Source organism: Asterias rubens, chromosome 16 (assembly GCF_902459465.1).
Source record: "Asterias rubens chromosome 16, eAstRub1.3, whole genome shotgun sequence".
NCBI classification, from domain to species: domain Eukaryota; kingdom Metazoa; phylum Echinodermata; class Asteroidea; order Forcipulatida; family Asteriidae; genus Asterias; species Asterias rubens.
The window spans coordinates 10,885,099-11,011,202 of NC_047077.1; the positions used below are offsets into that span (position 1 = coordinate 10,885,099).

General features: G+C 38.7%; 7 protein-coding genes across 8 annotated transcripts; 4 read left to right on the plus strand and 3 right to left on the minus strand.

Moving 5' to 3' along the window:
- Nucleotides 1-20,111: 20,111 nt before the first annotated feature.
- Nucleotides 20,112-21,146, plus strand: LOC117301111 (adenosine receptor A2b-like). The gene has a single exon (XM_033784998.1). It carries the CDS (start codon nucleotides 20,112-20,114, stop codon nucleotides 21,144-21,146), a length of 1,035 nt encoding a protein of 344 aa, XP_033640889.1.
- Nucleotides 21,147-30,884: 9,738 nt separating this feature from the next.
- LOC117301010 (dopamine receptor 2-like) lies at nucleotides 30,885-37,227 on the minus strand. The gene is made up of 2 exons (XM_033784890.1): nucleotides 37,126-37,227; nucleotides 30,885-32,231 (listed from the first exon to the last, which is right to left on the minus strand). Exon 2 carries the CDS (start codon nucleotides 32,201-32,203, stop codon nucleotides 30,974-30,976), a length of 1,230 nt encoding a protein of 409 aa, XP_033640781.1. The 5' UTR covers nucleotides 32,204-32,231; nucleotides 37,126-37,227; the 3' UTR covers nucleotides 30,885-30,973.
- A 4,723-nt stretch (nucleotides 37,228-41,950) lies between these two features.
- Nucleotides 41,951-52,584, plus strand: LOC117300760 (cathepsin B-like). Of its 2 annotated transcripts, none has more exons than XM_033784545.1 (8): nucleotides 41,951-42,057; nucleotides 44,235-44,378; nucleotides 47,328-47,540; nucleotides 48,351-48,460; nucleotides 49,418-49,647; nucleotides 49,951-50,067; nucleotides 51,292-51,420; nucleotides 51,747-52,584. In XM_033784545.1, the coding sequence occupies exons 2-8, from the start codon at nucleotides 44,244-44,246 to the stop codon at nucleotides 51,833-51,835; spliced, it is 1,023 nt and encodes a 340-aa protein (XP_033640436.1). In that variant the 5' UTR covers nucleotides 41,951-42,057; nucleotides 44,235-44,243; the 3' UTR covers nucleotides 51,836-52,584. The 2 variants fall into 2 exon arrangements, with proteins under 2 accessions (XP_033640436.1, XP_033640435.1); XM_033784544.1 differs by lacking the exon at nucleotides 41,951-42,057 and adding an exon at nucleotides 42,454-42,697.
- Nucleotides 52,585-58,586: 6,002 nt separating this feature from the next.
- LOC117300847 (phosphatidylserine synthase 1-like) lies at nucleotides 58,587-70,784 on the minus strand. The gene is made up of 13 exons (XM_033784696.1): nucleotides 70,553-70,784; nucleotides 69,376-69,470; nucleotides 67,401-67,445; nucleotides 66,599-66,717; nucleotides 65,433-65,591; nucleotides 64,764-64,915; nucleotides 63,490-63,549; nucleotides 62,976-63,057; nucleotides 61,851-61,963; nucleotides 61,026-61,091; nucleotides 60,476-60,575; nucleotides 59,867-59,929; nucleotides 58,587-58,995 (listed from the first exon to the last, which is right to left on the minus strand). The coding sequence occupies exons 1-13, from the start codon at nucleotides 70,726-70,728 to the stop codon at nucleotides 58,846-58,848; spliced, it is 1,380 nt and encodes a 459-aa protein (XP_033640587.1). The 5' UTR covers nucleotides 70,729-70,784; the 3' UTR covers nucleotides 58,587-58,845.
- A 188-nt stretch (nucleotides 70,785-70,972) lies between these two features.
- Nucleotides 70,973-77,216, plus strand: LOC117300977 (transcription termination factor 3, mitochondrial-like). The gene is made up of 6 exons (XM_033784851.1): nucleotides 70,973-71,015; nucleotides 72,660-73,698; nucleotides 75,103-75,195; nucleotides 75,315-75,435; nucleotides 76,436-76,560; nucleotides 77,053-77,216. The coding sequence occupies exons 2-6, from the start codon at nucleotides 72,673-72,675 to the stop codon at nucleotides 77,203-77,205; spliced, it is 1,518 nt and encodes a 505-aa protein (XP_033640742.1). The 5' UTR covers nucleotides 70,973-71,015; nucleotides 72,660-72,672; the 3' UTR covers nucleotides 77,206-77,216.
- LOC117300979 (39S ribosomal protein L53, mitochondrial-like) lies at nucleotides 77,206-80,284 on the minus strand. The gene is made up of 3 exons (XM_033784852.1): nucleotides 80,107-80,284; nucleotides 79,288-79,400; nucleotides 77,206-78,676 (listed from the first exon to the last, which is right to left on the minus strand). Exons 1-3 carry the CDS (start codon nucleotides 80,196-80,198, stop codon nucleotides 78,558-78,560), a joined length of 324 nt encoding a protein of 107 aa, XP_033640743.1. The 5' UTR covers nucleotides 80,199-80,284; the 3' UTR covers nucleotides 77,206-78,557.
- A 1,179-nt stretch (nucleotides 80,285-81,463) lies between these two features.
- LOC117300735 lies at nucleotides 81,464-106,588 on the plus strand. Its single transcript, XM_033784517.1, has 21 exons — nucleotides 81,464-81,523; nucleotides 82,718-82,930; nucleotides 85,528-85,770; nucleotides 86,624-86,779; nucleotides 87,336-87,592; nucleotides 88,660-88,821; nucleotides 89,253-89,363; nucleotides 90,393-90,534; nucleotides 91,723-91,865; nucleotides 93,305-93,474; nucleotides 93,980-94,111; nucleotides 95,033-95,181; nucleotides 96,024-96,178; nucleotides 97,076-97,276; nucleotides 98,251-98,390; nucleotides 98,721-98,939; nucleotides 100,133-100,385; nucleotides 102,464-102,630; nucleotides 104,076-104,271; nucleotides 104,577-104,726; nucleotides 106,008-106,588. Exons 2-21 carry the CDS (start codon nucleotides 82,762-82,764, stop codon nucleotides 106,329-106,331), a joined length of 3,639 nt encoding a protein of 1,212 aa, XP_033640408.1. The 5' UTR covers nucleotides 81,464-81,523; nucleotides 82,718-82,761; the 3' UTR covers nucleotides 106,332-106,588.
- The last annotated feature ends 19,516 nt before the right edge of the window (nucleotides 106,589-126,104 follow it).

A 126,104-nucleotide genomic window follows, 5' to 3' on the forward strand; every position in this document is an offset into this window, starting at 1 on the left:
TTGCTAGCCAGTTCATACAGACCCGTTTTAATCGGGTTAATATTCGTATGCAAAGAAACTTCCTTGAAAGCATTTTACCCCCCTCCTCCCCAGAAATTTCACGGTCACCCTGTTAGAAATTCATTGATTCGAACGTAAACGAGGTTTATCGAGAAAAAAAACGAAGACTTTCAATTGAAATTGATTTACACGTTCTGTAATAACGTAATTTCGTTTTTTGGGGGGATTTTAAATTCAATTTGAACTTTTTTGATTGTTCATCTTAATCTGATTGAAATTTCAACTTGACGATTTGATGGACGCTGATAGCGTCAAAAGACCAGGGAGCCAGTTTCAAAGCACTGTGCTGGACTGTGAGCGAAGTCCTTGCTATGGAATAATTCATAATTTGCTTTTAGATAATTTGCTTTGGATGTCGTTATGATGTTATAACAGGACTGTGGTGGTCCATTGTGTAACTCTTGGTCTTCAACCCAGTCAATTGTAGTTGCTTTCAATTTCTGCGGCATGCGGTTCGGCAAGTCCTCGTGACTCTATGACAGCCTTATGTCACAAAGCGACTCGAATCAGAGACTATACTCTCGCTCGAGTGGTGGCGAAGCGATTGGGTCAGCATACATTAACCTTGACATTAACATTTGTGATTGGGTTAATCCGAACCTATACTTATTTGCATAACAGGTTTTTAACTTGTTGTAAACATGACTTCAACGAAGCGACTCGAATCAGAGACTATACTCTCGCGAGGGGCGAAGCCACACGAGGCCTTTTGCAATTAATTTGTGTCAGGAAGTTCAAATGTGTTTCTTTATTTTTTGATGTTGTCTATCCTTTTCCGGGGGTAGTAAAGTTCCAAACCAAACACAAGCGATTCATTCGGCATACATTAGCCCATAATGCATAGTGATTGGTTAACTTTCCGAACTTGACTTATTTACATATTATTAAAATATGAATAACTTAGGCTCCACATACAAATTATCTTGAGAACAGGAGGAAATGTGGTTTCAACTTCTCTATTCTGGATGAAAAATTATAGTTGACTATGAAGCTGAATTTGACCTGGAGCCCCTTTTAATATAATAGAGTCCATTCATTTTAATTTCAGTAGCGGAGTTTTCTGGTCGAATAAAACATTCAAAACCAAATTAACTGGATAGATTGGGAGCACGGGAAAAAAGGCAGAGCATGTTTTCCTTCTTCCGAAGGACGATCACAAAACTGAGGCAAAAACAAGGGTGAAGGTTGAGTGGTTTAACACAAAGGCAGGTGCAGGACAATGCAAACCATTGTTTCACTGTTGGCTTCGCGGATTAATTTGATTAACACGGTTCCAAGCAAACAAAAGGCAAAAGGCATATTTCAGATGCATAATAAGAGGCTGAAGGCCTGACCTTTGAGTTATTTGAGTGAGAAACTTAAGCAGCGTTACATTATTTTATCCCAAGTGGTCTATGAAGCACATTTTGAAGTTATGTGCCTAATTTCACAGGGCTGCTAATTACAAGCGTTCGAACTCTTTCTAACAAGAGTGTATGTGCAGAGCAATCACTTCTGGTTAGCCGATCAGCGTTGACTTTCGGAGTTTCCCTTCAAGGACCCAATTTTATAGAGAATTATGCTATAAACGCCTTTCTGCTTAGCCAAAAAAAAGCAGGATACCAGTCACAAATTGTCATGTTGTACTTTGACTGGTAACCTATATTTCTGTTACGCATAATTTTGTTGTGCTTAGCTACGTCTATGTGCTTGAGCAGCTCTATGACGTTGGGCTCGAGGTTAGTGATGAGACAGCCTCTCAACCTTGGGCATTCAGCGCGCCGAGAGGGAAACATTAAAAAATCAACGCTGATTGGTTTGAAGTGACCGTTCTCCACAGCGCGCGCTAGTTAAAGGCACACGTTTGGTATTAATAGTGTCAAAGACCAGTATCCTCACTTGGTGTATCCCGACATGCATACAATAACAAATCTGTGAAAATTTAGGCTCAGTTGGCCATCGAAGTTGCAATATAAGAGAATGATGTGTGCTCTCAGCAGATGCATTATAAGGCTGTTATTATTTGTGTGAGATATATTACCTTTTTCTCTAGGTCTCCAATGCCTTTAAAAGCAATTCCTTAAAATGGATGTGGCTGTAGAGAAAGGGACCCACAAAGTTTTAATCTAAGAATCGTTTCTGCATGAAACGTTTCTCAGAATTCGTATTCCAGTTACGGATTATTTTTCCTGAGTGGATATAAGCGCTCTAGCTTTCTGGCGGTACCACATTTTGAAATGATTTGCCCACTGCACTGCAAAAACTGGGGTGTTAAATTGGTTTTTCCTGGTTTCTTTTCGTGACAACACCGACATGGTGTTATTTATCCCCATTACTATATCGTTGGTGAAATTAACACTGTGTCGGTGTTGTCACATACAGATACCAAGAGAATCAATTTAATACTCTAGTTTGTGCAGTGTGGTTAGTTTATTCTACATTCATAAATACCTCAGACAGTTTCGCTATTCCTGGTGGAGAGCGCGTCTCGTGGATGTGTATAAACCTTTGTTTGGGCGTGACACGCGAGCTTGCACCTGTTCTTATAAGATAGTTTCTTCATTCCTATTGGTCGAGAGCAACGGCTGAAACAGTTGTGGCACATCACGCGATACGCGCGACGCGCACAGCATTCCCTTATAAGGAGTTGTTTACCCGAGGGCGGCGGAGGGCTTTACCATTTCATAACTGGAGGGGTGTTGTGTTGAAAGAAATCATTAAACAATTATAATGTTTGCATTTATTTTACTTTTTGACCCAAAAGTGTTGATGTTTTTGACCGAAAAGGTATTTATGAATGGGAATCAAAGTTTGTTGAATCAGTTTTCAACTAGTGGTTTAAACCCGCTGAGTCCTGGTTCTTGAAGAACCAGGCCTCGTTGGGATTAAACCACTAGTTGAAAACCTCACCACACATTGATTCCCTAATTTAAAGGAACACGTTGCCTTGTATCGGTCGAGTTGGTCTTTGAAAAGCGTTCTGTAACCGTTTGCTGTAAAATGTATATGGTTAGAAAGATATTGTAAAAGTAGAATACAATGATCTACACAAATATGCCTCGAAATTGCGTGGTTTTCTTTTTACCCTGTCGACTAACACGGTCGGCCATTTATGGGAGTCCAAATTTTGACTCCCATAAATGACCGACCGTGATAGTTCGCGACGTAAAAGGAAAACCGTGCAATTTCGAGTGATACTTGTGTGGATCATTATATTCTACTTTTAAAATATCTTTCTAATCATATGCATGTCATAAAAAAACGGTTACAAACGCTTTTAAAAGACCAACTCGTCCGATCCAAGGCAACGTGTTCCTTTAAAATGTAGATAGAACTAACCAGTGAAAAAATCAGGATTTAATACAATTCGATGTATAACTAGGATAAAAACATCGAAGGGTTATGTGTTCTTTTATAGTGCTCTACTGTCACACCCCGATGTACCAAGACACACATTTATTACTTTGCCTTTAATCGTTCAAGTTCGTATCCAAAGTGTTGACACGACCCATTAGTATTGTTATCCATCTATTGTCTGTTCCGGGCAGTGTGTCCAGCCCACCTCTTTTTTCATAATTTCTGATATTTTGTATAAGATTTGAAATAATATTTATTGTACTAAATTAACATTTGGAGCCAAGGGCTGAATTGCAGTCAAAATAACAATAGACGCACCCCCACAAGAAAAGAGAAAGAAAAAAAAAAAGATTAAAAAAAAATAATAAAAAATTGTATATTAAATATTGATAATAAATACGACAAAAAATAGTGAAACAATATTAAGAAAATTAATTGGTGAAGTATGAAAGCAGGCTTACAATTAAAGCAAAAAGACATACAAGTAAAAAAATCATCAAATTGATTAAAAAAGAAAAATTCATAAAAACAATACATTTATTTTATAGTGGTTATGAATAATTTTTTGCTCTCATAATATATTTTATTTATTTTCTTTTCTTAATTTATTTTGTTTCGATCTATATTCTTCGGACAATACAATAATTATTATAACAAGCAGAGGAAGTCCAGGAAAAGGCAAACGTATAAAAAAAAATGTCATAAAAAAAATGTGCCGTCCCAGACCTTGCTCATAAAAAAGAGTAAAAGTTTATTCTATACATCAAGTCTACGTCCACACAGGAATGATACTCTTCTTATAGAGGAATACACAATCAAATTCTGGTGGATAAAAAGTGATATCTTTTTTTTTACATAACCGTCGTACTTCGAAGTGAAACATTTTTTTAGAACGCATTATTCTATCCAAAGATGCGGTACTAATTTATATAGCCAGTAAGTTTTTATTGGTAATAGTTTTCAAAGTCATTACCAAATGCAGACCTTTTAATATTATATAAAAGTTAGCCTAGTTCGAATAGACACCCCCCCCCCCACCCCTCAAGAAAAAACTAATAATAACAATAATAAATCCATTTTACGTACCTGGTTTTTGTTTCTCTTCTTCATTAGCCTAATGGTTTCAATTTGATAACAATTCTCATTACTATATATGTAAACTGACAGCGGAACTAGATGTCATTTTTCTATATTAACAATCGCAATCCTGTACGGGAATTCATTTCCGAACAGTTAGTTGTTTGCATATACAACAAAACCCTGACTTACAGTCAAGCGTATGATGGTTTCTTGGTAAACTCGTCATCCTAATAATATTGTTCAAACGAATGCCTCGTTTATACTACAGGGGAACTCTAAATTGAATTCTGACTGGAGGAAAATTTGAAATTTCATCCTCCACTGCGTCACGTACAACCCCCCCCCCCCCCCCCCCCCGTCGTTACTTACAGACTGTAGGCCTTTAATTAATTACAAAACAGAATGGTCAATTGAGCAGAGTTTTGCTTCAAAATGGCGCTGTTTGGAATGTGACGTCATGACATGCTAGCCTGAGCCAAATCCAAAGCCGAAACCGTGGTTCCGAAAAAGGGCCTACAGCTACATGGTCTTTTGGATCCGAATAGTCGGGAGCTAACAGTCTCGCGAGAGCAGTATCACATGAGAGCCGGCACAGCGACAACAGACTGTCTAAAAGATGTCCTTGAACATTCGATCTTGTCTTGTTCGGTGTTTTCCAAATTGACTTATATAAGGACACACGTGACCGAGCACAAAGCCCTTAGCAACACATTGGAGAATGTGAAATGCTGACAGCCAAACTCGCTGATGTTTTCACGGGGGTGTTGATGAACTGGATTTGTTTTAGACACGCTGGTTTTTTAGACGTACAATGCTCGTTCTGGACATACATGTTAAACTTGAATACATCATAGACAACTTTTAAAATATCTCTTTCAATCATCTAGTTAAAGCCAGTGGACACTATTGGTAATTGTCAAAGACTAGTCTTCACATCAGTTGGTGTATCTCAACATATGCATAAAGTAACAAATCTATTAAAATTTGAGCTCAATCGATCGTCGAAGTTGCGATATAATAATGAAAGAAAAAAACACCATTGTCACACGAAGTTGTGTGCTTTCTGAGCTTGGTTTCGAGTTTCAAATTCTTGAGGGTCTCGAAATCAAATTCGTGGAAAATTGCTTCTTTCTCGAAATCGACGTCACTTTAGAGGGAGCTGTTTCTCACAATGTTTTATACTATCAACCTCTCCCAATTAGTCGTAATCAAGAAATGTTTAATTATGATAATTATTTTGAGTACTAATTACTAATATAGTGTCCACTGCCTTTAATGTTCCTCCTTTTCTTGTATTAACGCACGTAGGAAAGCGGAAGGAAAGTGGATTTTGAATGAGTACTTAAAAATGGATGGATATTTAAGATAAACTACCTGCAAGCCAGACTCTTATTTGCGTTAATAGCCTTGAGACAAGGCTACCTCAAGCAATCAGCAAATCATGGCTCAAAGTAGGCCGTGCCAATGTGTCGAAATGAATCAGCATGGTTTATTAACAGCGTTGTGTTGTAAAGTAATTGAACTCAACCTATGGATTTTTTACACACTATTGGGCAAACCACTGGCGATTCAAATAATTATAATAAGATGACTTGTGGTCAGTGACGGTTTGCCAATCACTGCAGTAAAGGCAGTGGACACTATTGGTATACTCAAGATAATTATTAGCATAAAACCATACTTGGTAACGAGTAATGGGGAGAGGTTGTATACAACATTGTGAGAAACGGCTCCCTCTGAAGTGACTAGTTTTCGAGAAAGAGTAATTTTCCACGAATTTGATTTCGAGACCTCAGATTTAGAATTTGAGGTCTCGAAATCGATGAAAGCGCACAACTTCGTGTGTCAAGGTTTTTTTTTCTTTCATTATTATCTCGCAACTTGGACGACCGATTGAGCTCAAGTTTTCACAGGTTTGTTATTTTATGCATATGTTGAGATAAGCAAAGTGAGAAAACTGGTCTTTGACAATTACCAATAGTGTCCAGTGTCTTTAAGTATAATGCAGGATTAATGAAGGATAATGATTGTTTTATTAATATTAGCAACCACAATCGGGCTAAATTCGTTATGAAAATATACGGGTGTTTATTAATTATGTGTGACCACCCTCGACCAAAAACAAGATGTTCTATGAACTAATTCGAGGTGGGGATGTCCGTCCCTCCTCCCCCACCTTCGTGCTCCTTCATCTCTTGGTTACGCCACTGCTATCTTAATATTCCTTCCTTCCTCCTTGTAGCCTCACATTCCGTGAGGGTAATTGAAGTACTCTATAGAACACAGGTCGTCTCGTCGGAGGGTCTCGCTAGTTCTCGCTGGTACACGGAGACGACAAACTACTCCTCCTCGTAACATTCAATTATTTTTAGCCACACAGACGACGAACCCCCGACCCCCCCCCCCCCCCCACAAAAAAACCACCAAAAACCTTATCCATGAATGAAAAGGGCGAATGAACACATCTCATTAAAGCCATTGGACACTTTCGGTAAACAGTAATGTCCAAAGGCCCACACTTCGTGTTTCACAACTTATATATAAAATAACAAACCTTTGAAAATTTAGGCTCAATCGGTCATTGGAGTCGGGAGAAAATAACGGGAAAACCCACCCTTGTTTCCGCACGTTTCGCCGTGTCATGACATGTGTTTAAAATAAATCCGTAATTCTCGATATCGAGAAATGATAATTGTTTTAATGTTTTCTCAAAAAGTAAATCATGTCATGGAATAATATTTCAAGAGAAGTCTTTTACCATTACCTTCTGTAAACCCTGTAAGTTATTTGTAAAACTTGTTTTTCTTCTGTTCCGAAAGTGTATAATGGCTTTAGTGATTAGCTCAGGGCCCAATTTTATAGAGCTGCTTAAGCACAAAATTTTGCTTAAGTTAAAAAATCCTTGCTCAGTAAAATCAGATTACCGGTCAAGAGTCCACTCAATTGTTATGCTAAGTAAACAACAGCTAAATACCAGTCACAAGCAATGTATATGGCATAAAAATTTGGCAAGTAACATGTGTAAAATAAGCGAGCTATTTTCGTGCTTAAGCAAAATTTTAGCTTAAGCAGCTCTATGAAATTGGCCACTGCTTGTTGCTCAACGGCCGCATCACGTGGCATGTCTAATTGATAGCGCTGTACACCCTTGACTTCATAGCCTTCCAGTCGACAGGACCGTAGGTGGAATAATGCTAAAACGGAAATAATAGCTCATACGGAGTATGGGGAGCCGTTTGGCAATTAATCGTTTAGCGCCTTTTTAAACACTTTTTTTACCTTGGTTTAGACGTAAGCCTGGAAAGTAATGTTTGTGAAAAACAAAATGTAAACCATAATCAACATTTCATGGTTTATAAACAATATTAATAATCATACACAAATATTGGTTTAATCACGGTATACAGACCATGACAATGAAAGCATACCCTGTAAAACATCCTGGTTTTTATAAACCATCAAAATCGAATTGAAGCATTTTACAAACGTGGTTTTGATAAACCACCGTGAATTGTCATGGTTTGTTTAGTGTTAAAGGCGCTTCAATTTCCTTTTTTATTGTATGTTCATGGTTTACAAACAGTACAAGGCTCTTAACGGCAGTTGACACTTTTGGTAATTACTCAAAATAGTTATTAGCATACAACCTCATCTGGTAACTAGTAGAGGAGAGGTTGATAGTATAAAACATTGTGAGAAACAGCTCCCTCTGAAGTGACGTAGTTTTCGAGAAAGAAGTAATTTTCAAAGAATTTGATTTGAGACCTCAGATTTAGAATTTGAGGTCTCGAAATCAAGCATCTGAAAGCACACATCTACTTGTGACAAGGGTGTTTTTTATTCTTTCATAGTTATCTCGCAACTCCGATGACAAATCGAGCTCAAATTTTCACAGGTTTGTTAATTTATGCATATGTTGAGATACATCAAGTGAAAAGACTGGTCTTTGAAAATTACCAATAGTGTCGGACTGTCCACTGTCTTTAAAAAGCACAAAACGTTACTTTCCTAGGCCCAATTTTATAGAGCTGCTAAAGTCACAAAAAGTGGCTAAGCATAACAAAATCACGCTCATCAGAATCAGGTTTATACCAGCCAAACTACCATGTCACCAGTGCAATTTGTGACTGTATCCTGATAATTTCTGCGTAGCAAGAAATAGTTAGGGACAATTTTCTGCCCATAATCAGCTCGGTGAAATTGGGCCATAAAACACGTAATCACAGCAACTTGGTAAGCACAGAAAGTATTGCCTAGCTTAGAAAGGTAACCAGCCAAAATTACCTTAGGTTTACATTGTTGTAACTGGTGCCCCACTCAATTTATATTTAGCGAAAACATTTGTCTAGTTTTCTGCTAAACAGCCTAATGAAATCGGGCCCAGGGCCAATTTTATAAAGAGCTAAAGATTGATCTTAACTGCAAACCAAGATGTTGTTGTTAAGTAAAGTGTAATGTTACAATACAAATCACTACATGGTAATACTGAAAATTGTTCTTGCGATTAATTGTATTGCTTTGTGTAATCGACCCCAGGTGTTTTTTGTGTACACCATAACGATAATAATTGGACAACACCTTCTTTGGTTAACAGGTTATAAGCCGTGGTCAACCATGTCCAAAGCGCTCTTCATACCCAATTAACAAACGGCGCCCCATAAAATATTTCGGACAGTACATGTTTGTTGTAGGGGGACGAATTTCTGGCATTTGTTGACCTAGTTCATTTGACGTCTCCACACACGGTAAATGTTTGGTTGCACCAATAGAGGTGTCTTCCATATTCGAATCCTACCTAAAAACACTGAAACATTTCGCGACTTAACTGTCTAAATGTCCTTGAACATTCGATCTTGTCTTCGTTCGGTGTTTTCCAAATCGACTTAAGGACACACCACGTGACCGAGCACAAAGCCCTACGCAAAACATAAATCTGTCATTGGAGAATGTGAAATGCTGACAGCCAAACTTGATGTTGTTTTCATTGGTGTTGATCAGCTAGTAAACTGGATTTGACTTAATTTGTCGGCTCAGGACTAGTATATTATCGTTAGTATACAATTTGTACAGATTTCTTGAAATTGCTTTGTACATTTGAGCTCCTGGTAATATTGGGTCTATGGATCAAGAGTGATCTTTAAAGTATTTTGGGGGTAAAAAGAAACATTAATTGTCCAAGCAAAACATGTATTAATGTTGATTTTGATTATTTTCCTAAAATGTATTCTATTGATAGTATTACGGATAATATGAAACATTGGGCGCGCAAAATTACTCTTCCCACGAAAACCAGATAGGTCTCGTTCTTTTGAATACGTCATCGAATAATTTTAATGCAGGGCACAGTTTATAATTGGAGATTCAAATAATGTGTTATATACATGTGACTTTCAGTTGAATATCATCAAGTATGCCTACTGCGAAGTAAGATGGCAAAGTTTAAAGGGAAGCCACTTGGGCCATTGTAACTTTGTGGATGAGTGTTCTATATGGGAGCGGTCCATAACTTACGTAGTTTCGTAATAAAACGCCAACGAAACTTATTCGAAACTTTGTGCACGCGGTAGGCTGTTTTCGTGGAAGACTCATTTACAGAATTGATCATTTACCAGCCTGATGAACTTCTTTCATGATGTGGTTCTTTGTAATTTTTAATTCTTTTAAATGCCCTCTTGCCATAGTTGTTTAATGGCTCATTTTTATTTCTCAAAATGTTCCCCTTTTTGATTGCTTGTTTTTATGTCTTATTTATATACCTAAAGGGATTGCTCCTTTGGATAGTGATTTGGTTCGCTTTTGGGCAATCCCTAGGCTTCTGTTTGCTTTGTGTTTTGTGATATGTCTCTATATTGGTTTCTCTAATAATTATGTTCACACATTTCTAGTTTTTGTTGCTGTGTGTTTTTGATGTTTTTAAAGCCTGAACGAATAAATAATTAAGTACGGGTACAGACCTACAGGTGACCAAATAAAGGCCTACCGTATATTCTTCGTATGAGGTTTAACAACACTGTTTTAGACACGCTAGTTTTTAGACGTAACAATGTTCGTTCTTACAACTAGGCATAAACATTTAAACATACATCATGGACAACTTTTAAAATACCTCTTTCCATATTTTAGTGTTCCTCCTTTTCTTGCATTAACGCACCTAAGGAAAGCAGAAGGAAAGTGGATTTTGAATGACTACTTAAAAATGGACGGATATTTATGATAAACTACCTGCAAACCAGACTCTTACCCAAATCAGAGCGGGCCGGTGCTTGCGTTAAGAGCCTTGGGAGAACTAAGGCTACCCAAAGTAATCAGCAAATCATAGCACAAAGTAGGCTATGCCAATGTGTCGAAATGAATCAGCATGGTTTACAGCGTTGTGTTGTAAAGTAATTGAACAACTCAACCTATGGACTTTTTACACACTATTGGGCAAACCACTATAGCGATTCAAATAATTATAATAAGATCACTTGTGGTCAGTGCGGGTTTGCCGATCACTGCAGTAAGGGCAGTGGACACTATTGGTATACTCAAGATAATTATTAGCATAAAACCTTACTTGGTAACAAGTAATGGGGAGGTTGTTAGTATAAATCAATGTGAAAAACGGCTACCTCTGAAGTAACGTAGTTTTCGAGAAAGAGTAATTTTCCACGAATTTGATTTCGAGCCCTCAGATTTAGAATTTGAGGCCTCGAAGTCAAGCATCTCAAAGCGCACAAATTCGTGTGACTTCATTATTATCTCGGAACTTCGACGACCAATAATGAGCTAAAATTTTCACAGGTTTATTTTATGCATAAGTTGAGATACGCAAAGTGAGAAAACTGGTCTTTGAAAATTACCAATAGTGTCCAGTGTCTTTAAGTATAATGCAGGATGAATTAAGGATAAGGATTGTTTTATTATTAGCAACCACAATCGGGCTAAATTCGTTACGAAAATACATACGGGTGTTTATTAATTATGGGTGACCACCCTCGACCAAAAACAAGATTTTCAATGAAATTATTCGAGGTGTGGATGTCCGTCCCTCCTCCCCACCTCCGTGCTCCTTCATCTCTTGGTTACGCCACTGCTATCTTAATATTCCTTCCTTCCTCCTTGTAGCCTCACATTCCGTGAGGGTAATTGAAGTACTCTATAGAACACAGGTCGTCTCGGAGGGTCTCGCTAGTTCTCGCTGGTACACGGGGACGACAAATTACTCCTCCTCGTTGTAATCAATTATTTTTAGCCACACAGACGACGAACCCCCGACCCCCCCCCCCCCCCCCCCCCACACACAAAAAAAAAAACACCAACAACCTTATCCATGAATGAAAAGGCCGAATGAACACAGCCCATTAAAGCCATCGGACACTTTCGGTAAACAGTATTGTCCAAAGGCCCACACTTCGTGTTTCACAACTTATATATAAAATAACAAACCTTTGACAATTTAGGCTCAATCGGTCATCGGAGTCGGGAGAAAATAACGGGAAAACACACCCTTGTTTCCGCACGTTTCGCCGTGTCATGACATGTGTTTAAAATAAATCCGTAATTCTCGATATAGAGAAATGATAATTGTTTTAATGTTTTGTCAAAAAGTAAATCATGTCATGGAATAATATTTCAAGAGAAGTCTTTTACCATTACCTTTTGTAAACCCTGTAAGTTATTTGTAAAACTTGTTTTTCTTCTGTTCCGAAAGTGTATAATGGCTTTAGTGATTAGCTCAGGGCCCAATTTTATAGAGCTGCTTAAGCACAAAATTTTGCTTAAGCGAAAAAATCCTTGCTCAGTAAAATCAGATTACCGGTCAAGAGTCCACTCAATTGTTATGCTAAGTAAACAACAGCTAAATACCAGTCACAAGCAATGTATATGGCATAAAAATTTGGCAAGTAACATGTGTAAAATAAGCGAGCTATTTTCGTGCTTAAGCAAAATTTTAGCTTAAGCAGCTCTATGAAATTGGCCACTGCTTGTTGCTCAACGGCCGCATCACGTGGCATGTCTAATTGATAGCGCTGTACACCCTTGACTTCATAGCCTTGCAGTCGACAGGACCGTAGGTGGAATAATGCTAAAACGGAAATAATAGCTCATACGGAGTATGGGGAGCCGTTTGGCAATTAATCGTTTAGCGCCTTTTTAAACACTTTTTTTACCTTGGTTTAGACGTAAGCCTGGAAAGTAATGTTTGTGAAAAACAAAATGTAAACCATAATCAACATTTCATGGTTTATAAACAATATTAATAATCATACACAAATATTGGTTTAATCACGGTATACAGACCATGACAATGAAAGCATACCCTGTAAAACATCCTGGTTTTTATAAACCATCAAAATCGAATTGAAGCATTTTACAAACGTGGTTTTGATAAACCACCGTGAATTGTCATGGTTTGTTTAGTGTTAAAGGCGCTTCAATTTCCTTTTTTATTGTATGTTCATGGTTTACAAACAGTACAAGGCTCTTAACGGCAGTTGACACTTTTGGTAACTACTCAAAATAGTTATTAGCATACAACCTCATCTGGTAACTAGTAGAGGAGAGGTTGATAGTATAAAACATTGTGAGAAACAGCTCCCTCTGAAGTGACGTAGTTTTCGAGAAAGAAGTAATTTTCAAAGAATTTGATTTGAGACCTCAGATTTAGAATTTGAGGTCTCGAAATCAAGCATCTGAAAGCACACAACTACTTGTGACAAGGGTGTTTTTTATTCTTTCATAGTTATCTCGCAACTCCGATGACAAATTGAGCTCAAATTTTCACAGGTTTGTTAATTTACGCATATGTTGAGATACATCAAGTGAAAAGACTGGTCTTTGAAAATTACCAATAGTGTCGGACTGTCCACTGTCTTTAAAAAGCACAAAACGTTACTTTCCTGGGCCCAATTTTATAGAGCTGCTAAAGTCACAAAAAGTGGCTAAGCATAACAAAATCACGCTCATCAGAATCAGGTTTATACCAGCCAAACTACCATGTCACCAGTGCAATTTGTGACTGTATCCTGATAATTTCTGCGTAGCAAGAAATAGTTAGGGACAATTTTCTGCCCATAATCAGCTCGGTGAAATTGGGCCATAAAACACGTAATCACAACAACTTGGTAAGCACAGAAAGTATTGCCTAGCTTAGAAAGGTAACCAGCCAAAATTACCTTAGGTTTACATTGTTGTAACTGGTGCCCTACTCAATTTATATTTAGCGAAAACATTAATTTTGTCTAGTTTTCTGCTGAACAGCCTAATGAAGTTGGGCCCAGGGCCAATTTTACAAAGAGCTAAAGATTGATCTTAACTGCAAACCAAGTCGAATTGTTGATAAAGCAACACGTTGCCTTGGATCGGACGAGTTGGTCTATAAAAAGCGTTTGAAACCGTTTGTTATGAAATGCATAATGGTTAGAAAGATGTTGTAAAAGTAGAATATAATGATCCACGCAAGTATTACTCGAAATTGCGTGGTTTTCATTTTACTGTGCGAACTAACACGATCGGCCATTTATGGGAGTCAAAACATTGACTCCCATAAATGGCCGACCGTGTTAGTCGACGAGGTAAAAAGAAAACCATGCAATTTCGAGGCATATTTGTGTAGATCATTGTATTCTACTTTTATAACATCTTTCTACCCATTATAACAAACGGTTACAGAACGCTTTTCAAAGACGAACTCGACCGATCCAAGAAATCACCACATGTACATGGTAATACTGAAAATTGTTCTTGCGAGTAATTGTATTACTTTGTGTAATCGACCCCAGGTGTTTTTTGTGTACACCGTAACGATAATAATTGGGCAACACCTTCTTTGGTTAACAGGTTATAAGCCGTGGTCAACCATGTCCAAAGTGCTCTTCATACCCAATTAACAAACGGCGCCCCATAAAATAATTCGGACAGTACATGTTTGTTGTAGGGGGACGAATTTCTGGCATTTGTTGACCTAGTTCATTTGACGTCTCCACACACGGTAAATGTTTGGTTGCACCAATAGAGGTGTCTTCCATTTCGAATCCTACCTAAAACACTGAACTTCACAATGGCTCGCGGAGAATAAGTATTGTCGTATAGTTGCTGAATCACAGTTTCTTGATAATAATGTGCAACTCAACTCTCAATGCTTGTCTGCACATTGAGGTATATAATCATAGAGCTTGCTCTATGATATAGTTATCTCCATGGTTGATATGAGAAAAGATTTACCGTTGCTGTCTATATATATCCCCTTGTTGGAGTTTGCCGAGATCCGCTGACGCAGAGGATCTTCATAAGGGCTTTGCCAAACGATGCAACTTTTTACAGGTAACTTTGGAGCCAACCAACTGCAGTGCATGCTAATACGGGCTCACTTTGGTAGCGCATAATTTATGAGTAATTTTTCAAATACTGTCTTACGATCCCAAAGAATAATATCTGAACTTTCCAAATGTGAATGGATTCTCTTCTTGGAGATTGACTGGAACTGGTTGCCTGTAAATTGCATGTACATTGAGCCTTTAAGGGTCAATTTAAAGGAATACGTTGCTTTGGATCGGACGAGTTGGTCTATAAAAAAAAACGTTTGAAACCGTTTATTATGAAATGCATATGGTTAGAAAGATGTTTTAAAAGTAGAATATAATGATACACACAAGTATCACTCGAAATTGCACAGTTTTCCTTTTACGTCGCAAACTAACACGGTCGGCCATTTATGGGAGTCAAACAAATTGACTCCCATAAATGGCCGACCGTGTTAGTCGACGAGTTTAAAAGAAAACCACGCAATTTCGGGGCATATTGTGTAGATCATTGTATTCTACTATTACAACATCTTTCTACCCATATGCATTTTATAACAAACGGTTACAGAACGCTTTTCAAATACCAACTCGACCGATCCAAGGCAACGTGTTCCTTTAAGGGTTAACTGCATGAAGAAAAACCATTCACATGTCATTGGGTGCCTTTTTCATGTGGATGAACGGACAATGTTCGAAAAACGACTCTGTGCTACCAAAGTTGTCTTGTAGCATGCACTGCAGTTGGTTGCCTCCAAATTGCCTGCAAAAGTTACGTATGACGAGGCCTTACAGACAGACGAATGAGACCGTGTACTGCAGTGCGCATTCGTGCGGACCAGGAAGACGCATGAGCAGACAATAGCCGCAAATGACGTCACTCTGAGAAGTCCATTTTATTATTTCTTCTGAGGAGCATCATCTTTCTCGTCGTGGCTTACAATTTGTCTTCCAACTTGAGATGAGGGGAAATTTTATTGGCCGGTCGGTGCTGCGCGAGTTATTGAAGGTTTCCGTTCACAGTATAAAAGAGTAGCTTCCTATGGTAGTCGCGGCATAAAATACTGGTGAAAGAAAACAACGAAAGATATCGCCTAAAGGAAATCAGTTACTCGGGTAAGTGATAAGCTTTCTTGAATGCGTGGTGATGACCAGTAAATAGAAATAAGAAGAAACTATCAATAAATAGTAAACTTACTGGTACAATTCCATTTGCAAATCTCTTTTGTGGAAAGGTTGGCTCTGAGAAGAGCCGGTGTGGTGTCGACGTTTCGAACATAATACTCTGTTCATCTTTTTGTTTCCCATTCTTCCTGAAGATGAGCAGAGTATACCGATCGAGAGGTCGAGAACACACCGGCTCTTTTCAGAGCCAAGATTTACAAATGGTCATACCCACAAGCTTGCTATTTATGTATAGGTTCTTCATATGTGTATACACACCAAGCAAAGCTTCAAACAATACTTATTATATGGGAAATACAAATGCTAAAAGAGTTACATATACACAAAAATACCGTGCTGTGGTTGTCAACGTTGGAAAACTTCCCTTGATATTTTGGCCTGATATGCTACAATTTTTGAGATCTTGTTTTTGAGTTTGTTTTCGAGTCTGAAACTCCGATGATTGAAAACAGTGAAACTTATGGTGATGGGGTGTTTCACTCATGTCTCGAAAGTAAACTTTCACTCCTAGACAAAACACAACCGTTTTATTCCTGGCACAACCCGTCCAGCTATATTTTGTTGTTTCATTCGATACAAAAGCATTTGTCATTGATAGTTCAAATCCAGGCTGCAAACAGCTAGGCCTACACAACAATAACAAGAATGCTATAATTTTTGTATTGCATGGTGATTTTTAAAAATGTACACATGATCTTGGTTTGGTTGTACACAACAAAAGCAAGAGTGGTGACACTTTTCGTGTTTTATTTATTTATTATTATTTTGTTTTATTTTATTAAAATCTCTTGTTAGCCTGTCGACCGACATTGTATGGTTACTTGCCGATAACCATTAAAGGCAGTGGACACTATTGGTAATATAGTCAAAATAATTATTAGCATAAAACCTTACTTGGTGACGAGTATTTGGGAGAGGTTGATGGTATAAAACATTGTGAGAAACGGCTCCCTCTGAAGTGCCATAGTTTTCGAGAAAGAAGTAATTTTCCACGAATTTGATTTCGAAACCTCAAATTTAGAACTTGAGGTCTCGAAATCAAGCATCTAAACGCACACAACTTCGTGTGACAAGGGTGTTTTTTTTTCTTTCATTATTATCTCGCAAATTCGATGACCGATTGAGCTCAAATTTTCACAGGTTAGTTATTTTATGCATATGTTGTGACACACCAACGGTGAAGGCTGGTTTGACAATTACCAATAGTGTCCAGTGTCTTTAAATTAATTAATCCTTTTCATTGATCACTTTATTAATTGCTTTTATTATTATTATTTAGTCTTGCACAGGTACGCCCACACGCCTGCCGTATTTTTTTCACAGGTCATTTAAATCCAGCCTTTTTGGAAAGCATCTGCTAGAGTCAAAATGTCAGGCTTAGAATTAATGTTCCCACGTAACGTTTTAATCATTATTTTAGTCCTCTCATTTCGGCAAGCACGCAACCAATTTAAATGTCAGGTTTTGTGAGCATTCATCATCTAATTTACCATCACTATTGTTTTAAAGGCAGTGGACAGCATTGGTAATTACTCTAAATATTTATTAGCATAAAACCTTTCTTGGTGACGAGTAATGGGGAGAGGTTGATGGTATAAAACATTGTGAGAAACAGCTCCCTCTGAAGTGCCATAGTTTTCGAGAACGAAGTAATTTTCCACGAATTTGATTTCGAGACATCAGGTTTAGAACTTGAGGCCTCGAAATCAACCATCTAAACGCACACAACTTCGTGTGACAAGGGTGGATTTTTCTTTCATTATTATCTCGCAAGTTCGATGACCGATTGAGCTCAAATTTTCACAGGTTTGTTATTTTATGCATATGTTGAGATACACCAACTGTGAAGACTGGTCTTTGACAATTACCAATAGTGTCTAGTGCCTTTAATCGTTCAAGTTCGTATCCAAAGTGTTCCTGAATAAAATCTAATTAATATCAACCATTTCTTCCGCTTTGTCCTTCCTCTTCGCCTTGTCCCCTTTCTTTGTTGACACGATCCATTAGTATTGTTATCCATCTATTGTCTGTTCCGGGCAGTGTGTCCAGCCCACCTCTTTTGTATTGTTTTATCACATTTGAAGTAATATATATTGTACTTAATTCACATTTGGAGTCAAGGGCTGATTGCGGTTAAAATAACAAAAGACGCACACCCCCAGACAACAAATAAAAAAATAAATAAAATTGTGTAATAATATAAATAATAAATACGACAAAAAAAACAGTACATGGCTCCTAAATTTTACCAACTAAACTTTTAACATTTTTTTTCTTTGAACGATTTTTAAACGTTTTGCATAATACCGCTGACAATGCCCCAAAATGATATAAAATGCAAACAACGGTTTAAAGATGGATGTCGACGTAGTATAGGATAATTGCCAGGACCCTGTCAATTTCAATTAAGACCACTTATCACTGGCAGATTTGTTTTCGTGTCATCGTAAAAAAACGAGTAAACACTACGTTTCGTGTTAAAAGGAACACGTTGCCTTGGATTGGTCGAGTGATCCACGAAACCGTTTATTATAAAATGCATATGGTTAGAAAGATGCTTTAAGAGTATACAACGATCCACACAATAACATCTTACTTTGCATACTGACACGGTCAGCCACTTTATGGTATCAAAAACTTGACTCCACAAAATGGCGCGCAATGTTAGTTCACGACGCATAAGGAAAACCATGCAATTTCGAGGCATGTTTGTGTGGATCGTTATATTCTACTTTTTAAACATCTTTCCAACCATTGCATTACCTTTTCAAAATGTCTATATATTTACATTAAACTTACAGGGTTTGAAGATAATGAAAGTGGAAAGCTTCCCTTCAAATATTACTTACTGAGGTGCTGTAGTTTTTGAGAAATGTCATGAAAATACGTTTGTAAATGCTTAAAATAATTTTCGTCTCATGAGACGAAAATGATTTTCATGACATTGTTTTACTCGTTTCCCAAAAACTACATCACCTCAGCACGTAATATTTTCAGGGAAGCTTTCTACTATAATTATCTTCAAACTGGGTAAGTTTAGTGTAAATCTGTGGACATTGTGTTTTTTGTCCTACAAAAGTTACATACACCCTTTTTCATGGACCAACTCGCCCGATCCATGGAGGTAGACATACATGCCCACTCCCAAGGCACCGTGTTTCTTTAAAGTCACCTGGAAATATACTTTTTTTTTCTTTCAAACATAAGAGTATATGCTTACGAACAATAAAACAATTTTTTTAGTAATTGTTTTTCACGATTTATATGTTTAAAAAATATATAAAGTTGTTTGGGGGGCTGACTCCGCCTACCCCTTTTGTGACGTCAATCGAGGCAGACTTTGCCTGCAATGGAACACACGTGCAAATGTACGTCCAAGTCGTGAGTTGGTACATTTCAAAAAGTGTTTTTCTGCATTCAGCAGCAATACACCTGGTCGGCATTGGCGGAAAAAACACAAAAAAACAAAAACTCACGACTTAGTCCGTACATGTACTTTGCAATTGTGTTTTCTCTACGCATTACAGGCAAAGTCTGCCTCGATTGACGTCACGAACAGCGCCCTCTCGGGTCGGGTCTACTCTTAAATTTGTAAATAACATAAGAACTGATTTTTTAAAACCTTAGTTAACTTTTTATTCACATTTCAATCATCAAAACACATATATTATTAGTGACAAAAGCTTTATTTTGAAAAAATACCACTTCCAGGTGACTTTAACAAACCTTCACTGCTCAAAGTTGACAGTTGTACAGACGTGACCTTTACGTTCATATTGACCCCGAAAAGATCAGACCAGGGCCCAATTTCATAGAGCTGCTCAGCACACAAATTCGCTTAGCATGAAATTTCTTCCTTGATAAAAACAGGTTTACCAACCAAATTTCTATGTGATTTTCAGGATAAGCAAACAAAAGCTGAACACCAGTAACAAGCACTATGTTACAAATGGAAGTTTGGCTGGTAATCCTAATTTTATCAGGGAAGAAATTTCATGCTTAGCTAATTTTTGTGCTTAGCAGCTCTATGAAATTGGGCCCTGATTGAACTGAGTCTAATCGTTGAACCCTTTCGGGAGACTAGTATAGTTGTAACCTTATTTCGAAAATTGTCATAACTGGTCTAACATTTTCTTTGCAGAATCAGGAGCCACAGTTTCTCTCACCATGGAACTCAATTATTCAACTTTCGATGAAACAAGTTCTACCATTGTTCCAGGTCTACCAAACACAACCAACAATGCAGTCAACACTTTCTTCATCGTGCTCAATTTCATCGTGGGTATCATCGGCTTGGCGGGAAACATGATCGTCTGCACGACCGTGCTCAGGTCGAAATTCCTCCACGACATCACCCACTATCTCATCGCAAGCCTGGCCATGTCAGATTTCCTCTGCTGTCTGTTCTTCACCATTACCACCATGTTCGTGGCGGAAGGCCACCCCTTCCCGGTCAACATCAGCAGCGGCTTCGTGGGTGAGTTTTACTGCCGGCTGTTTTGGAATCTCCACCTCTTCTGGTCGGCGTTTTTCGCTTCGGCGTTCAACCTAGTCGTGGTGACGTTCGAACGATACTTGGCCATCGTGCACCCGTTTGTCTACGCCAGGGCCTTCACGGTTCGCCGGGGGCTGATGCTCGCTGCGTCAGCATGGACGCTCGCCTTCATTCTCGAACTGGAGTTTCCGATACGGTCTCACTACAATGCTGAGATTAACGACTGCGATTTTCGGGGCCTGGGAGCTCCTTGGTTCGCGAAGATGATGTTCATCAAATCTTTCACTGTCAGCTTCGTCTTACCACTGATCTTCCTGCTGTGGGCTTACTACAAAATCATCAAAACGTTACGGGCTGGAGCAACGCACCAGGACCGCCAGGGGACAGGGCAGCAGGCAGCAGAGCTGCATAGGGCAAGCCGTAAAGTAGTCCAAAGCCTCCTTATCATCACCACTCTCTTCATCATCCTGCTGCTCCCGTCTGAGATGGGGAATGTCTTACTTCTCTTTGATGTCTCTATTGACTTCACAGGCTCTCAGATCGGTAACATCTTCAGGACAACCACGGTTCTGAACTCGGTGGTGAACCCCATGATTTACGCCGTCAAGTATAGGAAATTCCGGAGGGCTATGAAAGCTACGATGTGTCCGTGTGTTAAGAACATTGTTGGGGTGGAGGACACAACCAGCACGGCCGATACGGGCTGAGACAAAGACTATAGGGCCGGTGGCTGATGCTTTATTATAATTATAGTGAAATATGTTTCCCGAAGGCAAACCGGTTTTCTGCTTACGAAATTGCCACTGTCGTTGTGCTTTTTGTTGGAGAATTTTATTTGTAATCGATTTAGAAAAAGGAATCCCTATATAAAACGTCCGAAATTTCTTTTGAGAATGGCAATTCTAACGTGCAGAAATTTGTGTTCAGGTACCGGAGATTCTGTCCATACATGGTACATGGGCTGTAGGAACACCCAGCGCCTTGAACACCCAGCAGGGTGGATATGTGCGCATTACAAGTCTTATTATTATTATTATTATTATTATTATTATTATTATTATTATTATTATTATTATTATTATTATTATTATTATTATTATTATTATTATTATTATTATTATTATTATTATTATTATTATTATTATTATTATTATTATTATTATTATTATTTAAGGAGGCCAATTCAAAAGAGGGTGTTGTGAGAAGAAATTTGTACGCAGTTCTCCGTAAGGGGGTCGGGGTCGGTGGGGGGGGGGGGGGTGGGGGACACACACAGAGTCTCCTTGGGACATTATCCCATGTTGCACCACAACCGAATTGGCGGATGCAGTCGCTTACGATTAAGGGTCCTAAAAAGATGTTGATACTTAAACTTTTACGCACCAGGCCATAACAGTTTACCTTTAAGAGGGCAATGCAATTTCCATTTTGTAACTTTTATTGCAAAATCTTATGTTTAACTTGTGAAGGCCATGGGCATCAAGGCAAAGAACAGGGGCAACAGAGGTCTCGTGAGACCTGCGTGACATCCTGACGCATTATAATGGCGCGGGAATCTAGCCGTTGCTATAGCCGCCATTACTCGGACACGGCCTATATCTATCGATTCATTCACGGATTATTATTATAGCTATGTGTTTCACTCTGACTGTTCTGTGTTTTACCACCGTCTCTTATAATGTTCAGATAACTCTTCCTCATCGTCACGCTAGGAGTAGTTAGACTTGTGGACAACTCGTTATAATCATGGTTTCTCGCGGTGCGATAGTCGAGTTGTGGCAAGATCACTGCTCTCGCGCGGAATGCTGGTTGCCGAATTCTACTCCCCAAATGCTGGTTGCCGAATTCTACTCCCCATTATAACTGGCAGTAGTCTTGCAGGGCCAGCAGTCTCGCAAGATACCGCCAGAATCGCGGGGAGAGTCGGAACGCTATCACCGCGACAGACATTTAACGACTTGTCCACAAGTCTAGGAGTAGTATGCCTATACAGTAGGTTTTGGGAAATATAATTGAATACACTTAAAGGAACACGTTGCTTTGGATCGGACGAGTTGGTCTTCAAAAAGTGTTTGAAACCGTTTGTTATAAAATGAATATGATTAGAAAGATGTTGTAAACTAGAATACAATGATCCACACAAGTATCACTCGAAATTGCGTGGTTTTCATTTTACCTCGTCGACTTACACGGTCGGCCATTTATGGGAGTCAAATTGTTGACTCCCATAAGTGGCCGACCGTGTCAGTTCGTAAAGTAAAAGGAAAACCACGCAATTTCGAGGCATATTTGTGTGGATCATTGTATTCTACTTTTAAAACACCTTTCTAACCATATGCATTTTATAACAAACAGTTACAAACACTTTTGTAAGACCAACTCGACCGATCCAAGGCAACGTGTTCCTTTAATATACCCTCGGATCACAATCGGTCCGAATCCGGACGCCTAGCCCAGTTTTATAAAAAGCTGTTTAGCAAAAAGTACTGCTAAGACAAGTGTTTTTACTATGAGTGGGGCACCACACCAGTCACATATAAACTTAATGTTGTTTTGGCTGGTTACTTGTGTTTATGTAGCAAAACCTTTCTGTGGATGAGCTTAAAAGCTGCTTATGTTGAATGCCTTCTGTGTACTTGGCGAAGTTTTTCGATCCATGGCTTACACTCCATGGCATAATATGTATCCGTTAGACACGGAAACTGGTTCAAAACAACCACACGAGCTTTCGGACTGTACGCTATGATCCTTTTCTGTGTGTCGTGCTGGCCCAGCGGTAGGTCGGGCTCACATGGGACCCAGAGCCGGGTCATTTCTCAGGGAGTTCTGTTCGCCAGAGATTCGGTCCCCCATTAAACAGCCAATAAAGGATGATCTCAAATTATAGATATTACAGTTTTCTAATAGCTGGAGTCAATAGGAAACATTAAAAAGTCTCGTTATTCGTTACTAAATGCAAAGTTTGAGAGTAAAATAGTTATTAACTGGTATATACGATAATCATTGGCCATAAAAAGGTAATAGTTGAAATATTGAGATCATCCTTTATTGGCTCTTTAAGTGAAATTAACATAATTCAAGAGGATGATTCAAAAGAGGGCGCTATCAGATGTAGTGTGTACGCTGTTCGCCAAAGGGGGACATAATCTCCGGGTGAGGGGGGGCGGGGCGGACAGAATTTCCTGTCACACCGGACGTTTTGAGAGTGTAGGTTGAGGGTTAGTGAAATGTTTGTGTTCTTTTTTTTTTTGTAAAGCGCTTTGAAACACCATGAATCACTATACAAATTGTGTATTTCTTATTGTTATTTAGTCACTTATGAATTCACCACCATCTTCACTGTGTGTGTGTGTGTGCATAGACCTTATCGCAAATACCAATGCGCAAGCGCAGACTGTTGAATGAGGTGCATTGTGGGATAGATATGGATCAAATTTGGATACCAGCAAGACCACAATGCACCTAATTCCAAGCTTTACGCGCGCGCCCCAGTATTTGCGATAAGGTCTATGGTGTGTGTGTGTCAGCTTTCTTATAGACGATGTGACCTGTGACATCACATGTTTACAAAAGAGCCACAGAGCCTGGACTTCCTGCGGGCATGATTTGTACACAGCTCAATGGAAGAAAATATAAAATCTTACATTTTATGGAGATTGCACTGTCTAATTCTTATCAACTTTTGATATGATGAAAGGAGGCACATCTAAAAACTTGTCCAGCTTTTACTTTATATAACTCTTGGTTTTATGTGGAAATTATGACACAACATGTCAGCTTTCCCATAGGACCTGTGTAGTACAGGCCTGCCAGAATACTTAAAGAATGTACAAGGTCACACTTATTGTAAACAAATGTCACATGGTCTATATTCCAGACCCGTTAGCCCTTTCTGCGTTGCATGATCTTCAATCCCTCATTCAATCAAGGGCCCAATATCAAAGAGCTGCTCCAGAAAGTATTGCTTATGAGTTCGCTGCTAAGCAGAAATATGAGCAGGATACCAAATCACAAATGGATGTGTCATTGTAGTTTGGCTGGTTAACTTAGTCTGCTGGTAAGCAAAATTATTTCGCGCTGAGCTGATTGTTGTGCTGATAAGCAGTTTTAAAAGTATTTGAGCACTCTGCCAAAGATAACGACAATGCTGTGCTGCATGTCCAGTTATTTGTATTAATAGTATACAGGACTGCATTAGACTTTCAGTGTGGCCACTGTTGGTAATTACTCAAATTAATTGTTCGCATAAAAAATTTACTTGGTAGCGAGCAATATATTGTGAGAAATAGCTCCCTCTATTATCTCGCAACTTCGACGACCAATTGAACTCAAATTTTCACAGGTTTGTCATTTTATACATATGTCGAGATAAACCAAGTGAGAAGACTTTGACACTTACCAATAGTTTCCAGTGTCTTTAAGGAAGCGGTACATTGTGAAATAGGCACAGATTATCTGCAAAATGAGTAACATTATGTCATAAGAAATAACAACGTGATTGTGTCACATTTTAAGTAACCAGAATTAGCTCAATAAAATATGCAAATGAATGAGCTTATCAAAGGCATTATGTTTACGTTTATCATTATGGACTGATGTTGAGCCAATATTTCAAAATCACATGGGAGTTAGGCCAATATATGCTAATGTTAGATTGCCATTAAAGGAACACGTTGCCTTGGTTTGATCGGTCGAATTGGTCTTTTTCTCTTTGAAAAGCGTTTGTAACCGTTTGTTATAAAATGCATATGAATAGAAAGATATTTTACAAGTAGAACTATAATGATCCACACAAGTATCACACGAAATTGCGTGGTTTCCCTCTTACCTCGTCGACTAACACGGTCGGCCATGGGATTCAAATTTTTGACTCCAGTAATAAAAATGGCAGACCGTGTTAGTTTGCGAAGTAAACGGAAAACCACGCAATTTCGAGGCAAATTTGTGTGGTTCATTGCATTCTACTTTAAATCATCTTTCCAACCATATGCATTTCATATAGCAAATGGTTAGAAACGCTTTTTAAAGACCAACTCGACCGTGTGTTCCTTTAAAATTGAACCATCATAAAACATGGTTCGAAAAAACGGGGTGTTCAAAAAACACACACACAAAATAATATGTTTTCCCAAAATCGACTTGCTGCCAGCTTTCATGAGCCACTCCTCAAGATCCCCACCTAAATAGGACCAAATTTAAAGTGGACAAGTTTCCCTGTGGACAACCTAATAGTCACTGATTTGACCCACAGGTCTGGCCGTGTGATGAGAAAGTACATTTTAGACCTTTGACTAACGAGGAAATAAAACTAGCGAGGTCTAACTGATTTTTTTTTTCTTTCTGATAAGTGCAAAAGTTTAATCTGGAAAATTGATTAATTTATTTATTTCTAATTTACCCTGGCTAAACCTCTCAGTGAAACACTGTTTTTCAGAGGCACCCAGCAACTACAAACACATAAAAGTAAAAAAAAAAAAAGACAACAGCACAATTTGAACAAGTTCACCCAAAGGCTGCTCAAACGAAATCCGCAAACCAAAAGCACATAACTGTTAATACCAAGAACGCCAAAAGAAATTTGGTTCATTTGTCCTCACTCAGACTAACAAAAAGCTTAGATCGATCTTACTATAGCAAATCATTTGTAGTTTTTGTAACGTATAGTTTTCGAGTGAGAAGTAATTTTCCTCGAATTTGATTTAGAGACCTCAGCATTAGATTTTGAGGTATCGAAATTCAAGCAATTGAAAGCACACACTTTCGTGTGCCAAAGGTGTTTTTCTTTCATTATTATCTCGCAGCTTCGACGACAAATTGAGCTCAAAATTTCACAGGTTTGTTATAATACAAAACATGTTGAGACTCACCAAGTAAGGAGACAAGCTACCCAGTGCCTAAAAAGATCTTTCACGTTTATACTTTACTGAATATGTTATTTACTTATTTATTTATTTCGTACACATCCAACAGCCTGATAAGCGCAAAATGATAATTAATACGAAACGAGAAGAATTTTTCTGTTTTAGATGCGGGCGAAAAACCCTAATGGGGACTCGTACTCAAACCGACGCATTCAGGTAGAGACTAAACACCCAATCCAACATGGAGGTTAGACTTGATACAAGTCCCCCTCCTGTGCCAGCGCCACAGAAAATAATTGTTTTCAGGTGTGACGGACTCAGAGCTCCGGGCGTACTCAGAGCTCCGGATTACCAAATTAATATGGTAGTATTACGTCTTGCCATGCCTGCGCACACCAAGCGAAAGTAGTCGATGCTTAGTGCCGTGCCGAGTCGACCAACTGTTTTGCTCTACATACTCGTAGCTAGCTGTAATGGCGGCGTCCACAACACAAGTAAATCGTGTGGTGAACGAGTGGAGCGTCTACGCATGGAGGTAGGAAATATTTCTACCTCCATGGTCTACGACAGTATTGCGAAAAAATTATTCACATAATAAAGTATTTGAGACCGTGACTGAGTACGCTAGACGGCTGAGGCCGCGACTCCGGTGTGGCGGTTCCAGTTTTTTCCGCCGTGTTCAGTTTTCCGGGACTCAGTACGGCACTAAAAACTGACTACTTTCGCTTGAGTGTGCGCAGGCGTCGCATGACGTAATGTTACCGTATTTTGGTCATTCGGAAAACTGAACACGGCGGAAAGTTGAAACCGCCACACCGGGCCCCAACCTGTTCCGCTTGCGGGACAGCGATTTGGGGCGCACTTGTCTTATGTGACTGCTGGCGAGTTACATGTGTTTGGGACCTCACACCTCACGCAAGGAAATAAACCAAGAGCTAACCTTATCTATACAAATCCCCAAACTATTTAATAGCTTTAAATAATATCAATTACACCGTTACCTATTTTTTTTTTATAATAATTTATGTCAATTCTTGGAAATATAATTATTATCTTTGAATAATAAAAAATATATATATTTTTATGTTTGCGTGATGGGACCGCTCCATGAACATCTGTTTTGTTTGTACACTCGACGTAGACAATTATTTTGGAATTGAACATGTTTTAAAGGCAGTGGACACTATTGTAATTACTCAAAATAAATACTAGCATAAAATCTTACTTGGTAACGAGTAATGGGGATAGGTTGGTAGTATAAAACATTGTGAGAGAAACGGCTCCCTCTAAAGGAGAGTAGTTTTCGAGAAAGAAGTAAATTTCCACGAATCTGATTTCGAGCCCTAGAATTTAGAATCTGGGGTCCCGAAATCAAGCATCTGAAAGCACACAACTCCGTGTGACAAGGGTGTTTTTTCTTTCATTATTATCTCGCAACTTCGATGACCGATTGAGCTCATTGACAACTACCATTAGTGCCCAGTGTCTTTCGGGAAAAAAAGGGGTGTCGGATTCCGAAATTCCGAATTCTACGAGGTATCCAAGAAAGGTCTAAAATGCATATGGTTGGAAAGTTAAAAGTAGAATACAATGATCCACACAAGTTTGCCTCGAAATTGCACGGTTTTCTTTTTACTGTGCGAACTAACACGGTCGGCCATTTATTAAGTCAAAAATTTGCTCAAAGAGTCTCTAAGTGAAAAAGGGTTTGAAAATTAGTGGTGTAGTTCTTGAGGTTTTTTCCCACTTCCGGTTGACCCTGAAGTAGAGGTCAACAAGGAGTCACAATTGTTCAAAGTTAATATTTAACGCAAAGGAGTCTGTAACTGAAAAAAGGGTTTGAAAATCGGTTGTATAGTTCTTGAGATATGGTCCCACCTCCGGTTGACCCGGAAGTAGAGGTCAACATGAGGTCCCGGAAACTGGAACAAGCTTGAAATAGGTTGTATAGGTCTTGAGATCTGGTCCCAATTCAGGTTGACCCAGAAGTAGAGGTCAACATGGGCTCACGGTCCCTTTTCAAAGTAAGAATTTAAAAGGAGTCTATAACTGAAACAAAAAATGAAAATTGATTGTGTAGATAACTGAAACAAAAAAAGGGCCAACTTCCGATTGACCCAGTAGTATACTTTTTGAGATATGGCGCTGCTAAGATTTACTAATTAAATATGCAAATGAAGATCACATGGTTAATTAACTAAGAATTATAAACCAAAATTACGTTTAGAGTAAAGCTAATTTACAAAGCTTCAATTTTATAAATGATTTAACTCTTTTATCTTTATTAGGATATATTAGGCGTAGAGACACTGGACACTATTGGTAAATGTCAAAGACCAGTCTTCTCACTTGGCGTATCTCAACATATGCATAAAATAACAAACCTGTGAAAACTTGGGCTCAATCGGTCGTCCAAGTTGCGAGATAATAATGACAAAAAAAACACCCTTGTCACACGAAGTTGTGCGCTTTCATCGATTTCGAGACCTCAAATTCTAAATCTGAGGTCTCGAAATCAAATTAGTGGAAAATTGCTTCTTTCTCTAAAACTACATTACTTTAGAGGGAGCTGTTTCTCACAATGTTTTATACAATCGACCTCTCCCCATTACTCGTTACCAAAGAAGGTTTTATGCTAATCATTATTTTGAGTAATTACCAATAGTGTCCATCTGACTTTAAAGAAAAAACGTGCACAAATCTTTTGAGGTTTTAGGCGGAAACAAAGAATAATAATACAAAAATATCTCGACGAAAACAATACCTGTTCCGACAGTATAGGTCGGAACAGCTAAACAGTTTTACAATAGAAATCATAAAACAAAGGCCTGGCAGAAAACTGTCAAATAATTCTGATCGGGTTTCATATCGATTGCCAATCATTTTGGGGATACCATTGGAAACAGAACGTTGATACACTGCATGCTGTTGGAGTTGGTTTGCTTGTTTGATTGTTTTTGTTTTTAGTTTTTTTTTTTGCAAACAGAGCTTTCAAATGGAAAACGTTGGAGTTGTGTTGAAGTGTTGCGCAGTTATATGTTGGAATTAGGTCAGCGGTCTGATGTTTCGTCGTCAAACCATTTATAACAAGAATCATACTACGACAAATGAGTCAGGGGATATGACCAAAATGTGGTTAAGTGTGTCTGTCTGGTCATAAAATAAGTTAAAATGTCTTTGCTTGTTAGTTATAGGACAAGTTTGATGGTCAGAATCATCGCTAATGCTGAAGCTTTTTATAGGAATTGACAGTCAAATGCCAGTAATCCCGAAAATACAGTTATATCATTGTTCCTCCATGGTTATATCAATGACACGATCACGTTAAATGTTAAGCCAACATTGAGCCAACGTTGAGCCAACATTGACATAAATGCAAATTTATGGGCGGGGCTTAGAATTGTGTGAATATTTACTTTGATAATATCACAACAATTTGGGTGAGTTTAAGTTATCCAAGGCAAATTTGTGTATAATTCTTTTGTAAGAAAATATGAACATCAAAAGTACAAACAAACATTTGTAATTCAACCATGTTAATTAAGAAGTACACAATTTGAGTTAACAACAACAGTCTATGGATCCTGGACTATAAATACAAAACCAAAAATTGCAGAACAGGATGCATAGACATGTATTATAGGTTGTAGTCAGTTTAGAAAGTAAACTATTTAGTTATTGGTAAATTACATGTAAATAATAACTGAAAAGTAGATGTTCACAGATAACTACTTAAATTAATCATAAAGCTCATTCAGTTCATGAACAGAAATATAATCCCAAAGTCAATATTTTTGAATAATTATACGTTGTCTCAACGTTGGGGCATGGTTTAGCCAACATAAAGATTAGTAGTGGGGCCAACTTGAACATTGGCCCAACGTTATGCCAATGAGCAAAAGAACATTGGGCCAATATTGGTAATCAACATTGGCCAAACATAAACATTTCATTGGTTCTACGTTGGCCAATGTTTGCGTTGGGCCAACGTCCAATTTTAACATTGGCTCAACGTAACTCCTATGAGCAAAAGTATGTTGGGCCAACGTCGACAACCAACGTTGGCCCAATGAAACTGTTCTGTTGGCAGAATGATGTTGGCTCAATGTTTGATTACGTTGGCCTGATATTGGTTCAATGTTTTAACATACATGGGCAAGACATTGGCCCAATGTTGGGCCAATTTTTACATTGGCCCAACATAAGACCGATAAGCAAAAGTACGTTGGGCCAATGTTGACAGCCAATGTTGGTCCAATGAAAGTGTTCCGTTGGCCCAACGTTGGTTCTATGTTGTGATGCTGTGATGAACACCGTGTCGGAGCGTGGTGCAGTCTGCGTGAAAACCATACCTTTTACCAGTGAATGAAAGAGTTATTATAATAGGCCGTGCCAGAAGTGGTGGCTACAGCTGCGGCTACCTCTAGATTTCTGCGTCATTGTCCGTTGAAACGGTCTCAGCAATCGTAGCCGTAGCTGCAGCTGCCACTAGACCTGTATCACGGTGCAGCCATCTTGAATTTCTCCCATTAATATAAATGTTACCAAACCGAGGCTGGAAGAACAAAATAGTCTGGTTCCTTATTACAAGATGATTTTTATCGAGGCCTGTGTGACCAGGCCTTCACTAGGGTGGGATTTGAACCCACGACCTTTTGCAAGTATGGCGTTATTTAGGCTTGCTCATCCATGTCGACGGTGAATGTGGTATCTTCTCTCTCCACAGTGGTCTTCATACACGGACACATCGTAGCTTTCATAGCCCTTCTGAATCTCTTGTACTTGATGGCGTAAATCATGGGATTCACCACCGAGTTGCAGACAGTGGTGATCCTGAAGATGTTACCGATGTGAGAGCCAGTGAAGTCAATAGAGATGTCGTAGAGGAGTAAGACATTCCCCATCTCTGACGGGAGCAGCAGGACGACGAACAGGGCGGAGATAATGATGAGGCTCTGGACGACACGACGGGTTGCCTTGTACACCTCCATCCCCCGCTGCTCGTTAGCATGCTCGTTGGCCTGCTCAGTGTTCTGCCCGTTGCCCTGCTCGGTGTTCTGCCCGTTGCCCTGCTCGGTGTTCTGCCCGTTGCCCTGCTCGGTCTTCTGCTCGTTGCCCTGCTCGGTGTTCTGCCAGTTGCCTTGCTCATCAGTGAACTCCCCGTTGCTCTGCCCGTTGCCCTGCCTAATGCGTTGACTGGTGCGATGTGTTTTCTGGTAAAGTTCCCCTTTGCGCAATGTTCTGATGATTTTGTAGTACGCCCATATCAGGAAGATCAGCGGCAAGATGAAGCTGACTGTGAAGGATTTGATGAAGAGCATCTTCGCAAACCAGGCAGGTCCGAGGCCAAGGAAATCACAATCGTTCGCCTCATCAGAGTAGTGAGATCGTATTGGAAACTCTAGTTCCAGAATGAAGGCGAACACCCACGCCGACGCAGCGAGCATCAGCCCCCGACGAACCGTGAAGACCCTCGCGTAGAAAAACGGATGCACGATGGCCAAGTATCGGTCGAATGTCACAACAACCAGGTTGAACACTGAAGCAAAAAAAGCAGACCAGAAGAGGTGGAGATTCCAAAAAAAACGGCAGTAAACCTCACCCCAAAAGCCGCTGCTGATGTTGACCGGGAAGGGGTGGCCTTCCGCTACGAACATGGTCGTTATGAGGAAGAAAAAACAGCAGAGGAAATCTGACATGGCCAGGCTTGCGATGAGATAGTGGGTGATGTCGTGGAGGAATTTCGACCTGAGCACGGTCGTGCAGACGGCCGTGTTTCCCGCCAAGCCGATGATACCCACGATAAAATTGAGCACGATAAAGAACGTCGTGGTTCCATCAATGGTAGTAATTGGAATAGTGGTGGAATTTGCTTCTTCTTCTAACGTTGAATTGAAATCCATGGTGAGACAAAAACTAGGATCCCTGAGTCTGCAACAAAACATATAAAAATGTTGCACCAGTATGAAAATATTTGTTGTTAAATTTATTTTTACGAATGAGTCTCTGCACTGAAAAACAAGTTCACCAAACACGCTCTAAAAACTTCCAGGTCAGAATTAACCCTGATCCGGTTCTTGTGTAGACTTGTGGACAAGTCGGTAAATGTCTGTCGCGGTGATAGCGTTCCGCCGAATCCCGCGATTCCCGCGGTATTCTCGCGAGACTTCTGGCCCCGCTAGACTACTGTTCTCACGACTACCGGTCCGTTAAAGGGGGGGGGGGGTAAACGTAGTCGGCAACCGTGCAGTTCGCGCGAGAGCAATGATCTCGTGAGAGCACCGCCACAACTCGACTATCTGGCAGACCATCAACGACTTGTTCACAAGTCTAGTTGTTGTGCCTGAGCCATTTCTAGATCAGTATGATCCGGACGCGCGTGACCTGGACACAGTCTCCGAAATAGTCGAAATGACGCAGATTGAGAAAAAAACACTTGTTTTATACAATTTTCCGTCCACCAGGCTACGCTACATTTTGTCAACAGTCCGTTTAATAGGGTCCGTTCGTTTAGCTTACCTGGGTCGACCCCGGTGTGTGACGGGGTTTTTTTCCAGGACAAACGTCTGCAGATAATTACCCACGTTCGTTCTGGAAAAAAAAACCGCCACACACCGCGGGGTAGCCATTGGACCCTTTCGGTTAAAAAAAAAAAAAAAAGTTCACAGATTTACAAATAACTTACAGGGTTTACAGAAGGCAATGGTGAAAGACTTCTCTTGAAATATTATTCCATGAAATGCTTTACTTTTTGAGAAAACAGCAAAACAATATAAATTCTCGTTAACGAGAATTACGGATTTATTTGAAACACACGTCATGACACGGCGAAACGCGCGGAAACAAGGGTGGGTTTTTCCGTTGTTTTCTCCCGACTCCGATGACCGATTGAGCCTAAATTTTCACAGGTTTGTTATTTGATATAGAAGTTGTGGTACACAAAGTGTGGGCCTTGGACAACACTTTTTACCGAAAGGGTCCAATGGCTTTAACGAACGCACCCATAATAAAGTGTATAATATGCTGTATGACATATGAGTAGCTCAATCAAAGCGCCGCGTACTTATTTTTTGCAATTCCACAACTGTACAATGAAGTAGGCCATCCAAATAAACAACAATGGCACGGCCTGTATAGCCATTGTACAAGGTTAGTGTACAAGGCCATCTGGAAACCATGACCCTTTTCGAATGACTGGATACGCACCAAGGGTTTCAGACGAGAGAACGGAGCCTCAAGCAGATCTCAAAGTAGACTTGGCTCAATTCCCAATGGGAGACTTTCTGGGACGATAGAGGGCAGCAGACTTACCGGGTAAATCCATTGTTCTCAGAATTATGCGCATGTTCAGAACTACGTAAACAATGGAAATTTACCCGGTATGTCTGCTGCCACCTAGCGTTGGAAAGTCTCCTATTCCGTGCCATCCCCGGGAAAATACTGTTTTGTGATGCTCGGCATTTCAAAACCTGTTCCGCATGCGTGGTTTCGAGAAGGGCCTTTGGTTTAATACAGTAATCACATAGGTTATTAAGTAGTGTTCATAGGTTTTGGAGGTACGTCGGCCGGTCGAACACGTTCACGAAACCCTCGGTAAGCTAATCGCGCTATTCAAAGGCGAATGAATAGACTGCGTGCTGGTGACATACCGAGTAAACAGCCAACGTGAGTTGAGACGGTTACACACCTATATTCCGACACCCCTATGTTCCGACACCCCTATGTTCCGACACCCCTATATTCCGACACCCCTATGTTCCGACACCCCTATATTCCGACACCCCTATGTTCCGACACCCCTATATTCCGACACCCCTATGTTCCGACACCCCTATATTCCGACACCCCTATGTTCCGACACCCCTATATTCCGACACCCCTATGTTCCGACACCCCTATGTTCCGACAAAGTTATTTTCTTACATTATTACTACATGTATGTTGATCAATAACAAAAACACGACTTGTATTACAGTCAGGTTTCCCGGCGAATTTCGGCCGGGAATAGGTTTGAACATTCATAAGTTGAATTTGTACTGTTTTTAAAAGTGATGGAATCAAATTAAGATAATCGAATCACACATGATTTTGTTGCTTGTTTGTGTGGTTATAAACATGAGTTATGGCTCCCCGAGTTAGCTGGCAATAAAATACTCAGTACTTTGCTAATGTTAGATGCGTGTCCGTGTTGATAACATTTCACGAGCCTTCAATTTATAACAACTCCAACCCTCCCCTGCGTTTATTGCGCCGATGTGTAATTTCTTTCATTTGCCCCCCCCCCCCCCCCCCCACCAAAAAAAAAAATTAATATTAATAATAATAAAAATATGCTAGTAATTATAAGAATACATAGAATGCATATGATTAGAAAGATATTTTAAAAGTAGAATATAATGATCCACACAAGTATCACTCGAAATTGAGTGGTTTTCCTTTTACCTCGTCGACAAACACGGTCGGCCATTTATGGGAGTCAAATGTTTGACTCCCATAAATGGCCGACCGTGTTAGTTTTTAAAGTAAAAGGAAAACCACGCAATTTCGAGGCAAACGTGTGTGGATCATTGTATTATACTTTTAAAACATCTTTCTAACCATATGCATTTTATAACAAACGGTTACAAACGCTTTTCAAAGACCAACTCGACCGATCCAAGGCAACGTGTTCCTTTAAGACCACTCCCTCCATTACTCAGTCCTCTTCTAAATAAACCAAAGTTGCTATTTTTTAATAGCAGAATAACACTTTTCATACAATTAATTAAACTCCTCTGGGGGACTACATAAAGTTAGGTTACCGGTACGTTTATGCACTCAGTTGCGGTCAGGTGTAGTTTCTTTCGCACCGTTTTTCTTTAAAAATTGCTAACACGTAACACAAAATATTGGTGCAGGTTGTCGGAACATAGGGGTGTCGGAACATAGGGGTGTTTGGGTCGTTGGAATATAAGGGTGCCGGAACATAGGGGTGTCGGAATATAGGGATGTCGGAACATAGGGATGTCGGAATATAGAGCAGTCACCGTTGAGACAGTCCTGCACTGTTTGTGTTGTGTCACGAGCACATCGTCTATTCATTCGCATTTTAATAGCGCGGGTAAGCTTCGGGTGTTTCGTCATCACAGAGGCCGATAAATGAATATTCACCCTGCTGTAATGAATCAAGGTCAATTATCCACACTACTATACTAAGCTTCAAGTTATACTAAAGACGCTGGACACTATTGGTAATTGTCAAAGACTAGCCTTCGCAGTTAGTGTATCTCATCAACATAAAAAAAAATATACATAAAATGACAAACCTGTGAAAATTTGAGCTCAATCAGTCGTCGAAGTTGCGAGATAATAATGAAAGAAAAAACACCCAAAGCACACGAAGTTGTGTGCTTTCAGATGCTTGATTTCGGGACCTCATTAATATGAGGTATCGAAATCAAATTCGTTGAAAATTACTTCTTTCTCGAAAACCACATTGTACTTTACTGACAATGTTTTTTACTTTCAACCTCTCCGATCTCTCCAATACCTAGAAAGGTTTTATGCTATTAATTATTTTGAGGAAGTACCAAAAGTGTCCACTGCCTTTAAAGCCATTGGACACTTTTGGTAAATAGTATTGTCCAAACCCACACTTCGTGTATCACAACTGGTATAAAAAATAACAAACCTGTGAAAATGAAGGCTCAATCGGTCATCGGAGTCGGGAGAAAATAAAAAACGGGGAAAACTCACCCTTGTTTCCGCACGTTTCGCCGTGTCATGACATGGGTTTAAAATAAATCCGTAATTCTCGACAACGAGAATTGATAATTGTTTTAATGTTTTCTCGAAAAGTAAAGCATTTCATGGAATAATATTTCAAGAGAAGTCTTTCACCATTACCTTATGTAAACCCTGTAAGTTATTTGTAAATCTGTGACCTTTTTTTTTTTGTCTGTGCCGAACGTGTATAATGGCTTTAAACGTGTGCATGCACATACAACAAACAGATACCGATAACGATACCGTGCAGCCAAAGAAAGCAAAAATAAGGTGTGTAGATTGAAGGTGTGGAAAATTCTCATTTTTGTATTTGTTTTATTACATCTTGGTTGTTCTATTATATAGGCCTATACAGGCGTTTCAAAGTTCCTTTTTTAAATGTAATCTTAAAGCTATTGTTCATACCAAATACAAATTTGGTGTGCCATTTAGACATTGTCTACAACTCTGCCCAAATTCTTGCTTGTACGTAAAAATCCATTTTGTTTCCCTCACAAAAGTCACTTAACTGCCTTACCAAAATAATAGCTTAAAGACACTGGACACTACCCAGCCCAGTCACTTGGTGTATCTGAACATTATGCATAGACTAACAAACCTGTGATAAATTGAGCTCAACTGATCGTCGAGGTTGCAAGAATACTTGCAGCCTTTGATTTTAAATAATGCCAAATGCATTTGGTCAAATGAACTATAATATCTGGACGGGTTGTGCTAGGAATAAAACGGTGGTTTTGAATAGGGGTGAAAGTCACATCAATCGGGGACATTTTAGGAGTCACGAGAACTTAGTTAAAACCCCCAAGACCAGTTTTCTCCTGAAGACAAGCAGTTCACTGTTCGAAACGTCGAGACCACACCCGACTACACACGGTGCCAACAACACTCCCTCAATTGCAAAAGAGATCTTAAACAATATGGCTGTACCTGCACGTTTTCCACACCATGCAAAGCTTAAAAAAACATTTACTTTTTTCACATGTTTTGTAACAAGGGAGTTTTAGACTAGAAAAAACACCTCTCAAAAACTGTAGCAATTCAGGCCAAAATTTTCACTTACCAGAAATTGTACTTTAGGCAGTATAATATTCGTTGTTTTCGTTCACCAGTATGTTATGCCGCGACACTCATAGGATTCTCTTTTTATACTGTAAAAGGGCAAATGTTCAAGGCCAATGGAGCACGAGCACCAGTAACTCCAACAGTTCCAGCTGAACGGAAATTTGAAGCCACGATAGAATAATTATTTAAGCTGTATCTCCATTGGTAGTTACTCAAAATAATTAGCATAAAACCTTACTTGGTAACGAGTAATTGGGAGAGGTTGGTATGTATAAAGCATTGTGAGAAACGGCTCCCTCTGAACTAATTCGAGAAAGAAGTAATTTGCCACGAATTCGATTTCGAGACCTCAGATTTAGAATTTGAGGTCTCGAAATCAAGCACCTGAAAGCACACAACTTCGTGCGACAAAGGTGGTTTTTCTTTCATTATTATCTCGCAATTTCGCTGCCCGATTGGGCTCAAATTTTCACACAGGTTGCTAATTGTGTGCATATTATGTTGAGGTACACCAGCAAGTGGGAAGACTGGTCTTTGACAATTTTTACCAATAGTGTCAAATGCCTTGTCTCCATTGGCAACTCAACAAAGTTATTAGCATTGTGACCTTACTGAAATAATTAATTAGCAATTAAAACCTTACTAATGAGTAATGGGAAACTACTGGTTAGTACTACAAAGTTGCGAGAAACGGCTCCCTCTGAAGTGCATAGTGTCGAGAAAGGAGTATTTTCCATGAATTTGATTTCGAGACCTCAGATTTAGATTTTGAGGTCTCGAAATCAAGCATCTGAAAGCACACAATTTCGTGTAATGTGACAAGGGCGTTTTTTCTTATTATTATCTCGCTTCGACGACCAATATTGAGCTCAAATTTTCACTGGTTTGTTATTTTATGTTTTCACGAGGAAGAAGAAAATAAAGGGGATATAGTAAGAGTATAGTCTTAATAGTTCCAATGTATTTTATATTGTATTTTATTTAAGTTTAAGACATCAAAATAAGAAACCACAAGGATCTCTATATGCTTTTTACTTTAAAGGTTTTAGCGGTGTTTGCAACCTATGCCCTAAGGCTAACTTGTTTAAGTATACAGCCCGCCCTAGCAAAGTTTGTTTGTCACTCGAGTTTGAATGGGTATTATACTTCTAGCTGTGTCACGCTACAGGGCCAAATATGCTATAAGCAGACAAATTTGCTGAGCATGAACGTATACTTTCTTTATAAAACCAGGGTTACCAACTGAATTTCCATTCGTTTCATATTGCCTGGCACTAGTATTCAGCTGTTGTTTGTTTATCCTGAAAATTATGTAAAAATTCGGTTGGTAATCCTGTTTTTATCAAGGAAGAAAGTTCATGCTAAGCAATGAACTGTTGTGCTTATCAGCTCTATGAAATTGGGCCCAGGTTGGAATTATTCGGTCATCCAGATCGGCTGGCCTGGTATTCATCAATAGCTTGTATTCTATAGGTATGATGCTCATTGTCACACTGGCTGTGTGTGGAGTTGAATGGCCCACCACGAACTTCTCCGGGAGGGTCATGATCTCTCCCATCCAGAGCCGACAATAATTGCGTAGATTGATCAACAAGGCCGAGTAAAAAAGAAACATGTTTAGCGTCCGGGTTTCTAAAAGAAAAGGAAGGAGGTGGTGTTTTTATTTTTTATTTTTTTCACCGCCATCGGCCGCCATCCTTTTTAAAGTATCCATTGTTTTTTTTATGAGTTTAAGTACACAATACTTAAAGGCAGTGGACACTATTGGTATTTGTCAAAGACTAGCCTTCACAGTTTATGTATCTCAACATGTCCATAAAAAAACAAACCTGTGCAAACTTGAGCTCAATCGGTCATCGAACTTGCGAGATAATAATGAAAGAAAAAACACCCATGTCACACGAAGTTGTGTGCGTTTAGATGGTTGATTTCGAGACCTCAAGTTCTACACCTGAGGTCTCGAAATCAAGTGCGTGGAAAATTACTTCTTTCTCGAAAACTATGGCACTTCAGAGGGAGCCATTTCTCACAATGTTTATACCATCAACCTCTCCCCATTACTCGTCACCAAGTAAGGTTTTATGCTAATAATTATTTTGAGTAATTACCAATAGTGTCCACTGCCTTTAAAGATCGAAGAGTTTTTTTTTTAATGGCTTTCCTACACAAGCTTGGCTCTTTTTCAAAACTTATTTGTTTGCTGAGATCGTTAAAACATATTCCATTTTCCCTTTACAAAAGAAAATGAAAAAAAGTTATAGTAATTATATTTAAAAATATATATAAAAGGATATCCCATGTCCTCTAAAAGGAAGCATGATAGGAACGCTAAACATATTTCTTTTTTAACTTGGCCTTAAAAGGGAAATTAACTTTTTATGTTTGTTATTTAGTATGAAAAGAGACCCTCATTTATCATTTTGACAGACTAATGCGAAGTAAAATTCATAAAAAGACTAGCCCCGGCAAAAAAAGAAAAAAGAAAACTAGAACAGAAATGTAGTGTTTGTTTACAAACGCTATAGGTGTTCAATGAAGACATCTCCGAGGTAGCAGACATACAGATTATGTTGTTTGAAAGAAAAATGAATGATGACTTTACATGAATTTGCAGATTGAACGAAGAGACTAACTGAGGAAATAAAAACGGGTGTCATTATTTAAAAGCTTATTTTGTTATATCAAGACTTTTATAGTCCCTTTAATCCCACACTGTTAAGAATAATGGGGATCTTTTGAGTAGGCCACTTTTTCTCCTATCCAAAAAGTTGGGCACCCTGATTGCCAAACAATTGGTGAATATTTCCTCATCAATAATATTGGGTATGATATTTTGATAGCCAGCAAAGTTTGGTAATTTTTTGTTTACCAATATTCTGGGTATTACATAAATGATCAATTACTTACTTTTGGGGAAACATTTTATCCAGAATCTGGTTAAAACGTTTGAACCATTTTCGGTGTTTATCCAGCAAAAAGCTTTGAATCACGTAATTCCTCCTATGATTATGTGTCGTACCTGCCACGCATAGAAACGATCATTTTCCACAATGACAATAAACCCGGTGGCGAGGGGAGACCTTGGTTCTCTCTCTCAACAAAGATTATCCAGAGATAAATAATAATTGTTGTTCTATTTGCAATGCTCTTGATGTTTCGAAGGTGTTGATTTATCAATCGCGGTCCACGCACGTCACAATAAAATTTGTGTTCGCAGGAAGTATGGACACAAACGGGCTTAAAGGAACACGTTGCCTTGGATCGGTCGAGTTGGTCTTTAAAAGCGTTTGCAAGCGTTTGTTTTAAAATGCATATGGTGAGAAAGATGTTGTGAAAGTAGAATACAATAATCCACACAAACATTCCTCGAAAATGCACGGTTTTTCTTTCACTAACTTCGACTAACACGGTCGGCCATTTATAAATGGCCGACCGTGTTAGTTCGCAAAGTAAAAGGAAGTCCACGCAATTTCGAGGCAAATTTGTGTGGATCATTGTAGTCTACTTTTAAAAGATCTTTCTATCCATATGCATTTTATAACAAACGGTTACAAACGCTTTTTAAAGACCAACTCGTCCGATCTAAGGCAACTTGTTCCTTTAAAAACGTCGTATAGGGACCGTCTAAGTTGGTGGAACCGTGTAGGACATGTGGCCTAACCAGGAGGGAGACATTGTTGGCAAGTGCCCGTGCCCTCCGATTCATGTCAGTGCCCCCCACCCCACCCCCACCTATTTTGACAAATCTGGCCTTTTTGTTGGAGTTTTTCAAAGAAAATGCCACAGTTTGTATGCTTCATTTGGTGAACTAGATATGAACGTTCTTTTTCGATCAGGGCTAGGGATCATGCCTACCGCATAGCGATGGGCTGGTCTTAGTGTGGGGACCACCGGTGTCAGATGCAATTGTGTCCACCATGCAATATACTGCTCCGGACACTTTTGCATATGCAATCGTGTCTGTGGCTATGCGAACACCGTCCGGTGGACATGTACAATGTACATGACTGTACATATTATGTGTGCGCGTATAAAGCAAGCGTGTTGATGCACTGAACCTAGTACGTATATTATATACAGCATGAATATTCACGTATTTTATGATTGCAGTGAATACCCAACGGCCGAACATTCCCATGTCATTCTTGACATGCACTTAGCTTGTAAAAAAAATGGCGAACGTGTTCCGTCGACCAAGGGCGTTTAATTTACTGCAAGGACGGTTTTGCAAGGGGCCGGCAACAACTGCATATGCAAATGTGTCCGGGCGGACCCAACTGCATTATGCAGCAGCGTCCGGGCGGACACGATTGCATATGCAAAACCGTCCTGCGGACATTATTGAATATGTAATAATGTCCTCCGGATAGTATTGCATAGAGGACATTATTGCATGCGACACCGGCGGCAGGCCGGAGTTCCGTTGGATCGTTCAATAATGTGTAAAACTACAAGAGGGCGCTATTTAGGCAATAGACGCAGGCTTCGGCTCAGGTTAGACTTGATGACAAGTAGTTATAAGCGCTGCCTGTTACAAACACACATATCGGCCGTTCATGCAACAGGGATGCACGATCGCGTAGGGGTGGGTATGTATAGCACGTTTCCATTCCCGTAACTTGATTTCAATACTAAGCTCAGGCTAGCTAGGCCCAGCGGAGGATGGAACCTGAAGCCGAAAAGGGTCTAAAAGCCACGATCTCAGACTTGAAGTTTAGTCTATCCCGCAACAGTCACGTGAAATCAGTCACGAGAGTTTCAGTCATGTGATTGTCAAACCGCAGTTATTTTCCTGAACCCATGCAATTGAAGAACCTACCAAACAAGGAATGCTACGGATGCCTATTAGATTAAACAAGAAATATGTTTTCAATGTGTTTATTGCAGATTCCTGATTGATAGTCCGTTATTAAGTATTCAGAACTCGTTGGTATGTATTTGCATTATATTTATGTACTTTTAATTATAAATAGATCTGTTATAACGAAGTGTGAATATTTCATAACGGATGAAACATTTCTAATTTGGTGCTAATCGGATTCCGTCCAAAGCATTTCAAGCAAGTTTACATCCATGAATAACGTCATATATAAGTTTGTAATCTCTCTTTGACTTATTCATGCTGTAGTATTATTAAATTTGAATGTAAAAAGGTAATTACAGAGGGTTATTCCAGCGAGAACATAATTAACGACTGTTTTTTGTTGTTTGTTTATCTACCTCTGGGTTATCACGCAAGGACCAGAAATAAACACGTCACTGATTTTTCACCTTCTACTGAATGGATTCAAGGCCTTTCGTGACTTTGTTTTTTAATAACAAAGCAAAAAAAACCAAATTGACAAAGCACATGACCGACTTGATTGAAGTGTACTCCTACGCCACTCTCTTGTCATACTTTGAGAACAACGAGTTGTAACTTTATCTATCGTTCGGGTGTGTCGTTATTTCACGTCTTTATAACGTCGGGCAATATACTCATTATTGCTTGAAAGTCGCTAAATACTGTTTTACATCGACAATTACTAAAATTAGGTTATTTAGGACAGGTTATGCACTCTTTTTCTTGGGTAAGTTGTTTTGTTGTGATTTATTAATTCAATATATAAACCACAAGGGATTTATTAATTCATTAGAATTAGTTAGATAATAGGTTGATGAGTAGGGCTAGGCATACCCGGGGGAGGAAATATTGAAGTGTGTTTACTGCTAGACTTTTGTTTGTGTTTTTTTACACTGCTAAAATAACAAATCAAACAGGAAACATTCCGCATCATGCGACCACCTTTTCATTCATTAAAAAAACAAAATATAGATTACTCAACAATCAAATTCAAATGAGGTAAAAATTAGGGAAGGGGTAGTGGCAGGATAAAGCAATACTTTGTTTCCGGATGAATTAAATTAAATTTAGTTCAATAAGAATTTAGTTCATATTATCATAAATTTAGTTCATATTGACAATGACATTCGGTCCTCAACTCAATCAATGACAGTATCGTAGCGTCATACGATATTGACCCTCATATGTTTTCGAACCCCCAACTTTGATTACCATTTACCGCGAGATTGTGCAAGCTGCACCGGTGACAGAAGCTATGCAGTTTACTCACGGTCTGTATTTTTATCAGGCTTAATCATGCTGAGAATAAAGTTTCCTGACGTTGGTTATGCTCAAATATTTATAAAATGATTGATTTTTGGTACAAATCACTAGTGCATTATTATGCCAACATTCAAATGAGTCAAAGAAACATCATCCAACCTCGAAAGTTCAAAACAAAATTACTATCTGCTAGATTGAGTTTCATTCTGCTTTAGTCACTAGATGGATCACGTGAGGTGGTTACTATTTGGGATTCTATGGTGTGCCAATATGAGGAAAAAATAGAAATATTTTAAGTGAAAATGACAACAAAAATTGTTTTTTTGATTAACTGCATACTGTAATAAATTCCGATAAGCGTAAAAAATATTATGTCTATATTAAAGAGAATATATCATAGATTGGTTTCTTATCTCCTGAAACAAAACATTACTGGTCTAAAATTGGGGAAAACGGATTGTTATGAAGTGTGTGTGTTTTAAGGGGGGGTGGGGTGTTTTACTACCATGCCTTATGATATCTCTCGATTCTGATACAGTAGCCATAATGCCGTGGGAAAAAATTTAATTAAATTTGTTAAGTAGTAATTGAATAATATTTTTGATTTATTTTGCACGCCATACTAGCTTTGTAATATTCAATAAAATACCAACCAATGAAAGGTGTGAAAACATATGACGTTGCTCCAATGTCGTGCATGCACAAGCACTGTTAATGGCGGACTGTCGCTCGCAACGGAAAACCAAAACTTTAAAAATTTCAACACACCATGAAGTGTAAGTGTTATTGTTAAAAAATTGGATAGATGATTTGAAAAAAAAAACAATCAATTTTCGATTGTGAACAATTTTCCTGTTATCCTACTGAAAACACATGACACCAGGATAATACAATTTGTATATAAAGGTCAATTTTAAACAGTTTTAAAAAGCTTATATTTTATTCAATTTTACTTGAATTGAAGGGCAAATTAAATATTTTCAATATTTATTTTAAAACAGATTTGCAGGATGCGTTTTTCAGTACTTCTTGTGGCATGTCTTGTTGCCTTCTGCAAGGGTGCTGTCTTTCGAGCCACACCCAAAGGCAAGGAACCGTTCATGACCGAAATGAGACATGTTAACTCGATCAAGACCACCTGGAAGGTATCAAACTTGTTTTTATGAATAATTTACTTGTTAGATATTATTAAATGTCATAATTCTTAAAAAGCACTTGACACATTTGATAATTTGTCAAAAGACCACTCGGTATCCCGACGTGTACATAAAAATAACAAACCTGGGAAAACTTGGGCTCAATTGGTCGTCAAAGTTGCAAGAGCAAAATGACTGGGAAAAAAACACTCTTGCTGCATAACTTTGTGTACTTTCAGATGCAAGAAGGGCCTTTATTATTTGAGTGAGAAATGACCTCGAGCAATGAAGAGCTGTTGATAGTATAAAACTTTGTGAGAAACGGCACCCTCTGAAGTAACGTAGTTTTTTTAGAAAGAGGTCATTTCTCACTCAAAAAATAGAAAAGCATAAAAGTTGGATAACTTTCCGTATGGCGCCACCACTTTTTCACTGACTTTTACAAAAAGGGATATATCAATCAGGTAAATTAGATACTATATTATTTCATTTCGAATGAAAAAGTGGTGGCGCCATACGGAAACTTTTCCTAAAAGTTTGTTAAAGTCGTTACCAAGTTTAACAAACTTTTATGCTATTCTATTTTGAGTAATTACCAATAGTGCCCAGTGCCTTTAAGAGTAATGTACATGTACCTACCCTCCAGTTCTCTTTAACTTCAACTATTCCAATTTTCCTCGGAGTTGATCTTTAGTGAGTTTCACAATCTCTCTTTATTAGCCTACATTAGGCCTGTCAGGATTTCGTCAAGACTTTTACTGATTTGTAGATTTTGTTGTCGCGCTGCCTCTGTCTTTCTTAATATTCTCTTTGAAGAGCAGAAGTTATTAAACAGCCACAGATACATGTATGGCAGCCCCTTTGTATTTTATTATCTATTCCTACAATAATAATACTTTAGTAGATGTTCGATTTGCATCGGGATAAAGAAAAATGCATTTTGGTTTTTACCCATACACCGATGTGTGTTAGCTCTGTATACTCAGTACTTACCCGAGTCCAGTGACAAAAACAATATTACTAGTAACAGCGAATAAGGAGAAAAACAACTTACATGCCAGCATCCGTCAAGTTTTGAATTCAATTGAAATCTCCCTTTTTGCCAAGGTCCAGACCTGTTTCCTTTCATTGTACAAACGAAGATGACAATAGAGCTTGATAGGCTGCCACCATTGTTTATCTATTAGTATTGTACTTTGCTTTTAAGGGAGGCAAGTCCAATGGTCCGAACCTCACGGTATACCATGGACAGTTTATTGACCGTGGGTTACGGCCAAGGTTCATGCTTGAAAATATAAAATTTAAAAAACTACATGTAACCCACAGCTGTATTTTGTTTGATTATTTGTTACCTTTACTTTGGTTAGTCAGGGTTTCAATGTGACAATGATAAAAAACAATTTATTCCCCAAAACAAGCTCATCCACCAGTTCCAAAAAAAAACCAGTAAATAAATGTAGCTGGCATTACATGCATCACCCATTAAAAGCAGCCCGAGTCAGTGGAATTGAGCAGTTTTCCACAGGATCTTTCTTATCTGATCAACAGTTAATGAGACGTAAACATCTATATAGGGTTTTGTGTTTGTAAGTTTATTGACACAACAGACTTTCACAGATTCTCTGGTGGCACGGTTGGCTTGTGCGTAAAGCGCTCGCCTCTCACCAAGGTGACCCCGGTTCGATTCCCGGTCGGGGCCATATGTGAGTTGAGTTGTGCGTTGGTTCTCTGCTGTGCCACGAGGGTTTTCCAGACAATCCGGTTTTCCTCCCTCAGGAAAAAATCGAACACTTTCGATCTTGGCTGTGCTCCGTGGTCATAATGGGTTGATGTGGCTGGCAGCTGAATGCGCCCTTGCATGCCTGCTTCTCGAACACGTTGTAGCCGCGTCCTTCGCAATATTCAGCTTTTAGCCCCCCAAATTATTATTATAAAATGAAGTAAATTGAGAAGCGGTATTAAACCCCTTTACATGAGAGCAATTTAGCAAGGGTGCCTTGCTAAATTGTAGCATGGTTGTGAAATTTCACAAAATGTACCTTGTGAAAGGACAATAATTTCTTCTCTACTGTCCAAGTTCCCTTGCAAAATCTTGTCAGACATTGCTACTTTTTTACAACCATGTTAAAATTAGGCAAGGGACCCCAGTTAAATTGCTCTCGTGTGAATAGCACTTTAAACGCTAACATACATTGTAAAAGTAACTTTGAATAATACAAAGCAACCAACTTGAGAAATCAAAAAAGAAACAATCAAAATTTCTCTGCTGCTCTTCCGTAAATCAGTTTGACACCAGTAGTAGGCTTGTGGGTCAGGATCACTGGCCTTGGGGAAGTGGGTTCCAGGGTGAATGTTTGTTCATAAATACCTAAGACAGTTTATCCATTCTGATTGGTCGATAGGGCATCACGAGGGGTTGTTTGAACAGATGATACAACACCAGTAAAAAGTGTTGAAACATGGGCGTGACACGCGAGCTTGCACCTGTTCTTATAAGACAGTTTCTTCATTCCTATTGGTCGAGAGCAACGGCTGAAACAGTTGTGCCACATCACGCGATACGGGCGATGCGCACAGCATGCCCTTATAAGGAGTTGTTTACCCGAGGGCCTTGACTGGGCCTTACCATTTCACAGCTGAAGGGGTGTTGTGTTGAAAGAAATCATTAAACAATTATAATTTTTGCATTTATTTTACTTTTTGACCAAAAAGTGATGATGTTTTTGACCGAAAAGGTATTTATGAATGGGAATCAAAGTGTGTTGAATCGGTTTTCAACTAGTGGTTTAAACCCGCCGAGGCCTGGTTCTTGATAATTTACCTCGACTTTGTCTCGGTAAATTATCAAGAACCAGGCCTCGTTGGAATTAAACCACTAGTTGAAAACCTCTTCACCACACATTGATTCCCTTAGTTATACTAACATCACTCTACTATAATCTACTTTGTGCCTTTTAGGCTGGCTCCAACTTTGCAGGCTACTCCAGGGAGGATGTCGAGGGACTTATGGGAGTGCTCACCCCGACGCCAGAGAAGTTCAAGCTACCTGTGAAGAAACCACAACAATTTGGAGTGCCACACTTTCCCGATGAGTTTGACTCTCGAGACAAGTGGAGTAGTTGCCCAAGTATCAAGGAGATTCGTGATCAGGGGTCTTGTGGATCATGCTGGGTGCGACAAAAACTGTTCCTGTGGTTTAATAATAATAATAATAATAATAATAATAATAGTTGTGGCTTCTTATAAAGCGCACATGTCTGTCACCCAGTGAAGCTCCTGGCGCTGCAACATACAGTGTTTCCTGCCAGATTTTGGGACTATGTTTGAATTATGAGACCTAATTCTGATAGCACCATGTAATGTTTTACAAGGTGCTGTGGCGCAATTTGCTGCCGATCAGACCAGGAACACCGGGGCGAACCCCTTCTCTTAACGATAAGTGCACTAGGTTCTTTACCATGCGTTACATAACACATGGGACCAACGGCTTAACGTCCCATCCGAAGGACGAAGCACTGGTTAAGTGTCTTGCTTAAGGACACAAGTGTCACGGCTGGGGATTCGAACCCACACTCTGCTGATCAGAAACACCAGAGTTTGAATTCGTTGCTCTTAACCGCTCGGCCACGACACTTCCACAAAGTTTAGACTAGATTAGGTGAGATTTGGTTTATTGCCTTGGGTCTCGTGATTAAAAATACAGAGAAATTTGAAAAAATTGACATAATTCAACAATAATTCTGCCACATACTACAGGCCTTGAAAGTTCCAGTGGTGTGTGATCTAAATATAGTTGCCCTCCTTGTCTGTTCAGGGATTCCCTTTTGCACTAAGTTGTATTTCGATGTTTGTGCAATAAAGGTGCTAAACTAAATCGCCTTGCAACAAAAATGAGCTGGGTTTTGGTTGTTTCCTTTTAGCACAATCCTATAGAATCTATTATTTCTAATACCTGTTTTATGTTTATACACGTGTATGCAGGCATTTGGTGCAGTTGAAGCCATGACAGATCGGATCTGCATCTTCCATGGGGTTCAATTCCACTTGTCGGCAGAGGACTTGGCAACTTGCTGTGAAGACTGTGGTAATGGGTAAGCATCACTGCCAAATTTCAAAAAGCTCTTAAAGCCATTGGACACTTTCGGTACAGAAAAAAAAAAAAGTTCACAGATTTACAAATAATTATTAGGGTTTACAGAAGGTAATGGTGAACGACTTATCTTGATATATTTTTCCATGAAATGCTTTACTTTTTGAGAAAACATTAAAACAATATCAATTCTCGATATGACATGGCAAAACGTGGGGAAACAAGGTTGGGTTTTCCCGTTATTTTCTCCCGACCGATTGAGCCTAAATTTCAACAGGTTTGTTATTTTATATATAAGTTGTGGCACATGAAGTGTGAGCCTTGGACAATTTTGTTTACCGAAAGTGTCCAATGGCTTTAAGCAGAAAATATTGCTGAACAAATTTCTTTGCTAAGGAAATATTGAGTTGCAGCAATGTAACTGTTTTTGCTTCTAAAGCAAGATTTTTAAGTTTTTGTACTAACAGGTTTTGTGAAAAGGATCAATATTGTACGGCGCTGCTTACATTTGAGTTGAGAATTGCCGCTTACAGAAGCAGGGAATTCTGCACAAACTTCAGGCGTATTAATCATGGGTTAGCAGGGTTTTTTTTGCTTGTGGGGTCATTCCATGCCAAATCACCCAGTGGGTTAAACCCTACCCCTTTCAAATTTGGTCAAATTTGGTTTATGGGGTAATCGTGGCTCAAGAAGCTCAAGTTCCAAATTTCAGCTCCATTCGATAAACGGTTTTGAACTTGTGCGCATGTGCACTCCTCGTTACAAGGTATTCTTTGCTTACACAGCTAGCACAGAAAGTCGGCGCTTTCACTTTACAAAAGCTGAGAATGATGATCCTGAACATTGAATTCAGCTAGGCAGAGCCTTACAATTTGGCCAAGCTGTTTTATCCAAGGCGGTTTACCTTCCCTTTTAAGATGTTCCTTGATAACTTAGATGCACTTCTCTCTCCACTCAGGTGCAACGGAGGTTTTCCTGGGGCCGCCTGGCAGTACTGGAAAGATACTGGCATAGTGACTGGTGGTCCTTACAACAGCTCCCAAGGATGCCAACCGTACAAAATACCAGCGTGCGACCACCACGTCGTCGGTAAACTCACGCCATGCAAAGGGGATGATCCTACACCAAAATGCGCTAAGCAGTGTATTTCGGATTATAAGGCGACATATGAGCAAGACAAATATTTCGGTATGTTGACATAAATTTTTGTTTTTCGATATACTTTATCATAACAATCCACCCAGATGCGTATAACATATATATTGTCAATTCTTCACCATATTTTTCTTCTTAAGTCAAAAAAGTTCTGGGGAAAAAAAGAAACAGTTTTTAGAAAATTTTGGGTTGACTAAACAAAGAGAAATTGACTAAAGCAGGATGTGACCTAGCGACATTAAGATTTCTGTGACGCCGCTCAACCAACTAAGCCATCTTACCTAAATTGTTGCTCTGAATTTCACAATTTTTATTTCTTCTTTTCATGAATTACAGGAAGAAGTTCTTACTCTATTCCTCAGAACAATTCTTACATCCAGAGTGAGATAATGACAAGTGGACCAGTAGAAGCAGCCTTCTCTGTCTACTCGGACTTCCCAACTTACAAAACAGGTAAAGTCAGCATCGTAATATTATGGTGGCCCTGAAAGGACACCACAAAACGCAAAACATGTGCACACAGCTGTGTTTGTGGTGTAAACCGAGGACTTCTCTTTGTTCTCCCATTGTTTGGACATAGTTTTAGTTTTCAGACGTTCCCGTTGGTTTTGTACATGAAATCGAATCGAGGAGGTCCTCGGTGTGACTTTTCACGGATCCCCTTTTGTTGAAGTCCTCAGTTGGAATGTGTTATATGAAGTGCCTGCTCTTTTTGATTCCTTGTAATTGTCATGCGTGTAATAATTGTGGGATATTTTGTTTGTGTTTGTTGTATGTAAAGGGGTCAGGTGCCTTCAAGCATTGAGTGCAGTATTCAATGGTTTATTACTATTATTTATCTCAATGTTGTTGTCAGTGTCAGTATTATCATAGTCATTGTGACACAACACTTTGCTTAGCAAATAAGATTGATTAGCATTGCAAATTATTAAACCTGAAATCGTTCTTATATTTCTTCCTGTATAATATTTCTTCCTGTATAATATTTCTTGGCTTCCTATAATATAGAGTTTCTTCCTATGTAATATTTCTTCCTATATGATAAATATTCCTATTTAATATTTGTTAATGTCTTATTTGTACATCATCCAGGAGCATGTTTTACAGAGATACTATGTAAATATTCACCCTTATTATATCGTGTTGCACCCGGGCTGGCTTAGTTTATTTACCATTTAAAACACAACAACTGATATTAATAGATTAATGATTAAAAAAAAAAAATTGTGACAATGTATTTTGTAAGTTTTAGTATTTTGTATAATGAATCGGACCGTATTCAAACAAAATGAACCTTACTTACCTTAATTGGTGATACATGTGTTTAAAAATGGTCAAACGGTTAGAAGGTTCAAAGATTTATAAGGTATTATGAGTAGATTTTAGGCCTAGTTTACTACTTGGTTTTTAGCTTTTGACAAAACAGTTTTGAAAAAAATGTATAACTTTTTAAGCGTTGATCATTCTGAATAACCCCTCTATGACACCCCGAACAAAAGATATTGACAAAATAGCGAGACTAGAAAGCTAGGGCTAGAAAGCTCAGTTGGAGGTTGTTGGTTCGAGTCCCACTCTTGTCAATTTGTCTTTGTTTAACCCCCAAAGCCTTGACACAACTTGGAAATAATGCCCATTCTCTTCTCTAATGAACAAGCTGTGTTTAATTAACGTGAACAGGTGTTTACAAACATGAGACTGGAGATTTTCTCGGTGGCCATGCAGTGAAGATCCTTGGCTGGGGGGTGGAGAGTGGAACAGACTACTGGCTGGTTGCCAACTCATGGAACTCTGACTGGGGAGATAAAGGTAAGAACACAGGCTCCAAAGTTTGTACAACACAACGAACAAAAAAAAACATACCAGCTGATTTTCAAAATTCAAATTTAACCATAGGGCCATTAGTTTGTATTTGTGTAATAAGAACAACATGTATCAATGACTATAGATGTAATCAGATGTACTATGTTGTGCATGTAGTTATAGTTCCATTGGTTTTGCTCTTTACTGCGCTTTGATCTTGATGTAAAGGCGCTTTACAAATATTTAGTTGTATATATATATGTAACACACATCGGTGTAGATGTGTAAAGTATTAAACCAAAATTAATGTGTTTATTGTTGTGTCTTGACAGGTTTCTTCAAGATACTGCGTGGAAGCGATGAGTGTGGCATAGAGTCATCTATTGTTGCAGGCACACCTGGCATGCCTTCATGGCTTTAGATTCAACCTTTGCTCAATATCACTGCACTGCTTACCACAGACTTCTGCGCTTACTGTGATCTGTTAAGTGGAGAATTCCGCGGTAAGCAGAGCAATTAGATTGGGCTCTTGTGTTGTTGTCACAAGTTTTATAAAAGCAGGGCTTGAATTTGGCGGAAAAATTCACAAGACTGCAGGGTTTAGTAGCTAAACATTTTTACTGGACCTACATTTATTTTACATTAAAAAATGAGTTGATCAAGTACTAAAAGAAGATCTATCTCATTTGTCATGCTACTCGATACTGAACTGAAAATACATATCGGGTTTATTTCAACGTTTTTCACAAAGACTTTGATATTAAAGATGCCGCACAGACGAGATATTACTATTATTAGTCATTGAGCTTGTCCAGTCACGATTTTACTGGCCCAACGGTAAACGTTCTGGGCCTTGGGCCTGCAGTCCAATGTTAATTTCGAGCCCTGAAAAACCTTGAATATGGGAGAGCAGGCTGTGTCCAATTCAGTGGCTTTGGCTGTGACTGTTGCTAAGGGTGTTGCTATGGATGTGCGTTACTTCAACACTTGATGATGCAGCGATCAAGCCGTAGCCGTAGCCTCCAATTTGGACACAGCATCTTTCAGCAGTTCAAATGGCTTATATTCCAAAGACTGCAATCAAACAATGTATTACACAGTTCTTATACTTGTATAGCATTTAATCTTCCAGTACGCGCTAATCCACCAATCAGATGCCTGGAACTGGAGGTGGTATAAAAACCTATATACTACTTCCTCTGTTTTTATCGCACAGTGCGTATTGTGAATGTCAATGCGCCACGCTCCGTATACGGACAGTGCAAAAATTACATTTCAAACTTTGTGCGCTTCGTCGCAAAATAACGCTCTGAAATCTTAAATTTTGCGCGTTGCACGTGAAACTGGAAGATAGTTCGTTATAACACGCGCGCTTGTGATAACTTATAATATCATACCCAAGGGAGTCTCAAAGGGCTCATCATTTTTTCTAAAATGTTTGCGGAGCAACGTTAAAAATTAAAAGACAGTATTTACATTGATATAGATTGCTTCTGAAAGATCAGCAAATATATTGTAGAATAGCGATTACTACGGCATGTTGTTGACATTGTATACTTAAAAAAAGTAACGAAATGTTCATTTAACTGTTTCTAAGGCTGAATATGCAATCAACTCTTGTGCATGACCTCAAGCTGAAAAAGAATCCAGAGAAATATTAAATACAGTGAACACTATTGGTAATTGTCAAAGACCAGTCTTCTCACTTGGTGTATCTCAACATATGCATAAAATAACAAACCTGTGAAATTTGAGCTCAATTTGATGTGGAAGTTGCGAGATAATAATTTTAAAAAAATCACCCCTGTCACACGAAGTTGTGTTCGTTTAGATGGTTGAACTTGTCAATACACAATGCATATAGTGAGTATTAAGCTACATGGGCAAACACACATAAATAATGGCTGAATAAAGCCTGATTCGCTCTGTTGAAATTGTAAAACGGCGTGTACATTGATGTTATAATTTAACCAACAATTCTCTTTTCATAAGAAGTCAAAAATAACAAGTTTTGTACCTTTACTTTTTGAAATAATGTGAACTTTGTACTATTGTGAATAACTGCACTTTCCTTCGTTTTCTATTAAAATTTCATAATAATTGAGCTTGCAATAAATATACCGCATATGCATATATATGCATGCAGTTAAAACATACTTTTCTCTTTTAGTTGTGTTAATGGTTTTTGTTTTGTGTGATGTTTTAAAAATTCCAACAAAAACTGTTCTACCAACATGGTCAAAACTAAAGGTATGGTGCTGTTTGGTTTTGTCAATGAAAGAAAGTTACAAAAAAAGTAGTTTTTAAAGTTTTAGTTTCTACTTGTTTAGAAAACAGAAAAAACTGATGGTGTGTCTCCGTCGACAATGTCGACAATGTCAACTCCATGCACATTTAGCGCAGTGACGTGACAGCGGTTTTCAACCACACATCTTGGCGCAGCATTCACAATCTGACACAACAGAAATTTGAATCCCCAAATTCGCCTTACAGCCATTGGACACTTTCAGTAAACGTATTGTCCAAAGGCCCACACTTCGTGTTAAAAAAAACAAACCTGAGAAAATTTAGGCTCAATCGGTCAACGTAGTCGGGAGAAAATAAAGGGAAAAACCACCCTTGTTTCCGCACGGTTCGCCATGTCATGACATGTGTTTAAAATAAATCCGTAATTCTCGATATGGAGAATTGATAATTGTATTAGTGTTTTCTCAAAAAGTTGAGCATTTCATGGAATAATATTTCAAGAGAAGTCTTAAACCATTACCTTCTGTAAACCCTGTAAGTTATTTGTAAATCTGTGAATTTTTTTTTTCTGTTCCGAAAGTGTATAAGGACCCAACATTTTCGAAAAAGTCTTATTAATTTCTAAATCCAGTAGACGATCAGAGCATACTGATCGAAACGTCGAGTAGAAACCAATGGTTCTTTTCAAAACCACCCCAACTAATCCAGAGATTTTCATTACATGGTGTTACTTCAAACCTCTCTGTATTGATTTCTAATCAACGAGGGCATTTCATACAAAATCTTAATTCGCAGGATGCTTACTACCAACTACCATTAAAGCCATTAGACACTTTCGGTAAACAGTATTGTCCAAGGCCCACACTTCGTGTATCACAAGTGATATAAAAAATAACAAACCTGTGAAAATTTAGGCTCAATCCGTCATCGGAGTCGGGAGAAAATAACGGGGAAAACCCACCCTTGTTTCCGCACGTTTCGCCATGTCATGACATGTGTTTAAAATAAATCTGTAATTCTCGCTATTGAAAATTGATATTGTTTTAATGTTTTCTCAAAAAGTAAAGCATTTCATGGAATAATAATTCAAGAGAAGTCTTTCACCATTACCTTCTGTAAACCCTGTAAATTATTTGTAAATCTGTGAATTATTATTTTTTTTTGTCTGTAATGAAAGTTTCCAATGGCTTTACTTAAAGGCAGTAGACACTACTGGTAATTGTCAAAGACCAGCCTTCACAGTTGGTGTATCTCAACACATGCATAAAATAACTAACCTGTGAAAATTTGAGCTCAATCGGTCATCGAATTTGCGAGATAATAATGAAGGAAAAAAACACCCTTGTCATGCGAAGTTGTGTGCGTTTAGATGGTTGATTTCGAGACCTCAAGTTCTAAATCTGAGGTCTCGAAATCAAATTCATGGAAAATTACTTCTTTCTCGAAAACTATGGCACTTCAGAGGGAGCCGTTTCTCACAATGTTTTATACCATCAATATCTCCCAAAAACCCGTCACCAAGAAAGGATTTATGCTAATAATTATTTTGAGTAATTACCAATAGTGTCCACTGCCTTTTTAAAAACCATCTTTATAACAAGTAGGATTTAGATAAAAGTTTGAAAAACATTTGAGGTCACTACCACTTGTCCAAACACTTTTCAAAGAACCAAACACCTTGTACAGCAACAAATACTTTGCACTTCATCATGTTTATTTCCAAAACATTTAAATACACCTCCAGATAAAGGCAACATTTACAGAACAAACAGCACCAATTATACATGAACTCGTATCAGTTGAAATTACAAAACCCCCTAGCATTGGACGTCAACGTTGATGAAACCTGATGGCTGAAGAGCTATCATTGGCAGAGTCATGGATAGCGCGTTCCCCAGAGTTGCAAAATATTTCAACAAGAAATCACTAAAACATTATTGGGAATATCTTTAGAATTACATTCAACATGATAGGAAAAAGATTTCCATAATCCAGGAAACTTTTTAATTTGTTTATCAGAACATACATGTACAAAGAATGGTTTGTTATAAGGTAACGTTCAGCGGAATCAATGAACCCTTTTTATGAAACGTGCTAATTACATTCAGGCATGCGTACAGACCCTGTTGGTTGGCAAACGCCATAGAATTGTGCACTAAACAGACGCATAATCGCGTCTACGTCAGGCACCCATTACCTGCGTACAAAACAGCGCGATGTTCCCAAATTTTTGCCAACTAAAATGTTAGTACGCAGGCACTTTGTGCAATGTCCATATTTCATAAAAAGGGTCTATTGCATGGAATGTTAGCAGCTCTGCAGCCGATTTCACGAAACGCTAGGATTAATCCTATCTCGAGTTAGCACGAGTTACCCGTCCTAACTTAGGATGAATTCAATGCGTCCTACGTATTTGAATACGGAACTGAACTCATCCTAAGTCCTAAGATTTATCCTAAGTTAGAAAGAGTTTAGTGAAATCGACAGCAGGTGTGTGCACTTTTCCACTATTGTCAGCAAAGTTGGCCGCCAATGCAATAGGTATATAAATCCTATATTGTAAAAAAATCTCCTCTAAATTAAATGTCTTGTAGCCACAATGTTTTCTCTGGACCATATGTATTTTTAAAAAACCCTAATATTTCTGTCAGACAAAACAGTTTTAAATCCTAAATCAATTTTAAGACAGGCAGATTAGTAACTTTACATGTACATGACTCCAATAACGCAATCTTCCATGATCATACTACACAGACATAAAAAATCTAATCAACTAATAATAGTGTTATGTAAATAACATACACAGCCTTTTTTGTACCCGTGCCAAGAAATATTTAAGATGAAAAAATGACCTGAACGTCAGGCTTGGAATTTGATCTTTGAAAGAGCAATGCCATTTTCATTTTGCAGAGGGCACTTCCATTGGAATATCCAACCTTTGAAGGGCACCAAGGCCAAGCCCAGGGGCAGCGGAGGCAATAAGCCTTTTTGAGGTATGGCGGACGTGATAGGCACGCGTCACACGCAGCGACTGATGCCACGCTCACCATGTGGTCATTAGGTTTACGTGTAAACGCCGCGTCGCCTAAAATGTGCACTTCACTGAATAACATACGTTCTATTTCTATGGTCAATACGTACAAATTTACCACAACTTTACAGTGTTGTAGCATTGTGTCCGCCTCAAAAAGGCTTATGGTCTGCGTGTCATTCCAAGCCTGCACTATTGAACCTAAACTACATGAAAACATATATTATACTGCACATGATTTTAAAGTTTAAGTGACAAGGGGTGGATTTCACAAAGAGTTAAGACTAGTCTTATGTCGAGTTAGGGCCAGTTATTCATCCTAACTTAGGACTAGCCACACGTTTTGTATATCTCCTAGGACTAATCCTAAGTTAAGACTAGTCCTAACTCTTTGTGAAATTGACCCAAGATGTCTATACTACATAAGAAAATCAGAGAGAAACTGACTTTAATAATTTGTAATGTGCTTGATTAGCTAATTCATTTTGAGGAATAAATTACAAAGTACATGTAAATCATTACTCAAAGCATGTAAACCTATATATATTTGGTTTGCGGTAACACCATGTGTGTATCTACTTGCCAGGTACAGTTTGTTCTTAGAGAACTGTCTTTCTTTATTCTACTGCTGCGCAGTAGATTTGTCGGATGATCGGGAGACTTCTCAGATCTGAAAAGAACTGTCCTGCTTTAAGAAAGACAGTTCTCTAAGAACAAACTCTACCTGGCAAGTAGATACACACATGGTGTTACTGCAAACCAAATATATATTGATACCTCACCATGCAACGCCTCAAATCCTATACATCTAAACCTGTTACTGAAATTTATACTAGCGCACAGCACCTAACACTTCATAGCACCAAAAATAGTTTCTGTTGACCCAATTTCATAGAAATAAAAGCAGTCAATGGTGCTTAAAACTTTCTTGCTAAGCAAAACAAAAAACAGACAGCATACCAGTTGGCAATTGCACATGTGGCATTGTATTTTGGTTGGTTACCTTATTCTGGTAAGCATAAATGTAAATTGGTCCCGTGTCCAATTTAATTGACCTAGTCGGCATATAAATTTGACAAATACAGACAAATCTTGCAGAGCAAGCATAATTTCGTAGTGCTAAGCAACTTTGTGTGACTAAGCTGCTTTATGAAAGTTGGCCCAGTTGCTTACATTGGTTACAATGTCTACAGCTGAGTCTACTTTGATAGATAGAGAAAGTACACTTACATTACATCACCATAACTTTCAGTGAACAGGGTTAGCAACAACTTTCTGCGCTAGGTGCCCAAATGAAGAATTCTAACAGCAGCATGAAATAAATAGGCGGATTTTTCGCTCGTGATTAGCATTGCTCTAACATAGGGGGCCTCGGCAGCTAAAGTCACAAAACTTCACGCTTTTGTATAAAGTTCACTAGTGCAAGATTCCTTGTGCTACTGGTGAACAACTTACGCAGTTACGCAAGTGGACGCAAAGATGCGTAAAGTTTTGTGAAACCGGGTCTCAGGCAGGTCTCATGAACAACTTCTGAGGGTATGTTCAGACAGCGTACTAAGTTAGACCCGAACCGGTTTAACTTTTATGAGCAGCAGGGGGTGGTCCTAAAAAGAAATTGCCACTTGAGTTCAGACAGCACTGAGTTAAACCCGATACGGTTCATCTTTGGTTATGAGAGGTCAAAGCAAACGCGACCCCGTTACTCTAACATCCCATTTATTGTCCTGTTCATTGGTCACCGTGTGTTTACGTAATGATTACAGAGGTCAATGGGTCGCCTGTCGTGAGTTAAACCGGATGTGGTCTTTTTTATTCTGTCCACACAGTGTTAAAAGATAAACCCCCTCCCTGGATGGTTTATCTTTTGTGGGTTGAACTCGATTCGGTCTAACTTTAGATCCGTTCAGACACACTGAGTTGAACTCGATCGGGTTGAACCATGAGTTAAACCAACTTTAGTACCATGTCTGAACGACCCCATAGATTCCTGATTTAAAAAAACTTTCTGCTTATGTAAGTTCACTTGTGCAAGATTTCTTGTGTCAGCGGTACACAACTTACACAGCTACGCAAGTGGACTTACAAAGATGCGTAAAGTTTTGTAAAGCCGGCGGCAGGTCTGGTGGACAAGATCTAAGATACCTCCAGAGAATTTAGTTGAGGTCTCCACCAGCGGCGCTAATCCGCCTCCTGGTGTTGTACCTGTGTGTAGCGCCAGATGACTGCTCAGAGTTTGATGAGAGCCCATTCACTTCTTCTATGTATGAATTCTCCGTCCGCTTTTTAGTGTTTCGTGATCGGTCCTAGAAGAACATACAATACAAAAATCATCAATGAACGAACTTTTTAAAGTATTGTAAGTTTAACTAATCTTTTTATAGTAGTGCTTTTCCATAACTTTTTAAATTTCGCGGTTTGTGGTTTTAACTATTGGCTGGTCCATTTTGTGGTTTATATTTTTAGAAATCTTTTATGCTCGTTGGTTTTTTTTTGCTCTTGTTTGCAGCTATTTTTAATGTGTACAGCGCCTTGGGGTCCAGTCATGTAAGGCGCTTTATAAGCGTTGTTTATTATTATTATTATTATTAAAAAACTCTTTGATGTTATAAAAAAGTTTCTAAAATCAGGGGATTTTCAAATTTGTCCCATCAGAACATGGAATGATTGGTTTATTTTCAGGGAACTTTCTGAAGAATCAGGGAGGATGGCAGATCTGCTCTTAATCTTTGGAAAGTGGTTGGAGCTAACTACGCATGAGCCAGTGTTGTAGATCTGGAGACCTAGGTAGTCTTGGTCTGTCTCAAGATCCTTTTTTGCGGTCTTGGATGGGCTAGTCTCAGTCTTGCGAGAACTGGGCCCAATTTCATAGAGCTGCTAAGCACAAAAGTTTGCTTAGCATGAAACTTCTACCTGATAAAAACACGATTATCAACCATTACTTCCGAGTGATTTTCAGGATAAGCAATTAACAGCTGCAATTAACAGCTGAATACCAGTAACAAGCAGTTTGCAACAAATGGAAATTTGGCTGGTATTCCTGTTTTTATCAAGGCTGCCAATGTATTGGTCTGGGTCTCAGACTTCCAGATTTTGACTACAACACTGGCATGAGCTGAATACGTGGGTTCGTTGGGACCAAAGAAGTGCCATGTTTGAGGGTTAATTATTACTTACCGTGTGACCCTCCTTCCTTGTTTGTAAGACGATTCCATACAGACAAATCACAACCATAAGCATCTGCAACGAAGAGGAATGGTCATCAATAAAAATGGGTTTAAAAAGAGAGAGAGTGGTGCTTAATACAACTTAACACTTTTTTTAGAAGTGTAATCAAGACTATGGTTTGCCATAACACCATGCGTGTATTACTTGAAGATTATGTTCTTTAGCGAACTGTCTTGCTTTACATTCAACTACAGCAGAGTAGATTTTTGGAATTCACGAGACTTCTCAGTTCCGAAAAGAACTGTACTGCTTTTTAACTACTACCTGGGCGGAAAGTAGAAAATTGGCTTGACTACTTTAGCTTTTACTAGATTAGTATCAACTTCTTAATTGGTTTCGATGTTTCGACGTTCTTGCTCTAGTCATTGTCAGGATTTGTTTTCAAACTATCACTGCCTTTAAAAGCCCCACTGTGTGATCTGGGGCATTATTATTATTTTTTTTATCTTCATGTTTTTTTAAATTTAATCTTTACAAAAAAAAAAAATAATCCTTGGATTTTGTGGAAGTCCTGAAATCAAGAAAAATTCTGAGAGAATCCCAAGTATGCCTCTTTACCTGTGCCAGTAACCAAAGGACTACGTTGAAAATAATGGTCTGAGCAAACAGATCAATTGCACTCTTTACACAGATGAGAGATTCAATCACAGTTATGGCTCTGAAATAAAACACAGCAATGGAAGATGATCAGTTACAGATTATTTCTAATTTTTGTTCGACGCCATGATAATGGGTGTCGTGGCAGAGAGTATAAGAGCACCGAACTCCAGCTCTGGTGTTTTTGTTCAGCAGAGTGTGGGTTTGAATCCCGGTCGTGACACTTGTGTCTTTGAGCAAGACACTTAAAGCCATTGGACACTTTCAGTAAGCAGTATTGTCCAAGGCCCACACTTCATGTATCACAACTTATATATAAAATAAGAAACCTGTGAAAAGTCGGGAGAAAAGTCGTGTTAATCAGAACATGAAAAGATTGGTTTCATTTTCATGGAACTTTCTGCAGAATCAGGAAGAGTTGGCCGCTCTGTTCACTGGTTTTCTGTTTGAGAAAGGAAATAATCACAAAACTACTCTGTTTTTTTCGGAAAATACAACACGGTATACTCACGCAAAAACCCAGAGTTGAGTTCCAACCCTCTTACAAGCAGGGTCCGTCACGTAAGAATGATATTGCCTGTAATACGAACAACATTAAACAAAACTATTTATATATATTTGGTTTGCGGTAACACCATGTGTGTATCTACTTGCTAGGAAGACTATGTTCTTTTGAGAACTTGTCTTGCTATATATTCTACTTCCGCAGAGTAGATTTTGTCGGAATTCGGGAGATTTCTCGCTTATGAAAAGAACTATCCTGCTTTTCCATTTAGTGCCAATTTCAATATAGTAACAAAGTGCAATATAAAAGGTTCAAGCAAACAATACTTGCTGACCTGTTAATCATTAATATTAACTGCAGATTTAACTGCTACCGTCAGTGCATCATTTTTGCTCCCAGAGTTTAGTTTGAGTTTAGTTTTATTCACTTTATACACTGGTATAAAAATATACAAATAGAAAAATGAAGATACAAAGAAACAAAATAGATTCAAATACCAAGTCAGTAAGTGGCAAGGAGGAACAGGTGACCAGCACCACAGAGGCCACTTTCATAAAGCTGTCGAGGATAAAACAGTGCTGGGCAAAAATTCTCTGCTGTGCAGAAATTGCAGAGCAGTGTATCAGTCGCAATACTTTGTGGTATTTTGGTTGATAATGTCTTTCTGCCTCAAGCCAGATTTGTCAGTGCTAATAAGCAAGATTTGTCAGTGATAATAAGCAAGATTTGTCAGTGCTAAGCAAGTTGTTGTGTTTGACAGCTTTATGAAATCGGGCCCAGTGAGCAGCAACATGAAATACGGCTTGATCTACGACGCTGAGTCCAGCTTACCTCAGTACTGGAGCCACCATTGAACATACTAAGCAAATGCGAATAACGCAGAGCGGATGGTCCGGAGCGAATAGGAAAATGTGTTTAGAGAAGAAAGTATTTAGCTCCACAAGCTGCAAATGAAAATGAGAGAGAAATCAATGAGTCGGTTTTAGAAAAATTGGTATGTCATCCGAAGGTTCACACACAACACAGTATGTCACATTGGTCCAGTGGTTAAAGACATTATACACTTTCGGTAAACAGTATTGTCCAAGTCCCACACTTCGTGGATCACAACTTATATATAAAATAATAAACCTGTGAAAATTTAGGCTCAATCGGTCATCGGAGTCGGGAGAAAATAACGGGAAAACCCACTCTTGTTTGCGCACGTTTCGCCGTGTCATGACATGTGTTTAAAATAAATCCGTAATTCTCGCGTACGACAATTGATATTGTTTTAATGTTTTCTCAAAAAGTAAAGCATTTCGTGGACTAATATTTCAGGAGAAGTCTTTCACCATTACCTACTGTAAACCCTGTAAATTATTTGTAAATCTGTGAACTTTTTTTTTTTCTGTACCGAAAGTGTATACATGTAATGGCTTTAAACTGTAGGACTTGCAATCACAAGGTTGCGGGTTTGAATACCTCATTCTGTGTCCTAACAAATTATTACACTATTACCTGTTCATATGTTCTGTGGTAATTACTCATAATATTTGTTAGCATAAAAAATTACTTGGTAATAAGCAATGGAGAGCTATTGATAGTATAAAACAATGTGAGAAACCGCTCCCTCTGAAGTAACAAAGTTTTTGAGACAGAAGTAATTTCTCAATAAGATATTTGAATTGAACTCAAGACCTCAACTGGGGACTCGAATTCAAGCATCTGGAAGCACACAACTTGTGCAAGCAAGGGTGTTTTTTCTTTCACTATTTTCTCGCAATGTCGATGACCAACGGAGCTCAACTTTTCACAGGTTTGTCATTTATGCATATGTTGAGATACAACAAGTGAGAAGACTGGTCTTTGACAATTACCAATAGTGTCCAGTGTATTTAAACAGATGAATATGATACGTGGGATGTTGACGTCGGGTGAATTGGGTTGATACATGAAAGAAGTAAATTACTTTACCTGTGTGAAGAGAATCATAATGAAGACTGCAATGACACGCATGTAGGAAGATTGTGGATCCAGCCAGCGTACCTCTGTCCAACTGTACAGACACGATATAAGATTGAATATTAATGTTTGTTTTGGCCAGGGACGATTTCACAGAGGCAACAAGAGACTTGGTTTATTCATTTCATCAACATTTATAAAAGACACTAGCAGTAAAAAACTTAATTGTGGTCTTAAATGTACAATTTGGCAGTTAATACAATAAAAGGTAGTTAAAACGATGAATAGCAGAAAAAAATTCTGAAGACGTTTTGTAAAACCATCGTGGAAAACAACCTAGTGTCATTATGAAGACGATACCTGATTCAAACAAAATGATTTCTTAAATGCTGTACACTATCGAAAGCTGCAGTAGGCTTCTAATCAAAACATTAATTTTAGACTGACTACCCAACGTATAACTTCCCTTCAAAACTGTTTTTAACCCATACTCTATAACTTATAATTTACAGGGGAGGGTACGAACCTTGCTGGCGTAAACTGCAACATGGCTCGCCTGATTTTACCAGATGTAGAACGGATATCTCTGGGGAAAAAAAACATCAAAGTAATTGTGGATTCAAACTGAAACTAGCTCAGTTTTATGTTAAAGACTGCATTCTGTTAGTGGGAGATCAAAATATTTTCATGAACTCTTATAGTTGAATAATTTGATCTGTTCAGTCATCATCTTAAAGGCAGTGGACACTATTGGTAATTACTCAAAATATTTATTAGCATAAAACCTTACTTGGTAACGAGTAATATGGAGAGGTTGATAGTATAAAACACTGTGAGAAACGGCTCCCTCTGAAGTAACGTAGTTTTTGAGAAAGAAGTAATTTTCTACAAATTTGATTTTGAGACCTCAGAATTAGATGAGGTCTCGAAATCAACTTGCATCTGAAAGCACACAACTTCGTGTGACACGGTTGGTTTTTCTTTCATTTTTATCTCGCAACTTCAACGACCAATCAAGCTCAAATTTTCACAGGTTTGTTATTTTTATGCATATGTTGAGATGCACCAAGTGAGAAGACTGATCTTTGACAATTACCAATAGTGTCCACTGTCTTTAAACACCGACTACGCTATTTTAACATTACATTGAGCTTTCCAAAACCAAGACTTACATGTAGCTTTGAGCTCCGTCAGAAATTTTGAAAGAGGGCACTTTTGGTACAGGACTTTAAACAGACAGAAGAGAAGTTGAAGTGTTTGTTCAAAAAAAAAAAAAATGGCTACAATCATAGAAGTTATGTGAACCCCAACCAGATATGTGTTTTTGGGGCTTCGGTCATTGGTTCATGCACATGTACATATACTCGCCCATCATGGTCTCCAAAGGGTTTAAAGACACTGGACACGATTGGTAATTGTCAAAGACTAGCCTTCACAGTTGGTGTATCTCAACACATGCATAAAATAATAAACCTGTGAAAATTCAAGCTCAATCGGTCATCGAACTTGCGAGATAATACTGAAAGAAAAAAACACCCTTGTCACATGAAGTTGTGTGCGTTTAGATGGTTGATTTCGAGACCTCAAGTTCTAAATCTGAGGTATCGAAATCAAATTCGTGGAAAATTACTTCTTTCTCGAAAACTACGTCACTTCAGAGGGAGCTGTTTCTCACAATGTTTTATACCATCAACCTCTCCCCATTACTCGTCACCAAGAAAGGTTTTATGCTAATAATTATTTTGAGTAATCGCCAATAGTGTCCACTGCCTTTAAAAGCCCAGCTGGGAATCAATTTACCTGATGCTATCCCAGTGAAAATTTTTAATCTCCAGCTTTTTGCACAAAAATAGACCCAGACAGATCCCAGCGCCGTTACATAGGAGAAAATCCAGGACCAGGGAGTCCCACCAGCACTCCGCAAAGTTGGGCAGAAGGTGGATGAAGGCAAACTGGATAAATTACAAAATACCAAGGGTTAAAAAATTATCAAATTCAAGTAATAAACCACAAGCAGGCATGATTTTGGGTCCTTTGGAAATCAGTAGGAATATTTTATCAAGTACACTATGTACACATGATGTCGCCTTTAATAGAATTTGACTGTTCCTTCACAAGAGCCAAACAATTTAACAATCAGACTAAAGTAGGAAGAATGTCAAGTCTGCAAAAAGGAAATTGACTGACTGGCTAAGTTTTAAACAATTTGGGGTCGAACAAAGAGACTGAATGGCACCCCTAACAAAGATAATGGAGAAATAGCATTAAGCTAGATAGCTCAGTTGGTAAAGCGCTGGTACGCTTATCTGGAAATTGTTGGTTCAAACCTCAAGTCTACTCAAATTTCCTTTCGTTCCATCCCAAAAAGTTGTTAAGCATACAGCTCATTCTTTACTACAAATCCAAGCCCTGTTTTTAACTTTTTTGGAGAAAGAGAGAGAGAGAGTTATATTTTAAAACTGAAGGTACCTCTGTTAGTTCCCATGTAAAGCTCAGCGTCCATAAGATCCCCCAATGCCGAATCATCATTGCTTTGACGATCCAGCCGAAAAAATGTGAGAATGCAAACCAGTCCAGGTGACCCCACACTCGCTCAAAGGTTATGTCTGAACAATTAACTGCGTAAGACTAGAGAGAGAAAGATGATACGTGTAGTGAGTTGAAATGTTTGGATTGTGCAGTAAAGACCTTTATCACCCTGTCACCATCTTGGTCATGTTCCCTGTTTCCAATAACAGTAATGAATGCTAACATTCATTGCGCATGGCACCAGACTATTATTTCGTCCAGCCTCAGTTTGGTTAATGAGTTGGAATGGAGTAAAATCAAGATGACCACACCGTGATAAAGATCTATCGACATTATGAAGTTCATCCTCTCCAGAGGAATGTTTCCATCTGAAAACTTGGCAATGGAAAAAAAGCATTTGAAAATTGTAACATCATGCTCAACAAAATGTTAGTCATTTATTCATTCATTCATTTATTAATTTGACAGGTTAAAATGAAATATTTATTTAAAAAAAAGGATAATGAAAACATATACACCATACACAAATTAGCACCTCTGATGTTTAAAAAAAAAAGGAAACTATAGCTATCAAGTTAGTCTTGTTGTTTGGTGTTTTGAATAAAACCAAATTGAATGAACGAAATAAAAAAAATAAAAGTTTAAATGCTGTAATAAAAATCTACTCTCCCCAAAACTAAAGATGTATTTTCCCCTTCTCACTAGGCCACATAAAATTAAAAAAACAACCTTTTCAGCTGATATTTTTTTCAAAATGTACAGGTTTGACAAGATGTTTAAAGAAAGTTTTTATTCATGTTGGCAAAGCAAGCACAATTCTTAAAATATTTACTTGGGCTACACTGTGCTTAGTTGTTTGAAAAAGTTTACAGAAAACGGCATACAGGAGTTAAATTTGTTTGACAAAACTATTGAAAACATCAAAAACACACAAACCCTCTGTTTTTTAGTGATTTTGATGATTTCTTTATTCTTGATTTCATATTTGGCATGTCAACAAAACTTTTAAAAAAATATTTAAAAAATCCCTCCCTCCCCCATCCGCAAAAAAAAGGACGATCAACAATTTTTTTTTATGTGGCCTTAGCCCGACTGACAGGACTTACTTTTTCTGTAGGTTGTTGCGCTTCAAGATCGGGGAAGAACCAGACCATAATGCGACGGATGTCTTGGTAGTTTTGAAACAAAATGAAGACAAGAAGCAATAGATACATCACACTGACACCTAGTAGAGGAAGCATTAAACACATCAATAAGAATTAGTACAAACTTATCAGCCAGGCCTGCTACTTCTATCTTTATATTTGGTGTGTTTAAAAAAAAAACTTGTGTGAGCAATGCAATTTCTTCTTTTGGAGATCAATAAAGTTTTCTTATGTCTTATGTCTTACTCCATGGAGGCAACGAAGGCGATTGCCTCATTGCCCTTTGGACATATTGCCTTTGTGCCCTTGCAATGAAATATACAATTTCCTCAAAGGGTGCCCTTTTCAAGGAGAAAATGCCTCGGTGCCCTTGCCCTTTCAAAATCAAAGCATACATGTACAGGCCTGGGCCCAATTTCATAGAGCTGCTAAGCACTAAAATTTGCTTAGCATGAAATGTCTTCCTTGATAAAAACAGGATTACCAACGAAATTTCCATTTGATGCATATTGCCTGTTACTGGTATTCAGCTGATTGTTTGCTTATCCTAAAATAAAACATGGAAATTTGGTTAAAAATCCTGTTTTTATGAAGGCAAAAATTTCATGCTAAGCAAATTTTTGTGCTTAGCAGTGCTATGAAATTTGGCCCTGATCAGCTCATCCAAGCAGTCTCAGAAGAAACAGGTGGCTGGGGCCGAGCGAAATTGAAGTATGACCTCCTTCCATAAAAATGTTTTTGTTGTTAACAGATACAAACTTACCAAATACAACTCGCCATAATGCTGGATGGGGCCTTGTAAATGGACCTTGACAAAAAAAGAATAAAAAAGAATTAGGTACTTTATAATGTTTTTTTTTTAATAAGATATCCTTGAGCAAGATACTTTACTATAATTGCTTCTCTTCACCCTGCGAGGGTAAAGGTTGATATTGTGAATGAAAAGCCTTTGGAGCGATATAAACTGTTGCCCAGGTTGTATTCTCCCAAGGGAGCTGAGAAACATTAAAAAGGGATGTTATTGGCCCTATGACCAGGGCACTAATGTAAAGCGCATTGATACGGTTATTGTGAAATGCGCTAATAAAGAATTGTTATCGTTATATCGCCTAACATCACAAGGTCGGACAGCCACTTCGTTTTTTATTTTTTTTTAAACAGCTAACTGAGCAGAATGTTTTCAACAAAAATGGTATTTTAACTTGTTTATAATGCACCTGTTCACCATTTTAATGTAATTTTGATATTTGTACACTTCTGAATTTTTCGTAATTATCGACTATAAAATCAGGCCCCAACCTAAAGGTTTTGAAAAACTAAAAACACTTCTGCCGTCGAGAGCGCGTGTCAAAGGACAATGCCGCTGACGTCATCTCTGGGAGCTTGCTTTGTTATGCCTCCACGCTGCAACAAAGCGGCTTTACAAATTGGAGCTCCCAGAGATGACGTTTTGAGAGTGATTACGTAACAGGGCTTTTCGCAAATCTCTCAGAAAAGCGCTGGATAAGGGCATTCAAAATGATAGTTTTTTTACACAATTGAAAACTTTTTATTGTCATATGACTCGATTTCCCTATTCTTTGAAAACATTTTAAGTGAATTTCAGCAAAGTTTACGACTTGAAATTTTCGTTCAAGCAGGTCTTTAACCTCAGCTTCACCTTGTAATAGATTTTTTTTTTTTTTTGGTGATGTATTTTGTAACTTTTAATGTATTTTCTCTATAACGAACCCAACCCTATGTGGTTGCAAATAAAAATGATCCTTATCCTTATCTAAGATGAGGGTTACACATGAATGATTTGGGCTGGCGACCCAAATCAACAGTCACCATAATGCTACATACTCCTGGACACTATTTCACAAAACTCTTCCTAACTTAAGACTAATCTTAGGACTAATCTTAGGACATTAGGACGAGTCCCAACACTGCACTGCAGCATGCAGACCTTAAGATTAATCCTAAGTTAGGACGAGTTACTAGTCCTAACTCGAGATAAGACGAGTCCAAACTGTTTGTGAAATCGACCCCTGGGGCTGAAACATTAGTGCTCGCTTCACAGTCCGTTAGGATGTATGCATTCATGGGTATCATCCACTAGGAGCCTGGCAATAATAGCATGACTTGTAGAGCAGAATACACTATCTTCAAAACATTTGAAGTTTGCAATAATGGGTTTAGAAGTGCCTTGCTCAAGGTCACCAAAGTGTAGGACCAGGATTCGAACCCACACTCTGTTGCTGACAATTATCAAAATAGCCAGTGTAAGAAACAAGCATGGAATTTAATGGAGGCCACATCCTTTTAAAACTTCTGTCCTTGGCATGTTTAATGATTACCATACATTAAGCATACATGTAGGCTTTATGAAGTTGGGTCTACTACTGCAGGTGTCAACAATCCGTGGACTGTGGTTATTTGTCAAATCAAAACTAGGACTGGGCCCAGTTTCATAGAGCTGCCAAGCACAAACATTTGCTTAGCATGAAATTTTTGCCTTAAAAAAAACCCCAGAATTACCAACCACTTGATTTTCAGGATTTGCAAACAGCAGCTGAATACCAGTAACAAGCAATATGTAACAAACGGTAATTTGTTTGGTAATCACACTTGAATAAGGCAAAAATTTCATGCTAAGCAAATTTTTGTGCTCTATGAATTGGGCCCTGCACTGTGCACTTTGGAAGATATCTGAATTACCCAACACTATAGCCATGCAGCTCTTTGACTCTATTTACCGTTTGGGAATGCAAGTAGACTGATAAGAAGAAAGAAGAATACAACACAGCACAGACCATTGCGGATATTGCCATCGTTGCTTGTGTCACTCGTTCTGAAGTGATGAAGAAAAAAAATATGCACAAAATAAACAGATTATGAATAAATAAATAAAAATTTATGAAGTTTGAATCCCACCAGAGTAACATGTCTGTGATATTTTTTCACAAGACTCGGGAAAGTACTGAGTATACAGTGCTAACACACATCGGTGTATGGGTAGAAACCAAAATTAATATAAACAAAAATTTAAATTTAACTATTGAATACAATTTTCACACACTTGTAAATGAGTAAAGCCTGGTTCATTTGCGAATGCTAATGCGAGGCAAATTTTATTGTTACATGGCTGTGTTCGCAGCGAATGTTTTGCAGGAGTTGAACACAGTTCAACTGTTGCGAATGATTCGCTGCGAATTTGTGAAGGCAAAATTCGTATTGCATTCGCATTCACAGGATATATGAACTTGGCTTTTTCTTTGATGTCATATCCATGGACTCGGAGGTTGGTTTTTTTGAGAAATTTCCATGTTGTTCATTTGTGAATGAAGGGACCAGAAGGGATGTGATTGGCACAGTTGTAAAAATCGTAACCTATTGTAAATATTGATAATTCTAACTCCGTAACTGTCATGATCTATGAGGTATGACCGTGCTTGCTAAGGCTGCTAATGTTTTCATTGGAAAAGTTTCCGTATGGCGCCACCACTTTTTTATTTATGAAATAATAAAGTATCTAATTTGCCATATCCCTTTTTGTAAAATTTTGTAAAAAAGCGGTGGCGCCATACGGAAAGTTATCCACAAATAAAACTATAAAAAAAGTACAATTAAATAATGATTTAAAAATAATTATTAAATATAATAATTTATTATTTTATTAAAATAACATTAACAACATATCAATAGGCCTACTGTACCTATCCAGTTGGACCTATTGTGAGAGGGAGTACAGAATAGTTTTGTATCTGCATTTATAAAAAAATATGTGGCTCAAATAAATGTAGGTCAAATCGGGCATTTTGTACCATCTCGCGGCCCCGCCTGCTGGACAAAGTCGACTTCCCTATAATATAATATTGGCAAACAAAAAGGTCGACTTGTCTCCGTACAACAAAAGGGGGGAAAATGACTTACTTTGTGAATGCAAAGTAGACTGTAGCGATCAGCGCAGCTAAAAGAAGCGTAAGTGTGTGTGGTTTGTAGAAAAATTCCAGGTTGATATCCTCAACGGACTGTTCATTGATCAGCCGAAAATGATCGCTCATTTCAGAGGCAGATAGTCGCCTGTGTCCTCGCCTGGAAATCGCCATTTCTACACAAAACAGGACCAGTTGACCGTGCAGCCGGCTTGCAGCAGACGGTTCGATTGTCGGTGATGATTTGTGTAAAAGGCACATGTCATTAGCGTTTTTTCCGATCTGATGTTTGCGCCCAACTATAGTTGGGTTGTCCAATTATAGTTACGCTGATTCAATCATAAGTAAACTTCACTTGTGGGCCAAGCCCAACTGCAGCTGGGCTTAGTTACTTAAGTTGGGTCAATCTTCAACGAGTGCACTATATAATAAAGAGCAGAAAGGAAACCGGAGAATGTTTGGTGAGTTTGTAGGGCTGCACAAAGTGTGTAAAAACAAAAATCAGCTTGAGCTCATTGTACGAATGGGAGTGCTTAATTTGTCAGGTACTTATTCAATTGAGTTTGGGTGTCTTTGAAATTGAAGAGGTCTATTGCTATTTGATTTACTAATCTTACTATGACCATATGACATGCAGTTTTGCACAGTGCAGCATTACACGGGTAGAGCATGTACATGGGGGGGGGGGGGGCTTTGGCAAGCAGTTAGTGGGTGGGGGGGGCAGAGGCAGAGCTAGAGGCAAACTTAAGGGTAGTATTTGGCAAAGTAGGCATTGAACAAGGAAGCCATCCATTGTTCTACTCCTAGAACTATGTATGAGCATGGAGGTAGAATTAGATTCTACCTCCATGACCATGGTATGACTCTGATGAGGTTCATTCGTGGAGACGTTAACGTTATATCGTCTATAATACTCATAGCGGATCAGAAATCAGAACGAACCTCGTTAGGGTTAGGCCAAATATAAAAAAATACCAGTTGATCTTCCGGATTTTTCAAAAAAGAGGAGGATGAGGACCTTATTATTTACTATTTCCTTTTTTTTTTTTCAAGATGGCCGCTTTGTATTTCAAATCAAACAGGCCACCAATTCTTCAGTTTGAATCAACCGAAAACTTATTTTATACCTTTATTAGTTGCATGAGGACCTGTGTTAACACTTAAACAGGGTCGGATATCACTAAAAAGATTTGCTGGTTGGCATTCACTAATATTGTTTTATGAAACGGACAGTTACAAGTGTTCGAGAGCATCACGTTAGATTCGCGAAAAGCTCCTAGGCCAGTCCTTTTGAAAATATGGCTAAAAAAAACTTTCTTTTTTTCCCTGTTTTATGAAACAGACAGTTACAAGTGTTCGAGAGCATCACGTCAGATTCGGGAAAAGCTCCTAGGCCAGTCCTTTTGAAAATATGGATAAAAAAACTTTCTTTTTTTCCCTTTTTTTTACAAAAATCAAAAAATAATAAATAGTTAAAAAAAGGATGCGGCCCCCAAAATGATCAACGCATTTTTTTTATTTGGCCTTAAGTCATCACTCAGTCAGTCAGTCATACTTGGGCCTACTCATAGTTCTAACTTTTTCTAGATCTATAGGCATGATACTGAGGAGGAGTACTATTGTTCCATAACCATCTGGTTACAGTCACAACCAAGTTACTAGTTAGTGAAGTAGTTGCAATAGATCCTTCCCATGAATTATGTAAATTGCACGTAGCGCGTGCGCACTAACGTTTTGGTTGGCAAAATGAGGGAACATCGCGCTGTTTTGTACACGGCTAATGGGTGCGTGACGCAGGCGCGACTGCACGGCTTATGGGTGCGTGACGCAGACGCGACTGCGCGTCTGCTTAGAGCACAACTCTTTGGCGTTTGCCAACCAACAGGGTCTGTACGCATGCGTGAATGTAATTAGCATATTTCATGGGAAGGGTCCATTGTAACCCCCCTCCTGAAGGGGGGGGGGAGCTCTTCACTAAAATGCTTGCTGCTTTATAATTGCTTCGTGTTATGAGGAGGGGAGGCGAGGGATCAGGTGGGGAGGTGACCTGAGAGATAACTATAGGCATATCATTAACCAATTTTTTTGTTTGTTCTATACTGCAGTTTTTCTACATGAATGAGTCATTATAAGACCATCGCCATGGCAACCAAGATGTTTCCAAAATCATTCGCCTACTACCAGTCCCTGAACAGTAAAACAAATCTTGCAGTGTGTAGAACTAATACCATTAGGTGTCTTTCGACATTGAGTCAACAAAGATGGAGAAAGGCAGCAGGAGGGATAAACGACTGTCTCTCTAAGAAATACTTTGAAGGAACAGTCGGTCTAAGTGCAGCTTCACCAAAAACTGATGCCACAGGATGGCATCAAATTCTGCAATCACCATGGCGTCTTTCAAAAACATGGCTATCTACTGGGAGCAGTTTTGTAATATGTGCTCCACGTGATGAACACGGAAATGGAGACAGGCCTTCTACATCTGTCTCTGGTATTCTACACACAGATACTTCTGGTGTCGCAAAAACAGATAGCAAAGAAATAAATGCACTAGATGATGACGTTTTGAAGACAGAAACAAGAAACTCAGACAGTGTTACTGTTAGCATTGATACAGAAAATATATATCCTGCCAGTCGAACAGGGACAACAAGCAGAGAGCCAACTAAAGTAAACAGTGATTTGATTAATGCCCGTGAGGATGGTGGGATAGGCCTCTTAGACGACGCAGATGAAGATGACGTCCTGGCGGCGCAAGACTCTCCGATGGTCTTGGAAGAGTTCATCAAACCGTTTCTGCCAACGGAATCCCTAACCCTAGCCTCGTATGCAGACCATTCGGTTACTATACAGAAACTTGTTGAGCTTGGAGTCGACCTATCGAAGGTGGAAAAGAAGGCTCGCATCGGTAATGCCCTCCTGAAGATGGACTTCGAGAAAGACATCAAAGATAAGATCATCTTCTTGCACGATGTTGGGATATCGGGGGAAGGACTGGGTCGCTTTCTTACCATCAATCCTTTTGTCTTGACGGAAGAACTACAGAGTCTGGAGGCTCGGATCGGCTACCTAAGAGGGAAGAAGTTTTCTGAGGATGCCATCACGAGAGTGCTGACGAGAGCCCCGTTTTTCATCAGTTTCTCAGTACGTGAAAATGCTCTTTACTTATTTAATTACCAGGCATGTATGCTTCATTTTTGAAAGAGCAAGGGCACCAAGGCATTTTCTCGTTGGTGAAAGGCACCCTTTGAGGAAAGTAAATTTCTACTGGAGCATTTAAAGGGCACATTACTTGAGCATCTTTGAATCAAGACTAATTTGTTAATGTTTCGTAAAGATCTAACATTTATCTTAAAATGCGGATCGATCTTAATTGCTAAGCAAAGTGTGATGTCAAAATGAGGGAAATCACGATGGCAAATTTGACAACTCTTCTTTTAGATGAGTCTCGTTTCTGTGTGAAATCCCAGTTGTCCACCATATTTTAGTGACTTGCCAGGCAGCTGTAAACAGTTTGCTTGTTGTGTCACTAAGTCCAGACTGTTCCATTATTTCGTATAGGGATGTTTTTCAACACTAAACCTGTAATCTGGACCACTGGGCATGCTTGGAAAGAGATTTGAAAGGTCCTCGGGTGTTTCAACTAGCATTTGGCCAGCGATTCACTGTTAACATGGTTAAAGGGTTTGAGTACTTTTTGTAGGAAACAAAACAACATGTCCACAGATTTACATTAAACTTACATGGTTTGAAGATAATGGTGGTAGAAAGCTTCTCGTAAAATATTACTTGCTGATTAGTGTGCTGTATTTTTGAGAAATGACTACTGGTATTTGAATTAACTGGTATACGTACATAGGCCTACATGTACATGCTGAAATAATGTTCGTCTCCTGAGCAAAATTATTATTTCTTGACATTGTTTTACTAGTTTTCAAAAACTGCAGCACCTCAGCAAGTAATATTTTAAGGGAAGCTTTCTACTATTATCATTTCAAACTGTGTAAGTTCAATGTAAATCTGTGGACATTGTGGTTTGTGTCCTACAAAAATTAAGAAGAATTTGACATAGTTGGCCTATCCAACCTGTGATGTTGAGCAGTTACATAAAAGTGGAAAGATGACAGTGTAGTCTTTTAAAGGCAGTGGACACTATTGGTAATTACTCAAAATCATTATTAGCATAAAACCTTACTAGATAACTAGTAATGGGGAGAGGTTGATAGTATAAAACATTGTGAGAAACGGTTCCCTCTGAAGTGACATTGTTTTCGAGAAAGGAGTAATTTTCCATGAATTTGATTTCAAGACCTCAGATTTAGAATTTGAGGTCACAAAATCAAGCATCTGAAAGCACACAACTTCGTGTGACAAGGGTGTTTTTTCGTTCATAGTTTTCTCGCAACTTCGACGATCAATTGAGCTCAAATTTTCACATGTTTGTTATTTTATGCATATGTTTAGATACACAAAGTTAGAAGACTGGTCTTTGACACTTACCAATAGTGTCCAGTGTCTTTCATCAATTTAATTTTGATTCTGTAACAGGTGGAGAGAGTTGATAGTAAATTGGGTTTTTATCAGAAGGAGCTGAGCTTAACTGGAAATGAGCTTCGGAGTGTTATCACAAAGATGCCCAAGGTAGGCCTAAGATTTGTTCAACCAGTCCAGGCTAAAAGCAGAATTGTTTATTGGGGTGTTGGAACCTTGTACAAAAAGCAAAACAAGTAAGAGTAAGAGCAACTTTGTTTTCATTTCAGTTGGTCACGTTTAAAGTGCAACATATCAAGGAGAGTCTGTTTGTGATCCGGCAACAACTCGGCTTCACAAGATCGGAGCTGAAGAATCTCATTCTTGAAGATCCAAGGGTGCTCCTCAGAGGTATAGTACAAGGAATGTTTTCTTCTTGATCATTGTCAACCCTCCTACTGTATAATAATAAATAATAATAATGTTGAACATTTCTAGTGCGCCATGTCTGTCAATGATGACACTCCTGGCGCAAAAAAACAAGAACTTCGCTAATACACAATGACACAAGACAACCAAAAGTTTACCTGTGACCTCCTAATTACCGTTCGGCGCTCTACCAACTGAGTTGTCTAGCTCATGTTGGCGTCTACCTATTTTGTCAATATCGTTTTTGTCAATATCTATTTCGTCAATGTCCTTTGTGGCGTGTCATGTCCAAAAGGTTAAGAGCACTGGATTCAAGCTCTGGTGTTTGATCAGCAGAGGGTGGGTTCGAGTTCCAGTCGTGAGACTTTTGTCCGTAAGCAAGATACCATGATTGCTTCGTAAAGTTGGGGAGGTAACATGTACATGAAGTGCTTTCTGCTCCACCAGCCAGGCTTCTGATTGATGATACCCAAGCCAAGGGTGTCCCCCTGTTTTAGCCCCAGGAGTAGGTGGCAACGGCCCCTGGGAAAAAGTTGATTGTAGCCCACACCTTGAAGTGGCCTTCAGGCCTTGTGTGTCAACCGAATTGCATAAAAAAAATTTTAAAAAATATTTGTTCGGGGTGCCACATTTAGTTCACATTTATTGGTATTCAACGGATTTTTCTGCTCTCGTGCTTGGATTGGGAGAATAGCACAAGACAGGAGAGAAAAACTTGTGTCCGCCTTCTATGCAGCCGACTGATGATGATGATGATGGTATTCAACCATATTCACAAGTCAAGTTTGTTTTTGTTTTCAAGATTTGCAAAGAGTTACAAATCCATTGAGTTTTCTTGATTGTGCAGCCGACTGATGATGATGATGGTATTCAACCATATTCACAAGTCAAGTTTATTTTTGTTTTTCAAGATTTGCCAAAAAATTCCAAATCCATTCAATTTTTCTAGATTAACAGCAGCAAGTCCTATTTTGTTTCACAGGTAAGAAAAAGCTGATAAGCACTTTTGATGTACTGCACAACCACATGGGTATCCCTCACAAGCAACTTGTGAAGAATCCCCAGGTGTTCAATGGAAGAGTCTACAAGTTGCAAGAGAGGCATCAGGTAGGAATTAATCCAACCCCCAAATTATTTACCCTGTACCTTTGTTTACAAACAGAGTGACCTTACTACATCCCATGTTTTTTTCCTGGCAGGCGAGATTGTACACAGGGAAATTTGTCATAAATGCAACAAATTCAAGAGTTAAAAAATGAACAACTGAACAAGTTTTGAAAGTGTAAGATGTTTTGTTTTCTTCCACTGCGCTGTGCACAAATGGTGCCTGCATGAAGGCATGAAGTCAGAGTATACAGTTCTTAACAGACATCGGTGTAAGGGCAACACCTCTATAATATATTTTGTTATCCCCGGTGCAAAATTAATATCTAATAAACCTCTCATTTTAAATTCTCACACGGTACATTTGGATACCCACATGTACACAACCCTCCCCTCAGTCATAACTTTTTTTTAAACGTACTTCTGAAATTCAAAAAAAATTGTAATTGTTCATATTGAATTTTTATTTCTGAATCTCATATTTTATTGTTTCAGTTCCTGAAATTGCTTGGCCTCGCTCAGTACGACCCGACCAAGCCGGGCTACATCTCAACTGAAAACTTATCTAAGGTTCCAGATGCTGCCTTCGCACAAGAAATCGCCAAGTCCTCCATTAATGAATACAATACTTTCTTAAAGACACTGTAATTATCTTCACAATGGTATTTTATTGCAACAGTCAAACATGAACTTGGAGTATTTTGTAACAATTTCACATAAAATGTATAAAACCATCATTGATTTTAACTTTAGAAGTTCTTTCTTGATATTTTTATATCCACCATTCCATCTGTAATCTCATCTAAATTTTAGCATAGGTTTTGGTTTAAACAAAATGGTGTCAATTTTGTTTTCGGTCCATTGCGGAATGCCAAACTAAACACAAACAGCCATTATTTGTTCTGTGAATATTCGCCTACCAAAATCCATGGTATTTGGAGTAGGCCTCGTTTGATTTTAACAAATGCCACATGACCAAAAATCCTCCAATCAAACGACAAGGATCTACTTGGTTGGTACACAAATTAAATGCACATGTACATATGAGCCATAAGGTTCCCAGGGTAAATTGACCCGGGCAGGCTGTCCTGGCCCAAAGGTCAGGCTGACCCAGTATTCGCAGGGAACCAGTCACAAACTGCGCACAGAACATAACATTTTAGCTGGGGCCTTTCCCGATCTTCGGCTTAGGCTCTGGCTAACCCTTTTCAAGTATATGTAAGCAAAAGGGTTTGGTGCATAGTAAATGTTTGTGCCTCAATAATCAAAGCAGATCTACAGATGGAATTAGATTATGGTTCTAGAATGGTCAACTCGGTGATAAAATATGCCACCAAGAGTAGGAGGGTTACTTGAATTATTCATCTATTCTGTGAGTGATTAAAAATCTGTCAAAATACGAAAGAATTGAAATGTTTTTCTCAGTGTTCTTTTGTTCAAAATGTTGTTTTTGTAACAGTTCAACTTATCGGAACACTATGACTGGACATATAATGCAATTTTGAGTTCACAGGGCTTCTTAAAACTAACCCCTAGTGTCTTTGTTAGACATTGCACCCAACCAGGGCTTCGCAGAGGTAATGGTTGTCTTGGTACACAAGACATTCTGCGTTGTCATACACGTCCACTGATAAAGGGCGCTCTCTGTAAGCCATGAACCAGACCGACTTTTCGTATGATCATTTGTGCAAATCGTCCAATGGTTGCTACAAAATTGTCAAAATAGTGGTAGTTGGTGTAGCAATACTGGCTATGGCTGTTATTATTACTCATAGCCAAAGTCGTCAGCCTGTAACTGTAGCTAGAAGTCAAAAGCAGGTCACTCATTGGCCCATCCTGTTCACCTCGTGTATCCTGCACATATTCTATTGTTTCATCATCAATTTACACTAGTTATATTAAGACGACGGTGCGATGACATCAATGCATTCAAGGTCCTTTGGCCTAACCTCCAAGATGTTCCACAATAGTTTCAGTTTGGTTTGGTGCCTTACTAAGGGTTAACTCTCTGTGGATGATAACTCTGCCTTTTCTCGTTGTTTGTTGAAGGAACCCAACCTCTGTAGTACTTCTATTGATGAGAGACAGCTGCTTTTGAAGAGCACTTGTTTACCATCGTCTGAATGAAATATAATGATAAACGATTAGAATAATGTTTACAAAAAACATGACATTCTTTCAGTAATAATGGGAAGCTATATGGCAAAATTAAACTTGCACTGGAACTTTTCAAGGGAAACCAGCGTTGACCAGTGGGAAAGACCAGGGCCAATAACAAGGGGGAATGGAAGTGCCAAGCCCTTGAGGAGCAGTGCTGCCTTGAATATCAATGGCAACAAACAAGAGATGTGCCCAATCCTGGCCAAACATTTGTAGGGTACAGTAGATGATGGATTTGAAAGAAGATGTGGCCATCCAGGGGCAAAGGGCAATTGCCAGGGGCAACGGCCTGGGGCAAGGGCCAGGGGCGATGGCCAGGGGGCAAGGGCCAATCCTGGCCAAACATTTGTAGAGTACATGTAGATGATGGATTTGAAAGAAGAAGTGGCAATCTAGGGGCAATGGCTAGAAGGGATGGCCAGGACCGGTGGGCAGGGTTAGTGAATAGTCACTAGGCAGGGTTAGTGACTAGTCACTAGGGCCAACGAGCAGGGCCAATTGCCTCAAGAATCAAGCCTGCAGTACTACTGTACTATCCAAAACAATGTCTATTGTTCTGAAGATACTTACCAAACAGCACGGTGATTGCAGGATCAGAACCGTCATGTTTGACCTTTGACTTCACTAGGCATTTTGGATTGGTATTGATGACGGGGCCACTTCGAACACGGCTCAGGAATTGCCTGCATTGTAGATATGGGTGTATAAAAATTTACAAACATTATTTTATTATCATCATAAATATTTCTGGTTGGTTAATCAAACATTGAGGATGTACCTCAGTCATTTATATGATGCATTTATTGAGCAAATTGTCACTGCCAGTGCCGGCTCCACCCCCCCCCCCCCCCCCCCCCCAGTGGATGAAGCCTCCTGTCATAATTTCATTGTGATTCAGAACTGCAATGCATTATGGGTAGGCAGAAGGGGCATTCGACGACCGTTTTGTATGTTGTCATGAACGACTTGCGATAACGTAACCCTCCTCTTGGCGGCCATCCGGAGGTTTACTTACGTTAATGCAACTAATGAACGAAGTGCGCATGCATAGCCTATATCTCTGTGCTTATCACAATAAACCTTTAAAAAAATGCCCAGGGACGGCTTTTTGCCTTAACTTTGTAAGTAAGTTTAACTTGCCTTAGCCCCTCCACCCGGCCCAACATTTAACAACAATGGTCAACCATCCCACTTCTCTTTTCAAACTGTTGGACACATGTTGCTTTAACTTTGTTTCTTTATTTTAATTTCAGACATTCCTATTTGATTAAATTTATATGTTATAATTTAATTTTGTTTATTCTGATTAATTAATAAGATTCTGAATCTGATTCACTGAATAATTTTATTATTTATTGCTCCATGATTAAACCATAATATTAAACTCACCTTGCAGATTGAGCATTTGCTTCCCACGGGCAGAATTCCACCATGATACTCTTGATAAACTTTAGGGTGACGTGCTTAACAACCGCTGGCATTTTGAGATTTCTTTATGCAGCGAGCTAGTTTTTGTGTGTTGAAGAAAATGAAAAACCTCTCTGGAAGAACCTTTAAAAACAACACACACACAGGGTCCTACTAAAAGCCGACAACTCGCCGACAACGCCGACAACAAGTCCAGAGCGCCGACAACTCGCCGCCAACAAGTTTTAATTACCTCGAAAATTGCCAATATACCATAGATGTATTAGAACTATATGTGTTCTGTAATTATAAACATAAATTTAATGGAAAAACTTCACGAAAAGTGTGAATTTTTAACCAGAAAAAAAACTGAACGTTAACGGAAAACGGTCGCACGCCATCTTGGCTTAAAATCGTGTTCGGACCAGCCCATTATGATGCGGGTGAGTCAGACTTAGCAATAGAGGGCGGGCGTCATGCACTGTGCACACTGCAGTGAAGGTTTTCACATGAAGCCCGCCCTCTGTTGTTGACAAGTGCTAAATCTACCCGTATCATAATGGTCTGGTCCAAACACGGTTTTTAAGCCAAGATGGCGTCCGACCGCTTTTCGTGCAAGTGAAGTTTTTTTCTGGTTAAAAATTCACACTTTTTGTGAAGTTTTTCCATTAACTTTATGTTTATATTACAGAACACATATAGTTCTAATACATCTATGGTTTATTGGCCATTTTTGAGGTAATTAAAACTTGTTGGCGGCGAGTTGTCGGCGCTCTGGACTTGTTGTCGGCGTTGTCGGCGAGTTGTCGGCTTTTAGTAGGACCGCACACACACACATGGATTGGAACCTCCGCTACTGGTCGGGCTCCAAGTTGAGGCCAGCCAATTTTTTTATGAACACCGTCAACGTCCGTCACTCACCATCCAGTCTACCTCCATGCACTAACAGTAACACACATTTTGATGCACCTGTTTTCAATTATTTGACGAGACAATAAACGAAAACTATTAACAAAACCGCATAAAATCCAAACTAATTCTACCTCCATGATGTGAACAACAAGGCAGTAGCTCCACTTTTGTGTTGCCCACACAAAAGTGAGGGTATAAAAGCACACCTTGAAAAGAGACTACGGCCCTTTTCGAAACTACGGCTCCGGCTTTTGATTCGGCTCAGGCTAGCTTCCAGTTGTGCGTGATTCTTTTTATAAGAGGACGGAGCCTGAAGCAGAATGCAGCACAAAGGCCGTTGTTTCGAAAAGGGCCTAAGGAGGGCGCTATGTTTACCATTAATTAGCATTGACGTCAATGTCACTGTGGGATACGCAATACAATATGGCGGAAATGAAGTGACTGATAACGCATAACGCATTGTGAGAACAAAACCAGAACCAACTGAGTAAGTTTATTTCCACAGTTTTTCAAGCTTTATTTCATACTTGACTTATGTGTTCTTGGTTCTTATATGAAAGCATTACACTTAACTTCTAATTCAGTGTTTCTGTTTCCAATTCCACATGATTTGTTTGTTCTCCTCATTACATTAGTAATAGTAGAGTCGAGTCAGTCAGACTCATCAGCACTGCATGCAGCAGAAGAGAGTTTTGTTTTTAACTTTTCATTTAATTCCTTCACGGAAAACTTTCCGTATGGCGCCACCACCTTTTTACTCATTTTTACAAAAAGGGATATCTCATTTATCTCATTGAGGTAAATTAGTAGTTATCGCAACTAGTAAATTAGATTAGATACTATATTATTTTTTATTTTCCAACTTTATTATATTTTAAGAAAAGAAACAATTAGTGAATTACAAATTGCATTTGATTCAAACTCGATTTTAACGCTACCTTTCTAATCTTCTTGTCCGGTTAAAGCCATTATACACTTTCGGAACAGAAACAAAAATAAAAGTTCACAGACTTACAAAGAACTGACAGGGTCTACAGAAGGTAACGGTTAAAAAAAGACTTCTCTTGAAATATTATTCCATGAAATGCTTTACTTTAAATACCGACAACTCACGACCCCTCACGACAACTCACAACAACAATTTTTAAATGCACTTTAACAGAACATTTGAACATTTATGTCAACCGTTAAATATATGCACAAGAGTCATATGCACCCAAATCATTTTTAATTGTAAAAAAGGTGTTTTTTTACCTGAATGTAGTAATGAACGGTAATATCCGCCATGTTGTCTTTCGACGCACTTGGACGATTCTATTACACCGCAGGGGGCGAGGTAATTTCTGAGGGCTGATTTTTATTTTTTCGTTTTGGTTTTAGCTGCTGATTTTGTCTTTCTTGTTAGTAACTAAGCCGCCACTCTGGAATGCGAAGACATTAAAACAATTATCAAATCTCGATATCGAGAATAACAGATTTATTTTAAGCACCGTATGTCAATGACACGGCGAAACGCGCGGAAACAAGGGTGGGTTTCCCCGTTATTTTCTCCCGACTCCGATGACCGATTGAGCCTAAATTTCACAGGTTTGTTATTTTAAATGTTAGTTGTGATACTCGAAGTACATGGGCCTTTGGACAATATTTTTAACCGCTGTTGTGCGATTGCTTTAATTTGCAGAACTAAACCACAGAGTCCCAACTCGGTACTCTCCAGCGTCTAGTATGGCCGATGAGCCGGCCAGAAAGAAAGGGAAGAAGAAGAAGGGTGTCAAGAAGGTGCGGTTGCCCCCAGTAGAAGCTGAAGACGCCTCCCTGAAGGCGTCTGGTTTGACGGACGCAGAGGAGCGTCAGAGAGGACACAAAGATGACTCTCGAGACAGTCAGAAAGATGGTGAGTTTGACGATGGCTCTGCATAGGGCTGCTCAGAATAACTGGGCCTTTAATTTTGCCATGCTATAATTAAGTAAATTTACCACAACCATTTCAGCCATTAAGCGAGTTTTACCACGCTATCAGAGGATAACCTGCTAATAATTTGCTATTTGAAACACTTGTTGAGCATCTGTTTGGCTATGAAGTGAATTAGGCCCTAAAGTACTCTACAAAGTACTATTTAAAGAACTTTTAAAGCAAATGAAGTTCATAAATAAGAAAAGAGTAATGTTTTTAAATAGTTCTCAAAATGTTGAGAAAGGGGCAGGCGCAGGCGCGTTTCCCAATTTTGGCAGTTAATTTTATTATCCAACGCATAGGCCTAAATTACTGCAGATAAAACATACAAAATGTAGATAATAAAATTAATGTGAATGTTTTATTGTTCATTTTCACTGCCTGTTTTGTTTGGTGGTTGATTGCATCTTATGTCATGTAGAAGATTTTAAATCAGCAGTGAATATCTTTCCAATTTTGAATGGAGGAGTGCCAAATGGTATCTTAAAAGCCCACACATACTGTATTTATGAGTGGATTTCAAATATTCGGTCAATATGTTTTTAATTTCATACAACATTCCTTTTTTATCGTATGAAAAGAAAATGAGGGTAAAAGGGAGATCACTATCGATAAGAAAGAATTAGGTGACAAAGAAGCTGATCTTGCGCAGCTCTCCACCCCATCACCGCATGATGCTGTGGCAGTAGACGGTGAAAACTCTGATCAGAAAGCCCCTGAAGCTGAGGTTAAACTTGCAGACTCAGACGCCGATCTGCCTCCAGGGGGTGAACACCAATCGGATGTTCCTAATCCAGAGGGTATTAAACAATTGTGACTTAGTCATCGCATTGGTAGAGTTATGAAACAGCACAAGATTTCATCTGCACTGCATTCAAAATCATTGACGAGTTTGGAGTTTCATCGTACAAGTCATGTTTGTAGATTAGTACAAGCCATTATTATATCACTTTCTATGACTATAGATTTTCCCTGTACGTGTATAAAGCATGTATTGCTTCAACTTAAAAGAAAAATAAGTCACAAACAATGAAAAAAGAACAGGGCTAAAAGTTTAGCAGACCAAAGACCGGTGATTCAGTACTTTTGATTCTGATGATTTTACCATTGGGTTGATAAACTGAGACTTGGACAACTACTAAACATGTCCACAGGTTTACATTAAACTTACACTGTTTGAAGATAATGAAAGTAAGCGTACCTTAAAATATTAGTTGCTGAGGTGCTGTAGTTTTTAAGAAATGAGTTAAACAATGGCATGAAAATCTGTTTTCACATGCTAAAATAATTTCCGTCTCATGATCACTGAGACGAAAATTATTTTCAAGACATTGTTTTACTCATTTCTCAAAAACTACAGCACCTCAGCAAGTAATATTTTCAGGGAAGCGTTCTACTATCATTATCTTCAAACCGTGTCAGTTTAATGTAAATCTGTGGACATTGTGTTTTTCTGTCCTTCAAAAAGTACATAGACCCTTTAAAGGCAGTGGACAGTGGAGCAAAAAAGTTTTGTTCAAGTTGACTTTGAGCCTGTTGAAAATATTTTAATTCTGTCGAGTATCAAAGTACACTCACCTGTAAGACTAAGATAAATATTCCTTTAGGTTTGTTAAAATAAAATAGTCAACGTGGTAAACTTTGTAGAAAGTTATCTCTTATTGAGATTCTGCTCTACTTGTACAAATTCTGGTCGAGTAAAAACTCACAGCTACAAGCACTAAAGGGGCTAGTTTCACTGTATCATTCGATAGTGTCGCAAGAGTAGTTGGACCTGTCCATTGGAGTGTCCATTCTTGAGTCAAGGGCTCTAAGGCATCTTCTCCAATGCAGCGGCACAGCTGTTTGAGGACTTTGTAAATGTCTATGGGAACATATTAAGGTGCCCCAAGGCAGTGACCATCAGGGGCATGGAGGCAACTGCCTCCATTATCTTTTAGTTTGTAGAACAATCATTCTAGTTCATGGCTAAATAGCATCACTTGCTGTCACACACACTGGAATTAATATTTCCAATCAATCAGAAGCCACTCAACCTGTAACTTGCGTATATAGCCAGGGACCACGCCCAAGTTTACAATACAACCAGGGAAGCAACAACAGAGGGACTACCCAGGTTCCAGGATGTATCGTAAACTTGGGTCTGATCCCTGGCTATGCGGGAGTTACTCGGTTGAATGGCTTCTGACTGGCACCCCTTAAAAAAGAAATCGACAAAAGTTCATAATAGGGAGACCACTAACATTTGGGCTAGATTGTATATAATACGTAGCTCAGTTGGTAAAGCACCAGCACATTAATCCAGACATTGCAAGTTAAAATCCCGCTCTTGCAATTGGTATTATATATTTTCTTGAAATCAAAAGTATTAAAAATTCACCTAGTCACTTTCCATTGTGGTTAATTACTTTGATGATTGAATTTAGTTACAGGAAACCTACTATGGTAATGGTGGCATCATAAAAGCTCATTCCAGCAAGATTTACATTTATCTATTTTTTATCTGACACTAACAGAAAACTTTGTTTTGATTGTAGGAATCCCGGAAGCCCAACCAAAGACCCCTTCCCCAGCTCCTTCTGGTGACAACCGTCCACTCTCTCCCCATGTTGACCCAGAGGTAAAGACAACCAATGAAGATCAGCCTGCAGAGGAGGCTAAGACAGACACTGTGATTACGATGGAAGATCAGCCTGGGGAGGAGACTAATCCTGATGCTGTGGCAGAGGAGGCAATCAAGGATGGAGAGAGAGTTGTGTCGCCAAATCCTTTAAGTAGAGGTTAGTATTTGTTCTTGTAGCCCAAGAAGGGTTCACCCCTAACAATTTTGTTACATGTCTCTTGTTTTTTTAAAAGTAGGATCATAGATTGGTTTTTGTCAACGTAGTGCTCGTTTATAGGCAGACTTACACATGTATAAAGAAGGATAAAATAAACATCACATGTAACAAATGCAGGCCGTCATTTTTTCTATTATTAAAAACCGTATTTGATGATGTTGAATGGTCAGAGAGTAGGAGGGTTCACTTTGTAGATTCATTCACCACATGATATTGTAGGTGCGTACAATCATCATTCAAAACCATGAACACCAAAGTGGGTATAATTATTGAATGGTCAGACAGTAGGAAAAACGGCTTTTGATTTACCTGGCACACATGTTCAGTCCTTCTTTCGGCCAGACAGCCGATGTAAATTGTTGATACACAATCAGTGTTTAGTAGAGCGACATTGTGGGCTTTCCCTAGGTGCTGTCCACGATCCATTTTTTAAAGTATTTCCTGTTAAATTTAGGAGACATACACCTTGTGGCGACGGGTAATTGTTTTACTTTTATGCTCTCTTGGGCATCCCACTGTTGTTTAGCAATAATTTGATATTTTTAATGATTGTGTTATGTACATGTGAATTCTTTGGCCGAATAAATGTTATTATTTTGATAAAAACCTGCACCCCACAATGTCAAAACCCCCTACAAGTACAGTTCCTACCTAAAAATCATGCCAAAATGTCTAAGCATATTCCTAAAATTGAAAGAGCTTTTCAAAGACAATTTCCTACTCCCCCGTGTTTGAGCTCAACAGTTGTTACAGTAACTGAATAAAAATCTTTAATCATTGTCGTTTGTACTAGATGATGCTGTGTCTGAAAGGTCTTCCACTCCAGCAGTCCAGCAGCCAATCGTCCAGCCAGTCCCTCGTGCACTTGACCTCGGTGACAGGGACTTTGATAATATAGACCCTCGAGAGATGGGTATAGATTACCTGTCTGACGAGGAGTACCAGTATGGTAGGTCAACATGTAACCCCTGAAAAGTGTTTCAACATTAATTTTCCCAAATCCTTTGTCATTGTTGTAACCAAGTAATTTTTTCCTCAAGTTAAGTCAAGTCGTAAATTATCTTTGCTCAAGTCGTGCAAGTCAAGTCGAGTCACAAGTTAAATTTTTGCAATTCATAAGATATAATTAAAGATATAAAGAAGAAAAAAGAAAAACCACTATTATCAAAAAGTTACAAAAGGTAGATACAAATTTTGCACAAGAAACAATGCCAAAGGATTTAAGAATAAAATCCATTCATCACATACAACAAGATTCAAGTTAAGTCAAGTCATTGTCTCGAAATAAGCCCACGGCAGTGACTCGAACAGATACCCATACATGTATTTCTCTATCTCTAACCTACTTACGTGTAGCAAGCAGGATATCAAAGTCGTCTGCAAGTATAGCGGATAGCGAGTAGTATATGATGTATCTGTCGCCGTATCCCTGTGCATGCGTCACCTCCCTTTTATCTGCCATTCCTTCATCACTTACAAGTTATCCCATCTCGTATCTATTACAGAGCCTCCAGAGCGCGACGACCTTCCAGACCTCAACAAGTTAATGGACACCTTGGACGGAGGAGAGTCGGACCTAGAAGCTGACGTTGAGCCGCCATCGTTCTTCCAGAGACCCGAGCACGAACCAAACTACAAGAAGATCTCAAATCTCCGACAGGAAATGGAAGAGGAGGAGATTGACCCTTACATCAGCCAGTTTGACGATACCATCAAAGATGATGTGTTGATGATTGGTAATATCTCACTGGAAGAAGTCCAGGTACCGTACAATAATAACATTTGATTCAACCATTGATCTCTCTCCATTATATTGACTGGATAGGAATGTTGCGCAGGATCGAGTAGGGACGCAGTCTTTCAAGAAGGTCTAAAAACTGCAAATGCAGTCATCATACAATTCTGTACACAACGCAAACAAGTTAATTTTGGTATTGGAGCAAACGAATTCCATCAGATTTTGCCTATTTATTAGTAGTTTTAGAAGAAAACTTTTAGGAAATTTAATTTATACCCAAAGGATCAAATGCATCAATGGTGAAATGTTGTGCAGTAATAGGTTGCCAGATCGCTAGATGTGTCCAATCCAGTCATTATGATTGAGATCAATGATTCAACCTTTCCAACAGTAGGTGTTTTATTGGATGAGTTACACTGTTGGTTGCACTTGTAGTTGAATAATGGTGTAGTCTGAATTTAAAAGTACACCTCTATGAGGGACACACAAATAAGCACCAAGGCAATGACCAAGGCCTGGAGGCAGTTGCCTATTTTGCCCTTTTGAAAGCTCGGGGCTGGATGACACCTGGGCCTAATTTCATGGCTCTGCTTACCTTAATAAGAATTTGTGCTTGCGGAAGCAGGGATCTCCGCGCTTAAGTCAAGCATGTTTCTCAGGTTAGCAGCAAATTGTGCTTGCGTGTGGCGTATGTTGGTGGGGATTCTTCGCTTTAAACAGCAAGAGCGGAAGTTTGGTGTTTGCCGTTTATGCAAAGAATGTAGTTCGTTACGGCATAAATCAGTGGTAAGCAGAGCCATGAAATTGTGCCCAGATGTTTGAGCTTCCGAATTTGGTGCCTTACTCCGTGACCATTAAAACATGCAGAGGATCCTGCGGCCGATTTCGGGAAACACTAGGATTAATCCTATCTCGAGAAAGAACGAGTAGCTCGTCCAAACTTAGGATGGGTTCAATGCGCCCTAACGTCTTTGATGGAACTGAACTTGTCCCAAGTCCTAAGATTGATCCTAAGTTGGGAAGAGTTTGGTCAAATTGACGGCTACTTCTTTGTGTCTTACCTGTTTGACATTCTTTTTTCGGCAATGTAGGAGGAGGAGCGACGTCTTCGAGATGAGCACATTGCATTCCAGCAGCAAGAAGCCGTCTTGGGTCGTAGACGTCAAGAAGACATCCTGCTACGGGAAGAGAAAGCCAAGAGTCATGTGACCAAGATGATGAAAGAGAAACGGAAGGCTCTGTCACGTCGAGAGGTATGTTGAATCCAATCAGGAATTTGTAGTCAGCGTTTTATGAAGCGCACTTTCCCAATGTTTTAGAATGCGCTGGGGCAGTAGTTCCAGAGAGGAAACAAAAAGTAATTTAACCAGCCCATGTTCATAAAGCTGTTAATCAGAAAATGCTGCTTGGCAAATTTGACAATGCATACAGGATAAAAATTAAAATATGCATTGATAGGCTTACTACACAGTACACAAAATACAAAAACGGTTTAAAAACCACGTTATAAACAGTTTAGTGTTTGATGGATACTGTCAATATTACATACTGATCCTCAAACTTAAAGGCAGCCCAACTTTAAAACACCTTGCTACGCACCTATTTTTTTCCCTTTAAACATGAGTTCTATCAGGCTTAAAATTTGTAGTAAAAAAAAAAAACTTTACTTTCCTCTTCCTCACAGCAACTCAATTTGCAGAAGGAGCGTCTTCTTCAGGATCAACTTCACAAGACATTCAGGAAGTCAGAAAACCAACTGTTGAGATCTCTGCAGATCAGAAAAGGGGAAGTCAAGGTAACATCAATTATAGTATACACATAATGAATGTTTATGAGTGCAATGGTGCGAATATGTTCATGAGTTGAAAGATGGAATGTTCTATTCAACGAGGCGGAGCCGAGTTGAATGGAACATTCCAGCTTTCAACGAATGAACATATTCACACCATTGCACGAATGAAAAACATCTTTGTCATTTTGATTGAAAGATACAACTTTCAAAACAAACAATTTCAACTGTAGAAGCTGAATGCTAGTAATTTTACTATGCCTTCTTGCAGTAACACCTGCTGCGTTACCAAAGACACGCGCACGCAGTGATGTTTTTACTCAGCTTTTTCGTTCCATCTGAAAAGTACCATTGCACGCTGCCAGCGTGCAATGGTACTTTTCGGATGGAACGAAAAAGCACGGTGAGTGACTCAGCGTGCAATGGTACTTTTATTTGCTATCACGTGACGGACAATCCTACAATCAAATGGCAAGGATCTGCTTGGGTGTTATATAATTATCATTATACACTGTTATAGAAGTAGTGTTAAGAGTAGAACAATATCAACTTGTACAACGTGATCCCGACGGTCGGGAACCAATCGCAGGCCTACGATTTCTCAGTTGTTGTGACCTGAGCATATTGTGTCTGCGCCTTGCTGCCTTGCCTTGCGGGCGCATGAAAATTGTAGGTCGACCTGAGGTCGGCTTTACTCTCCCTGATATTGTGCAGAAAGTTCCCTAAAAAAAAATGTTTTGATGAACAAATTCAAAAAGTTTCCTTGAATATGGAAACCTTTTCTGATTTCAAGAAACTTTTTCTGATTTCCTTTTCTGAATTCATCATCATCATTTTGGCTTATCCATTCTTCACATAATGTTTGGTATTATTCTTGTTAGACTATGTATGGTGATCTGATGATGGCCGATGGACAGTACGGCGGATCTGTAAGATTTCTCTGATTTCAAGATGCAAATGTTGTCAGCTCTTTCATCATCATCATCATTTTGGCATATCCATTCTTCACATAATGTTTGGTATTATTCTTGTTAGACTATGTATGGTGATCTGATGATGGCCGATGGACAGTACGGTGGGTCTAAAGGTAGACGCTGGAAGGTGGATTGGAACCGTGCCCCTCAACCGATACAGATTAAGCTCACTACACTCAGAGGAGTAAAAAACAAACTGCCTGGTAAAGAGACTTTTCTTTCTTTACAATCCAATGTTTGGTTGTTTGTTTGTTTGTTTGTTTGTTTGTTTGTTTGTTTGTTTGTTTGTTTGTTTGTTTGTTTGTTTGTTTGTTTGTTTGTTTGTTTGTTTGTTTGTTTGTTTGTTTGTTTGTTTGTTTGTTTGTTTGTTTGTTTGTTTGTTTGTGTGTTTGTTTGTTTGTTTATTTGTTTGTTTGTTTGTTTAGATGGTCTTGCCATCAAGCAGTCAAGGAAACTCAGAAAACTTCTACAAGGGGATATAAGCATGAAGCTGGCAACAACCAATCTCTCTCATACAAAAAAAATTATTGGTTCACGTGGTTGTGTGACTTCCTGTCCTTGATTAATTTTGACAAGACGACTAAGCGATTAATTGTTGTGGAATTTTGAAATGTTCTAAACTCACCGGATCTAAATTGTTCCATCCGGTGGGCGAACCTTGATCAAGGCTACTGGGATGACACAGACTTCGAACACTAAAAGCTATTTTTTAGAACGTTACTTGAAAGTCCATTAAAGGATTTGTGAGTTTAATAATAATAATTACCCGTTTTTATATAGCGCTTTTCACACCCAGAGTGCGTCCCAAAGCGCTTCACCGTTATTACCCTTGGTCACTGGGCCTTAAATCACTCCTTACACCAACTCAGCTCCCTGGTGGGGAGTATACAGCCTTGTGCAACATTAATATGCGCTACTCGGCTAAATCAATCACAAGAACCATCTCTGCCCTCGCAGGTACCCATTTACCCCTGGGTGGAGAGAAGCAATTATAGTTAAGTGTCTTGCTCAGGGACACAAGTTTCACGACCGGGATTCAAACCCACACTCTGCTGAACAGAAGCACCAGAGCTTGAGTTCGGTGCTCTTATCCACTTGGCCACGACACAAAAAGCCTCAAATATGTACACAATCTTTTCACTGAGTGAGTGTGTTTAAATTAAACTACTTGAGTTATTAAACTAAATGGATGAGCAGTTATTCTGCCTTGGACTGTCAACAGTCATACTGGTTTGTGTATGATCCAATTAAATGCACTGTTTGGAAAAGTAAATACATGGAGATAACAGGTGTGATGTGATAAACGGAAAAATTAGGTTTTATTTTAGCCTGTTTAGTTAATGGAGCTTTCCCATAATGATCAAAACACTGATTTTCTAATCTTCATTTAGCTGGACGGTACGTGTTGATGGTGTCACTCTATGACAGGATCGGGGGTCATGTCCTACGTTGGTCCAACCTGAGGGGGCAGGAGTGGGGCGGAGCCACCCTCCCAATGAATCATGACGGAAACTTCTACAACGTTGAAATCAAGGTATGGGATATTTTTTGTGTATTTGGTCAATTCATGCTATTTTTCATTCTACATTTAGGCCAGTTTCGACATCCAAAACCTTCTGAGACCAGGGCTTGAACTTTGTAGTTGAAAAAGTAACCCTCCGAAAGACTCTCCATGCTGGGGTCAAAACGTCAGGCCACTAAAATTATTTTGTGTAAACATTTTCTTCATAAAATGTGATCTTTTAAAAAAAAAACTTTTACGAGAATTATTTTACTAGGCTAGTTGCAAAAACAATAGAGTGTTCAGTATTTTCAGTGGTGTGCTTACACACCCAATGCTCAAATTATTTAATGGAACTTAAGTCAGTCATCCTATTTGACAAAACTTAGTCCACTTGTGGAAGGTGTCTAGTTTTGGGTTTTTTTTTTTTTTTTTTTTAATGAGATAGCACCTAATTCACAAGATGGGAATGCCATTTCAAGGTGAGGACTATTCTTAACTGATTTAGGCTGTCAATCCAAATCAACTACTACCAGGGGCATGTTGCTACATACGCCTCTCTTAATACATGTATTTATACATGACATCATAATTCTTACCCAAAATGAGGCTATGGGCGCACGTCCCCATCACTTGCAGTGGCTGCGCCCATAGCCTCGTTTTGAGTTAGCATTGTGACGTACCTCATGCATAAATATTAAGAGAGGTGTGTACTCCTGTGGCTGTAACCATTGGAACCTGCGTTACCCCCCTCCCCCCTCTCTCTTCAAAGTTTGTAAGGATGTAGGCAAGGACCATCTATTAGGAGCCTGGATGGTAGATGGTAACTATGGTTAGAGCAAGCTAGTCGAAACGTTGAGACCAGTTCAAGAACTGACTCCGTGGTAGTACAGTTAATTATTTTCCTATAAGCTAAAGAAGTAGTCCCTGCCTATTTCTATACCGTCCGCCCAGGTAATAGTTTCAGTAACAGGTTTAGATGTATAGGATTTGAGGTATCAATATATATTTGGTTTGCAGTAACACCATGTGTGTATCTACTTGCCAGGTGGAGTTTGTTCTTAGAGAACTGTCTTTCTTAAAGCAGGACAGTTCTTTTCAGAACGGAGAAGTCTCCCGAACACCCGAATAATCTACTCTGCGGTAGTAGAATTATGCAAGACAGTTCTCTAAGAACAAACTCTACCAGGCAAGTAGATCCACACATGGTGTTACCGCAAACCAAATATATTTTGAAACCTCACCATGCAACGCCTCAAATCCTAGAATAAATGCTATGCAAGTGGACCTGCGTACTTGCGTAAAGATTTGCCAAATCGGCAGTAGGCCAACATATCTCGCATTAGCCATTTTTGTTTCTTGACTAATCTGAGATGAAATTTTTGTTTATTACAAAGCTTCTCTCATATGAGATTTGACGAAGTGACAAATGGACATACAATAAGTTGTACCTTTTTCTATTTATTTGACAGGTCGACCAGAGTTTGTTCACAGTCTGTCCCTCTCAACCGAGTATTCGTCCGGGTATGATGTTGCAGTTTGAGCTGTTCCTCCTCCGTGGCTCTCTACTCCCAGTGGACAAGGTGGTGGCTTGGGGAGTCTTCCCAATCTGTGACGGACAATTCAATATCATCCAGGGAAAGTAAGTTGAGTATTGTGAAGTACATGTTATTAGTGGTTTGTGGTTTCAAGCATGAATCATTTCTGAAATTCAAATGTTTTTGGTTGAAAAATTGTCCAAGCCATCCTTCGAAGGGAATCCTTTCTAAAAAATACTTTTGAAAATAGTTTATTATCAACCATGTCAACAGCTGCAATGCTTCTTCTCCCTTAGTGATATTTTATAATTAATTTTGGAGTATCTGTGACCCCACCTTTCATGAAGGGAGGGGATACATGTCATGATATCTGTCTACGGTTTGGGGTCTCGAACTGGAGTAAGTATTTACTGCAGCGGAGTAGATTCTTCGGGTGGTAGGGAGACTTCTCAGTTTTTAAAAGGTAGGAAATTGGCTGGGACTACTATGTTTGCTTGGTGATTGGAGGGGACTTCACATAATTAACTTTGCTAGCCTGCTCTAGTCATCATCTGGCACGTCTGGAGACTGCTAAAATTAATGTTATTTATTTTTGTTTTGTTCCTGTAGATATGTGACCCCCATGCTACGTGGTGAAGCTGACCCTAGGATCGACCGTCATGAGACCGTTGAAAAACTCATGGCATCCGACATCGACCACTGGCTGAGTAACCTCTACTTTGAGGTCATCAAACTACCAAGGTAATAAAGCACCCACTTTCAAAGAGCTGCTTAAGCAGAACCAAAATGCTTGTAAGGTTGTTGCTTAGCAGAAATGAATTTGGCACTTATGGAGCCCTGTAAAAAGTGCACAAAACTCTACTATCCCCGCCTAGTCCCTATTCCACAGGTTGCGTGCCTGAAAAACACGACCCTGGAGTTTTACTGCTAATTACCACTACCCCAGGGTATATGCCTGTTTGCTGGGGAAGATCAGGGCCCAATTTCATAGAGCTGTTGAGCACAAAATTCTGCTTAAGCAAAATAATCCATGCTTAGTAAAATCAGATCACCAGCCAAGACTCCACCCAGTGTTATGCTAAGTAAACAATAGCTCAATACCGGTCACAAGCGATGTATATGGCATGACATTTTGGCTGGTAACATGCGTAAAATAAGCAAACTATTTTCGGGCTTAACCAAATTTTTTGCTTAATCAGCTCTATGAAATTGGCCCCAGGAGTAAGGCCAAGTGTAAAAGTGCTGTTAGAATAGAGTAGTGTGAAAAAGGCAAATGACCGTACCATGCCTACCTTTCAGATCAATTTTAGGTCTTAGTGAAATTGGCCTCGATCTCTGTGACGCTTTTGTATTAACTTGTGATGTCACAGCATGGTATATAAAACACTGGGTGCGTTCGATTAGCTTCCCTGGGTCTACCCCGCGGTGCTCACCCGGGTGAGCCCCTGACAAGAGCTAATCGAACGATCACACTCGCCCTCTCGTGGTGCGGCATGCACCTCAGGTCACCCCAAAGTGACCCACTCCACAAGCAGGGCACTGGGGGGCTGACCCAGGTGAGCCCCGTCAAAGCTATTCGAACGTACCGGGGCAGACCGGGGTCGACCTGGGGAAGCTAAACGAACGCACCCACTATAAACCCACGTCCTCCATTGTGTATAGGTACATTGCTGGTCACAAGGAGTATGAGGTGGAGCTCCAATTCTCATCCAATCTCTTGAGTTTTCCTGATCGAACCAAGACGGCCGAGGAGGTGGTAGATGGGGACGAGCCCATTCTAGGATCCACAGCAGATGTCTTGTCAACCTCAGGTACGTATTGAAACCAACGATCTTCTCAGTATAAAGCCTGGTTCATACTTCCTGTGAATGTGAATGCAGCTCGATTGATGACGTCAATAATTCGCAGGGGTTGAGTTGTGCCCAATGTCAAATTCGCATCGCATTCGCATTCGCATTCGCAGGAAGTATGAACCGGGCTTAAAGCTCTGGAAGCACAGACTCTATTTGTTATTATTAGTAGTGGCAGTGTTTGCTACTAAAAAAGTTGAGACCAATTAAGAACTCACTCTATGCGGTAGTAAAGTTTATAACGAGAAGTCTCATTGATCCACAAGCATGACTAAAGTGAAAGTAGCAATCCCGGCCGATTTTGTACCCTCAGCCAGGTAGTAGTTAATAATCAGGACAGTTCCTTCAGAACTGATAAGTCTCCCGAATTTCAAAAATCTACTCCACGGTAGTAAAGATGTCTTCCGAATTCCCCCAAAGAGATAATAATGGAAGATAAAACACCCTTGTCACATGAAGTTGTGTATTTTTAGATGCTTGATTTCGGGTCCTCAAAATCTAATTCTAAGTTCTTGAAATAAAATTCAAATATTTTAGTGTAAAATTACGTGTTTCTCAAAAACTATGTTACTTCAGAGGGAGCTGTTTCTTATAATGTTTTATACGTTCAACAACTCTCTATTTCTTGTTACCAAGTATTAAGTTTTTTTATGCTAACTTGTGTATAGAGTAATTACCAATAGTGTCCCCTGTCATCAAATTCAAGAATTTTTTTAGTGTTCATTGGATTCATTAACCAGAAAAAGATAGAATGAGAAGATGAGGAACAACGACATTTATTTTGATGAATTTTCTTTTTGCAGGAGATTTGAGTAACTCTATCGGCAAGGGTTCCCAGCTGAGTGTACAGCCAACTGGATCCGAGAATACAGGAGACTCTATGGAGAAAGCAAGTATTGGACGAACCAACGACACTGGATCAGTGACTGGGAGTAGAATCAGTCTTAACGCCAACAAGGTATGAAGATGCACTATCAGCTAGATTTGTGGTCGCTTCATGATGCATAGCGGATTTCCGCGTTTTATAACTTTTTATTTTTTTGTTATGTTTCGAAAATTGTTTGCATTATTACATGTGGGCTAGTAAAAAAACCTGCGGGTGAAAAAATGTTGTTTGACTTGTCCGGCCAAAAAATTAAATTAAGGGAAACCCCTTGTTTACGCATGTGTTTACCTTTATTAGGAGCCTTTTTCATCTTTTTAGAATCTCATCCCTGGCCATGGTAATTTTTTTCTTTTTGGGTGGCTGAAGAATTGCATGCCTTATACGAATCATAATATTAGTATTGCTTGAAAGAACCACAAAATCATTTGCAGAAAACCACTTGTTTTTCAGCCTTTGGCAGTTTGGCCGGTAACCCACAGGACTTAAACTACTCATAACGGACCACTGGCAGTAGTCCAGTAGTTTTTGCAAAAGGCCAGCCAAACCTAGGGTTTGAAATAACCACTGGACCAATAAGACTTTTTGAGATATGGCGGACACACCGCTAAAACACTATTAGGTTTAGGTTCAAACCGAACAGTGCACTTCCATAGTGTCCACCATACCTCAAAAAGACCAGAGTCCAGTAATTTGAGCATTAAGCCAGTAACACACAGGGCTTTAAAATCTCACTGGATCATTTGACAGAGTCATTAGTTTTAGCATTAGGCATGTTGGGCCAGTCACCACCAAGGCTTTTTAAGTACCCACTGGCCAGAGTCATTTTAGCATTTGTGTTAGTCACCCCAGGACTTGAAAAGACCACTGAACGACTGGCCAGAGTCAAGTAATTCTAAACATTTTAGCAAATAACTCCCTTTGTTGCCCTCAACAAACTTTAAGTATCAAACACTGATAACTACTTTACAGAAGCCGACTACGGAGCACTCAGACCTGAGGTACCGCGGCCAGACCCAACCCCCTCCCACCGTCATCAGCTCTCGTAAGCTCATCAACCACGACGCCAAGATGAATCTGGACTCCGATTCGGAGAACTCTGAAGATTCGGAGTACCTGCAGAAGATGGATGGCTTTGAAGCAGTCAAGGGAGAATCGGGACTGTACTATAAGGTACTTTCTTATTGCTTTAAAGGCAGTGGACACTATTGGTTATTACTCAAAATAATTATCAGCATAAAACCTTAATTGGTAAGGAGTAACGGGTAGAGGTTGATAGTATAAATCATTGTGAGAAACGGCTCCCTGTGAAGTGACGTAGTTTTCAAAAAAAGAAGTAATTTTCCACGATTTTGATTTCGAGACCTCAAGTTTAAAATTTAAAATCCAAAATCAAGCATCTGAAGGCACACAACTTCGTGTGACAAGGGTGTTCTTTTCTTTCATAATTATCTCGCAACTCCAACGACCAATCGAGCTCAAATTTTCACAGGTTTGTTATTTTATGCATATGTTGAGATACACCAAGTGAGAAGACTGATCTTTGACAATTACCAATAGTGTCCAGTTTCTTTAAAAGATTGGTCACTCTGCGGTAAAGTAGAATAGCCCGGTAATGATCCATGCAAAGATTCCTGGTGTTCTCTTGTTCTGTGAAATAACTCTTTTAGTATCAGGGTCGTGCATGAACATGTACGATCTATTTTGGGTATTTCGAAAGTGCCATAATCGTACAAGGACAATCTTTTTTATGTACTAAAAAGTTAACCGTACATGATAACTTTCCTACGTGTACATTTCTCAAGAGAGGGCAGTATCACTTATGAAATACTGTTGACTTTAGGATGTATCAATCAAGGCAACACAAATCAGCAATGACACATTTTGTTTGGTGATTTTAAAGACTTTACTGTTTTTGTTTTACAGAATTTAAAAAAGAATAAAAAAGCTGGGAATTTGTTTTTGACTTGGCACAAAATGGGGGTCCGTATTAGTTCAAAGTAAAGGGAAAACCACACATTTTTGAAGTATTCATGCATTCAATAATTTTATTCTACTCTTGAAGCATCCTTCAAAGGACATTTTTCTTTTATGAGAAAGCTCCTAGTTTAGTAATGTTTTCTACTTTGACTCCCTTTATCACGTAGCACCACATGAATCCACCAGCTACTGACTACATGCGTCGTCTTTACACCATGTTGCCTAAGACCGGTCTGCTCAATCCAAGACGCAAGAAGAAGAAACTGACGTACCTGGAGCAGCTGGACACACATGGCTTTGCTGTCCAGTAAGTACATTCATAACTTCTTGGGCAGATTTCAAAAACAGTAAGGGACATAATACACAAGGCAGGGAACCAGTTCCAGGAAACATCCACATTTCAATGTTCACATGTTTGTTTTGTAGATTTTAAGACATTGTTAGAAAAACTACTCATGTGCTACCAGAGTGCTCCTGTAGCATAAACTGCAGTTGGTTGCCTCCAAGTTGCCTGTAAAAGTTGCCGCGTGTGACAAGGCCCTAAGAGTCTGGAAATACTGCCATAGTGAATTTGTGTTCTGACTTCACATAAACTCCTGTTTCAAAGCTAACACAATTTCACCTTTTACTTTTCCAGGCGTCCTTTCTCAACTAAGGGCCGCCTAGCCCGTGCTGGTCACGAGAAGGTCCAGTACGTCTCTCGTCAGCTACTCGCTGAGCTTGGACTGTCACAGTGGCGCTCTCGAGAGTTCTGGACGTTGATCATCCTGCTGTGTCTGCTGTTCTTTGTGAGGGTGTACCTCCACTATCTTGGACAATGGGGATACCTGAGCATCATTGGCATCCCAATAAGCAAGTGAGTATACTGCCCAGAGTTTGGAACTAAAGTGTGGAACTTACAGATTCAACTTTTATTATTTATTTGGTTGTTGATACAAGAAAGCAACAGACATGCTGTCAACATTAGATGAAACTATCAATCAATCAATCAATCAATCAATCAATCAGTCAATCAATCAATCAATCAATCAATCAATCAATCAATCAATCAGTCAATCAATCAATCAATCAATCAATCAATCAATCAGTAGTCATTAATAGAACACTGAGGCACTGTTTCATGGTTAGTGATAATTGATGATACCTAAGGGCAATTCCAAGCAAACATGGACATGACACCAAAAAATCAAGTTTTTGTCACAACTTTCTTACCACTTAGAAGTTATAGCTAACATATGAAACCAATTTATTTTTAGTTGGTGACAAAGAATGAACCCAATTTTGCCAAATAAGAACTCAGCTTGGGCTCCATGTAGGCGTGGCTACATTGTCTGGAAAACTGTAATGCGACTGACCGTATTGCGACTAACCATGGTTTTGTCATGTATACCTAAAAGTTAAAGTTGCTGACCATTTATAAGTATCCTGTTGGATACTCATGTATAAGAGTTGTGTGTTTCATATAGTAACACTTTCGCAAGCTTTTTGATAGAGGACATTTTTGAATTGTGACAAGTGTGTTTTTTACCATGTCCTTTTTGTGTAATGCGGCTGACCGCTTTTTACAACGTTATAACATCCAGAACACAAAGCCCACACTATTTCTAATATTATCAATTCAAAGCCTTGGGTGTCAAGTACAAATCAGTCTATAAACTTAGTGGAAAGAATATCTCACATAGAACTTCTAGCACCAAGATCGAGAAATGACACTTTTGTGTAATGCGACTGACCGTGGAATTACCCCTAAGCCTACATCTGTATGGACTATAAAAGGGGTAAGCCTGTTTCAGCCCAAGGAGTATGTAGGTGGCAACAGCCTCTGAACAAAAATAATTGTAGCCCATTCCACAAAGTGGCCCTCAGGCCTTGTGTGTCAGGCGACTTGCATAAAAAAAAAAATTTAAAAAAAAGTAAGCCTGCTGGAACATGTTGAATTAATGAGAAAACTGTAATTGTGAGACTAAGAAATTTGCTGTGAAAAACTCCCTCATGTGGTATGAAATAAATAGTCAATTGTACCGACTGACTGATGTCCTTCTGTTTTAGGTTTGAGTTGCTGCCGTACAGCGTCAACCTCAACTACCAGTCCTCCCTCCTCCACACCAATGAGTTGGTGGCTGTCGTCATCCTGGGTCCGTTGACCAACATCGCCGTCCTGTGCCTCATGGTCTTTGCTGCCTGGTTATGTCAGAAGGTCGCCGGTAGCTTCCCGACGCTTCTCTGCAAGCTGGTCATCGTCTTTGGTATTCATGCCTTCCTGGATCCAATCCTGATCGCCGCCGTGGACGCTCCGATTGGGGTAAGACCCGCATTTCATATTTTATGGCCCCATATCATTTTCTTACGCCGCACCATTTCTTTGGAATAGTCTTCCTGTGCATATTCGCCAGGCTAGTTCTTTACACTTTTTTAAGTTTCTGTTAAAACTAAATTTGTTTGAAGCTGCTTATTTTTAATCTGCTTCCTTGTATTGTATCATTCACTCATTGTATATTTTGTTGTTCTCTTTATGTGCTTAGAGGCTTTTGCATTAGGCGCTTTACAAATGTCTTTATTATTATTATTATTATCATTATTATTATTATTATTATTATGTGAGTTGAGCCACTGTTTATATACATGGTGTCGTGAAGGAGCTAAATCAATCCTATTATGTGGCATCGATCCTTCAATTATCTTAATTTTTTGGGGGTCTTCTTTTCAGCTCTTTAACTTCACCATCATACAACAATTTTACAGTAAATGTCTGTTCACGGTCTGTTTTGGTTTTAAGTTTGACCTATCATTTGTTCTCATTTTAGTTTTTGTTTTTTTTCCCAATATTGGTAGTTCCATTACAAGCCTTGGGTTATCCCGGACCTTGTCACCATGCATTATCATATACCCTTATCATCACATGTACCTGTTCTCCACTTTTTAATGAATTTCATATAAATAAATGTAGGATTGAATTGAATTGAATCACAAGAACCGTCTCTACCCTCACAGGTACCCGTTTATACTCCTGAATGAAGGAGAAGCAATTATAGTGAAGCGTGTTGCTCAAGGACATGAGTGTTATGAATTTAAGTTGCAATTTATTTCATAGAAGTTAAACTTGTACATGTTAAAAGTTGAGAAAATGTGTGTATGTAACAATGCAATTAAACCCTCCTTGTTTAACTGTAGGGTAACAAAGTGTACACTTAGTGTGCACTGTGTGTTTTTATTTACGTGATTACTGTGTAGTTTTAAAGCTTGTGTCTGTGTCCTTTGGATCTTCCTCTTTTCTGTTAAGCTTAAAGGAACACGCTGCCTTGGATCGGACGAGTTGGTCTTTGAAAAGCGTTTGAAACCGTTTGTTATAAATTGCATATGATTAGAAAGATATTTTAAAAGTAGAATATAATCATCCACACAAGTATCACTCAAAATTGCGTGGTTTTCCTTTTATCTCGCCGACAAACACGGTCTGCCATTTATGGGAGTCAAATTTTTGACTCCCATAAATGGCCGACCGTGTTAGTTCGCAACGTAAAAGGAAAACCACGAAATTTCGAGGCATATTTGTGTGGATCATTGTATTCTACTTTTACAACATCTCTCTAACCATATGCGTTTTATAACAAACGGTTACAAACGCTTTTCAAAGACCAACTCGACCGATCCAAGGCAACGTGTTCCTTTAAGATCATAATTTTGTTTTTTGTTGGCAATTCTCTCTAATTTGTAGGGAGCTTGGCTTTGACCATGCTCCTAATATTTATCTTGGTCTATTGCATCAGAAGAATTAGGTATTTTTGAGGGATAGTTGATTCATTTCTTGCAAATAATTTATGTTGTAACCAGCCATGTTGTGACCTGGACATTGGACTGTGGGATGTTGGACTAATAAGGACTTCACAAAACTAGTCATGCTTTATATGTGATTTTAGGCTTACCATCATTTATAAAAGTCCGGCAGTTTAGGTGTTGAGTTATTGAAGGGTGTTTGACTATGGACTGCACTTAGTAAACAACTTATAAATGTTTAACTTTTGAGATAAGGCATAACGGCAGCTTAGGTGTTGAGTTATTGTAGCGTTTCGGACTGAGAACTGCACTTAGTAAACAACTTATAAATGTTTTACTTGAGATCAGGCCTATATCGGTTTAAAAACATACAGCAAATTAAACCAACGACTTTACTTTTGTATTAAAGTTGGAACTGCAGAGAAGAAGAATATAATATTGAATATTATTATTGTAAATAAACATTTATGTAGCACCTCGCTACTGAAGGATCAAAGCACTTCTTTATAGAGAAGTAATAGCATAATAAGAAAAGATGAAAGTAAATTTAAATGTTGAAGTGTTTAATTTGCAATTCAATAATTGGTTGGATCTTATTTTTTCCAGCGCTATAATTATGAAGTCGGTGACGAGCCTACCGCAGATGCGGCCAAGCTGTACTACCACTTCGCACAGACTCATGGCACCGGTCTGATGGGAATACTCCTCACTATCCCCATCTACGTCTTCTTAATGTTTTTCGCTGCTGTCGTTTTCTACATGTACTTCCTGAGGTAAGTCGTCAAGGACAATTTTAGGATGAATTTTATGATTGATTGGTACGTCTTTATCCAATAATCTGATTGTGCTTTAGAAACCCCATCGGAAAAAAATATGAGCCGTTAAAAGGCAGTGGACACTATTGGTAATTACTCAAAAAAATTATAAGCATAAAAACTTACTTGGTAACAAGCAATGGAGAGCTGTTATAGTATAAAACATTGTGAGAAACGGCTCCCTCTGAAGTAACACAGTTTTTGAGATAGAAGTAATTTACCACGGATTTGATTTTGACACCTCAGTATTAGATTTTGAGGTCCCGAAATCAAGCATCTGAAAGCACACAACTTCATGTGACAAGGGTGTTTTTTTCTTCCATTATTATCCCGCAACTTCGACAACCAATTCTGTTCAAACTTTCACAGGTTTGTTATGTTGTGCATACGTTGACACAATGGTTGAGATACACCAAGTGAGAAGACTGGTCTTTGACAATTTACGAAAGGTGTCCAGTGTCTTTAAAATCTGTTAATTTAGTTACAAACCTTTTGGTTATTTTATTGGTGTCCGAACTGAGTTTTATTCACAAAACAGTAATGGCTAGAAAAAAAGTTGCTTTTGATTTATAATTTGCACGCAAGGTAATTGAAAAAGAATTTTTAATCTAGAAACGAACTGGCTTATGAGATAGAAAAAAAATAAAAAGCCTTTTCTGTACCAGAAGGCAGTAGATACTATGTCGGAGGGTACACTCCTATGTTTTAAAACCCCCTGTTCCGAAAAACTCCCTACTCTTACCCGTCCCCCTATAACCCTACAACGTAACACTAGTAAATACATCACAGGAGTTTTTCAGAACATAGGGTCTTCTGAACATAGAGCAGTCACCGTGTAGTACAATGAGAGAGGCGTCTGTCTCCTGAAAAGGTCCAAACATTACCCATGCCAGCAGGGATAGGCCTGTAATAAGTAACTATTAGTTCTCTAATGGCGGGACAGACGTATCCCCATACTTTTGTTTGGGCACTGGCCTGGTCACCAGTCGTTTTTCTTTGTCTTTTTCTTCCACTCTGTGCTTTTTAACATGTGTTCTGCGCCTTTGATCATTTTGTATGTAAGGGGCGCAACATAAATCTTCAATACTGTTGCTTTTATTATTACAATGTAGTAATCAATGTAGTGGGCTTATGGTTTATTTTGGTTAATGTTTTTTGACCTAGTAGTTCTTAATGTGTCTTACTTTTGTTAAGTGGGTTTGTTTTAGTTTAAGCACATGGCATTTTCTTACTTGCTTATTTGGGTTTTTTTTTATTGCTAATTTTTTTTGCTTTAGTCTGTTTTACTTTATTCATCTTCTTGTACTTCGCTTCGCTTGTAATTGTGTTTCAATTATTTTAGTTAAACAAAATAACATTAATAATAATAAATCTTATTGTATCATAATTCCCTGCTGATTTAGGCTCCACAATAATGGCCGCATGCTGGACATCTTCCACCGTCTCCACGGCAAACAGGAGGAGTTCTTCGTGCCGTACGATCTCGAGATCAGTAACCAGGAACTGGCGTTCATCTGCAAGAAAGCTGAACAGTGGCGTGGGGAGGAAGGAGAGCGACGTAAAGTGGGAGTCTATGATTACATCTGGGAGGAAGAAGACGTGAGTATCTTTGGCCCTCTTTGGCTTGAGGCTCAGTTCTCCCGTTTAAAACCCTGAGCAAAGCATGTGCATTTGTCAAAACAACTTGCAGGGCCAAGCTAGCCTTAGCTGAAGCCTTGTTTATATCACAAGTTTAAACACCCCCACGTGCTCTCCACAAATAAGAATAGCAATACTGTGTTGGGTATTTATGATTGGATGTTAATATAGAATATTTAATATACATGGATCACCAAATCAGAAGCCACTTTTTTATTCTATGCTTCTCCAATGCCTTTTTTCGGTTGGTTTTATTTTTTCTAAAGGTGGATGAGGACGCTCTTGAAGGTGATAAGCAAAAAGGCAAGATCAAGAGTGAGATAACGACCCACGTATCAATCCACACACTTCACCTTGACGGTCTGCGGGAGCTTCATCGTCACTTCTTACGTTTACCAGACGGCGCCATTGTTGAGGTAAGAATAGCACTGCAGTGTTTGTCACCCTTAAAGGCAGTGGACACTATTGGTCACTACACAAAATAATTATTAGCATAAAACCTTACCTGGTAACGAGTAATGGGGAGCTGTTGATAGTTTAAAACATTGTGATAAACGGCTCCCTCTGAAGTAACATAGTTTTTGAGAAAGAAGTTATTTTCCAGGAATTTGATTTTGAGACCTCAGAATAAGATTTTGAGGTCTCTAAATCAAGCATCTGAAAGCTTACAACTTCGTGTGACAAGGGTGTTTTATCTTTCATTATTATCTCGCAACTTCGATGACCTACTGAGCTAAAGTTTTCTCAGGTTGGTTATTTCATGCATATGTTGAGATACACTAAGTGAGAAGACTGGTCTTTGACAATTACCAATAGTGTCCAGTGTCTTAAAGCCATTATACACTTTCGGAACAGACAAATAAATAAAAGTTCACAGATTTACAAATAACTTGCAGGGTTTACAGAAGGTAATGGTAAAAGACTTCTCTTGAAATATTATTCCATGAAATGCTTTACTTTTTGAGAAAACATTAAAACAATATCAATTCTCAACATCGAGAATTACGGATTTATAGTAAACACATGTCATGACACGGCGAAACGTGCGGAAACAAGGGTGGGTTTTTCTCCGTTATTTCTCCCGACTCCGATGACTGATTGAGCCTAAATTTTCACAGGTTTGTTATTTTATATATAAGTTGTTATACACGAAGTGTGGGCCTTTGGACAATACTGTGCCTGAAAGTGTCCAATGGCTTTAATGCGAATGGGAAGGAAATTATGACATCACATGGCTGTTTTCGCAGTAGTTGACAGCTGACACAAATTAATTGTTGCGAAATTGTGACGTCAAAAATCGTATCGCATTCACATTTGCAGGACTTTAGAGTTATAGATTTATTATTTTTATACAATCCTATACCTGAAAGTGTTATCTGAGAGATTATTTCTTGAGCGTGCTCCATGTGGTTGACATGCTTTTATTCCAAGAGTGGTCAACTCATTGAAGACATGTGGGACTTATGATAATTTCAAGCCATGTGGGACTTATGATAATTTCAAGCCCTTTTCTAGTAACTTTTCTTCTTGTTAGCGACTTGAGCACTCTTTGGGTGGATATGTTTTTGCGTGTTATGATTGTCTTCATCATTTCATAATTATAATTAAATTGATCTTAAGGATGTATTATTTGTATACAATCGTATTCCTGAGCCTGTTGTCTGATGAGATTATTTCTTGTGTGTGTTCCGCTGAAGGTGTTTGGTGAGATGGGCGTGGTCGGTCTGGACAAGGACCTTCGAGCCGCCCTTCAGAAAGGGCCAGCTTCCCCCTCCCCGGTGGCCGACAACTGGATGGGTTCAAGGGACAGCTTACAGACCCGCCAGCGTCCCAAGACCACTGGAGGATTCAGCTCTCAAGACTTCCTCAATATCCCGCCGTCCCCGGGAATGGGGGCAAGACGGTTTGTATCGACCGGATCTCTGCGCTCCGGAAGTAGACCCGGATCCGGGCGGAGTGGGGCTGGGTCCAGGATGAATGTTGGCAAGGGGCTCATCGGCCAGGGATACAGTGAAGTGTAGAAGGGCATAGACAACGAAGGGTGCCAGACTGCCATGGAGACCTTTGAAAGCTGTGTCCGAATTAGCCATTTGCGAGTAAGTATACAAATAATGAATGTTTATGAGTGCAATGCTGCGAATATGTTCATGTGTTGAAAGATGAAATGTTCTATTCAACCAGGCGGAGCCAAGTTGAATGGAGCACTCCAGCTTTCAACGAATGAAAATATTTGCACCATTGCACGAATGAAAAACACTCATTATTTGTTTTATATAACATCCAATTGGGGCGTCAAATTTCCAATTTCTGACCGAAGTTTTGGTAGGAGCAAAAAGGGTTCAGTTTCCTAATTCACTCGAGTGTGAGTCAACTCTAACCTTATCCCCAGAAATTTGGGTTTTGAGCTATGGTATAGTGGGTTTTTTGGAGGACATGGGAGGGTCTCTAGCAAAAATAGTGGGGGGCACTTAGAATCTAGAATACAGTTTTGAATTTTCAAAAGTACTAGCTAGCTAATTTCATTATGTTAATTATAATATAGATTATTTTATTGTGAAATAGTTTAGATTTTTTTTTTTACAGATATATATTTTTTACAGAGTGAGAATTAAATTGTACATTTTGGATAATGAAGAAAAATGAATTTGTATTTAAATTTTATAAAGAGATGCATTCCGTCCACAAAGAATTGCATTCCGTCCACAAGGATTTTTCTCAACAATTTACGCAAGAACAATAATTAGAAGGTAATTTTGGTTTGAATGTAGATTTCAAATAGTTTGTCCTAGTTTTTGGGGTAAAAATTGTGTTTTAATTTAATTTAAATAGTAATTGTTTTATTTCTGCCCTTCTCTTCCACCATTTATTTTGTCAGTTAAACATTTTCATGATTATGAGCTGCATTTGTTTGTAGAGAGTTCGTTTTTGCGTTCTGGCTCCAATTTCAAAAAGCTGTTTAGCAAAAATACTGCTTGACAAATGTGCTTAGCACAAAATGAAGGGGGTACCAGTCGCAATAGTGTAAACCTTGTGGAATGATGGCTGGTAGGCTGGTTTTGCAAAGGAAGATTTTCCTGTGCTTAGCAGGTTTTTGTGCTTACAGGCTTTATGAAATTGGGTCCTGGTATATGTAGTGGTTTTATATAAACCCGGCTAGAAAAGCAGAGTTACTTTTTTAGATCATGTTGATGTAAAAGTTTGAGCCTTTTCGAAATCACAGCTCCGGCTACGGGGTATGACTTTGAAAAGGTACACATTCAGTATGATACTTCGATACAGGAAGCTGTGGTTTCGAAAATGCCTATTATTCAAAGTCTTCAGCTGGAATTATTTCTTGTTTTGTTTTTTTAATTAAAGGAAGTTTTCTAAAAAGGAAGTTTTCGTTTATTCTTTATTGAGTTTTTTGTATTTGTTGATTGTTTTTATGTAGGTACACTGTAATTATAGGATACTTTTGGCCGACGATAACTATTAATTGTTTGTATAATATTAACTCTCTGTATAGATGTGAATTGTAGTAGTGTATAATAACGTCACATTTGAAAGTTAAAATCGTCCATTGTTTTACTTTAACAAAAGCATCAAATAAAGTTTCTTTTAAACAAGTATTGTTGATTGGAAAACTTGTAGCGTTATTTTATTCTGTGTTGAGTTCTTTGTCTTCCCATTTAGATGCATTGTGGGTGGTTATAGTGCGTAAAGCACGTACTCGCCTTTCACCGCTGTCTCACAGGTTTGATTCCAAGGTTCCGAAGACAAAGAGTGCTATTGGTGATAGAGCTTTTGCAGCAGCTGGTCCTCGACGATGGAACGAAATTCCTCTTAATGCTTAGGAAGCAAAGCACCACTGAGGATTTTAAAAGTCATCTCAAAACTCATCTTTGTAAAAAAGCTTTTAATGTTTTACTGTTTAATGTTTAATCACTGGCTGCATGGCCCAGTAGTATTTAGTGTGTTTACTTCCCGTTTTAAGGTGTATTTTTTAAATTATTTAATTCGTTTGCACTTTTTACTTTGCTATTTTTTGTTTTATTGGGTGTTTACTATGTCATTGCTTTAGTTCATCGTAATCATTTTTATTGTGAGACGCCTTTGATCATTTTTGTATGGAAAACAAGTCCCGAAAATTATGTTAGCATGTAAAATGTATTATTCGTGACATTGTTTTACTCATTTCTCAAAAACTACAGCACCTCGGCAAGTAATATTTTAAGGGAAGCTTTCTATTATCATTATCTAAAAACGGTGTAAGTTTGATGTGCATCTGTGAGCATTGTGTTTTGTGTTACAAAAAGTACCCAAATCAAACTATTCTTCATTTCCTGGTGATTACTTGAGGGTTGACTCTAGTTTCCCCCCTTTGGATAAGGATGTTAGAACACGGCGTTTACATGAAGGACTTTGTGTTTGATTCGGGATTCAACAAAGAAAATTAACAGAGTGGGAATAACAGTCAAGCGGAAGTGTTGGGTTAAGTTCACCGAACTCCAACTATGGTGTTTCTGTAGCAGAATGTGGGTTCGAGTCCAAGTCTTTACACTCCTTAAGCAAACACTTAAAAATAACCATTGCTTCGTGTTTTGGATGGGACGTAAAAGCCGTTGGTCCCGTGTGTTGTGTAAATAACCCAGTGCACCTTATCAATAAGGGGTTCACCCGGTTTTCCTGGCTGTGAATGCTGAGTGCGCCGTAGCACCTTGTATGCCTAATAGGGTATACTAAGCGCCTTGAGTACCTTGTTAGTACGAAAACACCATTGGCCACAAATGGTAAATAAATTCAGTACAACACTACCATTGGATACACCATTGAGAAACCATTGGGTACCATTCGTCACCATTGGTTTACCATTGAATACCATTGGCTCTTTTCTTATAAGGGGATACGTGCGCTATTATAAGACTTCGATATTATTGTGATAGACCCTATGCACATGACGTAATTTCAGTACGGCGCCCCCGCATTGAGGTCAAAGAGGTTGTTCATTGGCCAATCTATGTGCCTTTCGATTGTTTCGTCACCGTTTGACCTCAAAGATGGCGGCTGGATGACGTCAATGCATAAGGTCTATTATTTGAACCAACGCCCTCTCAGAATAATGTGCCGCCGGCGCGCAAACGTCTAGCCCCATGTTGGCGGTCTCCTAATTTATTTGGTTGTGCAACATTTCTGACAGAATACAAATAAACAATTTGATTTGATTTTAGGTGCTTTAATTAGTGATTAGTTATATCAATTGTGCAAGTTTAATATATTACAATGAAAAAACAACTCTCTGGCAATTTTTTTTTATTTCAAAAACTAATACATTCGTTTTGCACTGTTTTGGTTTAAAAAAAAAAATAAAAAAAACGCAGCAAAACTATTAGGCCATAAAATGATAGAATGGTTTGTTGTTAAAACAATAAACAAAATAATATTAATTTGTTCACTGAATGTAGCATTAGAGTTTATGCACTGTAGGGCCCTATTTCAAGAGCTGTTAGTGTTAAGCACAACAAAGTAACTGTTTATTAAATAATAGCGCAACCAAATTATGCTTACAAAAAACATTACTAGCCAATATACATAAAACATCAAACAATAATATTTTGACCGGTATCCTGCTTATAAATTCTGCTAAGCAAAAGCTGTTCAGCAAAATTGCCTACAAACTTTGAAGTTGTTCTATGAAATTAGACTCTGATGATAAACGCTAAAAGGACAAAATTGTAGGAAAGAGAAATAGAGAAAAAATGGAAAAATATGTTGTTCGCCATTATAGTTACAAAGAGCTTATGGCAGTTAAACATTATGTATCTGCAGTGAGGCGCTCCCTTTAAACACGAACATGTACCCAAAAAATTTTTTCGAATTATTCTACGAAATATGTAGGCCCGTATTTTAGACTGATATGGGACAAAGATGCATTCGAACACTTGAGACCCACAATGGTTCATGGAAGCTTTGTGTTTCTCAAAATGGTTTGAATTTGTAGGGGATTTGTGGCAAATTATTATTATTAAACTGATCCTTTTATGTTTAGTGTTGATAAGTTAGGCCCCATGGAGTTCGGTTTCTTTTTTTGTAAAGTTGGCATAGGCTATACATGTACCTAGTATTACTATTATAGAATCAGTTAGATATATAATACCAATCAATTAAGCAGTTTACCTGATGATTACATGTGCGAATTTGTGCGAATTTGAAAGGTGTAACACTTATCTAAACAAATTATTACTCTATTGTAAAAGAGAAAACGTTTGATTCAACCGAGAACACTAACTTTCTGTCTGTATCCAATTACCGACTGCATATGTTAAAATTGGAGTGTGGTACAAATACTTAGTGGTGTACTTTGTAGTTTAACCAAACGAAGCTGTTTTTAATGTCAAACTACTGTTGGCACTGTTTAGGATATATAATAACAATCAATTAAGTAGTTTACATGTATAAACACATTCTGAGCTTGAAAATATCAATGAAATAATATAAAATAAAATAAAACACCAGTGCTTTTCTTCTGCTAAACAACTTGTCATAATATTTCCAGCCGTATTAAAAAATACAACAAGTTATTAACTAACACATCTCTCAACAACGCAAAATGTTAAGTCAGAGGAGTAAAATATACCATTTCTACAAACTTTTGTAAAACACATTAGTAACTTTAATACAATTGAATACGTTGCAGAGCATGCATATAATACCATAAATAAAGTGCTTCACGCGTGGGTATTACCCTTTTTAAAAGATGATAAATAATTATTTGTCACAAAATAAGACGGTTATTAAGTTCCGTCGAAAGAAGTGCAAACAAAATGCGAACAAAAGGAGCTACCGCTGTGAGTTGGGAAAACCGGGTAAATTTGTGTTTAGTGTTTAGTTTTTGAACAGGGTTTGTTTAAATTCCCATTTACCCCCAAAATAAACATGTCTGAATAAATTACCAATGCATTTAAAGGCAGTTGACACTGTAGATAACTATACTTAAAATAATTTTTAGCATAAAAACTTACTTAATGAACGAGTAAAATAGAGCTGTTGATAGTATAAAACACTTGTGAGAAACGGCTCGCTCTGAAGTAACGTAGTTTTCGTTAGAAGAAGTAATTTTCCACGAATTTAATTTCGAGACCTCAGAATTAGATTCTAAGGTCGGGGGGGGGGTGTGGAATTTGTAAGTCCGCCCTAAACAAGTTCTGATAATGATGTAATTTCACCCAACAATGCTATTTTTATTCAAACTACTGGGGAAGTGCAAGCTGTTGAAATTTAGTAGAAGTATTTAGTTGATAATCATAGTAAAATTGTTTTATAAACCTGATGATTTACATGTGCGAATTTGAAAGGTGTAACACTTATCTCAACAAATTATTACTCTATCGTAAAAGAGAAAACGTTTGATTCAACCGAGAACACTAACTTTCTGTCTCTATCCAATTACCGACTGCATTTGTTAAAATTGGAGTGTGGTACAAATACTTAGTGGTATACTTTGTAATTTAACCAAACAAAGCTGTTTTTAATGTCAAACTACTGTTGGCACTGTTTTGGAATGTCTGCTCTCTGATGTCCTCGAATGATTCTCTTTCTTCGGCAATAGTATCTACGGGACAAAAACACCGATTTCACAAAGCAATTCGTCTTAACTTAAGATTGGATGATTGCCACCCAATAATGGCGGGCCGTATAAATAAAAACTAGTTTTTGCTGTTACTATCCTTTTACTTAGATCCTTATAAATAAAAGTAAGCTTCAACTTGCCAGTAATTGGTCGAACTAAAGCAATTGCTTGAGGTACTCTTCTTATTGACATGTAAATAAAACCGACCTTTTACTATTGTGCCGTACTCTTTTTTTTATAGAAAGTTATCAATGATTATAGATAAAGCAGAAAGATAAATGAAAATAATGTGAGATGTATAAATTCATAGCCATTCATATTGGGTGGTCTCGTGTCTGGCAGGATATCTCCCTGCTCTAGCTCAGATCATGAATATGCCTGTGACGAAACGACTTTGTGTTCACTGACCCGATGGTAAAAAAGCTGCTTACCGTCCAAGAGGAGAACCCAATGACCCTATGATACTATATACGGGCACAATCATATAGGTTAGAAGATGCGCTCCTGTATCTGTGGATTAAAGTCATGAATACACGGCTCAGTGAAATTCAACTCAACCTTTCCGCCTTCTCCGGCCCAGAAACTCAAAAACCATCTGCGCCTAGGTAGAGTTGTGACGTCGTAGTAGATCATGATGATATCTGCCACCCCTTGGATTGTCACCTCGAAGCGACCGGCATCGTATTCAATGATAACTGGTACTCCGATGCAGTTTACCCCACTAATACTCTGAACGTAGTTCGACCCTTCAACGGACGTGTCCACTTTATCGATGTTAGCTTTACCATCGTACAGACCTGCATCGATGTAACCACAATGTAATGATCAGTGTCATGATTAAGCAATATTGTTCAACCCATTTATAAAACAAAATGTTTACTTTAAATTGCGCGAGATTGCCCTTGTAAACTTTTCTGTAAAATTATGTATTTTCTCTTTGTAAGCTTTTGTGAAAAAGTTGGTAACAAAATATATTATTCTTTTTATAATGAAACACTTGGTTTAATGGCTACCACGTTGTTTCATCTCAAATATTTTTTTTTTGCCGTCCCAAAGAAATATTTGGGAAACCTCGAACTGCACACCAGTTAAAAGCAGGATATAAAAAAAATTAAATAAAAAGATGCAAACTAATCACGTCTGGCTTCATTATAGCACTTTATGTGCTGTATAACTATTTGACAAACACATACATGATTCGGATTCAAAGCGACTGATTGAGTTTTACAAGGGACAGCTTTGTAAATGCAACAACTTCAGAAGTTGCAAAAATTATTGTTTTTCCTATTTTTGTTTTGAAATTGTTGAGATTTGTTTTTTGTACCCGCCAGCGAAACCAGAACTTGAATTCGATGCTTTCAACCACTCGGCAACGATACTCAGGTATAAAACATTGTGAGAAACGGCTACCTCTGAAGTAATGTAGTTTTTGAGAAAGAAAACCTGTCTCAATAAAATATAATTTGAACTGAATTCGAGACATCAGCTGAGGTCTTGAATTCAAGTCATCTGTAAGGACACAACTTGTGCGAGAAGGGTGTTTTTTCTTCCATTATTCTCTCGCAACTTCGACGACCAATTGAGTCAAAATTTTCACAGGTTTGTTACTTATGGCATTTGTTGGGATACACCGGGTGAGAATACTGGTCTTTAACAATTACAAAAGTGTCCAGTGTCTTAAAATGTTACAATATTTATAATAATATTATAATGCTAACCTATTCATGTCTCAGTTGGAGGACAGACTCCTGTCCTCCGCCCCCAACCGACCACTAGTTTGGTGGAGATTTATTGATGATATTTTCTCCATCTGGTGTGGTGACCAAGACAGCTTGGATGAGTTTATTGCCCATATCAACTCATTTCACCCCACCATAAAGTTCACTACCGAACAATCTCTCACCAGTGTGAACTTTCTAGATGTGACAATAACCAAGTCTCCTAATGGCCTTGTCACAGATGTTTACAGTAAACCCACCGACACCCACCAGTACCTTCTCTCCAATAGCTGTCACCCTAGTCACTGTAAGAAGGCAATTGCTTACAGTCAGGCCTTACGTATCAGGCGTATCTGTTCCACAGATACCCTGTACAAGAGGCGCTCATCAGAGCTAAGGAAACACCTTGTATCTAGGGGACACAGCGAACGTAGGGTCCAACTTGCTATCAACAGGGCTCTCAACGTACCTCGTCATACTCTGTTGACTAACACGGGAGCTAAAAAACCTCCTACCAATAGAGTTGCTTTGGTCACCACCTTCCACCCCAAACTACCCAAACTTCCCTCAATTCTCAATAATAACATGCCTATACTTCACTCCTCCAGCAGGTTACACTCAGCAATCACTGAGGTTCCCATGGTTGCATTCCGCCGCCCTAAGAACCTTGGTGACATACTAGTCAGGGCCAAACTTCCCCCAGGTACAGTCCAAACACAACCCCCGACAGATATACTGGGCTGTCACAAATGTACCCGTTCCAAATGCAAAACGTGTCTGCACATTAAGCCCTCACTTAAGGTGAAGAGTCATACCACTGGCTCTTCATACAACATCAAGACCGACTCTGAATGCAGCACGTCTAATGTAGTCTATGTCATATCATGTAAGAGATGTGGGCTACAATATGTGGGAGAGACTAAGACCAAACTTAGTCTTCGCTTTGCGAATCATGTCTCTTCCATAAAGACTAAGAAACCGTACCCAGTCTCTATCCACTTCAACAGCCCCAATCATAGTGTCATTGATGTTGAACTTCTGGTGATTGAAGCTTGCAATGGTGATGACACACACCGCAAGAATAGAGAATCACACTGGATTCACCAACTCAAGACAGTAAAACCCTTTGGACTTAACATAAACACTGGTGTTAAATAACTTCTCATTACCCTCCACTTCACTTCTGCCTAAGAACTCATATGTTGTATATATTCTGTACATAAAGTATAAATTAACCTAGTTTAAAGTTGTTTTTATAAATTCATCACTGTAACTATCTGATGTAAGTAACCCCCCCCCCCCCTTTTTTTCCACAGGTCCCTCATACCTATTTTTAAAATCATCATACCTTTGATCTTGCTATTCTTATTAATTGACCATTGTTAGTTGCATCATGATGCAACTTGCTCTCTAATCCTACCCTTTCATGTCTCCCTCCATTGTTGTCGAACAATACATTTACCACTTTTATGGTCCAGTAACCCTTCCTTTCATTCTAAACATCCTTTGTCCTCGCCACTTCACTCCTATTGGTTCATAGCCCCCAATATTGTTTCTGAAATAGGAACTTTGATTGGCTGTTATTTTCCCGCTTCTTTCTGGATCCTTTCCTTAATCCCTTTCCCCCTCTCTTTTTGAACTTCTGGTGATTGAAGCTTGCAATGGTGATGACACACACCGCAAGAATAGAGAATCACACTGGATTCACCAACTCAAGACAGTAAAACCCTTTGGACTTAACATAAACACTGGTGTTAAATAACTTCTCATTACCCTCCACTTCACTTCTGCCTAAGAACTCATATGTTGTATATATTCTGTACATAAAGTATAAATTAACCTAGTTTAAAGTTGTTTTTATAAATTCATCACTGTAACTATCTGATGTAAGTAACCCCCCCCCCCTTTTTTTCCACAGGTCCCTCATACCTATTTTTAAAATCATCATACCTTTGATCTTGCTATTCTTATTAATTGACCATTGTTAGTTGCATCATGATGCAACTTGCTCTCTAATCCTACCCTTTCATGTCTCCCTCCATTGTTGTCGAACAATACATTTACCACTTTTATGGTCCAGTAACCCTTCCTTTCATTCTAAACATCCTTTGTCCTCGCCACTTCACTCCTATTGGTTCATAGCCCCCAATATTGTTTCTGAAATAGGAACTTTGATTGGCTGTTATTTTCCCGCTTCTTCCTGGATCCTTTCCTTAATCCCTTTCCCCCTCTCTTTTTCTATAAATGGATATGTATTTGTTTGTACTTGTCTTATGCCTCTGAAGAAGGTCCGGATTGGATCGAAAGCTAAGGCCATCTACCCTATTCATTATAATATTATAGTTAAACAAAATAAACGTTGTCAACGTTATACATCCGTATGGACTTGACATATCGGCTCTTTAGTTTATGGACTGGTCTTAGGATCCCAAAGCCTATTCAATTGTTCCCCCCCCCCCCCCCATCGGACAAAATGTAAATGTCATTGGGGTTAAACAAAACAACCGTTGTCCGAGTGATAACTCAAGAAGGAATTATCATATCAACTCCAAAACTTGTTTGTTGAATGGTCTTAGGAGTCCCCGGAAGCCATATTGATTTTGGACTCTCAGATCAATAATGTCAAGGTCATTATGGCTAAAACAAAAGAAATGTTGTCCAAGCAATAACTCAATAATGAGATTAATCTAAGTGGGGCATTTGTGTTTGTCAACACACCATTCTTACTTTTTTTCTTATATTTTTCTTGAGCTTTATTTTTGTTCGACATTATTTTGTTCTAGAGTGAGATTTTTTCATTGTTATTCAAATTTGCGGTAAATTTCGTAGTGTTGTTGCACTATACATTAAGTGTCTTTTATTCATTTTGAAAAAGTGTGCGACTATTTATTAATAATAACAGTCCTCATTGCATCAAAAATTGTGTTTTTAATATTTTTACATGATCCATCTTCAGAGTGACTCATACATTTAAACTTTAACCGTCGTGAAAGGACAGAATACAAGAGTGTTAAGATGCTCGTTTGTTTCTCCACTCAACGTCGGCTATCAAGTATCAGATGGATGTAACGGTATGGTTTGAATTTGTTTTTTACTCTTTTTTATTTATTTGGAATGACCTTTGATAATTTCAACTACACTTACCTACTTCGTACAACGCTCCATTAAAACCAGGATCATTGGGGGAAAAGGACACCTGTACAAATGTATCACCATTGGCTGTAAACTCTAGTCGCATTGGTGACGCTATCGGCAGCTGAAGCACTAATGTCTCAAATGTAAATGTCTTTTGAGCACATAGTGGAGTTTCCTCAAATGTTGCTTCTAAAAATTAAGAAAGTCAAAGGCAAGAAAACGGCAACAAAGTAAAAATACATCGTGCTGTGGACAAAAGTAATTTCCCCTATCCTCTTAACTTCATTGATATACAATCCAACCAACCAACTTTCATGAAGCTGATCTGATTTCAGGCAATGTGTATGTCCTCATCGGGTGTTGTCTTCGCATTTGGGTGAGTCAAAAATTGAGAATATTCCAGAGAGATTGGGGTTTGTGAAATTAATAAATAATGATTTTCCGATTTGAAATAAACTATTTGGTTTTGCTTTTTGCATTTGACGTAGCTTTAAGTAGACCCTTACTTGAATGTAATACTTGCGGGAAAATGACAGAATATTATTTGTATTGGAGAATGGTCCGTTTGTATGGGTCGAGCTCATGACGCGTTTTGGGTGCAACAGATGACGGGGTCCCGAAAGTGGGCCACGCATGTGGACCTTAAAATAAGTAATGCCAATTAATGGGCCGTTCTCAGGGTCACATCTTTTTCAGTGCACAAATATTGTGTGAAAGGCACTGGACACCTTTTGTAATTGCAAAGACCAGTCTTTCAACATCTGCATAATATAATTATCCTGTGAAATTTTAACTCAATTGGTCGTCGAAGTTGCGAGAGAATAATTGAAGAAAAAACACCATTGTCGCACAGGTTGTGTGCTTTCAGATGTTTGGATTCGAGACCTCAGCTGACGTACCGAATTCAATTTAAATATTTAAGTGAGAAATTACTTCTTTCTCAAAAATCGTTACTTCAGAGGGAGCTGTTTTAACAATTCTTTATCCACAGCTCTCCATTGCCCATGACCAGTATAATTTTGTGTCCTAACAACTATTTTGAGTAATTACTAATATTGTCCAGTGCCTTTAGAGATGTTAAGAACAATCAATTAAAAAAACACGAAGGTGTGCTCAATTTGAATCATTGGAAGTCGAATGATTTTCCAAACATTATAAAAACAAAACGTCCATTAAACCATGGAGCAATCACTGCTCCATGATAAAACAGATCATCATCATCATTGTTACTGTATTGTCGTATTTACTTTTGTTATGTGTCGATTGGTTATTTAATTTAAAGCTTTCTTAAATGAAAGACACATAACAGCAAAAAATAAGGATTTAAGATTAAAGATAATGTTTCGTCACATTTCGTGTCTTTACCTTCAGTTTCAAGTAATTCTTCATCTCCGTAGTGACGACACCCAGCTGATGGCTGAATTGCAGAGCCATTTACGGAGTAGTTATATGCTTTGAGCTGACAGACCTTGTCATTGCAGTAGTTGAACGACTTGCAGGACTCATCTTGCAGACAGTAAACTGCACAAACCACGTCCGAACTTGTTTTTTTCACCTGGTAGATTGTATCTTTGAGTACATGGTCTTGCATTGGACTAGGATAGAATGCAATGATGTTTCCTTGATGTAGTTGGTAGTCACGTGTCGCTCTTTGACAAGCTCCATTAACACCTTCAGAGGAAATAACTATCAGGAATATTTCTACCAACAGCGTACTCATGATGACAATCATAATAAATTATGCAGTCGCAACTTTAAGCTGTAACATAAAACAAAAAACCTCTTTAAATTAATAAGTCAACGTGAATACTATAACAGAGTTCAATCTCTTGCTCCACTCTAAAAAAAACTCTGACTTCAGTATGGAAACATGTTTATGAATAACTTAGAAGTGCGGCTAGTCTCAATTTGACCACCGAGGTAAATTTGAATGTACTGAGTACTCTGTAAACTGAAATTCTTACTCAAAACTGTTGATCCTGATTTTAGTGTAAGCAATTCCATGGAGGAAAGTGCGAGTGAATGGAAATGACGCTGTAGGTAGTAAACTTGACGTGAACTATTTTGAAATTATAACTTATTTTAATAAGGATATTACTGATGGCGACCCCAAAATTAACAGGTAATGGCGTTCGCGGCCTAAGACAGTGTCCAATGAGTTTGAGCAAATTGTTCTCTACCTTTGTTCAGCCTAGAGTATTATTGTGGGGTCGTGCTGGAGCGGAGGCTCGGTTGAGTGGCGTTTTTCATAGCGATAGCTTCAAGGTTTGGATTTATAGCTATATATTGATTTTAGAGGGAAGGTCGGAACGTGACTTTACAGCAGTTGCGTTGCTTTGGGCATACCACGTAAAAAACTGATGTCAACAACTTTGGTGTGGGTGCGGGTGTGAGCGTGACTTTCAGAAGCTTAAATTATTGTCCCTTTTAAAAGGTAATTTTTCTGAAACTATAACTTAATCAATTAGAATATTAATTCCAAGCCAAAAAGTAAGGGCCAATTAACGACGGTGACTGCCTGTGAGCGAGGTATATATTAGTTTATTAGGCAAATCGGTCTCTAACAACAGAATCCAATGTGTTTTTGTTCAGCCAAGCGTATAATTGTGGGAGGTTTGTGTGAGCGGCCAGGCTTGGTTATGTGGCGTATTATTAGCGATAGCTTCAAGGTTGGGCTCTGTTCCCCCCGCCGAATTATTGATTTTGGCAGAGATGGTTGAAACGGGACCATAGACCTACAGGTAGTTGTGTTGCCCTCGGCATATCACGTCGGAAATTTATATCAACTTATTTTATTATTTATTTTGGAAAGGGTGACGCGAGCGTGACTTTCAGAAGCTTTTTCTTAACCCTTAATGAAGCTAATTTTTCTGAAATTTTAACTTATTTAATTGGTTTAATACTGCCCAACCAAAAACTAACCAATTATTGACGGTGTCTACCTGAGGCCGGTTTTAATTGTTTGAGCAAACAGATCTCTATCAAGAAGCCACTGTAATTTTGTTCAGCCAAGCGTATCATTGTGTGGGGTGTGTGACTTCTTTTGTGGCGTATTCTGAACGATAGCTTCAAAGTTGGGCTCTGCTCCCAACCCCTCCCCCCCCCCCGATTTTTAGAAGGCCAAAGCGTGACTGTTCAGGTAGTAGTGATGCCCGGCTTCACGCGTTGAAAACGAAATTGTAATAAAAGTAATTGGAGGAAGTGCGGGCACGAACGTGACTTTCAGAAGATTGTATTGTCCTTTTTTATACCTTAATTTAACAAGAAGAAACAGTGCCTGCAAAATTTAATTAAAGAATGCTTGACTTCACAACAAAACGAGCTCGCTCTGCTATTCCAGACTTACCTGTCAGAATGCCTGATCTGGGTCAATTTTGACCGGAATGTGTTTTCAAAGCATTGGTTCACCGGGTATCTGCCGGTTTGGCAGGGGATTCCAGAAAGAAGTTTTCAAAGTAGAATATACTGATCCACACAAATATGTCTCGAATTTGCATGATTTTCTTAAAACGTCATGATCTCGAATTTGCATGATTTTCTTAAAACGTCGTGAACTAACACGGAACGCCATTTGGTGGAGTTTTGACTCCATAAAGTGGCCGATCGTGTTAGTTCAAAAAGTAAAAGGAAAATCACGTAATTTCGAGGCATGTTTGTTTGGATAATTATATTCTACTTTTAAACCAGATTTCTAACCAAATGATTTTTATAAAACACGGTTGCAAACACTTTTCATTGACCAACTCGGTCGATCCAAGGCAAAGTCTCTCATCAATTATTCTTCGTTGGCCAAATCTGCGCACCGCACGTAAAAATCGGTGCGTTTTATGGTTTCGTCGTCGTTTTTTTACCTCTAAGATGGCGGCTGGGTGGCATCAATGCAAAAGGGTTTATTATTCAGTAATTTCGGGGTCTACCTAGACTTGTGGACAAGTCGTAAAATGTCTGTCACGGTGATAGCGTTCCAATTCTATTCTGAATCTCCCCGCAAATCCCGCGGTTTTCTTGCGAGACTGATAGCCCTCAAAGACTACTGCTCTCACGACGGTCCCATAATGGGGAATAGAAGTCGGCAAACAGCAGTTCGCGCGAGAGCAATAGTCTCGCGAGAGCACCGCCACAACTCACCGCGACAGACCATTAACGACTTGTCCAAAAGTCTAGGGTCTACCACGAAACCATGACTTACCTCTCAGAGAGCAGCTGAAAACAAAATGCATCACCAGCACATAATTTGTTTGATCCAGTGAAATTGAGGGTATTGAATCCCGACACTTAATCTTTTGCTGACTCTTAAAAACCCCGACTCAAAATATGTGCATAACTATACTGAGGAGTGCCGTTCGGTTTAAAGTTGACCACCGAGCTAAAATTGAGTGTACTGAGTTTGTACAATGAATATCTTGTTCACCGCTGTAGATCCTGTGACGCTAGCGTCCACACGCATTGAGAAAGATGCGGGTGAATGACAATACGCTGCAAGTAGTCTAACTTGAAGTGAATTTTTCAGAAATTATGATTAATTTAATTAATTAGTTAAATACCGCCAAGCCAGAAACTAACCAATTAACGACGGTGGCGTTTGAGGTCGGTTTCAATTGTTTGACCAAATTGGTCTCTAACAAAGAAAGCCTTTGTAATTTTGTTCAGCCAAGCGCATCATCGTGGTGGGGTGTGTAAGCGGAGGCTTGGTTTTATTAAGTGGCGTATTCTAAGCGATAGCCTCAAGGTTGGGCTTTGCTTCCCCGACTTTAGTAATTGGAGGAAGTGTGGGCGCGAACCGTGACTTTCAGAAACATGTATTGTTCTTTTTGATATAGGCCTACCTTAATTCAATAAGAAGAAACGGTGGCTGCAAATCGAATTAAAGAATGCTTGACTTCACAACAAAACGAGCTCGCTCTTCTTATCCATATTTTACCTGTCAGAATACCTGATGCGGGTCAATTCTGACCGGAATTTGTTTTTTAAGCGCTGGTTCCCTGAGTGCCGGTTATGCCCCTCCCCTCACCCGGAGATTCGCCCCCCCCCCCCCCATCCTCTTTTGAATAATCCTTTTTCAGCCAATGCTAATTCCCAACATGGGGGAATGTATCTCCGCGGACAGAATCCCGTTGGACACTGTAACATGTGTTGCCGACAAAATGATTTCAATTATAGGTTTGTCATTGTTCCAGATTTGGAAGGCTTATCTCTTCTATTTTCTCCACTTACTAAGCGTACCCCCTTTTGTATTATTTTGTGCGCACCTATGACCCAACTTCCTCACATTAATGTTTACAAAAAAATACAACGCAACATTTTTCATGTTTAGAAATAGAAGACAGTTTTTCACTCAGCATGTTGAAACGTTTGTCTCATTTTTGGACACGTGCAAACAGTCACCTGGAAATAGAATTTGTTTTCTTCTTCGACATTAAAGTGTATGTTTCTGAATAAAAAAAAATTAAGTAATTGTTTTTAACGATTATTTATGTTTTAAAAAAAATGGTGTGGGGTGAATCCGCCTACCCCTTTTGTGACGTCAATTGAGGCAGAGTTTGCCTCGATCGAACATCGAACACACGTACGTGCAAGTACATTCGAGTCCTAGTCGTGAGTTTGTACGTTCGAAAAAAGTTTGTTTTCTCACATTTTCCGGCAATGTCGACCAGGTGTATTGCTACAAAACATCTAAAGATGAGGTCCGACGCGTCGCGACGTCTTCCCAGCACTGTGCAGCAAACAATTCGAGCCGCCGTGCTTCGAGATTCCGGAAAACACTACACATTTTGACATGAAGAGAAAAGTTCCAACAATTTGTCCAGCTAGTGGGGAAGTCGAAGAAGGTACCTTAAAGACGTAACGAACCTAAAGGAGCGTTTGCCTAACGTGAAAAAAAATTAGGTATTGTTTCAACCTTGAGGGCATGTTTTTAGCCTGCGCGAAGCGTCACCACATTGTGTTGACACTGCATGTGATTCATCGCGCCTCGATTGACGTCACGAACAGCGCCCTCTCGGGTCGGGCATATTTTCCAATTTGTAAATAACATGAAAACTATATTTTTTATACCTTAATTAATTGTTTATTCATATTCTACTCATCAAAACACATATTTTAGTGACAAAAGCTTTATTTTTACCAAAACCACTTCTAGATGATGCACCTCTCCGGATCATCCCGCTCAACAGCCTACTTCATTGAACTAATTTGGGGGATCCCCAATTTTCTGTTGCAAGCTAGACATAAAGTCAGGTTATCTTCATGAGACCCTTCAGCTTGATCGCTTGTTATGATTGCTGCTTCCTTGTACTCTAAATTTTAGAAGTAAATTTTATATTGCAAGAACTGATGCTAACATGATTTGACCAGTGTTTAAACAGAGGTATAGACGTTGCAAGCTGTTTTGTCACTTGGGGCTGGCCCGAGGTGCACTGACGTCACCACGGGAAGGCTAAAAAAAAAGGGTTTTTTTCCTGGTTCGAGGACGAACGTGGGGTAATTGCGTGCCCACGTTCGTCCTGGGAAAAAAAATAAAATACACAACATCAGGGTCGACCCAGGGAAGCTAAACGAACCCACCCATTATTTCGCCTAGGCGGATTACTTTTTCACACAGGCGGATTACAAAAGCACGTGTTGCAGTAGCCTGACCTGCCTCCAGACCGGCGTGTATTTTCACCTTTGACCTACATTCATGCCAAACAGTTCTCAGCCAAATACAGAAGGCTATAGCCTTGTTGCATTTTAGAGCAAGTTTGTTGCCTTTTAGAGCACCTTTTGACAAGTTCACAAGGCTATAGCCTTGTTGCATTTTAGAACAAATTTGTTGCCTTTTAAAGCATCTTTTGATAAGTTCACAAGGCTATAGCCTTGTTGCATTTTAGAGCAAATGTTTGCACTTTTAGGCAAAATTTGACAAGCACACAAGGCTATAGCCTTGTTACATTTCAGAGCAAATTTGTTGCTTTTTAGAGCACCTTTTGACAAATACACAAGGCTATATAGCCTTTAGAGCAAATTTGTTGAATTTCAGCCAAAATTTGTTCAGAACACAATGCTATAACCTTGTTGCATTTTAGAGTAAACATGTTGCTTTTTTAGAGCACCTCTTGACAAAAACAGAAAGCTGTAGCCTTGTTGCATTTTAGAGCAAATTTCTTGCATTTTCATCCAAAATTTGTTCAGAACACAAGGATATAGCCTTGTTGCATTTTAGAGCAAATTTGTTGCTTTTAAGAGCACCTTTTGACAAGACACAAGGCTTTATAGCCTTGTTACATTTCAGAGCAAATTTGTTGCTTTTTAGAGCACCTTTTGACAAATACACAAGGCTATATAGCCTTTAGAGCAAATTTGTTGAATTTCAGCCAAAATTTGTTCAGAACACAATGCTATAACCTTGTTGCATTTTAGAGTAAACATGTTGCTTTTTTAGAGCACCTCTTGACAAAAACAGAAAGCTGTAGCCTTGTTGCATTTTAGAGCAAATTTCTTGCATTTTCATCCAAAATTTGTTCAGAACACAAGGATATAGCCTTGTTGCATTTTAGAGCAAATTTGTTGCTTTTTAGGGCACCTTTTGACAAGTACACAAGGCTATAACCTTCTTGCATTTACGAGCAATTTTGTTGCATTTTAGAGCAAATGTTTGCACTTTTAGGCAAAACTTGACAAGCACACAAGGCTATAACCTTGTTACATTTCAGAGCAAATTTCTTGCTTTTTAGAGCACCTTTTGACAAATACACAAGGCTGTATAGCCTTTAGAGCAAATTTGTTGAATTTCAGCCAAAATTTGTTCAGAACACAAGGATATAGCCTTCTTGCATTTACGAGCAAATTTGTTGCATTTTAGAGCAAATGTTTGCACTTTTAGGCAAAATTTGACAAGCACACAAGGCTATAGCCTTGTTGCATTTTAGAGCAAATTTGTTGCTTTTAAGAGCACCTTTTGACAAGTACACAAGGCTATAGCCTTGTTACATTTCAGAGCAAATTTGGTGCACTTTAGAGCACCTTTTGACAAGTACACAAGGCTATAACCTTCTTGCATTTACGAGCAAATTTGTTGCATTTTAGAGCAAATGTTTGCACTTTTAGGCAAAATTTGACAAGTACACAAGGCTATAGCCTTGTTGTAATTTAGAGCAAATTTGTTGCTTTTTAGAGCACCTTTCGACAAATACACAAGACTATAGCCTTGTTACATTTCAGAGCAAATGTCTTGCTTTTTAGAGCACCTTTTGACAAATACACAAGGCTATAGCCTTTAGAGCAAATTTGTTGCATTTTCAGCCAAAATTTGTTCAGAACACAAGCCTTGTTGCATTTTAGAGCAAATTTCTTGCTTTTTAGAGCACCTTTTGACAAATACACAAAGCTATAGCCTTGTTGCATTTTAGAGCAAATTTGTTGCATGTTAGACGAAAAATTCGTTAAGAACACATGCGTTGTTGCATTTTTAACAAATTGGTTGAAGTTCAGCCAAAATTTGTTCAGAACACAAGGCTACAGCCTTGTTGCATTTTAGAGTAAATATGTTGCTTTTTTAGAGCACCTTTTGACAAAAACACAAAGCTATAGCCTTGTTGCATTTTAAGACAAATTTCTTGCATTTTCAGTAAAAATTTGTTCAGTACACTAGGCTATAACCTTGTTGCATTTACGAGCAAATTTGTTGCATTTTAGAGCAAATGTTTGCACTTTTAGGCAAAATTTGACAAGTACACAAGGCTACAATGTTGTAATTTAGAGCAAATTTGTTGCTTTTTAGAGCACCTTTCGACAAACACACAAGGCTATAGCCTTGTTACATTTCAGAGCAAATGTTTTGCTTTTTAGAGCACCTTTTGACAAATACACAAAGCTATAGCCTTGTTGCATTTTAAAGCAAATTTGTTGCATGTTAGACGAAAATTTCGTTAAGAACACATGCGTTGTTGCATTTTAACAAATTGGTTGAATTTCAGCCAAAATTTGTTCAGAACACAAGGCTACAGCCTTGTTGCATTTTAGAGTAAATATGTTGCTTTTTTAGAGCACCTTGTTGCATTTTAGGACAAATTTCTTGCATTTTCAACAAAAATTTGTTCAGAACACAAGGCTATATATAGCCTTGTTGCATGTTAGAGCAAATTTGTTGCTTTTTAGGGCACCTTTTGACAAGTACACAAGGCTATAACCTTGTTGCATTTACGAGCAAATTTGTTGCATTTTAGAGCAAATGTTTGCACTTTTAGGCAAAATTTGACAAGTACACATGGCTATAGCCTTGTTGCGTTTTAGAGCAAATTTCTTGCTTTTTAGAGCACCTTTTCACAAGCATACATGGCTATAGCCTTGTTGAATTT

Bases quoted from the DNA above. Each gene is read 5' to 3' on its own strand.
- LOC117301111 (XM_033784998.1), top strand. From the start codon at position 20,112: ATGGAACTCAATTATTCAACTTTCGATGAAACAAGTTCTACCATTGTT.
- LOC117301010 (XM_033784890.1), bottom strand. From the start codon at position 32,203: ATGGATTTCAATTCAACGTTAGAAGAAGAAGCAAATTCCACCACTATT.
- LOC117300760 (XM_033784544.1), top strand. The intron at 48,461-49,417 runs GTAAGCATCACT...CTCTCCACTCAG, and splicing joins TGTGAAGACTGTGGTAATGG to GTGCAACGGAGGTTTTCCTG. The intron at 49,648-49,950 runs GTATGTTGACAT...CATGAATTACAG, and splicing joins TGAGCAAGACAAATATTTCG to GAAGAAGTTCTTACTCTATT.
- LOC117300847 (XM_033784696.1), bottom strand. From the start codon at position 70,728: ATGGCGATTTCCAGGCGAGGACACAGGCGACTATCTGCCTCTGAAATG. The intron at 69,471-70,552 runs GTAAGTCATTTT...TCATCACTTCAG, and splicing joins GTCTACTTTGCATTCACAAA to AACGAGTGACACAAGCAACG. The intron at 66,718-67,400 runs GTAAGTTTGTAT...TTCCTCTACTAG, and splicing joins ATTATGGCGAGTTGTATTTG to GTGTCAGTGTGATGTATCTA.
- LOC117300977 (XM_033784851.1), top strand. From the start codon at position 72,673: ATGAGTCATTATAAGACCATCGCCATGGCAACCAAGATGTTTCCAAAA. The intron at 75,196-75,314 runs GTAGGCCTAAGA...TTTTCATTTCAG, and splicing joins TTATCACAAAGATGCCCAAG to TTGGTCACGTTTAAAGTGCA. The intron at 75,436-76,435 runs GTATAGTACAAG...TTTGTTTCACAG, and splicing joins TCCAAGGGTGCTCCTCAGAG to GTAAGAAAAAGCTGATAAGC.
- LOC117300979 (XM_033784852.1), bottom strand. From the start codon at position 80,198: ATGCCAGCGGTTGTTAAGCACGTCACCCTAAAGTTTATCAAGAGTATC. The intron at 79,401-80,106 runs GTGAGTTTAATA...TCTACAATGCAG, and splicing joins GCAAATGCTCAATCTGCAAG to GCAATTCCTGAGCCGTGTTC. The intron at 78,677-79,287 runs GTAAGTATCTTC...TATTTCATTCAG, and splicing joins TGCAATCACCGTGCTGTTTG to ACGATGGTAAACAAGTGCTC.
- LOC117300735 (XM_033784517.1), top strand. From the start codon at position 82,762: ATGGCCGATGAGCCGGCCAGAAAGAAAGGGAAGAAGAAGAAGGGTGTC. The intron at 90,535-91,722 runs GTAAAGAGACTT...ATCTTCATTTAG, and splicing joins AGTAAAAAACAAACTGCCTG to CTGGACGGTACGTGTTGATG. The intron at 102,631-104,075 runs GTAAGTCGTCAA...CTGCTGATTTAG, and splicing joins TTCTACATGTACTTCCTGAG to GCTCCACAATAATGGCCGCA.